At 50.9% G+C, this 141,855-nt stretch overlaps 4 protein-coding genes across 5 annotated transcripts in view; 1 reads left to right on the top strand and 3 right to left on the bottom strand.

Annotated features, from left to right (window-relative positions):
• Positions 1-36,420: 36,420 nt before the first annotated feature.
• Positions 36,421-86,407, bottom strand: TEKT5 (tektin 5). Its single transcript, XM_019803163.2, has 9 exons — positions 86,272-86,407; positions 85,258-85,440; positions 71,984-72,724; positions 69,056-69,139; positions 68,383-68,453; positions 64,211-64,354; positions 60,106-60,328; positions 39,043-39,197; positions 36,421-36,794 (listed from the first exon to the last, which is right to left on the bottom strand). The coding sequence occupies exons 3-9, from the start codon at positions 72,557-72,559 to the stop codon at positions 36,581-36,583; spliced, it is 1,467 nt and encodes a 488-aa protein (XP_019658722.1). The 5' UTR covers positions 72,560-72,724; positions 85,258-85,440; positions 86,272-86,407; the 3' UTR covers positions 36,421-36,580.
• Positions 86,275-106,485, top strand: NUBP1 (nucleotide binding protein 1). Of its 2 annotated transcripts, none has more exons than XM_034670376.1 (11): positions 86,275-86,391; positions 86,470-86,574; positions 88,431-88,564; positions 95,433-95,501; positions 98,002-98,034; positions 98,622-98,712; positions 99,385-99,539; positions 102,251-102,361; positions 102,637-102,739; positions 105,609-105,692; positions 106,220-106,485. In XM_034670376.1, the coding sequence occupies exons 1-11, from the start codon at positions 86,373-86,375 to the stop codon at positions 106,276-106,278; spliced, it is 963 nt and encodes a 320-aa protein (XP_034526267.1). In that variant the 5' UTR covers positions 86,275-86,372; the 3' UTR covers positions 106,279-106,485. The 2 variants fall into 2 exon arrangements, with proteins under 2 accessions (XP_034526267.1, XP_034526268.1); XM_034670377.1 differs by having other exon boundaries at positions 86,306-86,381.
• Positions 106,472-110,560, bottom strand: LOC100480936 (Golgi apparatus membrane protein TVP23 homolog A). The gene is made up of 6 exons (XM_019803174.2): positions 110,032-110,560; positions 109,456-109,545; positions 109,101-109,229; positions 107,873-108,001; positions 107,159-107,218; positions 106,472-106,604 (listed from the first exon to the last, which is right to left on the bottom strand). Exons 1-5 carry the CDS (start codon positions 110,257-110,259, stop codon positions 107,159-107,161), a joined length of 636 nt encoding a protein of 211 aa, XP_019658733.1. The 5' UTR covers positions 110,260-110,560; the 3' UTR covers positions 106,472-106,604.
• A 4,516-nt stretch (positions 110,561-115,076) lies between these two features.
• The window catches only part of LOC117804081 (Golgi apparatus membrane protein TVP23 homolog A-like), a 28,698-nt gene continuing 1,919 nt past the window's right edge, over positions 115,077-141,855 (bottom strand). Inside the window, exons 3-7 of the mRNA XM_034669572.1 lie at positions 117,555-117,699; positions 116,979-117,068; positions 116,624-116,752; positions 115,397-115,525; positions 115,077-115,103 (exon numbers count right to left, since the gene is read on the bottom strand). Of these exons, the coding sequence (XP_034525463.1) occupies positions 115,077-115,103; positions 115,397-115,525; positions 116,624-116,752; positions 116,979-117,068; positions 117,555-117,699 (520 nt within the window). The remainder of the gene's footprint in view (positions 115,104-115,396; positions 115,526-116,623; positions 116,753-116,978; positions 117,069-117,554; positions 117,700-141,855) is intronic.

The following is a 141,855-nucleotide window of genomic DNA, read 5'->3' as shown; positions in this document are numbered from 1 at the left end:
TCACAGGTAGGGAGTCTGGTTTTCAATTCATAGCAGTGATAAAAGTTTCTTTTTGTTTTTTTAGAGAGAGCGGGGGAAGGAGGGATGGGGGAGAGGGAGAGAGAGAATCTTAAGCAGGTTCCACGCTCAGTGAGGAATCCCACGCGGAGCTCAATCCCAAGACTCTGAGATGATGACCAGAGCCGAAATCAGGAATCAGATACTTAACCAACTAAGCCTCCCAGGCTCCCCAAAAGTTTCATTTTTAAGTAAGTCTATTTAAGTCAAAAACACAAGTTGATTTTTTTTTTAAATGAAGCAAAATCAAGGGTCGGCAAACTTTTTCTGGCAAGGGCCGGATGGTACATATTTTCAGCCCTGGGATCCCAGACCTCACACGGTCTGTGTCCCAGGCCCACAGCTCTGAAGCCAATTCTAGATGAATGGGCGTGGCTGTACTCCAATAAAAAAACTAGTAACCATAGCAGCTGTGGGACTGCATTTGGCCCCCAGACAAAGTTTAACAAGCTCTGAAATGATTGCATAGGTCAGAGGTACAGAAATGGCAGTGAGGGTGAAGGTGATACTCAGAGGACTGAATTCAGGGAAACTTGCTCTAGAATAAATTTAGGTAATTAAGAACAAGGACTAAGAGGAAGAGAGTGAATCTCGGGGCCTCTTCCCACAGGCAGCCCCAGACCTTTTCCTGGCACTGCCTTTTTGATCCTATCCTTGTGCAGCCCTCACCCAGGATGTCATAGGATCCCCAAGGAAAGGTTGTAGGAGGCTTTACTGTCTCCCCACTTTGCTCTTGCCAGTTGTGTGAGCACCTGCCCATCCAATACACCCAGGGCTGGGTACTAGTGCTCCCAGGAGAGGTAGGAGAACCCAGGAAGCCCCCTTGGGCCAAACTCCTCCTGTCTTACACCCACCCCCACCCTGGGCTCAGCGGAGAATGTTCCTTTGGCTTCTCCAGTTGTCACTGATTAATATGTAAATATTCTTACATGGCGAACCTCATTAAGCCATTATCCCATTAGCTACAATCAGCCATTAACACCTTAGCTGGAGCCATTACCCACGAGCTTTCCAAAGTGACAGGACCCATTAGGGAACTGGAAGAGTCCAGAAGGGTGGGGCTCATTCCTAGATTTCCCAGGCAAATAAAGTAAAGCTTGGCTAGGAGAAAAACAAGTTACAGCAGCAAGACTGTCCTCAGGTGTTCCCCCTAAGCTCCTCCTCTTTATGCTAATTTCATTGCGCTAGTACTGAGCGCTAAGCACCTTACATCTCCTCGCTCATGCAATCCTCACACCACCATGAGGAAGTGGGCATGGTGACCCCCATTTTGCAGACAAGGAACCCGAGGCTCACACAGGTTCATTAGATAGGTGGCAGAGCCAAGATTCAAAGGTCTCTGCGGCTCCAAACACTCAACTCTCTAATTGCCCCCACTGAGGCTTTTTTCCTCACTCTCTCTTCCTTCACCGGCTTATCTTGAGCCAATCTCTATGCTCCCGGGCCACTCCATTCCAGCCCAGAATGCTTCCTCCTCGCCTTCCACCCAACGAGACTAGGCGCTCTCTGGGGAAGCCCTGGTCAAGTGATCTTAGCCCAGCACCTCCCTGGCTCCTGGAAGGATGCCAGAGAGACCCTGGGCTCTTATGCTGATGGTCTCCCACCGGAGTCAGTGCTGAAGAGCTGGAGAGACGCTGGGAGACCAGCTATCTTCCTAGTGTGCCTCTCCATCTCCACGTTGGGGGTGTCACAGTTCGCTGGCTGGCACCGTCACCAGCCCACACCCCGCACTCATCCAACCAGTCAGACCACATCACCCACATGCCAGCCGGATCCGTTGGGTCGGCTGTATGGCAGGACCCAGCTCGCCTGCCGCCTGTCCTCCCGCCCTCCCGGTGTTCTAGAGCTCCTCTGTCCACACCTGAGCGCTTTGTGTTTCTCACAAAGAAGAGACACAAATACTCCTTCCTGGAAGCTTGGGGAGAGGAGAAAGGGAGGCTTGAGGTCAGGGATTCCCTGCCCCTGGGTGACTTGGCTCACGATTGTAGGAAGTGATCCCAAAGCCCAAGCAGGCCACTGGGAGGGAAGTGGGGCAGTCCTGCTTCCACGGGGAAGGAAGACCAGGTTCAGTGAGTCCTGATAATAGCCTTCTCTCCTCTCACCAAGGGTCAGTTTTCCCCTCTGGAAATAGGACAAAGAATTCCCTCATGAACTCTTTGAAGTATTCCCCGTGAGGATTCCCTGGGGTTAGACTTAACCCCGTTGCCTCATTCGTTCATTCAAACGTCATTTCTTGAGCACCAACCACGGGCCAGGGGTTCAGCCAGGCTCAGGGAGGTAAGACACGCAGAGAAGGGCTCTCACGGGGGTTATGTCAAGTGCGGGAAGGCAGACAGAAACAGCCCAACCAATAAGTCAGCAGCAGAACCCCGGCCATCGTTGTGCACCACGGAGCAACTACAACTGGAGGATACGGCAGGACATGGCCAGCGGGGTGGGGCAGGGGCTGAGACGTCAGAAGGGCTCTCTGAGCATACCTCCGGGGAAGGCTGAAGTAACAAAAAGAACCGGCCGTGGGAAGGAAGGTCCGGAATGGAATGTCCCAAGTGGGGAGAACAGCAAGTACAAATGCCCTGGGGTGAGGAGTTTGCCCTGTCTGAAGAATACAAAAGTGCCAGGGTAGCCTGACTGTGGTGAGTGATGAGCAAAGTAGTGGGAAATGAGGTCAGAGGGCTGGGCAGGGATTTCTGAGGATTGCGAGCACGGCAGGGGGCTCCATGGTGGCCCCATTGCACACCTTGGGAGGAGTCTAGAAGTGGGCATTGCCTTCCTCCTTCCCCAAGCTGAAATTCCAATTTGGAGAGGGGATTTGATTGACTTACATTGGGTCGCATGGCCACCAGTGGCACATTGTAGGACAGCCCCCTCCCTACCGCTACCCTAGTTCTGCCAGTTCTGCATGGGATAGCCCAGGGGTTGTTCCCAATGGAGAATGGGGTGCTGCGAGCAGAGGGAGGGGCTCAACGTCATGTAAGCAGGAACTACAGGTGTGCACTCCACCCCACCTCCAAGTTCTGACCTAGACCCTCATGCCTTTCCCTGCTGTCTGAGCTCCACTCGCTGTCATTGCCCCTGCCCCCACCCTGGAGTCCATGTGACACTTGTTCCTGGCACTCATTCATCACTAGAATCACAAAATAGAGAGGAATGCCCATCTCCTTTACACTTTGGAAAAGGGGAAGCTGAGTCTGGGGTGGCAGGAAGCAGTTGGGGCTGCTGATTTCCCCCATCCTGAGATTCTGCTCCACCTTCTTTCAGGGTTTGCGAGAGAACCCCTTGTTCCCCTACCCCCTGCACTTCGCAGCCTTATTGTGAGCGTGTGGGAGTGGCCACAGTATAATAGAATGGATTTCCTCTGCCTGTGCAACCAAGCCAGCTCAGCGGTCTGCATCCTACCGTTTCCCCACAGACAGTACAGCATAGGGAGCTCGCTGCACCTGGGTGAGCTGTGTGACCTTGGCCAGGTCACTAAGCTCTCTGTGTCTTCGTTTTCTCATCTGTAAGATGTGAATACTACCACTTCATAGTATTCGATGACCTCCCAGGGGCGTTGCAAGAGTAAGTGGGGTCATATACGTAAGACCTTAGAACAACCCTTAGCACGGATTGTATTCGGGGGGGTGGCGTGTGCATTCTACAAGCCCCTAGGGTACCTTGCCCACACTGCGTGCTTTTAAACTCTGTCAATTTCCCTTGTTTATTTATTCAGCCAAAACCTGCTGAGTATTTGCCAGACCCAGGAACTCACAACAAAAAGGCCAGACAAGGTCCCTGCCCTTGGGGAGTTTACTTTCTAGGGGTAGAGAGAGAGGAAAAAAAACCTAAGTTAATAAGTAAGACATTTTTAATAGTGATGAGTGTTGGGAAGAAACAAAGCAGGGTGACAGAGACAGCAATGGGGGGAGGGTATTTTAGGCAGGGTGAGCTGATCTGGGAAGGTCTCTCTGAAGGTAGAACAGAAGAATGACCAGCCACGGGAAGAGTATTCCATGTAGAGGGAATAAATGGCAAGTCCCAAGGCCCTGGGGTAGGAAGGAGCTGAGTGAAGAAAGGGAGACTGTTGTACGTGGGATGGGCAAGTGGGAGGGGAGAAATCAGAGAGGCTGGGGCCACATGAAGCAGCTCTCATGGGCCACAGAAGGAGTTTGGATTTATCGTCAGGGCAGCAGGAAGCCCAGGAAGAGTTTAAACAGGGGAGTGATGGACCCAACTCCTATTTCCCAAGGACACTCTGGCTTCTGTGAGGAAAACAAATGGAAAGAGCAAGATGGGAAGGGGAGAGATCAGTGGTGAGGCTCTCAGTCGTGAGAGATGGTGTGAGTAGAGACCCACCCTTAGATCCCCATAGAGCATTTACACAGCCACCTAGGAGCCTGGCCCACCAGCCAGAAGCCTGGGCCTCATTGCAAGGCAGCATTATTCCAAGAGGGGAAGAGAGCTCCCTACACTCTTGCCCCCGGAAGCCAGCTAGAGTGAGACTCTCATGCAGGATCAGCCTCTGGTCAGGTCAGTCAGTCCACCCACGGCCCCATCCTCTGCTCCTTCCCACCTCCGGGGAGTGCCCAGGGCAGAAATCCGGCCCTGCCCACCCTGCGCTGTGCTCTGATAACCTCCCCAAAGGGGAAGCCGGTTGTTTGGAAGGAAATGGTGCAGAATGAGGCAGTGGCCATGCTGAAAATAGGGCTGGGACCTGTTTCCAGGGCTGAACTGGGAGCCTGAAGGCTAAGAACCCAGTGGAGAAATTGGGAAGCCTTCCCGGGGTTGTGGCGGTGGGATTCAGTGAGACACCTGCCCCAGCTGGCCTCAGGGGGCTCAGAGCACTGCGCTAAGCAGTGACTGATCTAATGGCCCTTAATCCTCAGTCCCGTGAAGTGGGCTCGAGAGAAAAATCACAATCCCACAGAGGGGTCCTTGGAGCTGACCCAGAATGCAGGTCAACCCTCCCTACCCCTGCCTCTTCTTCAATCTGGCATTCTCTTGTCCCCATCCCACCCCGTGGAATGGGGAAAAGGACCGGATGTGGGAATTACAATCCTGTGACTGCCCATTGGCAACCCCTGGAGAGACTTTAAAGGGGACCCCACCTCCACCCAATTTAGTGAGGCTCTGAGGTGGGGCCCAGGCACTGGTCTTTTAAAGAAAATCTCCGCCCCCACCAAAAATAAATAAATAAATAAATAAATAAATAAATATAATCTCCCCCAGAGTATCCTAATGTGCAGCCAAAGTTGAGAACCTCTGCGTCAGGAAGTCTCGATTCTGTGCTTCTCAACCCTGACGGATCAGCCCAATCTCCTTGGCAGGTTTTTTTGTTTTGTTTTGTTTTTTTGTTTTGTTTTGTTTTGTTTTAAATAAACCCCCATCTGGGTCCCTCCCCAAACGATGTAGGCCAGCATCCCTGAGCAGGGGTGCAGACACTATATTTTTTAAAACTCCTCCAGGTAATTCCAAAGGGCAGTCAGAATAGAGCATCTCTGATAGTCCCATCTCCCAGGTGTCCAGACAAGGAGATTGAGGCCCAAAGCAAGGTGACTGGGCCAAGGTCACACAGCCCACTAGTGGCAAAGGCAGAGCTCAAAACGAAGACTCCAACTTCCCAGGCTCGTTAGCACCCTGCGCCCTGACAGGAGAGGTCTCAGAGGATGCCCGCATGGCACCCCTGGGACCAGCAGCTTGCCCAGTCAGCAGAATTGACAGAGCGGCCCCCAGGAACCCCCAGCCTGGGGTAAGCCCTCCCTTTAGGTGTGGGAGAACCTGGTGACGGTGACAACAGGGAGCGATCACTCCTGGGGGTCTGTCGCCTCACATGGCAATTTACTTTGAGTTCATTCAAGAGGCCACTATCCAGGTGAGCCTAACCGAATCCCATGAGAAGTACCCACCCCAGCCAGTGGCAGAAGGGGAGATCAGACTCGGGAGGGCCTTGGAGGACTCGGTTTGCCCGTGCTGGCTTGTAAATGGGGCCGGGTGAGAAGGAGCAGAGCGTGCCCGCTGACAGCCAGCAAGGAGATGGCGACCGGACAGCCGCTGCCAGGAACAGCATTCTGTTAGCGAGCAGAGCGAGCGTGGATGCAGATTCCCTCCAGAGCCTCCGCAGAAAAGCCAGCACCCTGACCCAGACCCCCGAGGCCCCAAGTAGAGCACCTGGCCTTCCGACCCAGTAGAACGAGCAGCCCGTAAATGCATGTTGCTTCCTGCCACGAAGTGTGCAGGAATTTGCTATGCTGCCCTTGAAACCCAAAACGCTGGCTATGGCTGAAGGAGGAGCTGGGGAGGCCTGACTCACCCCCAGCCCCCCCCAAACCAGGCTTTCCCTAATGCACCTGGGAAGGAGGGAAGTTCCAAGCAGAGAGAATGAGGATGGAGTCAGAGGCCTGTTGCCAGAGAGGTCAGGCAGACAGAGCAGCCAAGGGAACGGGTACCAACAGGGGGGCACGGAGCACGGCCAGGGCCCCGCGCTGAGACATGCCATGGAGCCCCCACTCCCGCTGCTGCCCCTTCCCCCGTGTCAGCACATCTCAGAACTCACGTGGGCGCCTGGCTTCGAACAAGAGCGCTGTGGTCTGCGGGCAGGAGGGGATGGCATGGGCAGGGGTTTGGGACACTGGCCACAGACCAACTCCATTCCAGAGACCCCACCCCATGCTTGGGGCGAGATCTGCGGCCCCTGGGAATGTAAGCCCCCTAAAGGGCAGGACGTTTGCCTCCTCTCACACTTGGGAGGTGGAGCAGCTGGGCCCCTCCGGGGGGTAAGCAAGCAGACAGCAAGGCCAACCTTGAACTTGGGCAGGGCAGAGCCCCTTGCTCCAAGTTTCTTCTTCCTCTCCTCTTTGTCCTTCTTTCTTTCCCTGAGGGTTTCTAGGATGCCCTCCTGTGCCTTGCTAAGCTATCTAAAACCTTACCACCTTCTCCTGTGGGTAGCATACTGTCCCCCACTTCATATTCTGCACCCCCAAGCCCACCTGCCTGGGTCCCCAGACATCCACCGGGCCAGGCCGACTCCTCGTCCCTTAGGGAAGCTCTGGCAGCCCCCAGGGCAAACATTCCTGCTGGGCAATCCCCAGAGCTTGGTGCTTACCAAGCCATTTTCAGTGAAGGACCAGTCTGCTTGTTCTGGAGGTCCATGCATCACGAGCCAGTTCCATAACATACAAGAAAAGCAATAAAACCCGCCAGGTACCTGCAAGTTGCAGCAACGGCAAATAGCTCCCCAGATTTCAGAAGGTCTGGTGCTCAGTGCTTCATGAAACATGCAGACGGACCACGCACTGTCTGGACACACAGACAACAATGGCACGGGTGGGTGGGTGCTGGCTGCTACAAGGCCCCAGATACCTGCCCAAGGGCTGGGGACAGCAGAAGATGGGGAGCCGGGGAGGGAAGGCCCTGAGGTTCACATAGTCTGTAACCCCAACAGGAAGGAGCCAGGGTGGAAACCAGGAGCAAAGCCTGGGAGGTAGGGCTGGGGGAGGCCTACTTGTGGGGAGGACTCTCCCCACCCAGAATCCATCTCCAGAGGAAGTTCTTGCAGGGGAGGGAGCCAAGTTGTCCAACTACTCTTGTCGCCTGCCACTCCGCTTCAACCGCCCTGCGGTCCTTAAACTTCTCTGGAGTTGTTTGTCAAGCACTTTCTGGCTCAGATTCCAGTCTGAGAGGAATGCATACTAACAACAGGAAAGCAGGGTCGGAGGCCTCATGGCATCTCTGGGCCCAGCCCGGGAACAGCTGGCCTCAGTCTGCCAGGCGTCGGGTCCCCCTGGCAGGGTGGGGTGGCGATACCATCCCTGCCCAGTGTGCACAGAGATGGCAGCTCAGATTGCCCCGCCCTGCCCCTCCCTGGGCTCTCAAGGAGTCTGAGAGAGATGAGAGAGACGCAGAGAGGTGAGATCGAAACTCTCCCCACTCCTTCCAGAGGAGGCTGATCCCGCACCCCGCGGGCTGGCTGCCACGGTTTCTGGGCAGGGAGCTCAGGAATGCCTCTCGCTCCACTTCTTGCATACAGTAGGCGCTCGGAGTATTTGCCCAGGCCTCGCACGGTGTGCACCCAGGCCTGGATGGGACCCGGCCCCACCCGGCATCACCTCCCGAGCCTCGGCCATGGTGGCTGCATTGTTCCAATTCCTCCAGGTTTGGAATGTCTCTGTTTACCGTCAATGTCAACTCAACTCCAGAACATCCAGCTCCGAGAGACCTGCTGGGGTCTGCGGGCGGACACAGGGTGGGGCAACAGGAGCAAGCCATACACGCAGCCCCCAGCCCCCTTCACGGTCCGCAATGTTGGAGTCCCCGACCCTGGCACAGGCCACTCTGGGCCTTGGAATGGAGCAGCCATGTGGGAGTCGGCCCCCAGGGGTTCTGTGGGTCTTCATAGTTCTCTGCCCAGGGTTCCCAGCTTCTTCTTCAGCGCCATACGAAGAAAAGCAACAGTTCCTCTTCCGAAGCGCTGCCCTCTCCTTCTGTGTCTTGGATCACACAGGTCTCAGCCTTACATGACCTCTTTCCACCTGTCCAAACCCTCCCACCCATGCGAGATCTCAGCTCTTATCGCTGGACTGGAATCTGACCACCACCACTTCTAGCTCTGTTGACTTGGGCAAGTTACTCAACCTCTCTGTGCTTCCATCTTCTCATCTGTAAAGTGGAGTGTAGGGAGCATTTCTCATAGTTGCGGCAGCCTGTCACCTTCGAATAACCTTCTGTCTCTGGGGAAGCATCCGTGGTATGAGCCCACACTGGCTAACGTGGAAGCAGATCTCAAATGTGCAGCCCCCTTGTATCTAGGACCAAGCGCTGGGTCCTAAACAGACGCAGCCACGGAAGATGTCCGCGGGAACGGGCCCGCCCAGGGGCGGTTAGTTAACTCAGGCAGCGTCTTTGCAGTTGATGAACTTGGTGGCAGAGGCAGCTGGGTCTCTGGGAACGGCAGCGGCTGGGCTCATGTGCCTGCAGGCATGCTGGTGTTAGGGCAATCGTGTGTTTGTTAAAGCGTCCTCCCGGTAAGTGTTATGTGTAGCCGTGTGCCATATAAACCCAGCTTGTCTCCGCCAAGCCTGAGTTCACAGAGCTACCTAATACTTTCTAAGGAAAACCTTTTCCAGGGGCGCTTGGGTGCTAAGTTGGTTAAGCATCTGACTCTTGGTTTCAGCTCAGGTAGTGATCTCAGGATCGTAGGATCGAGCCCCGAGTCGGGCTCCATGGTTGGCAGCACAGTCTGCTGCAGATTCTCTCCCTTTCTCCCTCTTCTCCCACCCCGTGCATACATGCTCTCTCTCTCTAAAATAAATAAATCTCTAAAAAAAAAAAAAAGAAAAAAAGAAAGAAAGAGAAAGAAAAGAAAAACCTTTTTTGCTTAAAGTAGCCAGAGCGGATTCTATTACTTGCAACCAAGACCTTAAATGAATTCATGGGGGCAATAATAATGTCCACCTCCCAGGGCGGTGGTGAGGATTAAGTGCCCCCACAGCCTTGGTGGGGAATCAAGAGGAAGCCAGCTGAGCACTTCAAGAACATCTCCCTCTTATCTGCGGTATCCAGTTTCACAATTTGGGGACAGTGTCCTGTGCATGCCTGTGTCCCAGAGCACACCTCCCTCACAGGTAGGCTGGTTTTCCCTGCCCCCCCAAGAAGGCCAAGAACCCCGGGGGGGGGTATACATAAGACTGCATGCCAAAGGACCCCATTCTCTGAATTCAGCTTTGAAATAAGACCTGTTTCCTGCAGAGGCAGGGGCTCCTACAGCTGGGAACAGCCCCCATCCCCATGTGGAGTTCAGTGGCAACTGAGAGGCACTGAGTTTCCTGACCCAGGGGCATGTCCCCAGCCCCAGAAACCACCATCTGGAGTGGGATTGGGATCCCATGGTGCTAACTAGGTAGGGACTCAGCCAGTCCTTGCAGGCAGTTCCCACACCCACGGTCCCTCCCTGGGGCAGCAAGCTCGCCCATGGGGGGTTTGGTGGAGGCATCACTTAGAACCTCGTTCTTGTATTCCCAGAACTAATGTCCCCCAGCCTTCTGTTCACAGGGAGCTGCCCCCACACAGCCACGCTGGGGAAGGGTTGGCCTCCCAGGCATCCTGAAATGACCCCATAGTCACTGAAAGAACTGATGGAAACCCATGTCCGGGGCTATGCCCATGTTGCTACTTCTCCCCTCCTGCCTCTTCTAGTCACCCAAACTGGTCACCTTGAAGACCTCCCTTGCCTTGCATGAGGAGGTCCCCATGCTGAGATGGCTAGTGTTCCCCCTAAATTCATGTCTACCCGGAGCCTCACAATGTAACCTTATTAGGAAATAGGGTCTCAGAAATACAAGTCAAAACCGCGATGAGACACCACCACCTCGCACCTGTCAGAGCGGCTAAAATTAGCAACACAGGAAACAACAGGTGTTGGCGAGGACGCAGAGGAAGGGGAACCCTCATGCGCTGTTGGTGGGAGCGCAAACTGGTGCAGCCACTCTGGAAAACGGCATGGAGGTCCTCAAAATGTTAAAAAGAGAGCTACCCTATGACCCAGCAATTGCACTACTAGGTATTTACCCAAGGATACAAAAATACTGATTCAAAGAGATACACACACCCCTTTGTTTATAGCAGCATTATTTACAATAGCCAGGTTTTGAAACAGTCCAAGTGTCCATCCATAGATAAATAAAGAAGAAGTGGCATACGCGCACAATGGAATATTACTCCGCCATCAAAAAGAATGCAATCTTGCCATTTGTAGGGACATGGATGGAGCTAGAGGGGATAATGCTAAGCAAAATAAGTGAGTCAGAGAAAGACAAATACCATATGATTTCACTCATATGTGGAACTTAAGAAACAAGACAGATGAACATAGGGGAAGGGGGGAAGAAAGAGAGGGAAGCAACCATAAGAGACTCTAACTATAGAGAACAAACTGAGGGTTGGTGGATGGGGGGATGGGCTAGATGGGGGATGGGGATTAAGGAGGGCACTTGTGATGAGCCATGGGTGTTACACGTGAGTGATGAATCACTGAATCCTACTCCTGAAATCAATATTACACTATATGTTAGCTAACCAGAATTTAAATAAAAACTTGAAACACAAGAGGAAACAGAGTGTTTGCAGATGTCATTAGTAATGGAGAAGGGTTCACACTGGGGGCACCTGGATGGCTCCGCGTGTTAAGCATTCGACTTGATTTCAGCTCAGGTCATGATCTCAGGTCAGGCAATCGAGCCCCACATTGGACTCTGTACTGGACGTGGGACCTGCTGAAGATTCTCCTTCTCCCCCTGCCCCACCCCCCTTACTCTCATGCTCTCTCTCAAAAAAAAAAAAGTTCACACTAGAAAGGGAATTTTGGACACACACACACAGGGGAGAAGGCCATGTGGTGGCGAGAGCAGATGGGTGATACGGTGCAGGTCATGGGACGCCAAGGACAGCTGGCTGCCGGCAGAAGTAGGGAACAGACTCTCCCCAGAGCCTGGAGGAAGGAGCCAGCTCTGCTCACACCTTCATTTCTGACTTCTGGCCCCCAGAATGAGAGAGAAAGACACACTGTTGCCCTTTTCAGCCACCTGGTTGTGGTAACTTGTTACAGCAGCCCTAGGTGACTCCTATAGTTCCTTTTTTCACCAATAGGTTATGAACAGTGTGGAGGGGGCTGGGGGAGTTCTTCTGACGTGGGCTCTGCAGGTGCGTGAAGATAAGTCGCCCATCCCTTCCTCCCCCAGATGTTCATAATTCAAAGATGGCTAGGACACAGGAAAGTTTGCATAAGGGATTTGGATTGGATTTGGATTCCTTCTAGGAAGGAAACAATGGAGATGCTGTCCAATAAAAAATAAAACAGCAATCATATCTCTAATTTTATATTTTCTAGTAGCCATTTAAAAATATGCTGAGATTTAATAATATATTTTCTTTAACCTCATAGATCCAAAGTATTATCATTGCAGCATGCAATTCAGATACAATGTATCAATTGTATATTTTATCTTTTTTTTTCTTTAAACTAGTCTTCAAACTCATACTAGCCATACTTCGGGCACTCAGTGGCCACTTCTGGCTTGTGGCCCACATATTGGACCTTGCAGCCTGATTCCTTGTTGCAAACAGAGTGTGTTTTGTCTGGCAGTGAATGGCAGGATGCCTTTTCCATGCTTGTCCGTGTGCCCAGTGGCCAGTAGGGCAGGCTGGTAAGACTACTGCTTATCTGCAAGCCTTGCTAAGTGATCGCACACCCTCCTTGTGTCATAAGAGGCTGTACACAGGTTCCTTCCCCTAAAACCCATCCCCCCACCAAGGCTGTTTCATCCAAACCTGTACAGCAAGCAGGCAAACAGGTTCCACAATGGACCTGGCACCTTCAGCGGCCTGCAGGATGTAGGGCAGGTAGAGAGGGTGCTGAAGGGGAGGGGATGAGGTGTCCTTCAGGCCCCAAAATGCAGGTATGTGAGCCCAGACTACACACTCTGGGAAGAAAAGCCCCATGTACGGTCTTGGTGTTGGAAGACGTTACACTGAGTAAGCTAGAGACGGATATGTCCATGGTCACCCAAGACCAAGGAGAAAATCTGAGCCTTTGGACTCCCCAGCCCAGAGCTTTTTTGCTAGCATGCCACCCAGTTATTCAGAGCGCCCAAGGACTAAAGCAATGCTTCTCGGAGCAGAGTCCCAGGACCACCAGTGAGGGAATACCCCCTGTGTGGGGGGACGGGAGCATGCTCATTAGAACATAGAATCTTGGACCTCAAGTAACAGGGTTGAGGAACCTGCATTTTAACTACTTCCCTGAGTGGTTTTTAGAGACACTGACATTTCACATACGAAAATGCATAAATGTTGTGTAATTCCCTGTGTGACCATGGGTGGTTGTCTTTCTGGGACTCAGTTTCCCTGCATGTAAAAGAAAGGTGTTGAAGTCGATTTCTAAAGGACTTCCTAACACTACTTTCTAGGGCTATGTTTACTGAGCCGTTTCACCCCTACTCCCACCCCGGGGGACAGGCAGTATAGCCCACAGGGGTAAATGCACCCTTCCTACAGCCGTCCCACCTGGACAGCTGCTGCCAGGTGGGAAGGTGGGCCCAGGGCACCAGCACTTCCAATTTTCCAAGAGGGAACCAGGAGCCAGATTTTTCTGTAAATCTCTTGATTTAAAGATTGCATCCAATTTCTAAAAGTCAAAGTCTTGTATCTAAAATTCAAAAAAGTGGACAGGCCAGACTGTGCCCTACCATTTTTAGGAAGCATTTGGCCCAAAATTAATGGTATAACCATTTCCAAGCCATAGATAGGTAGCTTTCCTCATTTATACTCAGCAAAAAGGCTCCTCTCCTTATTGGAGCAGTTTAACCACTGACCCTGCATAAGGGACCTAGCTGCTTGGCGCCTCTCTTTCCTCATCTATAAAACAGAGATAATAAAGGTCCCTACCTCATAGGGCTGCCATTAAGATGAAGTGAATTAATTTTCTGAAGTGTTCACAGAGTAAGCCCTTGGTAAATATTTGCTCTATTATTGTTGTTACTAGTAGCCAAAGCAGCTTGGAGTGGGGACATTCTGTGTCACACACAAGGACGTGCCCAATGTAGCCCACTCCCCTCTGTATGGAGGCTCCGCCAGTGGAGACACTCCAGCCCCCCCACTACCAGTGTGTGTGGAGCTCAGCAAGGCACATATAGTCCTTGCAAAGAGGGAGATGACAAGCTGCTTCTGGGAGGTTGGGATGCAGCCTTCCCAGACTCTGTGCCCAAAAGCCATGTTTGCAAAGCTATTATTGAAGAGTAACAAACAGTAGGGACTAGGGACGCTGAGTGGTTCAGGGTGGTCCCGGCTCAACAATGAATGAGAGGGGCCCCTGGCTTCCCAGAGTGAGTGAGTGAGAGATGTGGCTGGGATGGAGAGCTGGCAGAGGTGTAGGTGGGGAGAGTGACGGCTCAGGCTCCGAGCCAGCCCACCACCCCCACCCCAAGGTGAACACTGGTTAGTATGTCGGTCCGCTCCGCTCCCTTGCTTGACATCATTCAATAACTCCTAGAGCTCTCAGGTGAAGTCCACACTCCTCAGCATTCAGGACTTTCCTGGGCTGCCCCCTCCTCCCTCTTGCCACTTGTGATCCCTGGCTTTGAACTTGATGCTGGAGCCTCTCTCATAAGACACCCTCTGTTGCACACACCAGTTTGCACCTGCTGTTTCTTTCCTCTGCTCAGAATGCTCTTCCCCAGTAGGTCCCGCCTGGCTAGGATTCTTGTCCTCCTTACAGCGTCTCCTCCAGGAAGCCTTCCTAATCTTCCCCCACTGGGGTCAACACTCCTCTATGATGAGGACGCAATTTCTGTTCACTTGGCTATTTCCCCTAAGCTGTCAGCATCGCGGTGGGGCAGCAGTGGTGGGGGGGGGAGGTGCTGTCAGGGTGGAGCTGAAGAACCCCAAAGGGGCACTTTCCATTCCCTGCCCCTGAGTCTCCCCCTTCCCCACCCCCCACCCCAACCTTGACTTTAAACAAAGATTATCTGAGGATCTCTGCGGGGGAGGGGGGAGGCTCTCCCTGCCTTCCAAGGGTGATTTGAGCCCAACTGTGCTGCCCTCTCACATTCATCTGTGGAAGTCCTAGGCCCCAGCACCTCAGCCTGGGACCGTGTTTGGAGACAGGCTCTTTGAAGGGGTAAGTTAAAATGAGGTCATGTGGGTGGGTCCTCATCCAGGGTGACTGGAGTCCTTACAGAAGAGGAGATTCGGACACAAGCATAGCAGGGATAAGAGGATGCCCCAGACAGGAGCTGAGGAACCGATGTGGATGAGTCACAGGATCCCTGGATTTAAGAACAGGAAAGGCCACTTGGTGTCCCCCTACCTGCTCTGGTGAATGAGGAGACTGAGGCCAACAGGGGGCAAGGGACCTGCCCAAGGTCTCCTGGTAATGGGAGAGCCTCTGGGGCTGGAGCAGAGCCTCCAGGCTGAGCTGCGGCCACACCACCCTGCTGCTTGTGGGTTTCGCTATTAAGCAAAATTCATTCTGGTTCTGGGTTCCTCTGCTTCCCTTGGGCCAACTGGTGACTACTCGGGTTGGCCCTTCCTTGATGACACGGGACTCAGGCTTTGAGGAGGAAGCTGTCTGGCCGCTGGGGCGGGGGACTTGGTGTTCCGGCTTTGCGTCTGCTAAGATGCTCCCTCCAAGGGCCTCTCCATGTATCCAGGCAGCCAAGAACTTCCCCCACGTGGGAGCTTTGCCCAGGATCTGGGGATGAGCAGAGAGTGATGGGGGTGTGGGGACTCCCTCTAGACACCGGGAACAGGGGAGAAGGGGGACCTCACGGAGCTGACCTTGAGCGGCTCTAAACCACAGGGACACAGAGCGCAGGCAGGGCCCCGTCCTTTCTCTGGCCACCTGCTGCCCCCACCCAACATTATGTCATACTGGACTCCTGTGTGGAAGAGGTGGGTCCTGCTGTGCAGGACGGAGGGCAGATTTCTAGGTCACCTGCAGGCGGACGGTCACAGTCAGCTGCCTGACAGCATGTGCTGGGCTGCGGCCCTGGGACCCCCTCAATGGCTAGGAGCTCAAGTAACCCACAAGTCCCCAGCTCTGCCTCATCCTATGCCACCCCCTCTTCCCCATCATGCATCCTCGGCTTGAAACACTCTCAGGATGGGGAACTCACTACCAACAAAGCGTTCTATCCCACTGTTACAGAGTCCTAAAATCACCACCATGCAATAGAACTATAATGTAAGCACATTCATGCTGTCGCAAGCAGTAAAAAGAAATAGGTGAAATTAATTTTAATAATGTATTTTCTTCAACCCAACATTTCTAACCTGTGATCAGCCCATAAAGCAACATTTTTAAAATTTAGTGAGATGTTTTACCTTCTATTTTTTGCACCAAGCCTTGGAAATCTGGTGCTTTATTTTACACTTAAGCACGTCTCCACAGGGCTAGCTCTTCTGGTGCTCCAAGGTCACATGGGGCTGGCGCCTGTAGGACTGGACTTGGACTTTTTTTTGAAGGCTGCATTAAAATCTAACACGTGTTAGATTGGTTGGTTTTCTCTTTGTTCACTGTGCTTACAGACTGATCAGCTATTTGGTAACAATGAGTAACTACAAATAAACTGTTATGCTCTTAACTCCGGGCCAGCCACTAAGCCAGATGCCTTATGTGAATTCCATTTAAAACCCACACGACCCAATAGTGCCATTTTTCAAAGGAAGACGTGGAACATCAAAAAGGTCACATAGTTAGCAAATGAGAAAGCCAGGACACGGCCCCAGGTCTGTGATCCATTCACTTAGTCGATAACACCCTGCTGTCCAGTATGGTAGTTGCCACCATCTATCACAGTCGAGCACTTGAAATGCGGCTGGCCCTAGTTGCGGCATGCCGTAAACATAATACACACACCAGATTTCCAAGACATAGTACCAAAAGCCAACAAATAATTTTTATGTTGATAACATGCTGAAATGACACTTTCTAGGTTCAGTAAAATATGTCATTAAAATTGATTACACCTGTTTCTCTTTGGTTTTTTTTTTTTAAGTGGCTATTAGAAAATTTAAAATTTCCCATGCATCTGGCATTATATTTTATTGGAGGATGCCACTATAACCTGTTTCCTTCTGGGCTAAATATTTTCCTTTCCTTTAAGAGTTCATGCATGACATCATTTCTAATCCCTTCCCTGAGGTGCTCCTTTGGACCAGTGCTCCTAGCAGCAAACAATGGTCTGGCTGACCCTTCTTCCGTGATCTGCCTGTTCATGTCTTTTGCCCAGTTTGGGTTGGAGCCTTCTTCGTAATTAGAGGCATTTACGTCTTTTTTTTGTCCATTGCAGTATTGCAAATACTTTCTCCCAATCATTATCAGCCTTTTGTTTTTTTCTGTGGTCTCTTTGGCTACATAGGTTTCTGTTTTTATGCACCCCATCTGTGAACAGTTTCCTTGGGGATCTTCTGGATTTCATGTCATGGAAATCCAGGGAAATCTAAGATTTTGCCCGCTCCCAAATTTATCAAAAAGTATCCTGCATTTCTTCTACTACATTCACTTCTTTTTTTTTTAACTTTTTTTTTAAGATTTTATTTATTTATTTGACAGAGATAGAGACAGCCAGCGAGAGAGGGAACACAAGCAGGGGGAGTGGGAGAGGAAGAAGCAGGCTCATAGCAGAGGAGCCTGATGTGGGGCTCGATCCCACAACGCCGGGATCACGCCCTGAGCCGAAGGCAGACGCCCAACCGCTGTGCCACCCAGGAGCCCCCTACTACATTCACTTCTTAATCCTCTTTTCTCTCATCCAACTGGAACTATTTGTCTGTGATATGAGGAAGGGATCTGACTTAATTTCCCCCTAAATGTGTAGCTAATTGTCCCATTTAGTGAATAATTCATCCTTTCTTTTCTTTACAAAATGCCATTTTTAAAAATCATCTTTGGGTTCTGTTTTCCCTCTGTTGGCAGTCAAGTCAGCCGCCAGCAGCTCCAAATTTACATCTGACCAGTTCAACAAGCTCAGCACAAAGAGGTCTTCTCTAGGTAGTTCCAGCAAAAGTCCCAGGGCTGATTCTCAGTGGACACTTAACCCAGCTTGGTGGCTGGGGATGGATTATGCTAACAGGCCAAGTCTGCCCTACCTGTCTCCTAGAGCAGAGGGGTGAGGACACTTGAGAAAGTGGGGGAGGGGGTGGTTCCTCAGAGGGAAATTGGGATGCTGGAGACAGAAGGAAGAACGGATGCTTCTCATCAGAAACATGCCTAACACAGTGTGGACTCTCCTAGCCTGTCCCTGGGTGCCCCAGAGCCCCAGCTCTGTAACCATTTTAAAGGGAGGTCCTCAGGTCCCCTCTGTTCTAGCCGGGCTTTCCCCTCCAAGATCAGCTAGGACTGTGTCTACCCTAGGAATTCAGATTTGACTCCAGATGCCCCTGCAGGGGGATCCCCACCAGCCTGGAAAATCAGCCCAGTGGGATTGGGGGGGACTGTCTTGCCCACTCCTGCCCCAGGACCCTTGGTCAGGTCCCTTCTCCCTGCCAGAGGGGGTGAAGCTCAGGGAAGGCAGGAAGAAGGAAGGGTGACAGCAGGGCATGGCCACTGTTTACAAATAGAAAGCGGCTCCTTCCTGCCAGTCCCTGAGAATGGTGCTGTCTGGGCTGGCTCAGGAGGTCAAGCTCCTGCAGGCAAGGTACCCAGAATGCCTCTTCTGGCTTCCCTCTAAGGGCAACCCCTGGGCCACTAGGGAAAAGCCTGGACTGAGAATCCAGAGATCAACTCTTCTGCAGAGAGGTTTTGCAACACAGGCCGGCATGTTGACCTTGGGGAGCAGAAGCCCATGTTTCTACATAGGGTGCCCCAGCCCTCCGTGCATCATGCCACATAGGTGGGGACTGCAAGCCCCGCCCTCTAAGCCTACAGGGGAGCAGGGCGTGATTCAAGGAGTCCTCAACACAGGAGGGCAGAACCCAAATACTCTCGGTGGCTCCCCATCTCCATCGACCTCTCCAAAGCATTATTATTTGTAATAATGCACTGACCAGGACAATAGGAACTGAAAACGCCATCAAAAATGAGAATAAAACTCTCTTTAGAAAACTTGGCTCCATTGGATGACATGGAATGTTATCAACGAAACAAAAGCAGGCTTGCTTACTACGCAGGGGGAGGACACCCAGGTTCAAAGCTCAGCATTGCCACTTACTGGCGGTGGCCTGGAGGCTTGTTAAACATTTCACGCCTTTGTCATTCCCCTTCAAAATGAGGCTGCAGACGGCCCCACCTCTTAGGGTCATGTGAGGCTTGGCAAATCGAATGCCTGCCGTAAATGATGGGTAACAGCAGTAACGTGCTGGGTGACTGGAACACCTGGGAAGGGACATGAGTGGCAGCCATGTTGTAAGGGAGGGGAGGGGAGGGGAGGGAGAGCGTGGGAAGATTCTGTGAAGGAATGGCAAGTGGACTGAGATTAGCTGTAAACATATATTGCAAAATCTCTAGGGCAGCCATTAAAAATACATATTTTTTTTAAAAGACTGATTATTTGAGAGAGAGAGAGAGCACGCACAGGGGGAGGAGCAGAGGGAGAGGGGGGGAGACAGAGAGAATCTCAAGCAGACTCCTTGCTGACCACAGAGCCCCACTCGGGGGATTTGATCCCACAACCCTGAGATCATGACCTGAGCCAAAATCAAGAGTCAGACAGTGATCTGACTGAGCCACCTGGCGCCCCTAAAAATATTTTTAAATAAGTGTAATTCATAGGCAAAGAGAAGAGGGAAAAAATGCAATCATATAAAACAATTAAAAAACAGAGNGGGGCGCCTGGGTGGCACAGCGGTTAAGCGCCTGCCTTCGGCTCAGGGCGTGATCCCGGCGTTATGGGATCGAGCCCCACGTCAGGCTCCTCTGCTATGAGCCTGCTTCTTCCTCTCCCACTCCCCCTGCTTGTGTTCCCTCTCTCGCTGGCTGTCTCTGTCTCTGTCAAATAANCCACCTGGCGCCCCTAAAAATATTTTTAAATAAGTGTAATTCATAGGCAAAGAGAAGAGGGAAAAAATGCAATCATATAAAACAATTAAAAACAGAGAAGACAGAAAAGGAGGGGAAGATTTCTTTTAAAAGGAAGAACAAGTACTCTGAGTACTGTTGCAGACATGGTAGAGATTAATCCAACTGTACCATTATACTAAGTGTGAATGGTCTAAATACACCAGTGAGGAAACAGAGATCGTCAGAGTAGGATAAAAAACAAGACCCAATCATATATTGTCCACAAGAAACCCCCTTTAAACACCTATGAATGGGAGTGGGAGGCAAGGAGCTGTGGAGCCAAGTTGCCCAGGACTGACCCAGCTACTTACTCAACCTCTCCAAGACTCAGTTTTCTCTGCTGTGAAATGGGGATAGGAGTGATTCTCATCATAGAGAGGTATTGTGAGGATGAAATGAGTTAATTCATATCAAGCATTTAGGATGATGTCTGGCACAGAATAAGCACTGTAAGACTGTAATGTCTTCAGCACCATCATTATTATCATCCAACTACAGCTTCAGCACTTGTCCAGCTCTCACTTCCAACCAGCCTTTCACTGAAAAGCATCCCCTAAACAGAAACTCTAGAGCCACCACTGTTTCCTTCAGTTTTAAGACCAGGATGAGCCACATAATTTTCAGGATCCAGTGCAAAATGAAAATGCATTTCATTTGAACCGGGGCCCCCGGTTCAAAATTAAGAATTTCGAGAAGGTGCACAGACAGAGCATTAAATGGAGCACAGGACCCTTGTGAAATTCAGGGCCTAGTGAGGTTGCACAAACCAAAAGGGCAAAGTCAGAATCTGGGATGCCAACCACCCTGCCCTTCCCCCTCTGCTGGCCCAGCGTGCTCCTGATCCGATGGGGAGGAGGAGCTGTAAACACACCTCACCCCTCCAGACACATGCAACCCCAGCCCAGATGAAATCCCAGCACCCCTTCCAAAAGCAATGCTTTGCTGCCTGCTTTCTTTTCAAATCCTGGACTGACCCAGAATTTTCTAAGGGGACCTCTTTTTCGGACCCCCCAGAACTGGGGGGCCAGGTTTGGTAAGGGGAGGGACGGGGCTAAGACTGTTTCTGTCAGCCTTGCTCAGGGATGGGTTGGGAACCCCTGGTCCACAGACTCCCCAACCTCGGTTCACTCACCTGGCCATGCACAGTCCCCACTCCAAGGGGTTGGGGCAGAGGTTTTTACCTCTGGGGGCCCTGTTTACCAGGTCTGGCAAAGTCCAGGGGTTCGGCTCACTCTGGTCCATCCCTACCCTGTCCCAAAGGTCACCACCCAGGGGTCCTTGCCCTTTGGGGCACTCTCAGAGCTGCAGGGGGATGCAGACCTGGCAGCGGGGTGCCTACTAGCCCAGGCACTGGCGTAAGCAGCAGCCCCGGGTGCCCAGCCTAAGGCGATTCCCAGCAAGTGTGGGCAGGAGGCAAACAAGCCTTTAGTGTCAGCACGGCCCACCCGGCTCAGAAACATGTCCCTTCAGTCCGGGTGGGGGGGGGTGGGGTCTGATAGTAACCTCTCCAGGCTCAGGGACTGCAGGGCGACCCGCCCCCAAAGCCTGCCCCCCCACACCCACCCCTGTTTTGCATATCCATCCCTCCCCTGCTGCACCAGGGGGGAGGGACTCCCTGCAGGCCTGGGTGCCAGCCAGCTGGGTTTTGATCTGGAAGATACCATCCATCCCAGCTTGGGCAGGGCACTGGGAAAGCCTCTGCTCCTCCGCCTCTTTCCATTCTCTACCCCCTCAGAAATGAACCTCATAGGCGTCCTGCCAAGTTCAAAATCCTGAAATGCAAGCAGCTGCCTCGTGGGTGCTGCTGCAGGGTGGGAGCCAGGACAGAGGAGAGCTGGGGTGGGGCTGGCTCCCTCTGCTGCACCCCTCCCTCCCCCTTCCCCCTGCATCTGTGCAGCAGACAGAGGGGTTCCCCATTCCAGGGCAGCAGTGATGTTTCCAGAACCCCAAATTGAGAGCTCTATGTGACGCATGAGCTCTTGCGGGGAGACCGGCGGGCAGAGGGAGTGGTCTGACATCAAGGACACACATTGAGAGAGAGCTGCCCCTATTCAGAGCTTAACACGTGGCACAGGTGAGGGTGACGGAAGGGAGAGGAAGCGAGTGAAGGGCAGGAAATGAAGGTACTGTTTCTGCCCAAGCAGCTACTGGGTTGCAAGAGCGAACTTGTATCATCTCAGAACAGGGCCTAGCATTATGGGGGTGCCAAAAATGCGTACCTTAATGATTGTTACTGTTATAATTGTTGCTACTCTGGCCTGTTTCCTCACTTCCCCACAATGTCAACAGTTCCTCTGCCTCCACCTGCCTTGGGGTGGGTGTTGGGGGGACGATGCCTTCCCAGGGAAGGGGGTGGATTTAGCAAACTTGGGATGGCCTCCAGGACGCCTCTGGCCTCTACTGGGGGCTCCCAGCACAGGCAGGCTCCTCCTTGAAAACCTGCCTCTATCTCAGACCCCAGCTTGGGTCTATTCATGTCTGGTTCACTCTCTCTCAGCTCAAATTCCCGGGGGGTGGGGGGCATCAATCCATTTGGGATTCTCCTGGTGAGCTCATCTTGTGTGCAGGCAGGGTAATAAGTACACTTGGAATTGAATTAAAGTTCATCACTGGAACTAATTCCATTCATTCTGCAGCCAGCCACTCATTTAACAAGTATTTCTGGAGGCCCATCACCTGCCAGACGCCGTGCTGGAGGTAGGCTTGCAAGAATAAAGAAAAAGATGGTGCCCGCCTCTTGGCACTCGGAGATGAGCAGGGGCGCAGACAGCGACCACCCACAGTGTTGGACAGAATTCCCCTGAGGGGCACCAAGAAATGGCAGGTTCTGATGCCGGGGCTAGGGAAGGGCCCAGGCACCTGCATTTTTAAAAGTACTTCCCATGAGTCTCATTATTGTTCCCCCAAGGAATGAGAATTCTAAGCAAAGCTAAGCACTGGGAAGGGAAGGAAACTGAGAGCACCCAGCGCAGAGCAGGTAAGGCTGAAGAGGTGGGTGCTAGTACAAGACTGGTGACTGGGTGAAAGAGGGGACAGCATGTGCAAAGGCCCTGCAGGGAAAGAAGAGGCCAGTGTGGCTGGAGCTCAGGAGGAAGGAGGAGCTGGAGAGGTGGAGCAGAGCGAAAGCTGGGGTGGGAGAGATACCCCAGGAGCACTGGGAAGCTCTGGAAAGGTTTTGTGCAAGAGGGGCCAACATGCTTGGTGTTTGAAGGATTTTTCTTTCAGCTGATATGCACGCTAAGCCCTACAGCCAGACTGGCAAAATCAGGCTTCCCTCCTAATTCCCTCCTCCTGTGGGGCCCTGCAGAGGAAGGAAGGGGAGCCCAGGTAGCCCGGAGGCCAGCCTTGGCAGACAGGAATCTTTGGACTTGGTTTTTGCTGCCACCTTCAGAGCCCAGCTCATGGGGCAGGTGGTGGCGGGGGGCGGTGGGGTGGTTCTGGAGGGAGGAATTGTTTTCCAGTCCCACTGCCAAGATCTACCCCTGGCTCCCTTGCCCCTTAGAAGCTGGTGCCAGGACCAGCCCCCCATTCCACCCACCTCCTCTGCCCCCTGGGGTCACCTGCCAGGATGCTAACAGAATGCAAGGGGAAGGAACGCAGAAGAGCAGACACTCAGCCCTGCGGGGCATGCTCCCCCTCATCTGTGTACCTACCTGACTGAGCCCCTTCTCCTACACCCTCATGCCCTGTGGTGTGGCTGGCAGCCAGGAGCTGGGGGGTCCGCAGCCCCTCCTGTCCTGCAGAAGCTGGTGGGTAGGAGGAGGCAGCTGGGGAAGGTGGGCAGTGCCCAAGGGGAGTGGGCTGCCAAGGGTGGTTAGCACAGAGCGCCACCGGTCCATTCAGGGACTGGGGGGCGTGGCACGGCTCATGGGGCGGGGCCACAGACTGGGCCCTATTTACATACAGCCATGAGGGGGCGGGGCCAAGACTCTGCCTTAATTCTTAATCTGTGATCTCCCCACCTCCACCCCCATAAGGTGGGGTGGGGGGCTCCACCAACTCACCAGCATCTTTACTTCTCTGTTTAGCGTATGTAAGGCTCCCGGACCAGTTAGAGGGGGAGAGAGGGGGAGGAATGACCCCCATTCTGGGAGCCATTTCTGGGTAAAGCCAAGTGGGCTGGAGTTTATGAGAAACCAGGACAGGGAGGCAGGGTGGGGATGCACCAGCTTTCCGCATCCTTCCATTCCGAGGTTGAGCACGCCCTCCAACCCCTTCCTAGAGGCCTCAAACCCTCTCCCCCTCCTCCCGTCCCAGGGGCAGAAATGAGGGCCCCCTCATCAAACTTACTCCACCATTTGCTAAATCAGCCAGTCCTTTGCTAGTAAGGCCTCTGAAGTGAACGTCCCATCCCACCATCCACCCCCCCCAGAGCTCTCAAAGTGGTGGCAGGGGGTCCCTAACTGATATCGGGCAAGTAGGACCAGCGAGCCAGTCCCTGCTGGATGCCAGTCTCGAGGCCTGCAATTCACAGACCTTATTTCAAATAATCCTGTCTGAGCCCCTGTGAGTAGAAACAATGACAATGACAACAGTGTCCCCATTTTACAGATGAGGAAATCAAGTCTCAGGCTACTGCAGAGTCACCCAGATTGTGAGCTGCCCACCGTCACCCAGAGAGTGAGCTGGAGAGCTCACCCAGGCAAAGGGGCCTCAGACCCCCTTGCAGTGAGCGCTTTTAACCCTCATGCTGACTCACAGAGAAGGTGAAAGACTCCCTCTCGCCTGTAGGGAAAGGGTTAGAGGAGTGACAGAAGACAGAAGCCCAGAGCACCTGGGCAGGTGACTGGGGGCAGGGAGGGGACCAAGTGAGGCAAGTCAGGAGCAAAGTGTCAGGAAGTCCTTGGTTCCTGAGCATGCGGACCCTGTCCTGGAAGGTCCCTGAGCCCCAGAGCCTCCTTACATTTATGTGTGTGCATTGATTTATTACATAAAATGTTAAGATACTGTCTAAGTTTTCCATCAACATGTTTTCTTGTATCTAGTGGAAATGTTCCAGAGTCCACACAGATGTTTACCTGGGAAAATGAGGTTGGAGAGAAGGAGTGGCCATAACTGATTCTCCTTCTCTCGCTTTTTTAAAGCTTAGGTGAAATTCACAAAACCTAAAATTCCCCAAAGCACACAATTCAGTGGCATTTAGTACATTCGCTACGTTGTGCTCCCACCACCTCTGCTAGTTCCAAAACCTTTTCATCAGCTCCAAAGGAGGCCTGTATCCTTGGAGCAGTCACCCCCACCCCCTGCTCCCCAGGGCAGGAAGAGCGAGGAGGACCTAAGAGAGAGCACCTGCTTGCAGTCGTGCCCTGCTCGGGCTCAAGGCTTCCCTGCCTGCTTCTCACTTCCCCATCAGGATGACCCCTTATCAGGACAAGAGGCCACACGTCCCTTGGGAAGCCAGTTCTCTGACTCATATCCTGGGCTGATGGGTCTCCCTCAACTTCTGAGACCGCCAAAGCCCAGCCGGGGCACACATTCCCTCCCCACCAGGCATGTGGTGGTAGCTGGGGGGTGGGGAGCCGGGCTGGCAGCCCCCTGGGTGCCCCCCACTCAGGCTATCCTGGGCTCTGCTCCCCATGGGTGCCCACACCCGTGCCTGCCCCCAGAAGAGCGCCAGGAATCCCAAGCAGCATAGTTGGGTGGGGAGGAGGGAAGGACCAGCTGTCTCTGGGACACCGAATTCCTTCCTCCCGGGAGCCTGTCTGCAGTCACATGGGACCCTAGAAGGTGCAGCAAGAGGCTTCAAGTCCAGTCCCTAGCCTGATATAGAGATCAAGAATGTTCTGTGTGTTTTTAGGGGAGGAATAGAAGGACTTCACATAGCTCCTTAGGAATTTTAATTGCGTGCTTTGAACCTGCCTCCCATTCCTGCCCCTCCGCCCTCAGCCTTGGTGAGGGGACACTTGTCAAGAGTGCCCCGGGAACGACAGGAGCAAACAGCCAGGACTTTGTATGATGGTGACGCATTGACATTTCTGGGCAAGGCCAACAATGCAGCCGCCTCCCTCCCAGCGCCTCGCTGCCTGATGCTGGCTGGTGTGTGTCTGTGTGTGTGTGTGTGTGTGTGTGTGTGTGTGTCTGTGTGTGTGTAGGGGTGGGGAGCACCAGGGGGGAGCCACCTGGGGGCCAGTGCCAACTCGTCCTGTGTCCCTGTGGGCAAGCGACCTAGCTGCTCTGTGCCTCAGTTTCCCCTTCTGTAAAATGGGGACCAAAACTGCAGCTACTCTAGAGCATACATGTGGGATTACTTGGGACACAGGGTAAAGCGCCTGGCACCTCATTGGCACTCAGAAGGTAATCTCCAAGTATTATGACTATTATTGCTGTATGTTAGCAGAGAAGGAGAAATGCTCTTCCCCAGGGCAGCTGCTGGGCGAGTAAGGCTGGGGGGACATTGTGTTCCCGGGGGGCTGGCCTTTGGCAGTGGCCTTGCCAGACTGCTCCTGACTCTCGGGCCCCCTTGGCATAGCTTTCCTTCATTTGGGAGGCTGTGGTCAGCGGTTCACACCCTGAAGTCCCACAGCAGGGCTGAAGTCCTGTCTCAGCCATTTACTCTCTGTGTGACTGTGGGCAAATTTCTCAACCTCTCTGCACCTCTATTTCCCCATCGATAAAAGGACGTGCAAATAGAACCTGTGTTCCAGGGCTGAGCGATGATTACGTGAGACAGCACTTCGAAAAACTTTCTGGCACAGAGCAGTACTCCATAAATGTGAGCTGCTTATGAAAAACTACTACTGAATACCCTTCCTGTGCAGGTTATACTTGGTCTTACCGGTCACCTGCAAAAGGGAGTTTGGGCAACAACAATGGAAGAATCTTATTGGGCCCATTTTATGGATGAGAAAACAGAGGCAGAAAACAGCATGGTGAAGCGGCTCTCCCAAGAGCAGCACAGCTAGGAGAGAGTGGAGTCCACGTTAGAATCCAGATCTAACTTGAAAGTCTGGCTTTTACCCAGGACATTATACACCCCCCTTTTAAGCAACGATTAAGAGGCCTCCTTCCACCCATGACAGAAAGTCCCTGTTTTCAGGATTTGTCAAGAAAAATCTGTAACAACAGAAGGCCGTATCAATTCAATACCATAACGGTTGAACATGGCAGCACCCACCGACACTTGAATAGTCATTTAAATGCTGCTTGAGATGCATTATGCATTTTTCTGCCCATGTCTTGATGCTCACATGGGCTTAAGGAGCCATGGAGGAAGGGGGAGGATGGGATCTCCTGTGCTTAGTGGGTGGGGCAGGTGTCGCTGGCTTATGGAGCCCTGGGTTTTACTAAAACCACAAGGAGAGGGACAGCGGATCACTCAACAGTAAAGAGGAACCAGCTACTGATACATGAAACAAGGACAAATCTCAAAACAATTACGTGGAGTGCAAAAAAGCGAGAGAGAAAAAAAAAGTATACAATGTATGGCTTCATTTGCATAAAGTCCTAGCTAATCTCTAGTGATAGAAACAAATCAATAATCAGCCGTTTGAGGGAGGGGTAAGACCAGGGTGGGGAGCACAGGAAACTTGTCAGGGTGATGGGTTCATTCGCTATCTTGGCTGTGGCTACGGTTTCTTTGGTGAATATGTATGTTAAAACTGATCACGTTAGCGCACCTGGGTGGCTCAGGTCATGGTCTCAGGGTCCTGGGATGGAGCCCCTGCCCACCGCCATCTGGCTCTGTGCTCAGCAGGGAGTCTGCTTCTCCCTCTCCCTCTGCCCTTCCCCTGCTCACTCTCTCTCCCTCTCTCTCTCTCTCTCTTAAATATATAAAATCTTAAAAAAAAAAACCCAAAACTGATCATGTTGTCCACCTTAAATACAGGCAGTCTGCAACTGGTCACAGCCTTCACTGAGGCTGGGGAAGACTGCACCTGGGAAGCCTCTGGGGGAATTCAAGGGTGAAGGGACAAGGCGTGGGTTGGGCGAACAGACCAGGGGAGGGGCCTGGGGTGGAGCAAGAGTTGGAGGGGCTGCCCAGGCAGAGGGAGCCAAGGGAGGATGGTCCCCGTGCCCCCACCGTGGAGGTGGCAGAGCTCAGCTTCAGGGAATAGGAGTAAAAGAAAGCCCTGCAAATTCACTTTTTCAAGAGAGGAGTATATACTCAAAGCCCATTTTCTAAAATCACACTTGACTCCTCAGCAAAACACTATTGTTTCCCCCTAGGATGCTGATGGGCAACTGTGGCACAGGGTCCCATGAAGGCAGGACTGGGCCTGGTGTAGTCACTGCTGGGGCTGCGGGGCCTGGGGTAGGTGCTGGCATATGCCAGGCACTCGGAGAATGTGTCATATGGAGGTATGAATGAATGAATGAATGAATGAACGAACGAGCAAATGAACAGAGATGACTTCATATCAGGTAAGGCAGCTTCCAAGGGCAGCTGGCCCGTGCACTCATCCTAAGTCACAACCACCTTCATTCCCAGACCAGACGGTGCAACTTCTGTAGCCTTCAAGGTCATCCTCAGCACAGACAGAGCCAGTGTGACCCATCAGCTCTCCTAATGGGGCAAGAGAGTGGACTGCAACCCCTCAGCAGGGTTTCCGGCAGCAGGCCTGGGAGATCTGGAGAGAACGCAGAGGACTGGCTCCACCTCTAACTTGCTGTGTGACTGTATGCAAGTCACTGTGCCTCTCTGGATGGGGCTTTCTCTTCTCAAAAAGGAGGGCTTGAGAGTATCCTTCCTGAGGCCCTCACCAGCTCCATCCATTCACACAAGAAATATCCTGTGATCCCGAAGCTTCAAACCGAAAAGGGGCCTCTGGGATCACCTTTGTCAACCAGAAAAGGAAAGATCCCCAGGACTTTTGCATTCCTAGGGCATTTCTATTGAGGTTTTACTATACTTTTCCTGGACTCGGTTTGCAGAATTACTGAAGCAGGACTGGGAATACACACAACGGCATTCAAGTTCAAGAATACACACAACGGCATTCAAGTTCGTAAGTGTCCTGGTCTCCTACAGCTCTAGGCTTTACTTCTTAGACCCCATGCTCCTTCTTTTAATGTGTCCCAACTGGGAAGGGGAGTGCAAGGAGAGTTGCTTTTGGTGTCTGGTACAATAATAACTGATAAACAATGAACACAGGGGAGAAGCATGGTGTCACAGGAAGTCAACAGGACAGGAATCAGGCACCTTGGTCCCTACCCCAAATCAGCTTCCCCTGTAGTTCTGTGGCCCATGCTTGAGGTCCCCTGTCTTTCTCTAGCCCCTGAGCCTCAGTTTTGTAGGATGGATCAAAGGGTTTTTCATGGAGCCTCAACAAGGTAGAGGGATAAAATCAGCTGCCTAAGTGGTCAGCAGGCAAGATACAGGGGTGAAGCAGGACTGTGTGTGGCAATAGGGAGGAGTGGGGGCTGTGGCAAAATCAACACTGGAGCTCAGTGTATCAACTATCAGGGGGAATGTGGGTGGGAGGTAGTCAGATAAGCCCATCTTTGAGAGAGGCAAAAAAAAAAAAACAAACATTGTAATGCAGAATTTGTTATTTAAATGTTGGTAACGAATTCAACACATTTTTGAAGGCTTCCTACAAATTGAGACTTAGGTCCAGGCCCATCAGCCTTGTCAGTTCCTACATCTTCAATCCCATGTCCTTTTTTGTGGTTTCTCACTTTATCTCCAAACTCTGCTGGATTTCCAGCACATACCTGGTCTTCTGAAAAAATGCTAAAATGCTGGATTAGGCCGTGGAGGCAGGAAAAGGCTAGAAGTGTGAGCACATGCTTACACACACACACACACACACACACACGCACACACACACACACGCCCCATTTAGGGAGTGGTGCATCCCCTGGAGCCAGCTGGGCAGTATCCCTTCGGTGAGGACAGGGAAAGCGAGTCAACTGGGAGATCCTCCAAGTTCTCTCAATTTGTTCTCAGGCCTGGCAGGGAGCCAGCACTCGTGTCTGGGATTTCCTGCCTGGGCTGCAATGGGGAGACACCATGTATGGCTGGTCAGTGTGCCAGCTTCTGAGAGCCACTCTGGGATCCCACATCACTGGCCTCTTGGGTTGTAAACAGCATATGGATTGGCAGGCTTACCTTCCGCACATCCACATGCAACTACCCTCCTCTTTTTCTCCTTAAACTCAGAAACAACCCACCGGTCCAAGATGGATATATATGCATTCATATATGCTTTTTTGGCCATTTATATGTCACTCAATAAAGTATTTATGGGACACCCACTGTGTGCAGGGACTGAGGGTACACAGGTGACCAAAATCTCAGGGCATCCCCATTCCCTCCACTTCACCTCCTGCCCCCCATCACTTCTGACAGTTCACCCAAAGTTTCCTGGGCACCAAGACTGGTAGTCCTTCTTTTTCTCCTACTAAAAATTTTCTTACCAATGAGCACACCCAACATCACTCATCGTTAGGGAAACACAGATTAAAACTACAGTGAGATACCTCTTTACACTCATGGGGACGGTACTGTCAAAACCCCAGAAGAGAATAAGTGTTAAGCGAGATGTGGGGAAATGGGAATCCTTAGGGGGAAGAGCATGGTGGTTGCTCCAAAGATTAAAAAGAGAATTACCATAGGACCCAGCAATTCCTCTTCTGGGTATATATCCCAAAGAATTGAAAGCAGGCTCTCAAAGAACTAGGTGTATGCCCATGTTCATTGCGGCATTATCCCAGCTGCTAAAACATGCAAGCAACCCAAGTATTCATTGACAGAGGAACGCAGAAGCAAAACGGAGTATAGTAGACCCATGCAGTGGAATACCATTCTGCCTTAAAAAGGAAGGAAATTCTGACAGATGCTACAACATGGATGACCCTGAAGGACATGATGCGAAGAGAAATAAGCTGTCGAAAAAGACGAATACTGTACGATTTCATGTGTATTACGTAGAATAGTCAAAATCATAGAGGCAGACCTGAAGCAACACTTGGAATTATCACAAAAATATGAGAAATCCAAAAGAACATTAGCTATTCTTTCAGCTACCAAAAGAGGAGAAGGCTCACGGATAACGAATAGGACAGGGCCTTAAAGATCCTAGGTTCTGATTCCATTTACAACATCCATAAACTAAGTGGTCTTGGGGGATTAATTTAATTCCTGTTTGATAGGATTCCACACTCCTCCATGGTTGTAAGAGAAGGTATGTGAAAGTATCTAGAGTACAGTGCCTGACCAGGAGCAGGTATTCAAAAAGTGTTCATTTAATTCCCTACTTTCTTCACCCTTCAAAATCAGACTAAGATAAAATTGTTTATTTTCACAAAAATAAATGATTTTCCCCAGTTTTCCTAAATCAAATGCCAGGGATCTGGTAAAAGTCTTTGGCAGTTGCAAATTTGACCTGTTCTCATATAATCCTGGAATAAGAACTTTAAAAAAACTAATTTATGAAGGAGATTTTTGAGAACACTTTTTAATCTTCTCAGAGTGCTTCCAACTTCTACCATTTTTGCCGCCAAAGAAAAAGGAAGGTATAAATATTAGAAAAAAAACTAGAGAAAAATGCATAAAGCAGAAAATCTAGGTTGTAAAACACATCAAATACTATAGAGCTATATAAGTGGATAGTATTTTCTTCTAAAGTCCACAGTAGTATAAATTAAGCCACATAACAGGACCTCTGGAGGAGAAAGAACGGAAAAGGAATCTAAATTTCACAAAGGCAAACCAAAGGGCACGTGGGGGGGCATCTATTATCAAATAAATTCAACAATTTTTAAAAAGACTTTTTGAAATAGTATTGAAGTAGGACATATACATTTGTTTCTGAGAAGGAAAGAAACTAGGTTGAGACAAATTAATAGTTTATGGACTGATACAATTTATTCTGTATTTTTAAATTTTTATTCTTATGTTTGTATTCTAATAAATGTACTTTGATTTATAAAAAAAAATCATAGAGGCAGAAAAGAGAAGAGAAGGGTGGCAGTCAGGGGCTGGGAGGTGTGGGGAGTTAGTGTGAAATGGGTATAGAGTTTCATTTTTATAAGATGGAGAGAGTTATAGAGAGAGATGATGGTAAAGTTTGCACAGCATTACCAATGTACCCACTACCCCGAACTGCACATTTAAAAATGGTTGCTGCCTTGGGCAATTTTAGGTTACGTGGATTTTATCACAGTGAGAGAGTTAAAAAAAATTCTTGGGACGCCTGAGTGGCGCAGTCATTAAGTGTCTGCCTTTGGCTCAGGGCACGATCCCGGCGTTCTGGGATGGAGCCCCACATCAGGCTCCTCCACAATGAGCCTGCTTCTTCCTCTCCCACTCCCCCTGCTTGTGTGCTTGTGTTCCCTCTCTCGCTGGCTGTCTGTCAAATAAATAAATAAAATCTTTAAATTAAAAAAAAAATTCTTAACAGTGAGCAAACCCAGAACCCAGATCTTGGTTTCTTTTTTTTTTATTTTTTTCTTTTTTTTTTTTTAAAGATTTTATTTATTTATTCACGAGAGAGAGAGAGAGGAGAGGCAAAGGGAGAGGCAGTCTCTTCACTGAGCAGTGAGCTTGACTCGAGGCTCGATCCCAGGACCCTGGGATCACAACCTGAGCTGAAGGTAGATGCTTAACAGACTGAGCCACCCAGGAGCCCCCCAGTTTTTCTCTTTGAATATAGTTGACGCACATCACCAGACCCTGGTTTCTAAATATCATTCGCAAAAAAACACTCACACACAAACAACAACCAAAAACCTAACACATGAAACAAAGAAACAAACAGACAAAAACCAAACCAGGGCTCCTTGGAGAAATGGCTGATTCTAGCGATGGAGCACGGGGGAAAAAATCCAGAGGAACCTGGAGCATCTTGTAGGATTGGAAAGTAAGGAAGTGCTCAAAAGACGGAAGAGTGGGGGATGTGTCAAAGGGTCACAGGAACCAACCTGAAAGAGTTCCCAATGGCCAAAGCCCGAACGATTGGAGGGACACAGTAAATAACACAGTATTAGGTTATAACTCAAAGCCTAAAATAAACATCCAGGAGTGCATGAATACAAATAAATGATAGAATAAATAAGGGTGAAGGAACATACTTAGAGAAGAATTACAAATAATATATATAAATACTCTTCCCTCCAAGATGGGGACCTTAATCCCCCTGCCCTTGAGCATGGACTGCGTTTAATGACTTACTCCGAGAGTATGGAAAGGGAAAAGCAGGAACATAAGGTGGAGAAAGTTTGGCAGACACCACCGTCCCCAAGAGATCGTTCATCATCACCAAGGTCATCATCCACCACGAGAACGTCACAAACGCCCTGATATGAGGGGATGGGAAGGGGACTTCCCCTCAGTGATCTTCCTCCCAAACCCGTAATCCCAGATGAATCATGAGAAAAACATCAGACAAACCCCAATTCAGAGACATGTGACAAACACCTTCAAACCCCTACAAATACAGGTACTCTTCAAAACCGTCAAGGTCACGACGTCAGGGACCACCTGAAAAACTGTCCGGGGGAATTAATGACTAAATGCAATGTGCTACCCTGGGTCGGATCTGAGGACAGAAGGAGGCCGACCCACGGAAACAGACCGCGAGTTTGTTATCATTAACGCACTGATGTGCATTTCTTAGTTTCGACAAATGCACCACAAGGGAACATGCGGACATCAGGGCAAGACAGGCGAGGGGTACACGGGAACCGCCTGAGTCCTCCCTGCAACTTTTCTATAAATCCCAAACTACTGCAAAATAAAGTCGATTTATAAAAGCACTTCCTCCCGGTTCATAAAGGAACACATGTTCACTGCAGATAATTCGTCCTATAAACAAGTAACCAGTGCTTGCTTACCATCAGCTCTGAGCACACCAGCATATTTCAATACAATCTTTCCTCCTGTGCGCTTTTGATGCAATTCAGGATCGGTTCACATCACAATTTTGTCCTCTGGGCTTTCAGCCTCACAAGCACATTCCCTCAGCATTCAAGCATTTGGCACGGCTCTCGTAGCTACTCACTATCCCATGACTCGGCTGTGCGGTACTTTGCTTAGCTGCTCTCTCTGCGGCTGGACATGGCTTTCAGAGGTCTCTTACAATACATAAACTCTAACGCGTCCAGCTGGGTCTGCGTTTGGGATAGTTTCCTAAAGAGAGTCTTGAGAAAGACATTCCTAAGTGGAAGGGCGTGGACCTTTTAAGGCTCTTGACGCATGTTGCCAATTTGCTTTCCAAAACTGTATGCACGTGGGTGTCCCAGCCAGCGGGATACTTAGCACACCTGCTTCTAAAGGGTTTTCTTTATTCTTCGGAACATCCCCACGCTTGCCCCTCTGTCTGCGATCGCCTGGACTCTGCTGGCCCCTGTCTGTGCTCTCTGGGCCCCTTTGTCCTATGCCCATACCAGCAGCGCCCCTCTCTCTCACTCTCAGGATCTCCCTGCACCAGCCCATCTCTTCCCAAGGCTTTGGGTATCTCCCCAGCCCCCAAGCCCAGCCTCGACTAGCCTCCCTCTTGAGCTAACCTCCAACACCACATTTCCACTTGCCTTTCAAATATTTACACCAGGACATCCCTTGGGTGATGATTCCCACTCCCAGCACAAAAGGATAGTTGTGACTTGTCCCTGCCTCTGTCTACTGCCCCCTCACACCAGGCAGGGCATCTCTCTGTCCCATCCTGACCTCCACTTGCCTCCTACAAGCCACAGTCTAAGGATTGTGGCTTCAGCCCCACAAATGTGCCTCCTGCAGCTGTCTGTCCTTCTGCCTTAAATTCTAACAGATGGGTTCCCAAACCCCCTTCTCCCTCCCTCCAACTTCTCTCTCCTCCTGACTCCTCTGCATGGAGAAATTATTTCTAAAACACCAATCTGGTCATTTCACATCCCCACATTAAAGATCCTATGGGCTCCGCCCGCCTGCAGACGTGCCTAGATTCATGCCTTCAAGGCCTGAAACAGGAATGAAACTCGTTTGTAGAAAAACTGACCCTCTGTCCTCTTTCAAGAAAGCTTACCTCAAGGGCAGTCTCCACTGGACGCTGGATGGTCGGCAGTCTTTAACACCTCTTTAGGACTTGCTGATCTCCCTTCTGAACAAAAGGAGAGAAGCCTTCAGCCAGCATCACGTTGGGCAGACAATACTTCCTAACCAGACATCATTAACAATATTTTGCTTTGTTCAACCCTGGGCACAGGTTCCTGTCTGCATTCATGCTACAAATTTGCCTTTAAAAATAAATCTAAAAAAATTGTTAAGTGCAACAAACTAAAAGATGGAGTGGATAACAGTGAAGGTGATGCTTGATTATGGCAGATAGTGGAGGTGTTACTACTGCTCCCAGTGTGGTCCCCGGACTATCAGCAGTATTTAGGGGCTTGTCAGAGCTTTAGAACCTCGGGCTCAGCCTCAGCCTTCCTGACTCAGAATCTGCATTTTTTTTTTAAGATTTTATTTATTTATTTGACAGAGATAGAGACAGCCAGTGAGAGAGGGAACACAAGCAGGGGGAGTGGGAAAGGAAGAAGCAGGCTCATAGAGGAGGAGCCTGATGTGGGGCTCGATCCCATAACGCCGGGATCACGCCCTGAGCCGAAGGCAGACGCTTAACCGCTGTGCCACCCAGGCGCCCCTAGAATCTGCATTTTTAACACAGTCTGAGGGCGCCCCGTGCATGCACAGTAAACTCTGGGAAGTACCGACGTGAATAATGAACTCTGAGAAACACCGACCTCAGGACAAAAAGTTGGAACTATTTCAAGATGATTCGCACGCCTCTCCCAGGGTTTCTGCACCTTGGAGCCTAGCTCCCTGCCTTTATTCAGGCTCTTCCTTTCCCCAGAAAGCCCACCCTCTTCTTCCTGCCCTCCTCATCGTTCAGGACTCAGATCCAATAGGACTTGCCTTTATCTTGTTTAATTGAGGTGAATTTCACGTGACATAAAATTAACCATGTAAAGGGAGCAATTCTGTGGCATTTAGCTGAGCATCCTTCCCCACCCCCTCCCTCTCCCTGGCACCTAGTAAGCTGCTGTTTTTGGGATTTGCCCATTCTGGACACTGCATATAAATGGAACCGCACGATATGTGGCCTTTTGTGTCTGGTTTCTTTCACTTAGTGTGATGTCTTCCAGGCTCATCCGTGTTGAAGCAGGTGTTTGTTTCTTTTACGCAGAATAAAATTCCATCGCATGGACAGGCTGCATCTTGTTTTTCCATTCATTGATGGACATTTGGGCTGTTTTCACTTTTGAGCTATTGTACTTAGGGCTGCTACGAATGTCCATGTACCAGTGTTGTGTTTTTGTTTTTGTTTGTTTTTGAGTATCTGTTTCCAGTGCTCCTGGTTATATACCTAGGAGTACAACTGCTGGGTCGTGCAAGAGTTCCATGTTTAACCTTCTCGAGCAATGTCACGTCTTCCTAGAGCTTTTCCTCGACCCTCACCTGCCTCCTCCTGCCCCACCCACAGAACTAATGTCTCCTTTTCCTCCCATAACAATTTCAAAAAGCTGGGATTCAAACCCAGGACTTCTGGCTCCAAATCCTAGCTTTTTGCCCCTGCCCCACACAGCGGACAGCTGCCTCCGCCTGTGACTGACCTCATTTTATAGATGAGGGTGCTCAGGTCAGGAGCCTGTCCAAGGCCACACAGCTCCTAGGCGACAGCTGGGCTCTGGACTCTCAGCTCCGCTGTCCAATCTTTGGATCCCGTGGTCTAAGCTGTGCTCCTAAATGCACAAACAGTTTTCAAAATAAAACAAAAAAATGTGCCCCCTTCTATTCCTGGGGATGCCGAGAACCTCGCAACGCTCCGTCCCCGAGAAACCAGTCTGTCTCCTCCCAGATCTGCCACGAGGCCGGTTCTGCAGCAGGAATGAGCTCCAGGATCTTTGGTTTGGGCACATTTATTTTGGCTCTGAATATATATATATTTATATAATTTGGGGGTTTTTATCGTGATAGGAGGAAAAGGAGAAAGTGACACTTTGTTTTGTTTTTCTGCCTTTCCAATGTTTATGCTGCACACGGAACAGGCGCGGAGCAGGACGCCAGGGGCCGGCGGCAGTGGCTCAGGTGTAGCCCACTAGGCGCGGCGTGCAGGGGAAGGTCTTGCGCATGCTCATGCACTTCTTGTCGATGCAGAGTGTGTTGGCCTTGATGGCCAGCTCGTGCTCCAGCCGGCGCTTGGTCATTACCAGCAGCTGCAGTGTGTCCTGTGTCTCCCGCAGTCTCAGCTTGAGGGTCTGCAAGGTGTCGTCGATGGTGAACACCTCATTCACCAGCCTGTGGCCAGAGCAGAGGAGAAGGCACAGTTCACCGAGCTGGTCAGCACTGACGTACCTACTAGGTGACAGGAGCTGGGCCAGGCACCGGAGATTGCCGGGAGCAGGACAAACAAGGCTCAGGGGGCAGGGAGGACAGAGGGAGAACAGGCAGACGGGGGAGCGGTTGAGGGTGTTCCCACAAAGGAAGAAACAGGATGTTCAGGGAAACAATCTGGTGGTTCCTCGGTAAGTTAAATGTAGACCTACCATACGACCCAGCAATTCCGCTCCCGGGTATATACCCGTGAGAACTGTAAACAGATACTCAAACAAATTCTTGTTACAGCAGGCCTAGCGAATGAACATGCCACATGAGCTGTGTGGATGGCAGCTCCGTGGCAGGGCTATGGTGTAGATCCCACCTCTGGTTCAGGCCCAGGGAACACGCTACTGGAAGGGCTTGAGTAGGATATCAGGGTGGGCTTGCCTGTGGCAGGCCTGTGCTAGGGAGAGGTCACAGAGCAGCCTGGAACCTCTTTGCTCCTTGGGGCTCTAGCCCGGAGCTGTCCAACAGAACTTTCCGCAGCCACAGAAATGTTCCTTGCTGTCCAATATGGTAGCCTCTGACCACCCACTTGAAATGTGATTCGTGGACACAAGGAGCTGAGTCGTCACATTTGTTTCTGTTAATTAATTTAAATGTAAATTTAAATGGGTGTTCATTCTCAGGAATGCACGTGCATGGGAGCTGACCCAAGAGAGAGGGTCAGAGGGGGAGGGGTCACCTATAGAAGAAACAGGAAAGAAGGCCCAGCGGTGGTAAAGGAAGGATGGGGGATGAGGAAGGTAATGCACAGATGGGGCAGGTCAGCTGCTAGAGAGGCAGCCGGCTTGAGTCCTGTTATCTGCTCAGTTCCCAATGCACTCATGCACGCACAAAAGCACACACGCAGATACATACAGACATGCAGATACACATAGACACGTGTGCACACACGTCTGTGTGCACACACGCATGCACTCCACCTGGGACTCCTGAGCCCAACATGTCCCATCCATGCTCCCCATCCCCCCACTTCAACAGCACAGCTGGTGGACAAGGAGGTGGGGAGCTTGTCCTGGAGTAGTAGGTTCTCCAGGACAAACCTGGTCCCCGAAAGCTCTGTTCCGTGTAAGTCCCCTAGGGTGGGTTATCAGAGAGCCCTCGGACCCAGACGGTGCTGGAACCCAACCTGAGCATCTAAGAAGCAGGGACGGGTGCAGGAGGGATGGGAGAGCTTCCCCCAAGCCCTCAACAGGGACCTGGACCACTTCCAGCCCAGCTGGGGTGGGGCCCTGGACCCTGCACCCACTTCCAGGGGTGAAGAGCTTCCAGGCCAGCAGCAGGTAGCCAGGCCTTCAAGTTCAAAGCCTGGGGTCACTTTCCCTGCCCGCTCCCTGCCAACACACACACCCAGCTTTGCCGTTTCCTGAGTGATTATCTGGCAGTAACGAGGCTGTGCAAACATCACTCAGCGTCACCTGGAGCCATCCAGCATTTTCTCTCAGAATACTCTTCCTCCCTCTCTTTACTTCTCCAGCTCTCTTCACACCTCCACACATCTAGCTTAGAATGAGGACAAGCCACTGAGTCGTGGGGCATTTGCTGTGTGGCAACAGGGAGCTGATACAGGGCCCCCAGTATGGCGGGCCCACACAACCAAGGGGCCTGCCCCCGGTCACACAAATTCCCATGTCTGGTGGCCTCTTCCTCCTTTGCCTGGCACTCATCCCATTCCAAACTCCGACCCCATGCTCACAAACCCCTGCTCTGGGGCTGCATGAGCTTTTCACACCCTCCCAGCGAGGGGGCCCTGTGTCAACAGGAGCAGCCCCCCCTTCACAAAGCGGGATGGGCGGGATTAAACTCTTCCAGCATTCACGGAGAACTTTACAAGAGGGAGATGGAGACCAAGGGAGGTGGGAGCTGGAGCCTCTCTTCTGGGCTGGCAGCGGGGCACGGAAGAAACCCTAGGCCACAGGCCATGTCTCTGGCCTGGGAGGCTCCCTCTCCTTAGCTTTCAGGGGAAAGCTGGAGGGCTCCCAGAGCACAAGGTGGGGGAAGCTATTGAGGGGACCCCAGAACTCCAGACCCCCGCTGTGTCATGTCGAGTTGTGGGGCTACATGTCCTGATTGGTGGTGGTGGGAGAGGGGTCCATTTTTCAGAACCAGGTTTCCTGGGAGCTCTGCAGACGCACCCCTCTCCATCCTGGCCTCCCCCACTCACTTGAACTGTGGGATGTCCCTGCACAGCTCCACATTGGGGCGCCGGGTCCGGCACTCCAGCCTCGTCTGTGCCACCTTCAGTGGGCACTCCTTGGCCATGATGGACCTTTCCAGAAGCATGATGGTATTCTCTGCCTGGAAGATCTCCTGCAGTGTCTGTGGAGAACATGCAGTGTGTGTCACGGAAGCAGCCGCCTCCGGGCTGGGTGCTTAAATGACTCCTTCCTCAACCTTAAGAGCCCATGGCACAGGGGCTGCTCTCTTCCTAAGGCAACCCTGAGAAAGCAGCTTGAGCACCTCAGGTCACCCAGGACCCTGTGAACATGGGGGAGGGGCAGGTGCCGAGGCTGCTTGTGTTTCCAATCTCCAGCAGCCTCTGGAGTTGGCCAATTAGTGTTCAGTGAGAGGGATGGAGGGAGGGGGAGAAAGGCCTTTAAGATGAACAAAATCATCCAAAACAATCCAAAAAGCTCATCTCTGAATCTACTTTAATCTGAATTAATCTAGGTTGTTCTAGATCTCTTAGTAATCCAAAATTTACCTTTCTAGTAACTAGGTCAGTAAATAAACTAGGAAGGGAGGAAGGGAGGAAAGGAAGAAGGGACGAAGGGAGGAAGGAATGGAAGAAGAGGGGAGAGAGAGAGAGACTCAAAATTTTTTACTTATGTATAGAAATATTTCCCCCAATATAATGCCCTACAATTGATGAAAGTATAGATGCCAGGAAGGGACAGGAGAGAGCCCATGGTGACTGGGAATGTTCTGTATCTCGATTGGCGTGGAGGCCTCCCTAGGTGTAAACACAGGCAGAAAACCTTTATCCAAATTCATCAAGCTGTACAGTTTACTGTAAGAGTGTTATACTTCAATAGAAACTAAAGCTAAAATCAGAAAAAGATCATCACAAGAAAAGACTGGCAAAATGGTGATATTCGTATTGGGTCCGTGGGGGTCTTTTATAGGATTCTCTCCACTTCCATGTGTTTGAAGTTTTCCATAATAAAAAATGAAAGCACGAGAGGACGAATGAAGTCAGCCACACTGGTGCTGTCCATGACCAGAAGGAACCCGATCTTGCACTTGGCCGACCATAGGCACACCAGACTCGAGAGTACGCCACACACATCACCGCACTGTGGCTGACACGTCCACTCCCCTCCCCCCCATCACCGTGAGCAGTTCTAGTTTTCATGGTGCCCCTCTCCTTCCAGAAGCCTCTTTGTGGGTGGGCTATGCTAACACCCCTTCCAGACTTGGCAGGACCCAATGGCGAGGTGACATGTGCTCCCTTCCTGACAAGCCTGGACGTGGTACCCCGCCACCCTGACTTCCAACATCCCTCCTTCTGCGAGCTGTTTGTCCATCTCCCTCACTAGCATGTCCATTCCAAGAAGTCGGGGGCCTTGCTTTGTCCATGCGATATCCCCATTGCCAGGAACAGTGAGGGCTGCCAAATAAAACACAAGACACCCGGTTCAATGTGAATTTCAGACTGACAACAAAGCGCTTTTTAAGCGTTATGTGTCGGCTACTGCACGAGACATATCTACACTAAAAAAATGATATGTTGTTGCTCTGAAATTCAAGTTTAACTGGGCATCCTGCATTTTTATTTGCTAAATCTACCAACTCTACTCAATGGTAGGAATTCAACAAACAGTCATAGAATGAATGAATCAATGAATCAATGAATCAACCAATCAATCAATCACAGTGGGATCTGGAGGTCTACATGTTTACCTAGCTCCCCCAAGGTCCTTATCCCCACTGAGGTTTGGGAATAGTGTGTCCGAAACTTTATATTGTCGGGTCCATCTCAGATTTCCGTATCAGGGAAAACTGCTTACACACGAAAATGCCAGGGCTCCTGAATGGGGTGGGGATTACAAGTATGAGACCCAGCCCCCACTTTCCAGGACATTACATTCATATTTTTTGTCTATTCTTGAGCAAGAAAATATATTCACAAATCATAACAGGTACTGGGATGACTATTTTACCTGGATTGAGCCCATATTCTATGGGCACCAAGAAATTGCTTAAAACACCATTTTTTCCCCAAGGAATTAAAGTCCTGCCTTCCCTATTAGCTTAGAAAAAAAGTCTAGAAAGAGAGCATTTTGCTATTTCAAGGTAACAACAGGATGATGCCCTTTCCCTACTGGGGTTGAGATGGGCAGCAGGGCTCTGGGAAGGGGCAGGGGGGCTGCTCGGCCTCCTTCAAAGCCCATGAGGAAGAAGGCTGGCCCCCTCACCTGGTCCTCACTGAGCCACCCAGGACCAGAGTGACGCCACCGACCACATGTTGGTTAAACATTACCCCATAAGAATGTTCTGTGCTCAGCACACGAGCTTCCATGTAAACACTCCTTTGGGGGGGCCGGGGGTGGCTATCTCTCTTAGAAGCTGTGGGGATTTTCCTTAGAAACGTGCCCTTTTGTGTGTGGGGGGGAGCTGCCACAGATATGCATATTTCAGGAAGCACCACTCCAGCCTGGTACAGAAGAAAACTCAAGCTTTCGGAGATGAACAATGCTTCTTGGCATCACATTGTCCTGTGCAGAAGCCAGCCCCTCCCTCTACCATCCACCCGTCTGTGGCCTGTTGGCGGGATGGGGTAAGGAGGACATCACTGAGGGTTCAGTTGCTGGTGGGACTTGCCAGCCCTGCCCCTGCCATGAAGGCAGCTCCCAGCACGCTCCTCTCCCACCAGTAAGAGCGGCTGCTAAGGGAACCTTGAGAGGCTCCCAGCCAGTGCTCCGAGGCTGTGCTTAGCTTTCTTGCTTTCTCCTATCTGCTCTCTTCATCCCCTGGTCCCCAGCTCAGGGTTGGCAACTGGGGAGCGTGCAACTTGACAGAAGACCTGTCTCTCGAGTCTAGGGATAGTGCTAACACTCATTTAGGGGGTCAATCACTTCTTCCCCCTGCTCACTATTTTACAGTTTTCGTCGATTCCTGCATTGCCTTTCCCAAATGTTCACGGAGCACCTATTAGGTGCAGAGCCCTTCTAGGAATCGGACGCAGCAGTGACCACAACACATGGAAAAAATCCTGTCCTGGTGGAGTTTACATTCTAGCAGTGAGTTCACTCATTCACTGCTCCTTTGTGCAACAAACATTTATTATACGCAACACACATTTCTTAGTAAGCAACGACAAGTGCTTCCTACAACCCCAAGTGCTTTCTTCAGCATCACGGAAGTTCAAGTTGCTGCCACCCTCTCTCGATCAAAAAAAAAAAAAAAACCTTATGGGATGTCTTTAGTGCACAGGACATTGGTGGGGTCCAGGGCCACGCGAGGGGCATTGGATACAAGTTCATCTCTCTGTTCTCAGGGAGCCCACTCGTGAGCACGGCGGAGTGGCCAGGACACAACCCCGAGATGAACAGCAGTTCCAGGAGAAGTGAAATTCATCAATTCTTTTTCAAGCCTGCCAACCGCCTTCAGGAAGGGGGACCAGCCCTGGAGGAATCCAGAGGCTTCTGCGGGCAACAGGTTGTAGCTACATTTTAACAGTTTTGCTCTGCCTTCCGTGTATCCTTCTAGTTACTCTCTAGTTAAGGCGAGGGCTGTTGGTTCTCCATTGACACAAGGGATATAAATACATCTTAAATGAATGTGTTTTTAAGCATTTTTCAGGGACTGGCGTTACACCAAAATATAAGCTAAATACTACCCCAGGTGGCTTGTGGATATGGTAAAATTGGGAAGGTGGCCCTGGGGGTGACTGGATTTGGGAAACCCTGTACTACACTGTCTCCCAGGTGCAGATACAGCCGGTGAGAGAACTGGAGGGGAGCAGGGGAGCTAGGGGAGCAGTCACAGCCAAATGAGGATGCCAAGGGCCAGGGGCCCCTGTGATGTCCCCCACCTCCTGTGTCCTCAGGGCTGGCATCTGGAGGTGTTGGGGGAGGGTGTGTGTGTGTGCTGGGACTGACTGGTGTTTGTTTTTCCAAGTCACCACCTCCTGTCTCCCATTGGTATTTCTTGAGCGGGCCTGTCCGTGGATTTTCCAGAAGGGTAGGGGTTTTCCAGAATTGGGCACTCTACAACTGATCGATGAATCACACCCAAAGCAAATCTGCCCAGGTGATTGTACTCTGCCAAAACTCTTCCCCATAGCCACGTGCCCAGCCACTATCACTCACAGCCAGGGTCCTTTTCATTAGAAGGGAGAAAAAAGCCACATGCACACACATATATACTCATTCTGTCTTGGGGGCAGTCCCTGCCCCCCACCCCAGTCCTGCCAGCCTAGGCAGCTCTAGAAGTCCCATGTGCAATGACACAGTCTCCAAAAGTTTGAGGAATGTGATCTCCAAGGACCGGGAGGCAGAGACAAAGTGGACTGACCAGGGACAGGAGCTGGAGACACAGCAGCCTTGACCTTCGCACTCAGGAGGAAGTTAAGAGTTTGCCTGGTGCCAGCATAGGCTCTAAGGGCCAGCCTTGGCCAACCAAGCTCCAGGCCAGCCTGGTCCCTGGACCCCAAATTCCATAATGTCCCCTGGGAGAAGAGTCCCGACTCTAAGAGGGTGACCCACATATCCCAGTACATCTGCTCCTGGGTAAAACTGCCGTATCCCAAGACTGCTAGAAGCATCCACGTCGAGGATGTTGAGTACGGTGTCACTTGTAATGGGCAGTGAGCTGGCAATGGGTGCCCCTGACCAGGGAGAAGGACAAGTAAAAGACAGCAAATGGGCACTGCAGCGGATTTCGGGGGGCCATTAGGGGCAGAGGATTAGGCGTGGGTAGGACCAAGTCTGGGTCTTTAAAACTATGCAGGGTGAGAAAAGAAGGAAACAGACTGAACTGTATGACACAATCCCTTTTGAGAAAATTAAAAATCCCTGCACCTACCATAGCCACAGATATTTAGTAAGAATACCTCTCGACCAAGAGATCCACGTTCGACAATTAGAACGGTCATCTCTGGGAAAGTTGTCTACGGGAGAAAGAGAGCGAGCGTGAAGTATGGGGATAAAAGAAAGGAAAACAAAAAATAAGCAAAAGGCTTTTTACAAACAGGATGTGCCAAGAAGTGAGAAGTATGATAAACTCCTCTCTCTTCACTGAGGTCAAAAAAGGAAAACGTTCTCACAACCCTACCAGATTTAAGCTTCCTTTAAAATAACTTTAGTTTTTTTAATGGGAGAAAGCCAATTGAAGAATAAAATACCATCTGATAGTAAAGTGTATTGTTTCTTCAAATTGCTGCATGTTAATTTTTTTTTTTTTTTGTAGGCTCCACACCCAGCATGGAGCCCATCACGGGGCTTGAACTCAAGACCCTGAGATCAAGACCTGAGCTGAGATCCAGGGTTGGATGCTCAACTGACTGAGCCACCTAGGCGCCCTGAATTTGGCTGCATGTTAGAATCATCAGATGCCTGGGCCCCTCCCCCAGAGATTTTGTTTTCCTGGGTGTAGGTATCAGGAGGTTTCAGGAGCCCCCCGAGTAATTCAAAAGGGCAGCCACAGTCAGGAACCACGGGTGCACGTGATACAGAGACAGGCAAACACTGAAAGTCTCCAAGGGAAGGAAATGGGTAATGACCACAGTCGGGGATTTGGTGTTGTACATCAAGGCTGGCTGTCTTGGCAGGAAGCCCGAGTAAGGTAAAGGGATTAAGTTCGTCATGCACGTGCATGCACACACACGCACACAGGCACGCGCACACACACAGAATGAGTGTCCCAAACACCTCCACTTCCCTATGCAGTCACCCACCCGCCTACTCCCGGAGATAGCGTATCCCATACATCCTCATCAAACCCACACACTCCCACCACAGGGCCTTTGCACTATCCCCTCTGCCTGGATGCTCCTTCCTCAGACATCCACATGGCTCATTCTCTTACTTCCTTCAGGCTGTGGCTAGAATGCCCAGAAGGCCTTCTCAGACTATTTCCTTTAAAACTGCAACCCCTGAAGTGGCCAGCATACCCAACTGCCCAAACCCCTGCTTTATTTTCTCGATAGTCCTTGTACCAGCTGACATACTATGTGTTTTACTCATTAACGTTGCTCATCTCTCCTAACCAGAAAGTAGGCTCCAAGTGAGGAAGGACTTTTGTTTTGCTCACTCCTGAATCCCCAGTGCTTGTACCAGTCAACGCCTGGAACAGAGTAATAATAATAATAATAACGAATGTCCAACAGCTGAAATAGTGCTTACTGGGTGCCAGGCACTTTGGGGGGGGGCGCTTTCATTGGTGCCCAAAGAACACTTGTCCCCATAATGAACTAATACACACCACGGGGTGTCTGGTTAAAAAGAGGACAGAGGTTGGCACTGGCCTGCCTGAGTGTATCTAAATCCTAGTGCAAGCTGGTTGGCCTTAGCAAGTGTCCTAGGCTCCCTGAGCCTTTTCAGTGAAATGGGAAAACTGCACAGAGTGGAGACTTGGTGACTGGGGGCAGGCCTGGGAGGAGGCCCGGAACGCCGAACTGGGAGACACACATGCCACGTCTTCGGAGCCACATGAAGAGCACGCATGCCACATCCTGCTCTTCCCAGAGCAAGCATGTGCACACGTGTGCGCGTTTCTCCTACAAATACACCCTGGAAGGAGCCACACAAGTCATCGTGCCCCCTCCCCATCTTTCCTAGGACAGGTAGAGTGATCTCTCTCTCTCTTGCTTCTTCTCTCCTCCTCTCTCCTTGGCCCCTGAGCCCCAGAAATACCCCCTTTCCCCGCAGGCCTTAGGGGTGTTAACCTTCTTGCTCTCACAAAGCCCAAGTAGGGGGAAGAGGCTCCCAGGGAAGGGCAGGGCACAGCCCGGTCACCAGAGGCTGGGCGGGTCGCTGCGGGATTGGCCCAGGGGGGTCACCCCATGGGAGGAGCCTCAGCAGCCTTGGCCCAGAAGCTGGAAGCTGGAACAAAGTAGAGAAGGAGGTGGTGGCAGTGGAGGGCTCACCACACCACACTCCGCTCCCCAGGCCCCAGCTCTGGGCTCTGCAAGCTGCTGCTGCAGGCTGCCTGCCAGTCAAGGCTGTGAGACCAGGGGCTGTGGGGGAGTTCTGAGCCTTCCACATGCAGTGCATGGGGGGTGGGGAGTGTCAGGTCACTTTGGGCCACTGAGCCCCTCCGCAGTCACACAGATCTAGGTTCAAATGCCAGCTCCTGCTCTTCTTCACTGTGTGACCTTGAAGGCCACTCAACCTCTCTGTGCCTCATGCAATCAAGTCCTCAACATCCACTGAGCTCCTTCACTGAGTAGCCCCTTTTCATGAGCCAGACACGGTGGGCCACTGGTTCTCATGTGCAAAACCAGCGTAACAATAATGCATCCACAAGTTTGTGTGAGCATTACAGTACGTAATGTGTGTAAAGTGCTTAGGCCAGTGCCTGGCACACACCACGGGACTGTCCTGCATCCCCACTCTATCGCCAACCCCCATCCCACAATGTTCAGGTTGTTAGATTTTTCCTTTGGGATCACTGGTCTTTTTTTTTTTTTTTTTTTTTTTTTTTTTTTTTACTGTAAGACAATAGGACACTGAGATTCATTTGACAGGATCTGTCTTCGCAGGCATCGTAAATTCCCTCAGACCTCCAGGCCAGGGCTCAGACTTAACCTCCATTAACCCACTTATTTGGATATTAGGGGTCAAGGCAGCCTGTGCAGGAGGGGAGGAATGTCCTCTTTCCCAGCCTCTGGAATGTGGCTCAGAGAGGGAGCCAGCCCCTGGCAGACGGCAGCCCACATCCTCCCAGCACCCCCCAACCAAACTTCTTTTTGTTAACCAACCCCCCCCCCAGATAGATGCCCAGCCACAGGGGCCTCCACACGGGGTGTCTTGGAGGTAGGAGCCCTGGCAGGAAGTCAGGAGACCAGGTTCCCATCCAAACCCTAACACAAACCAGCTGTGTAACCCACACCCCCACTCAGAGCCGTGGGCCGCACAGGCAATTTCCTTACCCAGCACATGGGGACCAAGGGCCGTGCTCCCTTGCTGGCTAGGGTCCTCTCGGTCTCCCAGATCAGGCGGTGTGCTCTACACCCCAAACCCTCATCAGTCTCTCTGTGCACCTGGAGCCACTTCCCTGGGACCCAGCCTGAGACCTGTTAGCCGCAGTGATGGCTCTGGTGTGCGTGTTTTTGTGTTTAAGTCTTCAAGTCAACCCCCTCCAGATGTCAGGGAGTCCTGGTACGTGGCCTTCGGGAGCATCTTGAAGATGTTCCAGACAGTGGACAGATTTCTCTGTAAAGGTCTATGTGGTAGATATTTCAGGCTTTCTGAACCATCTGGTCGCTGTCACAACTACTCGGGCACTGGTAGCGCAGAAGTAGCCACAGATAACATGTAATGCACAGAGGTGGGGGAGGGATCCTGGGTTTCAATAAAACTTTATGTACAAAAACAGGCCGAGTGGGGGCAGGGTTGGCCCTGGGGCCGGAAGTTGGAGACCCCTGCTGTAGCCCAACACAGTCAAGTCCTGATTATCCTAAGCAGCCCATGTCATGCAAGGCTGCTGGTCCTCTGAGATTTCCTGAAGTCAGAGAATTGCCCTGCTGCCTTCCTACTCAAAATGCAGTCCGTGGACCGGCATTACTGGACACTGAGCGCTTATTAGAAATGCAGGGTCTCAGGTCCTGCCCCAGACCTATCAAGGGAATCTGTGGTTTAACAAAACCCTGAGGTAATCACATGCACATTAAAGTTTAAGGTAGAAGGACAGGCTTGGATCTATAGTTTGAGGCAGATTTCTCTGGCTGCCATTTGGAGGGCAGACAGAGGAAACAAAGGTGGGAAGCAGGAGGGCAATGAGCAATAAAGAGGCAAGAGGACCCACACCAAGGCGGGATGGAGAGACATGGGATGAACAAGGTCACAGCGGTATTCGAAAGGCAAAATGGGGTGCACTGGTAACAGATGGGAGCGTACCAAGTGGGGAGAGGCAATGTTTCGCACACCTCAGCCTGCCCAGCCCCTCAAATCAGGAGGAACCTCCTAGAAGAGAGAGGTGAAAGCCACCAGCCTGCATTCGAATGCCAACACCAAAGTGTTGAGCATGTGGCCTTAGCAAATCACTGCACCTCTCTGAGCCTCAGTACCCCCATCCATATAATGGAGATATAATGGAGATAACAGTAGGGTGACCACGCGGATTGATGTAGGCACCCCATGTTTAGCACTATGGCTGGCACGCAGCAAGCACGCTCTAGATCTGGGTTTCTCAACCAGAGCACTTTCCGTCTGTTCATCTGTCCATCCATGTATCCATCCATCTACCTATTTACTACCTTTTCCTTTTCCTTTTTTTTTTTTTTTGCCAAGCCTTAATGCCAGGAAACCAGGGCTTCTCAGCCTTGGCACTCCTGACATCAGGAGCTGGGTTATTGTCTGTGGCAGGGGCGGCCCTGTGCACTGTGGAATGCTAGCAGCGTCCTGTGTCACTCGCTAAATGCCAGCACTGCCACCTCCCCTGCCAAGTCATAATAACAAAAACATCCCCATTGTCAGATGTCCCCTTGGGGTGCAAAAGTGTCCCAAGGAAGGGTCATCCATCTAAATGTTACCTGTTTTTATTTTTTTAAGATATATGTATTTGAGAGACAGAGAGAGAGGGAGGGAGAGAGAACACACTGCGTGTGAGCAGGGGGAGGAGCAGAGGGACTGAATCCTCAAGCAGACTCCCTGCTGAGCGCAGAGCCTCCTGTGACCATGGCCTGAGCCAAAATCGAGTCGGTCTCTTAATCAACTGAGGCACCCAGGCATCCCTAAATGTTGCCTGTTATTATTAACCATTGCCATTATTAGTAGTCTTATGCTGTCCCCAGGGGAGTGGGGGGATGTTCACATTAACTCCAACCAGGAACTCTGCAGCAAGACACCTGGACGCAAATCCTGGCCCTGCCATCTACTAGCTGGAGTGGGGCAGGCTTTAGGCAAGTCACTCGACCTTGGTTTCCTCATCTGTAAAATGGGGCTAAAAAGGATTCCTTCTTTATAAGGCTGCAGGAGAGAAAGAGGACTTAACACAAGAAAACCACGGAGATCCCTCTGCTCACAGTAAGCTTAGTCTTTAGGGTGAAATCTTTTCTTTCTCCTTCTGTTTGCAGCCTGATGGCTGACCACTCAGACTGTGATCAGCCACCCTCAGCCCTCGTAGGGGAGCAGCTGAGGGCAAACCCCAAGCACCCACCCCAGCCCCGTGTGTGGGGAAAGGGTGAGGTCCATGCTGGAAATGGGCTCTGGCCGTGTGTGAGGTGTGAAAGACAATTGCCAGGTCTGCCTCGGCCGAAACCAACCTCGCAGCTCAGCGGAAAACTGCGCTGATATTCCTGGCTGGAACAGAAATCCACCCAGAGGCTTTGAAAGGGGGGATGGGTCTGGCGGGGTTGTTTGCCATGTAAAACTATCTGCCTGCGTCTTGTGACAGCAGAAAAAGCGTCTAAGGCCAGGAAAGGATTTTTGATGTGGAGGGAAAAATGGATTTAGCAGTTCCAGCCGACCTTAGGCTTGCGGCTGCTTTGTGCAACCTCGCGAATTCATTGTTTTCCAAACTGCGTGAAGCCAAGGAGGTGCCCGGCTCAAGGGCAGCTTTCCCAGCTCAGGGAGGGAGAGGCGGATTGGAATCCTTTTGCTGGTCAAATGGTGGAAGGTTTTCAAGTGCAGCCAAGCCCAGAAGCAAGGAGAGAAAGGACAGGAGTGCTCCAGAGTGACCTCACTAGAAATTCAGGTCCTGAGATCCCCAGAGCATGGTGTCCCGAACGTGGCACCTTGACACTTGGAGACACATCTTCTTTGTTCTGGGGGCTGTTCTGTGCCTTGTGGAGTGTTTAGCAGTAGCCTGGGTTTCTACCCACTATCTGTTAGTAGCTCACCGCCCTCCCAGTTGTGACGACCTAAACGTCTCCAGACATTGGCAAATGCCACCAGGGAGGAAATTCACCCCAGGTGAGGAGGAGGACAGGTGTTGACTAAGGCCGGCTCCTAGTCACTGCCGTCCAGAGGTGGCCAGCTGCCTTCAGACAGTGCCAAGCCAAGGCAAGCACCAGCTGCAGAGGCCATCTGAGGTCGGGGGTCCTGCAAATCCTGGAGGGGATTAGAAACTGGCAGAGGCTCCCTGCTAGAGGGGACACTTGTGTGAGTGTGAAAATCCATGGGAATCCACTAGCTCAGGTCTTCAAGTGTCTCCTTAACATGTATCACAATTTTTAATTGTGTTTATTTTTGAAAACTAGTCTCTCCCATTAGAACATAAGCCCCCTTGAGGGCAGAGATCTTGTCTCTTTCATGTTGGATCCTCAGATGTGCTAAGTGAGTATCTGCTTCAGGGAGGGAGGGAAGTAAATATTTGTTGCATGTCTACACCTGGGAGACACACCTAGAGGAACTTGTTAAAACACAGATGGATGGGCCTCAGAGTTTCTGATTCAGAAGGGCTGGAATGGAGCCCAGGAATTTGCATTTCAAACATGGTACTGGGTGATGCTGATGCTGTTGGTCCAAGGACCACACTCTGAGAAACACTATACTCCAAACCTCTTGGATCAGGGAGTTTAAAAGGTTGGATAACCAAGCCACACCCCAACCAATTAAATCAGAATCCCTAGAGGCCAGACCCAAGCATCTGGGTGATCCCAGCGTGCAGCCAAGCTCGAGAACCGCTCACCTGTACCTTCCCCTCTGATCTCACAGCTGGCAGGATTACTCCTGCCTTATACATTAAGACTTGGAGATTCAGAGGAGTTACTTAATTTCCCGAGATCTCTCAGCTCTACCAACGTTCATCCCTGGTCTTCTGACTCCAGGCGCCCTGTTCTTTCTGCCACTTTGCTTGCGCCTCCCTCCAGATCAGACATGAGACCAGGCTATTTACCATCTTTCCAGCTGATATTCATGGAGCGCCAGCACAGTGGCCAACACAGCTATTGTTATTCTCACAAATATCTGCCAACCATTACTGCCCCCATTCTGCAGAAGGGGAAAACTAAGGCACACAGGTGAAGCCAGGGGGCCTTGTCCACTTAGCCAGGAAGTGCTAGGGCCAGAATTGAACGCTGCTATCTGCCCTGCACCATGGGGCTCACACGTGGGGGAAGCATAATGTGGAGAGGCTGGAGGAAGCTGGGCCAGGACAAGGTGAGCAGATGCAATGGAGTGTACATGAAGCCGGGTAGCAGGTCCCGAGTGGGCAAACAGCCAAGGACCCATAAGCAGACGAGCCACTACCTGGAATAAATTGGAAACCGCTGGGACCCAAGTGAGACCAAGGCAACTCTCCGCCTCCACCAGACAGCATCTTATAGTCTTCCTGTCCCAGCTGCAACCAATCCCGGTGATTGCCCCACCCTCAGCTTCCAGTTCAAGCATATGATTGGCTGACACCAGCTGAAGAAGCATATGATTGGCTGACACCAGCTGAAGCTCGTGGATGGGAGGAGGGAAGGAAGAGCTTCCCGGAGTATTGGTGGTGGCCGCAAAGAGAGCCCGAGACAGCCTCACTTATACTGCCCACCGCCAGCTGGGCCTTTCTGGTTCTCTCCCCTTCCCTCCCCCCTCTCCTGTCTGGTCCCTCCAACTTCCTGCCTTTGTTGGCTACCTTCCCAGCTCTGGACCTTGGCTTGCTCTTCCTGATTCCATCAGTTTCTCTCCCATTTGTTCAGTGTCACTGCAGACAGATAATTGGTGACACAGTCCGACCCCTCCATCACCCTGCCCTAAGAACTGCCCGCACCTGAGCTCTCGTGGGCCCCTCCTGCTGGGTGTCCTCAGGCACACGTGGCCCAGGTACAGCAAGAAGACTTATGCCCACGTGAAAACAGGTGAGTCTTTGATTCCTCTTGGCGCAAAGGTGTCAGGCAGAGACCTATTACATGACGCCCTGCGGTTTTCCTGAGTTATCCTGCCATACCCACCTACCATCTGTACAGTGATTTCATATTTTTCTTCAAATCGACTCCCTTTTCAGCCTCTGACAAATGTATTTGAAATGGGATCTGTTTTACTGCCACAAATGGAAAACCAATCTCCCTCGCCATTAATAGAAGGTACCAGAACAAGAGAGAAAATGGGGAAGAGAGGGTAAGTCTAAGTTCTTTTGTCTTTAGGGGTTCAAAGCCTGCCAGAGACTTGATGCCTCGCTGTCAGATAGATGTTAAAGGCAAAGTAGCATCACTTTCCAGTCCTCGTGCTATGGGAAAGCCTGATGGCGAGCACCTGGAAGGGGAATTTTCTCACAAAGCTGCAACAGTGTTGAAGGCCTGGCCCCTGCCCCTCCTCACCAGACCGCCCTCAGCCACAGGGGCAGGCGGGCGGGCTCCACTTCCCCTGGGTTGGGCCAGTTTTAGAAAGAGCCGTCAGTAGCTTGGCTGCGGGTACCGGTGCTGGACAGGATCCGGCTGCTTGCAAAGCACAAAAGTATTTCCCACTCCACAATGGGTTCCAGACCTCCTTGGACAAACAGAGGGGCTGGCAGTAGGAGCTGGGGCACTCAGATCGCAGGCTTTGGGCCCTCACCCCTCAGACACTGTGACTTCCTGCCCTGGCACCGCCTCCCAGGGAAGGGTGTTCTGCTGGTGTTAATGACCACTTGGAAAGCAAAACCCCAAAGACACCTCAGAGCGAAAGCAAAGGCTTTCAAGGTTAAAACTCATAGTCCCTCTGTGTTCTGTTAAACTCTTCCCATGCCTGACTGCTTTATACATCTGCTTTCCTGCATTTCCTCCCATGTGTGGAGCAAAACGTGCCAATGCATGAGCCTACTGGAATCCAGGCGAGTAATGCAAATGAGTGCAGTGGCCTATGACAGGGGTGGTGGTGACACCAAGGCAAACTGGAGGGCCCGGGCCCTATGCAAAGAAATGCAGTGCCCACTCAGCTCCTGCCTGTTGTTCCCCTGTAGAAACCTGAGCTCAGAGTTGCTAGAGCTACCCATTTCTCTAGAGATTCTGGAAATCTGAACTTTTATGTGAAATCTCTGTTTTTTGCCAAAATGTTAAAAAAAAAAAAAAACCTCTATGAGAGCGCATACAAATGTATGGACATGAATGTCCATAGCAGCTTCGAAGATGACAGCCCAAACCGGAAACAACCCTCATGTCCTTCAACAGGTGAATGGATGAGCAAATTCAGGTACGTGGATACAATACGTACCAGGGGTGTATACGTACAATATAATATCCACACAACACACACTGCTCAACAATAAGGAGTAAACCAGGACTCTCAATTATGCTGAGTGAAAGAAGCCAAATGAAAAAAAAAGTGCATATGGTATGTTTCCCTTTATAAAATAGTCGAGAAAATGCAAACTCATCTATAGGGACAGAAAGCAGTTTGGTTGTTGTGGGGGGTGAGGGTGGGGTGGAGAAAGAGATGAGAAAATGGCACAAGGAAACCTTTTATATGTTCACTACCTTGATTGAGGTGGTGGCCTCATGGCATTTATTTGTCACAACTTCTCAGATTGTACACTAAAAAACATGCACCTAAGGGGGGGCCAAAGGGGCCAAAGAATAGGTGGGCCAAGTCCAGCCCACGGACTCCTAGTGTTTGTGCTCGGATTTAAACCACCCAGCCAACATTTACGTCATGCCCAGTGCACCATGCATTTCGTGAGGCGCTGGGTTTGCAAAGGTGAGGGGCTGGCTGAGTTCTCCAGTCAGCAGTGGTGCAAACAGGCCCAGTCAAGGAGAGGATGGTGACCCACGGACACTGGCAGGTGCTACCCACAGAGGGCCTGTCACCTGCACTCGTAGGCCAAACTCTCAAGGATTTCTGAGGAATCTAAAGCAGTTGCACTTTTGTTCTCTGTAAATCAAATGCCCTCTTAACTAACTGCCAGCTAATCCGTGGATACCATCAAAAGCAAACAGGGTAGCAGGGAGGCCATAGCGGTAATCCAGGCAAGAGATGGTGGAGGCCCAGCCAGGGTGGAGGTGGAAGGGGCAGTGAGGTGCAGTGAGATTCTGAAAATAGAACCAACCGGATTTGCTGATGGAGCAGACATGGGGTGGGAGGGGAAGAGAGGCATCCAAGTGGGCCCCAAGGTTTGGGACTGAGCACCTGGAAGTCAGAGCCCCTGGAAGCCTCTGGAAGCATCTGGAAGCCAGAGCCACAGAAGGAAACGATGCAGCAGGAGGCGTCCTCAGGGGAAAGCTGGCTCCTGTTTGCTGCAAGGAGGCCCACACCACATTCAAGGAGAGAGCTGTTGAGAGGAAGTCAAGAATCCGACTTATCTCTTTGGACAACCCGACCGTGGCTATGCTTCTGGCTTATCCTGACCCCCCAGCTCCTAGCGTCCTCGTTTGCTCCAACTACATTCACATCCAAGATGGGAAAATATGATTTTGACTCCAGGGCTCGCATGACCGAGGGGTGGCAGAAACCCCAGAGGGACATCTGCCTCTGCACAAGTGAGGCGATCTGGGTAACAGGGTAAGATCCATCAAAGAGGGGATGACTGGGCTCAGCTCGGAAGCTTGGAAACAAAATGCAATGAGGGCAGATGAGATTCAACTGGATGCCTGAGGTTTGCCTTTTGGAAGGATTTGGTTCCCTCAATACTCTGAGTCTGGAAGAGGGGAGGAGAGAGGGAGGGAGAGAGGAGAAGGGAAGGAGACAGCTGCTCACCCAGATGTCTGTCAAAGCCAACTTCGCCCTAAAAGCGACACTCCAACACTCACACTCCCACACTCTGGCTACATCCTCCTGGTGGTGTTGCGTGCCCCCCCACCCCGCCACTGGTTCAAAACGCAGACCCTCAGGTCCAGCAGACCTGCTCAGCCAGAACAGCTTTTCAGTGCCATACCCAGGTACTATTTGCAGTGACTACACACGCAGTACTATCTGACACACACGGGTCTACACTGCTGTTTCCCAAGAGTCAGGCTGCCACCAACCACCCTAACGGTGTCCACCATACCCCCCTCACACCACTCATCCTATATGAACAATCTTTTCTGTAAATCAACTGGTAAAAAAAAAAAACAAAAAACCCTCGGGGCGCCTGGGTGGCACAGCGGTTAAGCATCTGCCTTCAGCTCAGGGCATGATCCTGGTGTTCTGGGATCGAGCCCCACATCAGGCTCTTCTGCTATGAGCCTGCTTCTTCCTCTCCCACTCCCCCTGCTTGTGTTCCCTCTCTCGCTGGCTGTCTCTATCTCTGTCGAATAAATAAATAAAATCTTTAAAAAAAAAACCCTCAAAAGCATTTATTCGAAAATAAAACACTGTATCACTCTGATCAGTGGAAAATCTGATCATTCGCCTTAAGTGCAAATAACCATAAAAATGCATGAAATGAGATGCACGTAAAACCACATTATTTAAACTCTGGCTAGATGCTGCCATCTGTCCCAGGTTCTTAGCCCAAGGCCGGCGCTCTGTTTAAAAGAGGCGGAGAGGGGCGCCTGGGTAGCGCAGTTGTTGGGCATCTGCCTTTGGCTCAGGGCGTGATACCGGCGTTCTGGGATCAAGCCCCGTATTGGGCTCCTCTGCTGCGACTGCTTCTTCCTCTCCCACTCCCCCTGCTTGTGTTCCCTTTCTAGCTGGCTGTCTCTCTATCAAGTAAATAAATAAAATCTTTAAAATAAAATAAAAGAGGAGGAGAAGGCATTCTAGCATGTGATCAGGACTTCCCCTTGAGAACATTTCAAGGACTGAAACAGGATTGAAGGAAGAACCACTTTGTTACTTGAGCTACACCCACTGTCACTTGCCTTGACCAGGGCCTGGCTCCCACATTGCAGGATAAGCACTGCTCTATAGCGGTGTCCCCATACCTCCCCCCTTGCACCTTTCCCCCACATTAAGAGTCCATCCCCTGCAAGGCATATTCAACTGGGTCGCTGGATACAGGTGGGGACTTATGCTGATCTGGAGTCCCAGGGAGGGCCGGGCAACTCTCAGGAGGCATTGGTTCTCAAGGCAGCAGTCTGCTCCCAGGTCATCAACTGCTTCAGCCCAGAGAAGTCACCAGCCTCTCTTCTAGCCGAGGTCAATATGCCTGGGGCACACACCAGGCCCCAGAGTGCAAGGATGAATTGCATGGATGAGGTCTAGGCCAAGTTACAAGGTTTGGGGTGTGGCTTTGGGGATGGAACCCTAGGATCACAGTGAACAGCTAAGGCTGTCTATGCACCTCCAAACCCCTGCTGGATTCAAAGTCTGCATGGGGAACTACATAGACCTGGCCTTTTGAAGTGGATTCTACCTTGCAGCACAGGTGAGGATGGGGGCCTAGAATTCTCCAGAAATGCTCCTTGCCAAGGGGAAGCAGGCTGAGCTCAACAATTAACAGTTAAAATTTTAAAGGGAGCGTTTCTAATCCTCCAGCTGAAACAAACCCTTGAAAGGTGAAATGGTTGCTAGGTATTTATTTTCGTTCCATCAACTCCTTTTATTGCCTTAGAAAAACACAATGTGGGATCATCACCAACCAGAAGACAAGTCCTTACTCAGGGAGTACTGTCAATGGTGTCGGGCTGGGGTTTGGTGTGTTTCACATGCGCGCTGGCTTATTTGCAAAGCAGCTGGTCATTAGATAACGAATATTAATAAAAATCCACACGGTTGCAAAAATTCATCAGCGTGGATGAGACTGTTAGTAATAATTCCCAACTTCCCTGGAGAAATTTAGGAAAAAGACTTTGCACCCCACTGCCACCCAAAATATCCTTTTTCTCCCCATTGATAATGACATGAATGCTTAGAGTTACCTTTCATTGAATGTTTACCATGCGCCAAGCACTGCGCTCCGGGTGCCACAGAAATCTACGCACTGATCAACTCTAAATAACGTCATCAAGTAGGAGTTCTCGTTCCCTGTTCCACAGATGAGAAACCAGCCGCTGAGACCCAACAAAGAAGCTTCCCGAGTCACCTCCAGGCCTCAGACTTCATGCCACGAAATGTAACAAGGCACTGTGCTTGACCCACAATATGAAATGCCCCATCAAAAGAAAATGATCTTGCTTTGGGGCGCCTGGGTGGCTCAGCTGGTTAAGCATCTGACCGCAGCTCAGGTTATGATCTCAGGGTCCTGGGATCAAGACCCACATCAGCTCCATGCTCAGTGGGGAACCTGCTTCTCCCTCTCCCTCTGCCCCTCCCCCTGCTTGTGTGCGGTTGCCCTCTCTCTCTCAAATAAATCAATAAAATCTTTTAAAAAGAGAGAGAGAAAATGCTTGCACAATTAACCAAAAGGCCACCCCAGCATCCCCCTCATCCAGGAGGAAGGAATGCACAGCACACACATCCAATGTGATACTGTCCAGCCTTGCAAAGGACAGACATTCTGACACGATCGGCTACACGGCAGACACACTGCTCACTGAAATCAGCCCGTCGCAAAAGGACAAAGAGTGTATGATTCCACTCGTGTGGAAGTGTGACCCAGAGTGGTCAGTTTCTAAGAGACAGGAAGGAGGGTGGTGGCTGCCAGGGGGCTGGGGAGTGGTTTAATGGGCATGGAGTTAATTAAACACAGGAGTTCTTTTCAGCTTGGGAAGATGGGAAAATGTTCTGGAGACAGACCGGGGTGATGGTTACACAACAGTGTGAAGGTACTTCACACCAGTGAACTATACACTTCATAGTGGTTGCTAGGGACTGAACGTGTGTGTCTCCCAAAATTCATGTCGAAACCTAATCCTCATTGTGACAGTAAAAAGAGGTGGGGTCTTGGAACGGTGATTAGTTTACCAGTAGGCACATGAATGGGATTAGTGCCCTGATAAGAGAGACCTGGGAAAGCTCCCTCCCCACTGTACCGTGTGAGGACACACACAGGGAGAAGACAATGTCTGTAGACCAAGAAACAGGCTGTCCCCGGACACTGAAACTGCCCAGGGCTTGATCCTGATACTTAGACTCACGAGAAATAAATGTCTGTTGTTTATAAGCCACCTAGTCTATGGTATTTGTGTTACGGCAGCTTGATCAGACTAAGACAATGTACATTTTTTGCTATGTTTATTTTACCGCAATAATAGGACATTTTTTTCCCCAGAAGAAGGAAGGAAGGAAGGAAGGAAGAAAGGAAGGAAGGAAGGAAAGAAGGGAAAGAAAAAAAAGGCTTGAAATTAAAAGCATTAACTCATTCATGGATCATTCTTTAAAAAGTGTCAACAGGAAACTCAACATTGTAGAGTTCTCTCATTCATCAGAGATTTAAAGGTGTCTACTACGTGCCAGGTGGTACACAAAGTAGTGGGGCTATATAGATGAATCAGGATCGATGTCCTGGAGAGACGTGGACAAGTAAACCAACTAAATACGTTAAATCATAGCCACCAACACAGTGCTTACTGTGGACAAAGCACTGTGGTTCAGGTGGTTTCCCTACATTGACTCAGATAATCCTTCTGGCAGCCCTGAGGTCAGAACCATCATTATTCCCATTCTACAGATGAGGAAACTTAGGCACAGAGAGGTTAAGGAAACGGCCCAGGGTTTCAGAGATGGTGGAGCCAGGGTTCACACCCAGGTAACCACACTCTATCCATGCTTGTACCCACACTCTATGGGGTGGAAGGAGCAAGGATAAACTACATAAAACTGTATTTGTAGTCAGCAAACTGCAACCTGTGGGCCACATCCGATGCACAGCTGAGTTCTGCAAATAAAGTTTTATTGGAACACAGCCGTGCACATTTATGTACATACTGTCTATGGCTGTCTACATGAGCAGAATGGAGTCGTTGTGACAGAAGCCGAACGGCCTGCAGAGCTGAAAATAGGACCTGGCCCTTTACAGAAAAAAAAGTTTCTCAACACTGTTTTGGGAAGATTAATAGAAAAATGTTCAGTCAAAGAGGGAGGGAAAGTCCATCTGCCAAGTCTGCCTTCTCAAGATATTTCATATCTCTCCCTTCCCTCTCCTGTCTGATGCCACCACTGTGGCAGGGGTGGCCATCCTTCTCACCAGACACCTTCCAGAGCCTCTTAACCACTCTCCTTGTGGCCACTCCTGACCTCTGCAACCCTGTTCCATCCAGGAGGGAAAGAGATCCACCTAAGAATGCGAGTGGATCCCAACGCCTTCTGCTTAAAATCCTTCTAAGGCTCTCTACTGTTCTCAGAATAAAATCCGGACTCCTCACCAGGACCTACCAGGACCTGAGCCTGCCCCGTGCTCCAACCTCAACACACACATGTCCGTTGCACTCACTGGCCGCTCTCGGGAATACTCTTCCCACCATCCCTTGGCTGCCCAACTCCCTAGTGACCTGCTCCTGATGCCACCCCATGTAAGGTCTCTATGAGAAACCCTGATGCATCTCCTTGTTCTTTCCTCTTCCTAGAAACTTCCATTGTCTTGGCCACCTCCATACCTGAGGTTATAGGGTGGTGTATGTGGGGGGCTTACACTGCCCCTGTCCAATTTCCATTGAACCTTGCATACAGCTCACCAACTGCACCCCCAAATATATATATATCTTTGTATCTGTAACATTTTGTGAATGCAAATTCAAGGCTAGTCCCCTGCCACCTCCCCATCAGACTATCATCCCTAAGTCCTTGCCCTGTGCACATTTCACAGCCCCCAGCAGAATGTAAGTCCTCTGAGGGCAGGGACCAGGGGATTGTTTGTATGGCCCCTCCTTTCATTCCTAGTGGCTGGCAAGCATCTGGCAGAAAGGACCCCTACCCCCACCCCCAGAGGTGTGAGACAGCATGCTGCATTCACACAGCAGCAGTAGAAAGGGCAGGGAATATGGCAGTAGCAGGAGAGAGTGACAAAATTAGGCAATCATTCACCCCTGATGCTGTGGAAGCCTTTGAAGGTCAAAAGGTTAAATTTCCAAAGATGCCGATGTGGGTGGAGAGCTGCTCGGGCCCTGCTAACAGCCAGGCCAAGCTCCATCGTCACATCCTCAGGGCAGCAGGGAAGGCTCTACCCCAGTTGCTGGAATCCCCCTGGGATATTCATGGTCCCGCCCCTTCCAGGGGGACAGGCTCTTGGATCTGGGATGGTAGGACCGGTTCAGCACCAAGGGCGGGTGGGCAGCTTGGCCAGATGCTGCCGAGACTGTCAGGACGCAGGTGAGGACTCATCCAGGAGGACGGTGGTCCCCGCGCGTGCGCATCTCGCTTACCTTCGCCAGCTGTGTCTGTAGCTTGTTCTTTGCATCTGTCACCTCGGAGATGCGGGCGCTGAAGGCCAGGCTGGTGTGGGTAAACTGCTTCCACATTTGATCCGACAAGTTCTCAAAGAGGTTCTCAGCCTCCTCGCGCAGCCGGATGGAGTTGGCCCGCATGTTCTGCGAGTGCCTGATGTTGTCACTACTGAACTTGGCCCAGGTCTCGGGCACAGAGATCCTGCAGGAGGCACAGGGTTGAACTTAACACAAGACAGGAATCGGGGCAGGGGGACTGCAGGTCTTGGAGAAGCTCCAATCCAGAGTCTCACCCTGAGCACTCTTGATGTCTGGGTCGGGACCATTCTCTGTTGGGCGGGTCACTCTGGGCCTTGTTGGAAGTTTAGCAGTGCCCCTCTGCCCGCTAAATGCCAGCAGTACCGTCCCTCCAGTCATGACAACCAAAAATCATCGCCAAATGTTCCTTGGGAGAAGGAAACAACTGCCCCCCATTGAGAACCACTGAGCTAACCCAACCCCCCCCACCCCATTTTACAGGGCAGGCAACTGCAGCCTAGCGAGCGCTGATCTTCCAAAGGGCACTTGGGGAGTTGTAGGGAGGACAGAGAGATTCCTTCGAAAAGCTCTTTTCCGCCCGAGCCCTCCCTTCTCACCACCACCACCAAAATCACGGAGACAGGCCGCGAAGCAGGCATCGGGGTCAGTGCTCGCTGTAGAGCCCCTTCAATTCAGCGATGAGCATGTGGCCATGCTACTCGCCCCGACTCATTCATTCAACGAATGTTCTCTGAACGCCTACCACATGCCAAGCATTGTTCCAGGCCCTTGGGATAGAGCCAGACACAAGAACATCAACAGCCCCGTCCTCACGGGGCTAAGTTTCCAGCAGAGCTTCGAAGATGGACATCAAAGAAAGAAGATATTTGCACACGGTGTATGTGCTAGGAGGGACTTGAGCCAGGGAAGGACAGGGTGATGGAGTGCAGGCATTACATGCCTGTCAGGGTCCTAAGAGGAAAGAAAAAGGATCAGAGGGTGTTGAGGGGCTCTGGGATTAACAAATGCACAAAACAAAGCTGTCACCACTGAGGGCCAGAGGAGAGGGAGGGAGCCAGAAGCATAAATCCCCAGCCTCCCTCTCCCTCCTGTGCTCTGCCTCCTGCGGGTGCCCCCCTTCTGGCTGAACCCCAGCAGGAACCAGATGGAAAGGCAGTCTGCAGTGGGCAGCCTCCCTGCAGGACTCACATCAGGGCAGCCAGAGAATGGATCTGGGGGGAATGAACCTCAGAGACACAGACTCAATCAGAAAAGGCAGGCAGGGAAAGCTTCTCAGAGGCGGTGATCATAAGGGGTTCGGTTCAGACAACAGAAAGTACTTCTTGGCCGAGTGCGTAACCCCCTGCAACACACAATTGATGTATGGCATGGGGGTCTTCTCTGGGAAGCCTCTGAGAAGGAAGGACACACATTTCCCGGAGCTGGCTTCAGTTCCGGGGTAAACCAGACTGGGTAACTTTTTAAGGTCTCTTCTAGCTGGGAGATCTCCAGTTCTTAAATAAAACATCTTTCTTCTCGGGCAGTAGAAAAAAAAAGGAGACTCAACTTTCTGAAATAGAAGTCTCTTTTCAGACATTTTAAAGCACATTTAGATTGCATGGTGAATAGAAATTTAAAAAAAAACTACATATCACATGTGATTGCCCTGTCTGTCTTTGGCAGGAATTATAAAAATAAAGCAGTAACGGGGGTCTCAGCCTTCTGGAGATGGGAAACGGCACAGTGTCTGATCCAGATCTTTCAGCCAACAAACACTCAAGGCTCAGAGAGGTGAAGCGTCTTGTCCAAGGTCACACAGCTATCCACCATCAATCCAGGAGAGGGGAGGCACCAGGGACAGCAGAGAGAGACTGCACACTGACTCGGAGTGTGTCTCCTGCTGCTGAATGGGGCACTGTCAAGGTCAGGAGCGGCAACCTCTAAGTCCTCGCCCTCCTCTGGAGCAGACAGCTGTGCTCCCCAGAGGACAGAGCCCGCTCAATCACACTCTCCCTGGGGGGAATGTACCAGAGGCAGCTTGTCTGCTGGAAGGTGGTGTGCCTCAGTGGGGGGGGGGTGTGCTTTGTGGGGCCCGTGTCCTCTAAGGATGGAGGAGACGGCAGCGGGCATTGCTGGGAGGCAGAAGGTGCCAAGATAAAACACACAGGCTCCGTGTCCAACGTGGGCTCAGACTGTGGCTCTGACGCTCGCTGTGTGAGCTTGGTCCAGTCACTTCTACTCTCTGAGCTTTAGTCTTCTCATTGTAAAATGGGGATAATAATGGTATCTATCCCCCCGGGGGTGTTGAGGGACTAAATGTGAAACCCCTGTCTTAGCACCTGGCTACAGCAAGCACTTGGTGAGTGTTCATGATTCACAAGACGCTGTTTGCAAGAGCAGTGCCTAGCACTCAGCAAACTTCAGGGAAAGGGCACCTACTACTGGCACCATCACATCATCAGCTAACCCCCGGCTACGAGAACTCAGGTGAGCCAGAGCTCCTGCAATTCGGTCTCCCAGTGTCCTTTTGCCCGCCCAGACATGGCCCTGCTTTAAGAAAATCCCCAGTCCAGAGCCCTGGGCTGGTGCATCTGGTGAGCGATTAGTCACACCTACAGTGCTTGCTCTCCAGCCGGAGCCGCTGGACAGGGGACTTACACAGCAGGCCCCGAGTCCCTGCCAGCCCCTGGCCGCACAAGCTTTCAGGGGGGCATCTGTTTGGGAATGGAACCCTCTAGACTCCCTCTCCAGATGGACAAGGGCTGTGAGGTCTCTGAAGTCCTGCTCACGTTGCCAGTGCCATGGGGGGAGTCGCCTTGTCAGGAAGAGGAGGAGGGTCCCCATGAGTTGCCACTGCCGGAAACCCCAAAGGGTCAGTGCAACGCTTTGATATTTACTAAGGTCCAGGAGGTGGCCCCAGGCTCAGGGCCAAGGAGACTGCCATGAAATTCCTTTCCTCTCTCTCTTCCCTCCCTCTATTTCTCCTTTCATTCATTCACTCATTCAACAAACATTTACTGCACACCTACTACGTGCGAAGCACAATTATATTGTGCTAGAAGTTTTCTGGGGCTTTTTTGTTTTTTAAAGAGAACAGGTAGATACTATCCTCTCCCTGTACCTAGAGCACTGCTCTCTGTCCAGCCCTCATTATCCCGGACCTTGGACTGCCTGCCGATTGGGAAAGCATGCCCTCATTCGACCTGAAATTCCAGAAACAGTGACATGCCCACGACAGAGCGAGGCACACAGAAGGCACCTACCTTGGAGTTGCTGTGACAAGAAAATGAAGTCACACGGCAAGCACTCAACACAAGTTAGCTGCTGTCATTCCCCCACACTAGGCTCCGTGTTCAGCGCCCCACACGCCCACCTTCTTATACTCATAGCAGCTCTGGGAGGTGGGCACTATTTTTATTCCAGAACAGATGAAGAAAGGGGGGCCCAGAGAGATTAAGTACTTTGCCCCAAGCATGAGTTTAGAGGCTGAATGTGAAGCCAGGCAGCCTGGCTCCAGAATCCACTCTTAAACCACTGCCGGCTCTGACGGGCGTCAGTCGGCTCTCCCAGCTGAGCTTGGACCCCTTCTCCTTCTGGTTACAGCCATTCTGCTTTGGATTTGTTTAGTGGAATGGCCAATCTGGGTGCCCGCGATGCCTTGGCCCAATGGCGGTGGCTATGTGACCCTCACTAAGCCAATCTCTTGCACCCTCTTGTTGGAATTTGAATCTTGGCTAAAGTGTGGCAAAAGATGAAGAGACAGTAGTGCTGACAATACAGCTGATTAGCTCCCACTTCCTGGCTCATTCAAGCTTCCAGAACCTTCCCCTCTAGCCTTCTCCTGAAATCGGTGGCTCCACCACAGCCTTCCAGTAAATTCCATCTTGTCTCCAGTTAGCTAGAACTGGATTCCGTGGCTTGCAACCGAGGATCCCCACTCATCCACTTTGCTTCTTACTTGACTGGTGCATGATGACCCTTTATGGCTCCTTGGCAGGAGCAGACCCGGAAGCCCTCACTCCCATCAGGCTCGGCCGGAGATGGGGACCAAGAGCCCGGTACTTACGTGCCATCGACTTTCTCCATGCCGTGGAAGAAGCTGATGCAGTCTGACGTGTTCCTCAGGTTAAAGCACTGTTCATCGATAAACTGGGCCGAGGTTTTGTCCTCAAAGTCCCTCTCCAGAGCATGCTGAGCGTCTCGGTTATCGCTGTGTGGGGCAAGGATTTGTCTGAAGATTCTGTACCTACCCAGGGTCCCTCACACAGGCCACCACCAGGAGGTGATGCAGTGCCATTGCTGAAAGCCAAGTCTCTGGACTCCCAGAAGGGTACTCTGTCTACCCCTGGTGGCTTCTCTGCCCTGTGCCACTTTGATGCCCGCACCACATACCCACAGCCTCCCCACACTTCTCCCCTTTTCCAGTCCAAGCAGATCTGTTGTCATTGAGAACAGGGGTGGGCAAACATTTAGTGTAAAGGGTCAAATACTAAATATTTTAGGCTTTGTGGGTCATATGGTCTCTGTTGCAACTACTCAACTATGCAGGAAAATATGTAAGTGAATGGGCGTAGCTACGTCCCAATAAAACTTTACAGAAAAAGGTGGCGGGCCAGATTTGGCCCTCCAGCCGTACTTGGCTGACCTGATTTAGAAGATATGGATTCTCACTTTGGACAGAGCCTGGTATTGATTTAAATCACTTCACAGATCATTGTGTCTGACCCTATGCCAGGCACAGAGGGAAAAGACATGAATAAAACCCAGGCACTACCTTCAAGTTGCTCACAGATTTGTGTAAATACAGTAAAAACAAAGAATAGTAGGGGTAACAGTGAAGGTTTGAAAAGGATACAAAGTAACACAGAAGAGGAAGCCGTAAACTCAAGCCGAGGACATTTCTGAGTTAGGTCTTACTTTTATAAGTAGACAGGTGGACCAAGTTGGGTGAGGGGGTGAGGACAATTCCAAGCTGAGGACATCACATGGCAAAGTAGCTAAAGACATCCAGGCATTTAGGGACCTGTAAGCACCTCATTAATGCTGGCAGAATAAGGGACTGGGCAGAGTCAGGGACTGGGCGGAGCCAGGGACTGGGCGGAGCCAGGGACTGGAGAGTCAGGATGGGTGGAATCAGAGACTGGGCGGAGTCAGGGGCAGAACCGAGGTGAGCTGAGGACATTGGGCCAGTCCTTGCGCCTGCAGGGCTCATATCTTGGCTGGGAAGCCTAGACTTGAAGGCCACCATGTGCCAAACTCCAGACCCTGGAGAACCACTTTCGTGATTCTTGCCATTTTCTCAGAGTACCTGCACTATTAGTTACTTGCTACTTTTTAAAAATCACTTTTAAAATATAAATAAGTGTATTTTAAAGGGAAAATCTACATCACTGTCTTTAAAGGAACATCAGTAGCACTTTCCGTTAAAAGGTCACCTTAATTATAAATACTAAGTAAACACTAACAGAATCGAGGTAGAATCGGTTGTCTCCAGAAGGTTCTAAGCCTGAGCTTTTGTGTCTCTGTCTTGACTGAAACAAGATTAGTCAGTGTTAAAGACACACGAGTGTTGACTGGGACTGTGTCCTTGAGGTGCTTCGAGGTGACAGGGAATAAAGAAAGGGATAACCCTCACTAAGCCAGCTGATGTCCAGACACACCAACTAAAGTGAGTGGCGCACATTTCACACGGGTGTGTGTGTGTGTGTGTGTGTGTGTGTGTGTGTGAGAGATCTTTCCTTCTGCCTCATCTTTCTTGGTTTCTCTCTGTCGTGGGGACTTTGTGTCTCTTTCTCTGTCCCTCTCCCCTGTCTTTCTCTGTTCGTGGTTTTGCCACTTCCTTTTTCTGCTGTTGATACTGGATGTTGGTGAGGGGTTTCAAACACGCCAGAAGCAAGGAAAATAAATCCTGATGGTGGGCTCCCACCTATCAGAATGCTCAGGGTGTCATGCTGGGACAGGAGGAACCATCCTGAGGCCCCTGGGGCCTTCTGAATTGGCAGAACCATGGAGGAAGGGGGCCGTGTCCTGCCTGATGAACCGGAACATGAAGACCAGAATGTAGAAAAGAAACATGCCAGAGCAGTAGAGGGGATCCAGGGCCTCAGAATCCAGCTCCCTGGCCCTTGCTAATAAGCCTGGAGAAAGAGGGGGCAGCCCCTGTCTGCCCTTCTTGGCCCATGACATAGAGCCCAGCTGTGCCAAGGCTCACCCTGCTGCCGGCCTACGAGGAAAAGCCCTGACATGGCTTCTGCCCAGCCTTTTCTGCTTTGCTGGGGCTTCTGGTGAGGTGGGGACACAGCTCTGCCCAGATGCAGGCCTGAGGCCTCACCCAGAAAACCATGAGTCAACAGCCTGGCGCCAGGGAGGCCACCTGAAAGGGTCAGCCGTGGAGTCTCCGCCTCCCCCCACACGGGCAAGGGCACACTGAGGCTCTGCCAAGGAGGCTCTGGCTGGTTCCAGGTTAATCAGGGAGCCCTGGCAACACGAGCTGCTTCTGCAAGAAGACAGGCATCCTCAGACAAGTGGGCCACTGCCCCAGGTCAAACAGCCTCTATTGAGAAGGGCTCGGCCTCTGTTCTGGCAAAGTGGGGGAAGCCTCTCCACCTGCTCATGTTCTCCCGCCCCACCCTCCCTGCCTCAGCTGCCTTCACCTCTTGGTGCCTGTCCCCCATCTCACCCGCGTTTCCTCTTGCTCTGTGTCTGTCTCTCTCCGTCTCTCTGGCTCTCTTTACTCTCCCACATCTTGCTTCATTGCTGGGGTTGCACAAGCGGTCCCCCTCACCCCAGTCCTGTCTTGGGATGATTTCCCTTCCAGGGTCCAGTTCCCCAATTTCCAGTCTGGGATTCTGTTCACTCTGCCGGCTGGAGCTGTCCCAGTTCCCAAACTCCAGCCCTCCGGCGCCCCCACGCCGAGTTTTGCTATAGCCCAGTGTCAACCACAAATGGAAGACCACTCTTTCTTGCCCAAAATAGGTGATCATAAAAATAAGGGCAAGAAAAACACAATGAAGACATTTGCCTGCCCGAAGCGTTCCCTGTTAAAACGTTCCTTTAAAATGCAAGTATGTAAGGGTTTTTTTTTTTTTAAGCAAATTAACTTATAGACAAACAGGAGGCAAACAGTAGTCCAAGTGGGTGGTGGACTTGTCAGCAATCAGGTCAGAGGCGCACGCATGACAGAAGTCAGCTCTGCTTTTGGCCATTCACCAGTCCCCACGCCACTGCCGTGTGCTCCTCATTTCCACAGCCTCCACCTCGGCGGTCTGCCCTGACCTCACCCTTCGATCTGCAGGGAGCTTCTCAACACTGCCCTGGGTGATCCTGTCCCGCCGCCCAGTCCTCAGTGGAGGTGAGGGGCTGCTCTGTGTGTTGGGGGGGCGACTGCTCCTTCTGGGGTACGGCCAGCCCCCGGAGCCTATCTGCAAGCTGCCTGACCTCTCGGCATCCTGTCCAGGTTACCCACATGCCCCATGCAGCCGGAAGGCGCAGCTGGGGCTAGGTGACCAGCCCTCCTCCTGCTCTTTGTATCTGAGGAAAGGAGAAGGAGAAACCAGCAGAGCAGCGTGCCCCGTAAGAGCTAAAGGCAGTGCCCAGCTCCAGCCCCAGGAGCGGAGGCTATCTCCAGAGGAGCCGAGTGCCAAGGGCTTAGCTAGAGGGCCCCAAGCCCTGTAAAACTCAGGCCTCCCTCTAATTATGCGGGGGAGCCTCCTGACTTGTCATGAGACTGGTCAGGTCATCTTTCAAGAACAAAAAGCTGATTGCTTTTGAAGACTCTGGGCTCAAGGCATCCACCAGCTCCCCTCTGGAGATGCGCTGCTGCCCCCCCAACCTTGATGCCTAATGCCACCCGCTCTCTGCCACCTCCCCAAGTTGGGAACTCACATGGGGAAGCCCCAGGCTAAGGGGGGCCTGAGTGAGGCCCATTTCTTTTGCCAAGGCCCTGCGTGCAAACAAGAGCAGCCAGTGAAGTTCTGGGTCATGAAGAATGGGGGGGGAGCGCACTCTGGGAGACCGAGACGAGCCACGGCGGCTGCAGCACTGACACCATCGACCTTGGACGGTGCTCCAAATCAGGATCTCATGTTCTTCCCCGGAGAACTGGTTGTTAAACACTTGGCAGCATGCCACTGACCGAAAGAACAACCAAGAGACGTTCGGCAAGCCTGTCTGCCTACCCCCAGAAACTGGGGAGACCCAAAACAGACCCTGAGAAGGGGGGGAGAAAGCAGCTCTTACCGCATCTGGATATCAATTCTTTGAGCTAGTTTTCTCATCTGTTCTTGGTAACATTTTAGTAAATCTACTTCCTGCAATGAAAAAATGTCAAAAAGAGCAGTGCCCCTTAGAAAGTCACCGCACCCCGCCTCCTAGGTGAGTGACCCCACCCCTACCTCTCGCTGCCCACCGCTGCCCACCCCCAGGGTCCATTTCCTGCCTCACCCCACCTGATCCCCGGGGCCAGGCAGTTAAGGGTCATCTGTGGAGGCTCCACAGTTCCTTGTTTTACTTTCTTTCTTTTTTACACACCTCCTGATTAAAAGAAAATTGAGCACCTACTATGTGCCAAGTGCTCATTTGTAGATTGTTTTATCATTATAGTCAATAATGCATATGAAACGGTACAGCGTGTGACATACAGTAGGTGCTCCATAAATGCTAGCTTTCATTATTGTTGTTGTTGTTATTATTATTATTATTATGCCCATTTTGGAGATCAAAACTGAGGGTTCTCTGACTGCACATCTCCCTGTTCTCCATGACATGTAGGCCCCCAACAATGCTTTCTGAGCCCCGACTTTGCAAGGGATTACATGGTTTTTGCTCCTGGTAGGCAGCTCGGAAACCTCTGTGAGCAGCGGGACCTCCCTCCTCCCTCAGGAGGCCGGGCGGAACCTAAGAGGCCTCTTACCCGGATAAGGTTTTTCTCCACGTTGTCATGGACCAAATCAATCCCAATCCTTTTCTCTCGATGGTACAGACACTCCAGAGCCACCTGTAGGGAGCAGCAGGAAATGGTATGTGTTCCCTGCATCTGTAGGGAGACCCTGACCGCAGGCGACTCCCATCTATCTTTGCCGTGATCTGTTTTATCCCCAGGAAACCTGGATGCTCTGTGTAGCCTCAGCCCTGTGCCTATGGGTGGGCTTCACCTCCCCTTCTCCTCCCGTGGGGATCGCGAGATGCCATGACTGCAGATGGGCAGAATACTGGGGCATTTATCTCACAGGTTTGCCGTGTGGATTAAGTGGGCTCGACAAGTGTAAAGCACTCAGAATATGGTCAATAAATGTTACCTATGAATAGATGTGAAAACGCCTTTTTGAAGATCTGTAAACGGGGAGGGGGCAGGGAGAGCTTTGGAAAGTGACCAGGGCCAGGCGAGACCCAGGCAACCCTGTCACACAGCCATGCACCTTGCAGCAACGGTCCTGGGGCCATGAGTGGTGTGGAAAGGAAGACGGGAGAAGTGGCTGCTCAGGGGAGCTCCTGCAACGAGGGGCTGAGGAAGGCTGGTGATTGGGCCACGAGCCTGTGATGTCACAAAGAGAAGCAGGAGTGAGAAGGAAGCAGGGGAGCTGCACATCTTGGTGCTAGGGTGCAAATGCATCTGGGAACTCAGGAAGGCAGAAAGGTTCACTGATTTCACAAGAATTTACTGAGCCCCTTTTCTGACCACACCCGATCAAGGTGCTAGGGATACCACAATCAACCAATCAGAGGGTCCCTGCATTCACAGAGCTCTACGAGACAGGAGAGAACACACACAAGTAAACATGCAAAGAGGTGCAATCATTTCTGAGTGTGAGGAGGGCTTGGATGTGAACAGGGTGGCGTGGGTGGGTGGGGAGCAACCGGTGGGGGGTTGGCCGGAAAGGACTTCGCTAAGGAGGTGACAGACCCAGACCTGAATTATCAGAAGCAGCAGAGATGAGTAGGAACAATGTGCCAGGAAGAGGAAACAGCAAGTGCAAAGGCCCTGAGGTAGGAGGAGGAGCAGAGAGGACGCCCCCGGAACTGGAGAAGGTGAGGCTGGAGCAGAGAGCAGGGCCTGGGCTGTGCAGGGGCTGGAGCTGGTGACAAGGAATTTGGATGTTAACAGGGTGCATTGAGGGGGGGTTTAGTGAGGGATGTGGAGATCCAGTTTAATATTTAAAATCACCCCCTCTGGCTGGAAGATGGGTGGGAGGAGGGTGGGAGTGGAGGAGGGTGGGAGTGGGGGAGGACAGGAAGGAGGCAGCATCATTGTCCAGGGACAAGGGGGGTAGCCCTGGAGATGGGGAGAAGTGGAGCAGAGAGATCTCTGGCCCCCCCAAGCCACCACATGGCTGTCAGAGGCACTGCGCCGGTGACCAGGCAGAGCCGGGTTTCCCAGACAGGCTGGAGGGGTGAGGAGAGCAGGAGAGGACAGCAGTAGGTTTTAGATGTTGCCTCAGGTCCTCCTGCCCACTCTCCCCTCAGAGGAGAAACATGGGCACACATGGACACAGTAGGAGTTCCCATAATGGGAGGAGGGACCCGCGCCATGTCTCCTGAGGGGTCTGGAAGCAGGACCTCTCCTCCAGACGCCCCCACACCTGACATGGAGCAGAATCAGCTGCAGGTGGCTGCCGGGCAGGAGGGTCTGAGTCCCCACCTGCTCCAGGGAGCAGCCGAACATCGTCCTGTGTGACCAAGATTAGCTCCCGCAGCACGAGGCAGATGATGCCAGTTCCTTACCCAAAGCTGACTCCGGGACCCCGTGAAAACCACTCACTTGCCCAGACTCCTCTGCAGCCACGGAGCCCAGGAGAGTTCTGGCAAATGGGCTAGGAATGGAAACGCAGGGTGTTCCCTTCCAGAAACTGACATTCCCTGACACGGTTGGCACAGGGGACCCTTTGTCCTGTCCCTATCTTCCTGCCTCAAATGAGAAGATCAAAATGCTCCTTACAAGTAGGAGCTTGCAAGAGGAGATATGAAATCTCGCAAGTAGTAGGACGAAAGCCACAAGCTGCAGACGGCAAAGCAGAAAGGCAGGCGCCAGGGTCCCCTCTGGCATCGAGTGGAGGCGGCAGCAGCCTGCTCTGTTTCCTTCTGGAATTCTCATCAGGACAGAAAAATCAAATCCTACTTGCCTGAGCCTTCACTGAGCCGCAGTCAGGTGTCTGTTACATGCCGCCAAAAGCAATCCTAACTGATCCAGGATATGACCGGAGACCAAGGAGCCTCGAGAACGTCCACATCCAGATAGGTCTTAGTTCACTCAACAAATAGTTACTGAGTGCCTACTGTGTGCCACACAGTATGCGAGGCTGGGAAGACATTCAGAACACTGGCCCAGACAATGGGCGATCAGCATAGACACTGCTCATGCTGCCCAGCGCAGCTGAGGGTCCATCTGGAACACGCCCAGTGATAGAGCAGACAAAAATCCCCACCCTCGTGGCACTTAGAGTCTAGCTCAGGGCGCAAAACGATAAATAAATACATGCGTAAGTTAGAGGGTATGTTAGAGGGTACTCAGGGCTATGGAGAAAAATACAGCAATTATTTTAAGTATACCCTGTACAGAGCCCCCCGCGTGCGTGCACGCACATGCCCACACAAGCACACGCGGAATGTCTGGGTAAAACCCCTGCAGTTCTGCTGTGTTTCAAGGAGCAAAGGAAATCCTGTTCAGTCTGAGGAACTCTGATCCGACTGGGATAATCCTGGGCTGTAGGAACTAAGCGCAGATGATGATGCAGGGAGAACCGACCTGCAAAGTGCCCGTGGCCTTGACCTTCCCTGGAGAGGAGCGGAGTGCCCAGGGCTGCCCTCCCAGCGGCTGCCACGGCCCCTCCTGACCCACACTCACCTGCAGCGGACAGTTGAGCTCCTCGGCCGCACACTCCAGCTGCCTCTTGACTGTCTCCAAGCTGTGGTTCTCCTTCAGAAGCCTCTCCAGCTCATAGCCCAGCTCGGACTTCCAGAAGCCGATGTCCGACAGCCTCTGGCCCAGGTTCCGGCTGGTCCCCTCCTGCATCTGGCGGGTCAGCTGGTCCTTGTCCTGCATGAGCCTCATGGAGTCGCCGGTCAGTCGGCTGGCCCACAGCCGAGAGGCCTCGGCCCCGCGCATCTGCAGCTCGTTGGACCTGTCCCAGTCGTGGGGGCTGTAGCGACAGAAGAGGGCTGAGCGGAGTGCTGGCAGGATGGTGGGCGGCCTCAGGGCGCTGCGGCACGTTGCTCCCTCATCCATGCAGGTCTGGGCATTGGAGATCTTGTAGAAGAGGCTGGGTCCCCATGAGTTGAGGTAGCGGGACCCAGGCAGGTAATAGGGCTGGTAACATTCCTGGATCTCCGAGGCCGGCGCGGCCGGGGGCAGCGCACTGAAGCCACAGGCTTTCTTGGGGCCACAGTAATTGGTGGTCTGAGTGGTTCCAAGAAATTCCATTCTCCCCCATCAGCTGCCCTTGGGCAAAACTCTGAGGGGCCAAGGCACGGCAGGAAGGGGAAGGATCTTCTCCTAGGGATGGGCCAGAGCTCTATGACTCGGGCACTGTTGTCATAAAGGCTGGGGGAGCGGGGCTTCACTGGGCTCTTGCTCATTTCAGGCTGGCTGGAGCCATATTGTCCCAATGGAAACACATGCAAAAAACAAAGTGAAGGGGAGTTTCTCAAGTCGCACACTTGGAGATGCACGAAATGGTATTGATCTATTGTTCCACAGTAATCATATCGGCCTGTCACACCTAACTCTGCCTCTGGGAGAAAATGTAATGTGGTCCACTTCGGGAAACTCTGTCAGCTCAGGGATCATCTGCTCGGGGTTAGTCGTCTTCCTTCCCTCTTTGTCCCCAAGACGACACCAAAGTGGGGCATCCGTGGGACGGGATACTACTCCGTAGCAAAAAAGGAGTCTCAAATGGATTAAGCCAAATAGAAGCCGCTAGACTCAGAAGACCACATCCTGTACCATTCCACTTAGAAGGCATTCTGGAAAGACAGATCCACGTGGACAAAAGACAGACCAGGGGATGCCAGGGGCTGGGGGTGTGGGGAGGTGGGCTGACCGCAAAGGAGCATGGGAAAACGTGGGGGCGGTGACAGTGTAGTGGACACAGAGCTGTCCACTAAAAAGGGGGAATTTTACTGTATGTAAGTCATACTTCAACACACCTTAACTCAGTAAAGGGAGCGTGGGAGGGACCATGAGGCAGAGACCATGTCTCTCTGGCTCACCACTAAGCCCCAGCAACCAGCACACTGACGAATGAATTAATGAATGGGCATCTAGAATCAAGAGCTGGATTGTGCCAGAAAGAATATTTGACCCTCTCATCTCTACCAATGGTTTTACCCATCAAGAAACTTGCCCCCTCTTGGGCTAGTGGGAGTGGCAACGAGATCTCAAGGTACAGAACAAGAGGGGTGGTTGATGTGCGGGGCCTTTCCCCCTTCTGCTATAGGAAAAAGAGGAGCCTAACCCTCAAAGAAGTGTTTCTTTCCCTAATTACGACCAAAAACAGTGGCTATAAATGACCAAGGCAGAAGAAGATAATAGTAAGCACCTTCTGTATATTTGATGTTTTACATATACTCATTGAATTTCCACAGCGAACTTAGAATGAAAGGCTTGAGGCCCACCCCTATCTAATAGGGTGGGCTCTGGACCCCCTACACACCTACAACGCTTTCCTTTGTAGGATCCTTTAAGAGGAGACACCACACTGTACAGGAAGCACATGCACATCCAGGGCGGTCAAGAAATGGGCCAAAAAGATTCAGGGTATGTTGGAAGCATGAAAGGTTCATGTCCAAAAATAACGATGTGACCAATATCTAAGGATATAAAGTAAGATTTAGATTTTTCTCATCATCCCTAGCTATGTCCAGTCTTCCTAGATATAACTACTATTATCAGATATTTATATTATTTCCAGAGATTGTCTATGCAGATAAAAGCACATGCAAGCAGATTTTCGTTGAGTCGGGCTGGGGCAGGCCCGGAGATGCTGCATTTCTTACAAGTCCCCAGTGGAGGCTGGTCCAGGGGCCACACTTGGAGTAGTGAGACTCTGAAGTAAGTTCTGGGAGGGAAAGGACCTTGTTTGGATTTTTCTTGTCATTGCATCCACAGCACTTAGTAGAATACCTGGAACATAGCAGGTGCACAACTGGAGTGTGTTGAATGAGTGAGAAAAATGGAAGGATGAGTGGGTGGGTGGGTGGATGGATGGGTAGACGGATGAACAGAAGAACGTCAGAAGCCATTAAATGAGAAAGATAAACTGAGAACAGTTGGCTATAGCTCAATGGAAAAAGGAATGGTAAGCCTGACCACCCAGTCCAAAAGACTCCAACTTCCAAAAATTTAGCAAGTGAAAAATACTAAAAGTAAGGCCTTTGGAGTATAACTTTGACTTTTTTTTTTTAAAGATTTTATTTATTTATTTATTTGACAGAGACAGCCAGCGAGAGAGGGAACACAAGCAGGGGGGAGTGGGAGAGGAAGAAGCAGGCTCCCATCGCAGGAGCCTGATGTGGGGCTCGATCCCAGAACGCTGGGATCACGCCCTGAGCCAAAGGCAGACGCTTAACGACTGCGCCACCCAGGCGCCCCATAACTTTGACTTTTAGTAGTGCCTCGCCAAGGGTAGGACCATGGCATTTCCAAGGTTCATCCACATCTTAGCAGCTATCAGTACTTCATTCCTTTTTGTGGCAGAATAATACTCCATTGTGAGAGCGACCACTCTTGCGTATCCACTCATCTGTGGAAGGACATTTGGACATCGTGAATAATGCTGCTATGAACATTTGTGTCCAAGTTTCCAGTCCTCCTGAATATATATCAGGGAAGGGAACTGCAGGGTCCTGTGATAATTCTGTTTCAGATACTGGTGGGTTTTAATAAAATGTAAGTTTCAAATTAAGCCTATTTTTATTGCTTATTCTCTACTAAATAGAGCATACATAGACGTTAATTCAGAGGACTCCTAGCTACACAGTCAGCACCACACACACAGACTCACTGCATTGTTTTGAGAGTAAGTTCCTAAAGCTTGGGAATCAGTGGCGCTCTCTTTGGATGCAATTTTCGTCTCCAATGCCTTGGGGTGCTTTGCGCACCTGTGTTCAGGCAGTAGGCTCGAGATATACAAGGAGAGCCAAGACAGGAAGAAACCAGAACTTGGTTACGTCCATTCTGTCATTCTGTGTGACCGCTTGTGCCCAGAATGGACAACGGCAAAGGAGCACATGACCTTAGGGGTGTGATACTTTAATTTGGAAAGTGGACATTTTAGTTCATACATGAACTCTTCTCTGAACTCAGTGTCTTTAAAACTGAAAGGTAATCTCTGTATTTGTCTGTTGTATTGAAACTAACCAGGAACAAAACTATCACCCAAAATACTGTTGTAGAGAGGACGGGGTGTTAAAACAATTATCTACTTTGGCTGTCACATGCGCTAGGTAGCCACTGATTAGAGACCTCTCATTCACCACAAGTTTTTTTTGTTTTTGGCTTTTCTTTCAATCTCTTTTAAAGCCTGCTGACGGAAAACGCATTCTCTTTCTGGAATCTCTGCAGGAAGTGGATGGTGAGAGTCACTGAAGTGACAACCCCCCCCTGGCGGGGGGGGTCCCCGTCCACTGCCAGCTCTGCCTCCCAAACTGGAGACACCGTGTCCAACACCGACTATTCTACCACAATCTCTGCCTGGCACGTGCTTCAAAGGGGACAGCTTCGCATCTGTGAATTTAATAGGAAACCCAACAGCGTACGGAAGAAAAGCATCATTGAGACTGTCTTGCTTAGGTGAGGCTGGAGCAGCGCCGTCCCACAGAACTTTCTGCAGCGAACAGATCAAATCAGCAAGCATTCCTTGGGCGCCCCCTGTGGGCAGGCAGGGATCTTGCACCTGAGCCTGCCGGGCTGCCCAAACTGGGGACTGGAGGGGGCTCCAAGCAGTGCTTAGAAAAACAGCAACACAGGGACACACACGGGGGGAAACAGAAAATCCAGAAAGAATTTGCTTTCAATTCAGCATCTATGTCAGACTGTGTCATTCAAAATCCAAACCTGCATTTTACAATAAAACACGTCCCCCCCCCCTTTGAATTTAAGAAGGTATCTTTTGGGAGCTTAGAGCACCAGCCCTGGCTGGTGTCTAATAACCCAGCAATCTTTCTGGAAATCTCCCTGCAGATACATGCCTCCATGAAGGCTAAGTGTGTGCACACGCGGCTGTGTGTTCACTGCTGCGTTGGTCGTAGCAGCGAAAAAAGAACTAACCACTGTCCCTCAGTACAGGGTGGCTAAAATAAAAAGTCATCTTTTTATGGCTTTTTAGGCTGCCGCATAAAAAGAAGATGGACCTGTTGTTGCTGATAAGAATTGATTCCTAAGATATAAGTGAAGAAAAGCAAGATACAGGACAGTTTACACGGTATGATATATTTGTAACACGCACAGATAGATATGTAACTTGTACACCTGGAAACACTTCCAGAAGGATACACGGGAACCAGGGCCAGGGTGATTACCCTTGGGGGGATAAGAGTGGAACTGAGGGGTGAGGAGCACAGAGGGAGTCTTTTACTTTTGGGTTAAGCCTTCCATACTAATATATATGTGTATGCACATATACATGTATGTACATACACATACACATTCACAAAAATTTATTTTAGTGATACATAGTATATATTTCATATACACTAATGTATATAGTATAGATACTCTAGCGGGCAATATATGTCTCTTCCATATTTGTATCCTAATAGGACTTTCACTTCTGGTCAAGATTGGATAAAAGAGATTGGCTGGACCCTCCCAACTGAAACAATTCAAAAACACTCAAAATATATAATAAAGCAATGATTCTGAAGTCACTGGACATCAGGCCACGAAGGAGAGTCATCCCTGCGGGACGAGCAAAAAACGAAGCAAGTTGTACAATTACCCCAGCTCACCCCGGACAAAGCTTCCAGGCCACAGTGCAGGGACGGGAGCTCCTTGTGTCGAGGAGACAGAGCTGGGAAGGCGGGACGCCAGTGTGGCTGGAGTCTGAAGGACAGAGCTCCAAAGAGGAGAGGGCTACCCAAAGCGAGCCCTGGAGATATGCAGAGGCGCCCTCTTAGCAGAGCATCACCGGTGCAGGCACGTGAAGACACAACGCTGGGCTGGGGAAGGAATCATCCTGAGAGGTTAGAGGGAACAATCCCCAGAGCTCCCATGGGGCTGGGAATAGCTGTCCACCCCACCAACCACAGTAGACAATTTCACAATCCGGGCAGCATCAAGTCAAATACTCAGAAGGGTTTTGCCTCGGTGTTAGGGCAAAATGAGCCACGGACTTAATGCCTCTCTGGTCCTATCTAGAGAAGATCGAAAAGCCAGATCTCAAAAGATAAAAAATGTTTCCAGTCAATTAGCCCTGCCCCAGAGAAAAGATCAAGAATACTTGTAAAAAGAAAAAAATTTTCAGCTCTCAATAAGGTAAAATTCACAATGCCTGGCATCTAATAAAAATGACCAGGCAGGCAAAGAAGCAGGAAAATATGATCCATGATGGGGGGGGGTGTCAATCAACTGAAACCAAACCAGGAATGACACAGATAATAGCATTAGCAGGGGAGGACACTTTAAACATTACAACTGTGTTCTGTGTATTCAAGAAGCTAGGCCACAGATAGGACATGTTGAGCAGAAGCACAGCAGATACACACACACACACCACACCTGAATTGAACATCGGGAGATGGAACGACAAAGTCTTGAGATGACAAATACACAAGATGGGATTACAGGTGTGTTTCATGCAGCCAGGGCTGCTGTAGAGCACCACGGACTGGGGGGCTTATAAACAACAGACGCATATTTTTAAAAAAGATTTTATTTATTTATTTGAGAGAGAGAGAAACAGCAAAAGCAGGGGGAGAGGGAGAGAGACAAGCAGACTGTCCACTGAGCAGAGCTCAATCGCAGGACCCTGAGATCATGACCTGAGCTGAAGTCAGGTGCTTGACCAACTGAGCCACCCAGGTGCCCCCAGGAACGCATTTCTCACAGTTCCGGAAGCCGGAAGTCCGAGATCAGGGTGCCAGCACAGTGCGTTCTGGTGAGGCTCTCTTGCTGGCTGATAGATGGCCGCCTTCACCTTCTCTCTGTGTCCCTCTGTGGCCTTTCCTCTCCTGGAGAAAGGGGGCACTAATCCCATCACGAGGCCCCACCCCATGACCACCCTCATCACCTCCCCAAGGCCCACCTCCTAACGCCATCACATGGGGAGTCTGGGCTTCAACATACAAATTGGGGGTTGGGGTGGGGGTACAAACATTCAGGCCATAACGAGGCAGATTGGGACAATGGAGAAGAAAAAATAAGTGAAGTTCAAGATGCAGCAATAGAAAGCCTCCAAAAAGAAACAGAAGACTGGGGGAATAAAGAGAGCTAGAAAATGTTGCTGAGAGAAATACAGAAGGACCTAAATAGAGAACTACATTACGTGTGTGGGCCGGAAACCTCAATAGTGCTAAGATGTCACTTCTTTCCCAATTGCCGGTTAGAGTCAAAGCAAACCGCAATGAACATCCCAGCAGCCTCTTTTTTTTTTTTATGGTAGAAACTAGTAAACTGGTTCTAAAATTTAAATGCAAATTCAAAGGACCGAAAATAGCCAAAACAACTTAGAAAAGCAAAAAGGAGGACGATTTAGACTTTCTGACTTCGAGACTTATTATAAAGCTATGGTATGGTATCAGCACAAAAACAGACAAAGATCAATGGGATAGCACAGGCTTCCAAGAGATCCATGCAGAATAAAGAATCCAGAAATAAATCCACATATTCACAGTCAACTGATTTTCAACAAATGCACAAAGTTAATTCTGCGGAGAAAGGACAGTCTTCTCAACAAATGGTGCTGGAACAACTGGATAGCCATATAATTAAAAAATGAATTTCAGCCCACACCTTGCACCGTATACCAAAATCACATACAAAGACTAACTCCAAATGGGTTACAGACCTAAATATAAAGTCTGAAACTCTAAAGATTCTAGAAAGAAACAGAAAATCTTTGTGACCTATGTTCGGCAAAGATTTCTCAGAAGTGATGTTAAAAACACAACCCGTAAGAGAAAAAACGAACAAACTGGGCCTCATTGGAATTAAGAACAGCTCTTCAAAAGACGTTCTTTAAGAGAATGGAAAGACAAGCCACAGACTAGGAAAAACTATTTGCCAAACATATAATTAATTGATGAAGGACTTGTATGCAGAATATATAGGATTCTTGAAATGCAATATGAAACAATCAAAAATGTTTTTAAATTGGGCTTAGGATCTGAGCAGACATTTCGTTGAAGAAGCTACGCTAACAGCAAATGAGCACATGAAAAGCTGTTCGACATAATTACACACTAGGGAAATGCAAGTTAAAGCCACAATAAGATATGAGTGTGCACCTATGGGAATGCCAACGTGTTTAATCCTCCCAACAACTAACCCTTTCAGGTAGTTAATATTATTATTGCTATTTTATGAAAGAAGAAGCTGAAGGGTGAAGAAAAGACTTGATAGCTGGTAAACAGAGAGCTGGAATTTGAATGCAGACACCTGGCATTCAGGAATCCTCATTTTTAACCAACACTGGTAGGCTTCCCTATATGTACTCGATATGAACCTTATTTTTGACTCCATTTTAAGTTAAATGTACATAAACAGCTCTTTGTTAGATATTTTCGCGGTGCATATAGATAGCTCTTTGTTAGATATTTTTGCTGTTTCCAGGGAAAGAAGTAGAAAATTCCCTACACCTAAACTTAATTTTTTGGTCATTTCCTGACTACTTCCATCATATGTGGGGGGAGAGCGCCACCTAATGGTGAAAGGCAGAACTGCAGTCACCTCAAAAGAAAGTGTTTACTCTACCTGGCAGGGGGTTAAAATGCTGTGGTCTTGCTGAGTCAGCGTCTAAATGTTTGACCAGCTTGCCCCAGGTGCTAGTCCTGTTTCATCCGCTAACCTGCCGAGGGATTTTGCGCAACTTTCCCGGTGTAGGCTTCTGTTCCAGCATTTGTAAATACGGCGCCGGATCTCACGTCTGCAGCTCTCACGTATGACCCTGAGTTTACTTAAACACAAGCTCGTATCGGATCTTTGCTCTCTGGATGCTCTGTGCTTGGTGCTTTGCATGAATTACAGTGCTTTATCCCCACAGGAACCACACGGGGTGGGAGGAATATGCCTTTAACATCCCCATTTTACAGATGAGCAAACCGAGGCCGTAGATGGGAAGGCACTGGCCCAATGGTATTCAGTTCATGCGAGTTAGAGGCAGGATTTGAACACAACCTCCGACTTCTGGGCATGGGCTGTAAGGCCGCGTGTCATCTGCCCTCACCGATATCATTCATCCCCACGCTAGGGAGTCTGACCCCGAAGGGTTTTTATTTCTTTCCTTTTTTTAAATTTTGACGATTTTATCGTTTAAAAAATAAACATTACATTTGACATACAAAGTCATTTTAAAGAACTGTGAGGGTTTTTAAAACATGCTGTGATGCTGTGGTTTATAAAAAACACGTTGGGTCCTCTTCCCAGTTATCGACACCCAGCTCCCAGAACCCCGGCAATTTCCAAAGAGAGTGATTAAGGTGTCTCTTGTTATGTTAATGAGGCGACTTTAGAGCCTCTGGTTAGGACCGGGGCTGGTTGCCAGGGAACCAACCTTGTGATTGGAGGGTTGGAACTTTGTCCCTCCTCCCCTCCCCCCCAGACCTCCGAGGGCTGGAGCTTGAGCCAATCACCAACGGCCAATGATTTAATCAAGCGTGCCTGAGCAACGAAGTCTTGGCAGTTTGGAGTTTGGAGAGCTTCCAGGTTGGTGAACGTCCCAGAGTTTGGGGAGAGTCGTGCCCAGTGAGGGCATTGGGAGCCCTGCACCCTCTCCCCGTTACCTTGCCCTAAGCACCTCTTCCACCTGGCTGTTCTGGAATTTTATCCTTTTACAGCAAAAACCATCATCTGGTAAGTGGAAAGTTTTTCTGAGTTCTGTGGGTCGCTCTAGCAAATCAGTCGAATCCAAAGGGGGAGTAGGTCATGGAAAACTAATTTGAAGCCAGTAGGTCAGAAAACAATCTGGACTTTTTATGGGTGTCTGTGGTCCAAGGAGGGGAGGGTCACTGGCACCCCCAAACTACAGCCAGGCAGTCAGAAGTATAGGTGACAACCGGATTTGCAACTGACATATTAATTCGGGGAGGGGGGCTAGGGGGGGCAGTCTTGTAAAACTGACCCTGTAACCTGTGGAATCGAACACTATCTCCAGGTGAACAGCCTCAGAATCGAGGAGCCGAGTTGAACTGTGGGACACCTGGCTGGCGTCCCCAGTGTTGTTTGTTGGTTTGGAGAAACCCCACCCCCCCCACCTCGGAAACTGGGTTCAAAACCCCTTTATATGCCAAGGCCCCACACCCAAGATTCTAACTGAACTGGCTGTGGGGGAGCCCGTGCCTGGCCTAAGATCTCCCAGGTGATCATAATGGGCAGCTGGTTGAGAAACAAAGCTACAGAAGGTAAACACACAGGTGTCCCCACACTCTTAATGCACATTTGAGCTCTAATCACTTTGGAGGCTTCTGTTACAATGGGTGAACCATAATACGGAATCCTTATTATTAACTAAATTCCGGAGTGTGAGTTAGAGTTCACTCTTGGTGTTGCAGGTTCTGTGAGACTCGATACGTTGCGTAATGTCAAGTATTCACCATCACACGTGACACAGGATAGTCTCCCCGCCCTCAAAACCGGCCCTCCGCCTGTTCATCCCTTCCCCCACCCAACCCCTGGCAACCACTGATCTTTCTGCTGTGTCTCTACTTTTACAAACTTATTTTTAAAAACATTTTAAAATGTAGCTAATTAAATCTTTTGGCACGTACTAAGTTTTCCACATTTGAAATGACAACATTTCCAGCTCTCGCTTTGTTGTCTTAGTCCTCGTTGCCACCTTCAGTCAGGGGGACTGAAATAAAAATTTTAAAATTAAAATCTATCCAACTCCCCAAACTAAATAAATGTAAAGGAGATGTAAATAGACTTTCAAATGCCAATTCTGGGTAAGTTTGCAGCATTCACACTTTCCGAGTTACTAAAACGGAAAACTGGGCTCAGACTTCTGGAACATGCCATGTTCGGGAAAGGAGAAGGCAGTGGATTCCACGGGCCAGAATTGGCTTCCGTGGGATGATGTGGAGGGGTGACCTGTCCCAGAGGAGGGCCAGCGGGGAAGGACGGTCATAGTGAAAGACCTGTGTGGCCACAGAGTAATGGTGGGGGTGCCAAGGACATACCTGCTGATCTGTTTTAGATAGAGTTCGGCGTGCACAGTGCCATGCAGCAAGAGATGGGGTGGGAGAAGTAAAATGAGTATGGGGGCCACCGAAAACCACGTCAAGATTGGTGCTAGCTTGGGCCATAGGGGGCCATGGAAGGTGCCCGAGTAGCAGTGACCCAGTCTGAATCGTGAGGGGAAAGGACCGTAAGACGTGTAGCAGAGACAGTCCTGTGCCGGCCACTCCCTGGTCTCTTCTCCTTCCAGCCGCATGCCACCGACCGCACTCCCTATTCCTTTTTTGGGTATGACCGTGTGACCGATTCTCATGATGGAAGCTGTGCGCACAGGGGTTGTTTCTGGGTGGAAGCGTTTAAGATCATACAATTCACACGCTCCACCTTTGGAGCCTGTGTTCATACAGTAACAACGTGAGACGGTAGGGCTCCTGTCATGTATCCCTGAGGAATGATGAGCAGGTCTGTGCCAGTGAACCTGTGTGAGTAGTTGGAGCCAAAAATGCTCTCTGCTGCCTTGAGCCTCTGCGGGCTGAGGGATGCCTGTTCTGGCTGCACAGCCTAGCAGGGCTGATCGGAAACCGCTGCAGGCCAAGGAGGGTGAGGGTCGCAGGACGGTGAGGTCATGCAGCGACGGCTGTCTGCTGGCACCCCAAACTTGGGGGCTTAACACAGTAAGTGTTCATTTAGCTCCTGAGCCTGTGGGTTGGCTGGATGGTTCTTCTGGACTCACTCACACACCTGGTGGTCACCTGTGGGTCTGATTGGGGGCTCTGCACCACTTGGCTGGATTCTCCTGTGTCTCAGGGTCCCTGGTTTGGGATGGGCTTGGCTGAGACCACGTAGGTAACTTGGCCTGGCCCTGTATGTCTTCCTTCTGCAGGCTAGCCCAGAGGTGTTCTCATAGTGAGGGCAGAGGAGTAAGCAAAGAAAGTGAAAACTGGCAAGTACCTGTTTTGTGTTAGCTCACATTGGCTAACATCTCATTAGCAAAGTCTGTCACATGCCGGAGCCCAGAGTCCAGGGGTAGAACGGAGACCCTGCTCACAGTGGGGTGACGTATTGGGGCCATTTAGGGAACTACACCATCACATCACACAGAGGAGGCCACAGGACTTGCTGTCTGATTGGACATGGAGGGAGACATCATGAATGTTTCCAGCAATGGCCGCCAGCCTTTGCCGCCATCTTTGTGCAAGCCTGCCACACCACCCATCTAGATGTGGCCTCTGTTTCCCTGCCCCTGGAATCTAGGCTGCCCTTGGGACTTGCTTTGACCAGTACAATGTGAGAAAGAGATCCTGCGCCAGCTCCAAGCCTTGTCCAGCTGTCATGGAAGGGTGCTCAGGCTAGACCACTGAATGATGAGCGACCACGTGGAGAGACAGTGGCCACATGGAGAGAAATTGAGGCACACATGAAAATGAAAATCTTCTCCTCCATTCCCCCCGAACGATGCCATATGAGTGAGCCCAGGTAAAACTAGAGAAGACTCATGAGAAATAATAAACCATTGTCGTTTTAACCACTGTGAGTGTGTGTGTGTGTGTGTGTGTGTGTATGTATGTATGTATACACACACATATATATGTATGTATGACTTGTTATGCAGCAGTTGGTAACTGATACAGGGGAGATGGTGAGAAGGAAGCAAGACTGATGCTCACATTTTGGACTTGAATATGTAGGGCAGTGGTGGTACCATTCTCTAAGAGCTCCAGAAGGAGGAACTGATTTGAGGAAAGAGTCGTAGATAGAAGTTTGTTATGCCTGAAGGACTGAAGATTGTGGAAAGTGTGACTACAAGCGGGCCAAGGACAGAGTCTTGAGGCGTACTTCTCTTCAGAAGTGGTTCTCAAACTTCAGTGGATAAAACTACTATCTGGTGAAAGCGTAAAATGTGCATTTCCTGTCCCAGCCCTTGAGCTTCTGATTGAGGGGGTCAGGATGCACCGGGAAATCTGCTCTGCAGCCTTGTTCCTGTCCTTCAGCCCCCACTCCCACAAATGGAAAATTCCACCCTCGGTGAGACAGGAGTTAGGCTGGAGACAGAAGGAGAGAGAGCTGGAGCAAAGCGGAGAGGAGGTTTATTTGATTTTACTTCATAGTGTGGCATGGGATCATTTTTACAGCTTTGTGGGGAGAAGTGAGGAGGGAGGGAGAGCTTGAAGAATGGTAGACCTTTCTTCCCTGCCTCAGAGCAGAGAGACTGCTGAGTGGGAGGGCCCCCGGGGTAATTAGAGATAGCAGGGCTGCTGAAGACAGCTGGGAGCAATGCTCTTAGGGGACATCCGTAAGGAAGATCTGAAGTGGGCCGGCTTGGGCCTCCGCTGTGTGGCTGAGGGGAAGAATGAGCCTGTGGTCACAAGAGTTTGGTGGCGCCTTCTGGCCGCGAGACCCTGAGCAAGCCACTTAACCTCTCTGAGCCTCACCTTCTTCAGTGAAAGGAGAGTAGTTTGCATCCTGCCTCCAGGTGTATGGCATAGTGTCAAGAGCCCAGGCCCTACATCAGACTTTGTTGGCATCCCAGCTCTACTGCTTATTGGCTCTGAGACCTTGGGCAAGTCATTGTCGGTGACCCTGTCTTCCTACCTGCAAATTGGCGATCACGACAGTCCCTGCCTAACAGGTGAATTCCTCTCTGACCTCTGGGCTTGTTCATGCAGTTCATCCTGTCTGAAATACTTGTCACCCCTACCACCACCCTGTCCCCATCTGGTGTCAGCTTTAAGGAATTCTTTCCTATCACCCCGGTTGTCTCCTGTCATAGCCTTTATAGAACTAATTACCTGCTTCATTATCCGCTGTGCCAACCAGGCTGGGTGCCAGGACGACAGGAATCAGGGCAGTTTGGTGGCATCAGCACCTTGTATGGAGACACTTGGCACCACGTGTAACGGATGACAGTGCAGGCTTGGGAGCCCCACAATCCAGGTTCATCCCTCTGGTTCCCTCACTAGGAGCTGTGTGACCTAAGGAAAGGAGTTCAGACATTTTGACCATCTGTGTTCTCACCCAAAGGCACAATTTTGGAAACACTGCTAGAACGGATTCAGGCAAGAATAACGCTAAAACCGCTGAGTGCAAGGTTGATGAACAGGATATTCACAGGATCTCAAGGAATCCTCTCAGAATCTTTATTCATTACAGATGGAAAAGGGTACCATTCGCTCGAGAGGCAGGGCGGACAGACACTACCTTCCCCAAGTGGCCAAGCCCTCACGTAACCAACAAGGGGACCCACTGGCATTCTGTGCCTCCCGCTGGGACACCACAGTTGTGCACATTACTCAAGTGCCTTCTGCCAAAACCTTTTAACCTGAATCTTATCATGGGGGGGGGGTTATCAGACAAATCAAGGTGCTGGGGGGGTATTCTATAAGGCAAATGGCCTGGGCTATATCCAAATTTATCCATGTCCTGAAAGACAAAAAATGGCAAGGGGGTAGGGGAGGACTTCTGAATTAAGAGAGACTGAAGGGAACAAAGGGAAGGTGTGACTTTTGACTGGATCCAGGATGGGCCGTGTGTGTCGGGGGGAGGTCTTACTTGGGACAATTGAGAACATTTGAATATAAAAGTGTATGTTAGCTAATAATTTTGCATCAGCATCAAATTTCTTGGGTATGAAAGGGCATTGAGGTCATGTAGGATAATGCCTTTGTTCCTAGGCGCTACATGCTGAATAATTTACGAAAGATCTCCGCAGCTCAGTTTTAAAGGGCAAGGGGGGCGGGGGGGGGGGGAACCAGCCCCAAGCACCTGACAGACACAAGGTCCGCGCCTGCGCACAGTCCTCTCACCGAGACTGACTTCGCGCAGCTGGAGAGCCAGCTTGGGCCCCAGGAGACGGAAACACGTAAGGGCTGGTTCCGGTGGCCGCGGAGACGTCGGAGGCAGCCGAATGGAGGAGGTACCTCAGGGTGAGTGCGCGGAGGGGGTGTGGGTAGCGGGGCTGAAGGAACAGGAGCCACTCTAACTGTGATTTTGTGCCCGCGCAGGCTGTCCCGGGACCGGCAGCGCCCAGGCGGGCCGAGGGGCCTCATGTCAGGGCTGCCCCAACCAGCGGCTCTGTGCTTCCGGAGCCGGCGCCGCTCCTGACCCAGGTGAGGAAGGGGCAGGGTCTGAACCGGAAGTGAAGGGCGCCAGCCAGGAAGAGGTGGGACCGAGGACCGGATGTCAGAGGCGGGTCCGGGAGTCCTCTTAGGAGGGGTGGGGCTAGAGGAGGCGGGCTGTGCAAAAGTCTATCAGAGTAGAGGGTTGTAGTGGGACGGGGCAAAGCCTGAAGGTCCAGTGACTGTTATGGAGTCCAAAGGGTTCTCAAGAGGGGCGGGGAAGGGGGTGGGGTTAGTGGTTTGAGTGACAGAGAGCGACAGTGGTCGGGTTGCAGCCGTAGTCCCGGGAAATAGGGTATAGACTTTGAACTGGGGGTTGCTTGGGCTTATTCTTTGGACAAAATTGTCCTCCTTGTGAAAAGGAGCGATTCTCCTATTCATTTAATAGAAATATGTGTTCGCCTCCGGGACACAGTGCTCTATGCTGGGGATACAGCTGTGAATGAGAGAGATGAGGTCACTGCCCTAGTGGATGTTAGTTTAATAGGGGAGACCCGCCATAATCAAGCGAGCAAGCAAATAAATCATCGCAGCGATAAGTATGACAAAGGACAAATCGGAGGGTGGGAAAGACTCTGGGGACTTAGTAAAAGGATCTTAAAAAGCGGGAGGCTGGGAGAATTTTGAAGGAGTTCAAAGAGAGGCTCAGGTTTGATTTCTGGGTCCTGCAAACAAGTATGACCTTGAGCGAGACTCCTGAGGTTTCTGAGCCTCCATTTCCTTATCCAAAATGGGGCAAGGGGCACCTGGCTGGCTCAGTCCATAGAGCATGCCACTCTTGATGTCAGGGTCATGAGTTCAAGCCCCACAGTGTACTTAGAACCAACTTTTTTTTAAAGATTTATTTATTCATTTGAGAGAGTGTACGCTCACAAGCAAGAGAGGGGAAGAAGGAGAGGAAGAGAAATCCCAAGCAGACTCCCTACTGAGTGGAGAGCCAGACCTTGGGCTTGATTCCAGGACCCTGAGATTATGATCTGAGCAGAAACCAAGAGTCAGATGCCACTTGGAACCTACTTTTTAAATAAGGGGCGGGTAGAATAGTTACCTCATGGTAGTATTTTAAAGAATTGAAGTAAGGTGAAATGTTGAATGTACAGCATATGTATAATCTGTGATAGTTATCTGTGACTGGTCCTCATAAATGCCTGCTATTTGTGAGGGATTCTCAACCTTGGCACTACTGACATTTGGATCTGGATAAATCTTTGGGGTGGGATGCTGTCCTGAGCATTGTTAGACTCTTTTTTTTTTTTTTTTAATTTATTTGAGCGAGAACAGGAGCAGGGGGAGGGGCAAAGGGACAGGGAGAGAATCTCCAGCAGACTCTGTGCTGAGTAGAGCACAAAGCCCAACATAGGGCTCAGTCTCATGACCCTGAGATCATGACCAGAGCCAAAACCAAGAGTCGGACACTTAACCAACTGTGCCACCCAGGCGCCCCACATTGTTAGACATTTAGCAGCATCTGTGGTCTCTACCCATTATGTACCAGTAGCACCCCTTCCTTGTGACAACCAAAAATGTCCCCAGGCAGTTTTTGCTGTCAGGTTGGGAACCATTACTATGTGTGAAGCTTTTCTGGAGCTGGGAATATAGCAGTGAACATTTCAGCCAGTCTCTATTCTCACGGAGCTTATGTTCTAGCAAGAGAAGACAGATAAGTAAACCAATAAACAAAATTTCAGAGATGATAATAGCTTTATTATCTTTATAGTACTTACTGGATGGTACTTCACACACAGTCGCTTGAAATAGCCCCAATTATTTAGCTCCTGCTACTCCATTGGAAAAGTGACACTTGAAATTTAGTCAGGGACTTCATCACCTGATTGCTTTCTTTGCAGCCATAGAAGAAATCAAAGAGAAAATGAAGACCGTGAAACACAAAATCTTGGTGTTATCTGGGAAAGGTGGTGTTGGAAAAAGCACATTTAGTGCCCACCTTGCCCATGGCCTAGCAGAGGATGAAAACACACAGGTAAGACGTTGGGAAAAACTCAGAGAGGCTCCCATGTGAGGGTGTGTGATGCTTTCTGGAGAACTGATTGCTTAGATTAAGTTGAATTGGTCTCTTGGGAATCCAGATCCTTGCAGAGAGGTGGAGGAAACGAATGGCAGCTATGCAGTGAAATGAAATGTTTCATGAGATTGTCTATGAAAATGGGTAGCAGGTGTACATGTCTTTTGGCATGCTGATCATTTTAAGTTCAGACTTTTTACTCTTGGCCCCTTTCTGCCCGTTTCTAGGCCAGAGGTTTGCAAACATTAGCCCATGGACAGATTCAGCTCCTCTCTTGCCATTTTGTGGCCTGTGATCTAAGAATGATTTTTACATTTATAAACAGTTGCTTTTAAATTGTTTTATAGTATCGTTGATTTTGCCCACAAAGCCTGAAATAAAGTTGACCCTTGAACAACGTGGGTTTGAACTGCATGGTTCCATTTATATGTGGATTTTTTTATAGTACTATAAATGTATTTTTTTCCCCTTAGGATTTTTTTTAGTAACTTTTTTTCCCTCTAGGTTACTTTGGTACAAGAGCACAGTGTATAATAGGTATAACGAACAAATATGTGCTAATTGACTGTTACCTATAAGACTTTGGGTCAACAGGCTATTAGTTGTTAAATTTTGGTGGAGTCAGTAGTTACACGTGGATTTTCAGCTGTACAGGGGTCGACCCTAAACTCCACCTTGTTCAAAGGTCAAGTGTATTTTCTGTTTCACTCTTGAGGAAGAAAACATTTGCCAACCCCTTGAACCAGGCCACTCGCTGGTACCCAAGTATACACATGTACACAAAAACTCCACAAATGCCCAGTGAAAATCCAGCTGCTTTCTGGATTTCAGCTTTAATGAAAGGTGTGGTACAATGAGGAGGAATAAAATACTTTTTACCACAAAGCTCAAGTGGAAATTGACAGTACCCGTGATTTTAAAAATACGTTGGGTTATTCACTGGACTCACGATAATTTTGTATTGATCACTTTTCTAAAGTGATCCCAGCATTCACTTTGATTACCACTTGATAGCTAATAAAACCGTGAATACTGTGGTTTCTATTTTTTTTAAGCACAGAACACATTCCATCTTTGTTTTCTTCCAAAGTGAAATTTTGTTTAAAATTCCAGTGAAAAAATGCTTATACATCAGAACTGCTAGAGCACATGGATGTCTCTTAGAATCCAGCGATCTGATAGATTGACCCCCGAAACGAGAGACCTGGCTGAGGATTTGTGTGCCGGCGCTGTGTGTGCCCTGGGTTAGCCTGCTACCCTCTGGGTGGGAATTGCCAACTAACTGCCCTCTTGCGTCTCAGGACACGGTTCAGGGCCTGCAGAGGAGTTCTGCATAACACAGGAAAACAGTTGTGTTTTGTTCATGTTGAAAACTGTTTCTTCCCATTTCAGTTCTTCCCATGGTCGTCATGCCTTCTTCATACACTGACTTATTTCTGAGCATTAGTTTTCTTTTCATGCATTTTGAATATTATTTTTATATACAATGGCTGACGTTCAGTTCAGATTTCTTTTCTGATAAATGGCCTTTCACTATTGTTTGACTTAAAAAAAAAAGTGCTAAAAGGGGCTGTAGAGGGTACATTTAATCTAGTATCGAAATTTCAAAACTGCCACACATTGCTTGTTATATTTTTTTTTTAGTAAAGATTTTATTTATTTATTTGACAGAGATAGAGACAGCCAGCGAGAGAGGGAACATGAGCAGGGGGAGTGGGAGAGGAAGAAGCAGGCTCCCAGCAGAGGAGCCTGATGTGGGGCTCGATCCCATAACGCCGGGATCACGCCCTGAGCCGAAGGCAGACGCTTAACCGCTGTGCCACCCAGGCGCTCCCTTTTGCTTGTTATATTATAAAACTCTAAAAGCTGCGTAAATGTCAGTGTTGTGTACCTGAAGTAGATAAACCATTCTACATAAGTGTGAAATAGCACCATAAGATCTTAACATAAGGCTTGATTTTTCTCCACAAAAAAGCCAGCTACGCAACATGCAGAGGCCATAGCCACCATTGTGACGTGTGCTCAGGACACACACAGGCCCCTGAGACACCTCTCCAGTATCCGAGGACTCCAGGAATACAGTTTCCAAATCACTGCATTAAGAAATGAAGTTTGCGGGGCGCCTGGGTGGCACAGCGGTTAAGCGTCTGCCTTCGGCTCAGGGTGTGATCCCGGCGTTATGGGATCGAGCCCCACATCAGGCTCCTCCACTGTGAGCCTGCTTCTTCCTCTCCCACTCCCCTGCTTGTGTTCCCTCTCTCGCTGGCTGTCTCTATCTCTGTCAAATAAATAAAATCTTTAAAAAAAAAAAAAAAAAGAAATGAAGTTTGCTTCAAGGCTGGGCAAACTTTTTGTGTGAAGAGCCAGATGGTGAATATTTTAGGTTTTGCTGGCCATGCAGTTCCTATGGCAACTGTTTAGTCCTGCCCTCAAACAGGAAAGCAGCCATAAATGATCTGTAAACAAACTCCCCTGTGTTCTAACACAATTTTATTGTCATTGAATTTCATATAATTTTTACATCATGAAATAGACTTTTTTTTTTAATTTCCACCGGTGCCCCCCAGCCTTCTAAGAACATAATAACCGTTCTTACCTTGTGGGCTGTACGAAAACAGGTAGCAGGCTAGGTTTGGCCCCCGGGTTGTAGCTGACTGGCCCCTGGTTTGGTTTGTAGCCCCAGAAACACTGGTGCTGGCTGGGGAAGTGCGTCTGTGCAGGAAGACTGAAACGTGGGGCGAGCCACAGCCTGCTTGGGAGTGAAGAGGCTGGACTTGGTGATCTGTAATGTTCGGCGTTCCTCTCACTCACCCGGGCTATGAATCCTCCCTTCTTGCTCATTTCTCTTCTGATCATGTTAGAATGGTAGAGCTGTTCCTGCTGGCCTGGGTGGGCTTCTCTGAAATCTGGCATCCACCATCCAAGACGTGCTCCAGGGATTTGGGACAGGGGAAAGCAGCCTGGGAAGGACACCCGGGCTTAGAGAAGGCGGTCTGTGGACTGTGGTGAGGACAGATGAAATGTGTGTGTGGCAGGCAGGCTGGTGGGGCTCCTCCAGTGAAGGGGCCGAGGAGGAGGCTGAGCCAGACCGGGGAGGCTTTGAATGACGTAAGACATTCGGCAAGCAAAGAGGCAGGATTTGAGCGTTGCTCTGGGAGCATCGTGATGACACCTGAGTGTGTGATTGAGTACCATTAGAGGGGACAGAAAGCCAGGCACGAGATGGTGTTCGTGTCTCCATGAGCAGCACCGAGGATGCAGATCAGGACAGCGGGTGCAGCAAGTGCCACAGGACAAATAGGGGCGGAGTCAGGGAGATGGACGAAACAAGGGCTGGCCACTTTGGGGAAGAGGGGCAGTCAGAGCCCGACTGAGCGTCTGGGGCAGGGTGGTGGCCACAGTATAGTGTGGTGGCCAGGAATACAGGCTGTGGGCTGAGACTGCATGGGTTCACATCCCAGTTCGCCCACACCACTTCTGGGACCTTGGGCGGGTTACCAGGCTCTCTGCCTCAGTTTTCCCTGTAAAATGAGAGTCAGGAGCCAGTGAGGTAATGCATGTAAATGTAAAATGCTCAGCATGGTGTCTGAGGTGTATAAGTGCTCAGTAAATGTCGGTGGCCGTGGTCATCGTTACTTTATCCACTAACTGGAACGTGGGGGGAGAGGTGGTGGTCATTTTTGCTTTAGCGCCGGCCTCGCAGCCTACCCCCACCAGCTACAGTGCTGAGCAGGTGGGGAATCCACTTGTTCGTTTATTCTGTTAATCAGCCATTTGAGGGTCAAATGTGTATTGGCCTGTTGGCCAAACAGTGATTATTCCTCTGAGAGAGTGTCCATATCACCCAGAATGCTCTTTGCTTTTTAGAAGCTGTCAGGCATGTTCTATTTTGTGTATGTGTGTGCATTAATTTTTTTAATTGAGAATCAATTAGTTTCAGGGTNATGTATTATTAGTTTCAGGGTAGAATTTCGTGATTCATCAGTTGCATACAACACCCAGTGCTCCCTATATGAAATGTTCTTAATGCCCATCGCTCGGTGACTCCCATCTCCCCACCGACCTCCCCCCCGCAGCAACCTTCAGTTTGTTTCCTAGAGTTAAGAGTCTCTTATGGTTTGTCTGTCTCCCTCTGTGATTTCATTTTCTTTTTCCTTCCCTTCCCCCGTGTTCATCTGCTCTGTTTTCTTAAACAGCTCTCTGAAGATGGGCTTTAACCAGGCCAAACGCAAGTAACCACTTGGAAACAGAGAGCTGTTTATATGTAATGGTGCTTCTGTATAATTCTGTTGTGAAGTGGGTGTCTGGGCTTTGCAACTAAAGGAAAATGCACCATCCATTGTGGAAGTGGACTGGAGAAGCTGGATTTCTTTATGCAGTGGTGGCTTACTAAAAAAAAGTCCAGACTTTGGAAACTGTTATTTCCTCACAGATCCTTCTCCTGACTGAAAGCGCCACTGTCTCCAAGGGGTGCGGGATATTGACAGACAGTAGACTCTGAGTCTGTCTGGTTGGTTGATCTCAGGTAGCACACATTCCTTCCTTCCCTAAGGAAGGAAATTTCCCTCCTTCCTTCAGGAGGGAAACGCCCGGTCCCTTTTCTGTCTGCGACCTGCTGCAAGCTCATGCCTAACTCTGAGCAGGGCTGTCCTGTGTTCGCGCTCAAGGCAGGCAGGTGTCCAGCAGCTCATTAGCAGAGGGCATGAGCCAAGAGGGAGCAGGTAGGCTGGGGGGTTGGGAGTTGTAGTGAAGGGAGCAGGAGCCTTAGTTAACACCTGAGCTACGAGATGCCGCTGACTCATGTGCTGTTTTTCCAGGGCAGGGTCACCAGCTCCCACAAGTGACCAGGTGGTCGTCTTGCCTTGTGATCTGAAAGATGACCTATAGCATTAACACGTCTGCTCTGGGGGCTTCCAGACTGAAGTGTCTGAGGCCCATCTCTGGGGCTGGTAGACTTTGGGGCTGGAAAGGGCCTGATGATCTTCTGAACCTTGTTTGACAGATCAGAGGCTCCGACGGAAGCAGTTTGTATGAGGTGACACAGCCGTGGAGTGCCAAAAGTCAGGACTAGAGCCCGTCTCCCAGGGCCTCTTAAGGGGAAGTTTGGGGATGCTTAAGGGGAAAGTTTTGGATCCAGACAGCACCCTGTTCTACCACTCTTTGGCTGGGAGAGAGGTGTGGCAAAACCTGCTTGTCTCATCAGGTTGCTAGCAGCTTCCACAGAGGCCCTGGTAAAATGTACTCGGGCACATTTCTCTCTGCACAGGTTCTCTGGCCTGAGCAGAAAGGGAACCAGTTGGATGGATATTAGGGTAGTGACAGGTTCGACAGGAAGTCTGAAAGGGACAGGGCACAGGGCCCCTCAGAGGTCTGCATAGTAGGGACATATCACAGCCTTTTTAGGTACCACCACGGGAGTGAGTGCCTGTGATTTGTTTCCCGCATCCTTGCATCATTTCACTTAAAATTCACCCCCTTGGTTGTGGGAAGCGTAGTTCCTTGAAACAGTAAATTGTTTCTGAAAGAAAGGGCACAGAGACAGAGTGTCTAGAAACCGAGAGTACCGTTAAGTCTGTTAGGGTGGTAGTAATGGTGTGGTTTCTCACATTGTGAGGCTCTGAGGTAAAATGTCTGTGGATCATTAACTCACTCTAGCCTTGCGTGTCAAGAAGGTGAAGGAAGCCAGGTTTTCGGCCTGAGCGTCGTTCTGTTGCGTTCTTCAAGTGGTCCAGCAGAGGGCGGGGGAGGCAAGCGGCTGATCTCAGGATGAAAAGTTTTCCTGATCACAGGTGTGCCCGAGTGAGGAAGCAGGAGACGGGTTTGCAGAGAGCTGTGAAGAGGGAAGCAAGAAACGAATTTAGGGCAAGTTAAAAAGTTACCCAGATGTGCTCCACTTTGGATGCTTGACATTTGAGCTTTCAAGATGAATATTAACCCTGCTCTTCAGCGGGTTCCTGAAGACTGTCTCAGATCTCCTCATTTATCACACTGAGAAAGCAGGGTGTTTGGGGTGGAAGGAGTCATTCCAGTTGCACAGATCACTAGCAAAGAGCTTCTCTAGACTTCCTTCTTGTCATCTTTTTAGAAGATGAGGTTAAGCCATCATTTAACCTTCAGGATCACAGCACAGTGGGGCTCGGTCAGAGCTCAGGGGCAGGTTCCACTCTGGCCCTCCTCTCCAGGCCCTGCGGCATAGTGGAAAGAGCCCTGGTGTTGGGGTCGCCAGACCTCGGGTTGTGTCCTAGCTCTGCTGCTTGCTTACTGAACAAGTCCCTGGGCCTCTCCAACCTCCATTTCCTCTTCTGTGGAGCCGGGATGACGATACCCGCCCCTCAGGCACGTGGTAAAGGCCAAGTGAATGGTGGCTGGGCCAGGATCTTTAAAGGACCTGACACCGGGTCCAGAAGATCACCCCGGAGTTAGGCCAGACTTGGGCGGGGGGAGGGTGGAAATCCGTGGTGTTGCTGTGCTTTGCCAAGCTCTCTTCAGGAGTCTGAGACTGTGTGGCCATGGCCCGGAAGATAAATGTTGGAACTCCCCCAGGATTCCACTCGGTTCTCGCTTGACTCCATTTCTTTCCATCTTCTCCCCTTTCTCAAACCCTGTTGCCCTCCCAGTGGTGCACATCTGGAAGAGCGTATGTTCAGTTGTGTCACTGCTCTGGTCTCTGCTTGTTTTCAGGTCGCTCTTCTGGACATTGATATATGTNGATTCCATTTCTTTCCATCTTCTCCCCTTTCTCAGACCCTGTTGCCCTCCCAGTGGTGCACATCTGGAAGATCGTATGTTCAGTTGTGTCACTGCTCTGGTCTCTGCTTGTTTTCAGGTCGCTCTTCTGGACATTGATATATGTGGGCCGTCAATTCCCAAGATAATGGGATTGGAAGGAGAACAGGTAATAACTATAGCGGGAACCTCAGGAAAGTATTCTCACGGCACACCATAGCTTCGGACTACTCATCACACACAAAGGGGTTAGCAGAGCCATGCATTTTATGTAGCCATGCGTTTTTACGTGGCCGTGCTGAAACCAGATGAACGTTTACCCGTCCCATCTGCCTCAGCCACCACTGTGAGCTTGGGGGGTTGGGACTGTATATAAAGGGCACGGACACCATTTGAGAAGCATTAGTTTCAGTGCCTTCTTAGAGAGGAAGGGAAACAGCAAGTAAAATGCAGAAGTAGGACACGGAAACTTCGCACTGCCTGGGAAAGCTAGACCAGTCCTTGCTAGGGGTCTGTACCCTGGAAGCAAGGGAATATTTTTGCCCTTTTGGTCACCCCTGGGGAACTGAGACTGTGAGGTGGCAGAGTGACGTGGGATAGGGACAGGGCCACAGCACCACAGCAGTCCGTGCAGGTGCTGGTCATCNGGTCTGTACCCTGGAAGCAAGGGAATATTTTTGCCCTTTTGGTCACCCCTGGGGAACTGAGACTGAGGTGGCAGAGTGACGTGGGATAGGGACAGGGCCACAGCACCACAGCAGTCCGTGCAGGTGCTGGTCATCCCCTCCTGGCTGGCAAGCTGTCCCAGCAAGGGTCTGCCTCAGAGGCAGTGCACTGAAAAGGGGCTGGGGGGCCAGGATGTTCCCAGGGTGTCACATGGGTTCATTCTGTATGTAACTGCCGGGCCCTCCTGGGTGCTGGGGTACAGTGGTGAGCGGGGCAAATAAAGCCCCCGGCCCCAGTGGGAAGGGGCAGCTGATAGTAGAAAATAAGGGGGCAAGGGGTCAGGACAAGCAAGGGTGTGGTCAAGGGCACTCTGCTGTGGAGAGCCGGGGAAGAGCCTTCTGGGCCAGGAGCAAGTGCAGGAGCACTGAAGCAGGCGTGTCCTCCACGGAAGGACTAGTGGCAGAGGGACAAAGGGAGGGTGGCTGCACAGGAGCCAGAAGCAGACAGGCCAGGCCTGTGGACTCTCCTCAGGGCTTGGGATATGCTGCCGAGGGTGCTGGGAAGGGCGTGATGCCGTCCAGGGGAGAGGCAGAGCTGCAGGCACACGTCTGCACCCATGCCCATCAGTAACGAGCATGTTGACCTGTGAGCTCTGTCCAGCTAGCGCTGACTGTACCCATTAGCAAGTGTTTCATAGACGCTGACGTTCGTACACGGTGAGAGAAAACGGAAGTTGTGCTGTTTTCTTCTCCTATACTGTGGGTCATTTCATTTGTCCCTTTCTCGAGCCTGCCACCATGGAGAATGAGTTTCAGTAGGAATGACAGGTTGGTGCTCAGTAAGAGCTGGGTGAACTAGGTGCGGAGGGTTAAGCATACACCCCCGTGATGAGCACGGACTCACGCGGACCTGTGGCATCGCTGTGTTATGCCTCCGAAATGGATGCAACGCGGCACGCTAACCGTTCTGGGATTTAAAACGTACACACAAATCAAAGAGACCTTAAAGCCAGTCACCCAAGACAGCATATTCTAGGGTTGCGTTTCTGCAAAGTGTCCAGGACAGGCCCATCTATGGAGACAGACAGGAGATGGGGGTCACCTCGGCCTGGGAGGTGGGCGGGGGTGTTGGATGTGGAAGGGTTGGGCATGACCGTCACGGGGCTTCCTGGAGTGAAAAATGTTCCCAAACTGACTGGTGGTGGGTGCCCAGCTCTAGGAATATCTCAAAAGCCACTGAGTTGTATGCTTTGAATGGGAGGATGGTGTCGTATGTGAATAAGTTTTCTGTAGAGCTGAATAAAAAAGTAAGACTTCTTCAAGGAAATGGGCTTTCTGTTCCGGCTCCTAGGTACCTCTAAAGCCCACTTGCTAAGACATGTGTACTTGGAAGTTGAGTCAGTTCTAGTCTCACGATGAGGAGGCAGTGCAGAGTTGAATGCCGACTCTGACTGAACACCTGCTGTAAGGAGAGAGTCTGAATCTCCAGGTGGCCCATGAGCTTCCTGTTGGCCCCCATCCCCAGGTGGGGGGGTTCAGCAGACCAGCGCGGACGCTCAGGCCCCTGACAGGGCAGGTTCTGGGTCACTTGTTTTACTGAAGCAAACCCTTTCACTCCTGGACTCCCACAGAGGCGGCCTTGCCACACGACAACCACTGCATTTCCGTAGCAACCCCCACCTGATTCTCACCCCACTTGTCACATACCTTCCACCCTAGATGATACGTGAACTCAGCCAGGCTGGGTTCCCTGACTGGATCTATCTAAGCAGTTTCAAAGTAACCCAGCCTGGGGGTGGGGAGGGGGTAGGAAATACAGCTTCTGTCACTCACTGCCTCTCCCCCAGCTGCTCGCTGTCTAGGAAGAGTGTACTGGTAGCATTTAAAACAGTGAATTGTTATTTTATAAAATTGTCTTCCTAACGTGTAAATCTATGTGGGTGAGAAGTATGCACATGATGCCTAATTTCTTACCATCGATCGTCCGTGTTCATGTTCCTGCAGGTTCACCAGAGTGGCTCGGGCTGGTCTCCAGTGGTGAGTTCTCACACCTTTGCCTCACTGGTAAGGCTGTGTGCTCTGAGTCTTGGGTTCAGAACGGATATGGTTTGGGCTGGCACCGCCTTCCTCAACCCACGTGTTTATCTGTCAGCAGGTACTGACTGGGGCACTTGTCTAGGCTCAGGGAACACAGGTGTAAGATCAGGGATTGGCAGACTGTTTCTATAAAGAGTCAGATGGTACATATTTTCAGTGTATGGGCCATATTCTACCCACCGTTGTAGTGTGAAAGTCATAATATGTAAATGAATGACCGTGGCTGTGTTTCAGTAAAACTTCATAGAAAACCCGGAGGTGGGCCACAGTTTGCAAGCCCAGGCAAGGGCAGTGATTCTGCCGTGGTTCCTGTACTGGAGCACACGGTCCCAGGGTACCTCATTCAGGTCCCACAGTATGGTAACCCTTCTTCCCCCAAAATAATTTGTGGATTCAAAAAATGAATAGACCCAGAGATCACATGGTCGTTTTGTTCTCAAAATGGCTTTTTCAGTGTGAGCTCCAATAAACGGCAAGGAAGTGCCCTGTGCTGTGGTTTTAAGTGTTCTTTGCTTCATCCTCTCCAGTTTGTGGAAGACAACCTGGGGGTGATGTCGGTGGGTTTCCTGCTCAGCAGTCCTGACGACGCCGTTATCTGGAGGGGACCAAAGAAAAATGGTTTGCCACTCTGCTTTTTCTCTGTGAGCACGATCTTCCAAGAGCAGAACTGCTCTAGGTTTCCTCTACAGCCTGTCCCGTCAGGATGGCAACAGTCCTCTGCTGGGGCTTGCAGAGGGTCGTGGTTAAGCATCTGGTTGCCTTTGTCTTCACCGCTTGAAGAGAGCTAATAGAGAGCCGATAAAAATTGTTTTATAATATGTAATGTCTGCTGTGAGTGTTTCTATCTTTGAAACCTCGGTAGCTGAAGTCGTTTTTTACTGTGGTTTTTCTAGTAGCTTATTTACGTCCAGGAAGTGTGTGAGGTGAAGTCCTAGCAGGCTGGCTGGGCAGGGAGGCGTAATGAGAGCATGCAGAACTGTCCTTTATAGGGCAGGGTTCCTCAGCCTTTGCACTTTTGCCTTTCGGGGCCAGATAATTCTCTGTTAGGGGAGGGGTGGACTGTGCTCCATATTGCAGGATGTTGGTGGCACCCCTGGCCTCTACCCACTAGATGCCAGTGGCACCCCCACCCCCATCGTGACAGCCAGAAACGTCTCCAGACATGGGCAGACACCCTGATTTAGAGCACAGGCCAGGTGTACGTGAAGAGCACAAGGTGCCTCTGTAGAGTTGTAAGTACAGAAAAAAAGGCAGCACTGTCTCTCTCTCTCTCTGTCTGTCTCTCTGCAGGCATGATCAAGCAGTTCCTTCGTGACGTGGACTGGGGAGAGGTGGACTACCTTATCGTGGATACCCCGCCTGGCACGTCGGACGAACACCTGTCGGCTGTCCAGTACCTGTCGGCGGCACACATCGATGGGGCGGTGATAATCACCACGCCTCAGGTGAGCGAGCGCCCGGGGGGCTGGCTGCACACTCGGCCGTGTCCGAACGTTCCTTTCTCGTACAGCCTCGAAACCCTTTTCTCGAAGCAGCTCCTCAGAACGTGTGCCCCAACAGCCCTGTGTGGATCGACAGTAACTTTGTTAAAAGCTTTATCTTTGGTTGAGGCATTTGCTGTTGACAAATAAGCATTCCACGATTATTTCTGTTCATAGACGGAAGCAGTAGTGGCTCAGAATTGCCTTTCACTTTTCCTTCACAGAGCCGGCAAGACCACTGGTACCTTTACAGTCCAGCTTGTCCCTCCTGGTCACGTCACCCTGACTGTGCTCACGCATCAGTCCCCACCATCTGCATTGCCACTTCCCTGTGCCTTTCCCGGTTGTCCATAGAGCCGGCCTGGGGTATAGACCGATGGCTGGGTCAGCCGCTGCAGTCCTTGCCCCTTCAGCAAGGCCCAGCTCCTATTCCAGTCATGCAGAGCCCGTGCTGAGCCCAAACTGAGGAGAGAGCAGGGTGTCCTCTGGAGTGAATCCAGCAGTGAACAAACACAGTCCCGCCTGCGACGGGCTTTATCGTTGCCAGGAAAACAATAGCTGATCCTGTTCAGTTGTACCTTTTTCACAATACTCTTCTCCACTCCTAAGAAAGCACAACAAAGGAGGCTTTAGTCTGTCTGTGAATCCGTCAGTACCACCCCTCACGCTTCAGGAAACCTTCACGGAGCACCGGCTCTGTGTGGGCCCCGTGCCTGGCACCAGGGAAGAAATAGGCCAGTCCTCCCTTACGGCCTCTGCAGCTCACAGAGGAAGCCAGGTGCCAGACACGAGGCACACACGGGGCTCTGACAACGTGTGACAGGCACCGAGGGCCACGTGAAGGTGCCGGGGCAGGGAGTGCTATGATGGGATGAGTGTGGGACATCGCTCTGGTACCCTGTGGAGAGGGTCTTGGGGTCACATGGAATGGCAGGACACCACTTAAGTGGCGAGAGGTGGGGAGCATCTGGCCCAGGGGGTGGTAGTGAAGATGGACTTATCCTTAACAGTGTTTTTGAATTTTTACCGAGTGTTTGAGCCCCGCTCTAGAGAAGCGTATTGTCGCAGGCGGGCCCCAAACAAGTGACCTATAAGGAAAACAATACATTTGGAACGGAGCACTGCAATGGGGGATGTTGGTAGCGGGGAGGTATATGGGTATGGGGACAGGGGGCATACGGGAACTCTTTCTGCTCAGTTTTGCTGTGAACATAAAACCACTCTAAAATCATCTATTAAGAAACAACAAAAATCCAGCTGGCACAAAGATGGCCTCTTCACATTTATTATGAAAGCGAGCACGGTGTCCCCTTGGGTTCGAGAGGGAAGCAGACTGAGCAGATGCTGGCCTTTCTCCAGGAAGCCGTGGGAGGACACTCTGCATTCGTGTGCTCTCTGTGTGGAGCTTCTCTGGAGAGTGTGACTTAACAGTAGGGTCACCCACCTTCTCAGAGCCCTTCACAGCCGCTGGCCAAGGCAGGCGGCTCTCTTTTGGGGGTCCTTTTTGACAAAGCAGGGCCTTGACTCACAGGACCACTAAGGAGAGAACCGCAGACGTGCAGTGCAATGCAGAGACTAATCCAGTCAATACCAGCTTATTTTCTGTAGCTAAATGCCTTTGTGTCTGTACCTCAGTCTCCAAGGGACTGAGCACCAAGTGTGTGCCTCCAGAAATCGGTGACTCGAAGCCTTGCATGTTGGGGAGCCCAGGAGTGTTAGAGCCACAGAGGCTGGCATGTGACCGTACATGACAACAGCAAGCTAGGAATAGTGTGTCTGGGACCCTAAGAGCCGGGGAGTAGAGAGGGTACCAAGCCGGGATGATACGCTACTTATTACTGTAAAAGGAGCTTTTAGAGTTCCAAAGTGAATTGGGTCTAAATATGGGAATCTTCCTTATTTTCTTCTTGTCCATAAAGTTGTTTGCATTCCTAATAGTCTAGATCAGAGGTTAGCAAAATTTTTCTATAAAGGGCCGGATAGTAAGTATTTTAGGCTTTGTGAACCACATGGCCTCTGTCGCAAACACTCCTACCACCGTAGGAGGAAAGCAGCCAGTGATAGTATGTAGAGGAACAGGCGGGGCTACGTCCAGAAGTTTATGTAGGAAAACAGATAAGGGCGCCTGGGGGGCTCAGTGAAGCATCCACCTCCAGGTTTCAGGTCAGGTCATGATCTCAGGTCATGAGATCAAGCCCCACGTCAGGCTCCATGCTGGGTGTGTGGAGTCGTCTTGACATTCTCCCCCTCACCCACCCCATCCCCCCGCTCTCCTCCCCACCCCCCCATAAATAGCTCTTAACAAAAACAAAAGCAGACATCCAGACTGGGCCCATAGGCCATACTTTGCTGTCCCCCAATCTAGAAAATACTGCACAGTTCGGCTTGGTGCGGTATATTTTGATGAGCAAATGGAACATGGGGATATTGTAAAAGGTCATTTTTCTGTGCCTTCATGGTACGTTTGCTATTTGGCCATTCAGGTTTATCCTTTTAGGGTTTGGGGGGAAATAGCACCTAGAATAGGGCTCAGCGCCTGGTTGGCACTGGAGAGAGACTTGCTGAAGGCTTTATGGTGGTGAATCCACTGCATCGCACCAGCCTTCCCTGCAACCACGCAAACGTTCTTTCTTAGACTTTGACTTTGAAACAAATGGTCTTTTGAACCTTGATAGGAGGTGTCCCTCCAGGACGTCCGGAAGGAGATCAACTTCTGCCGTAAGGTGAAGCTGCCCGTCATCGGAGTGGTGGAGAACATGAGCGTCTTCATCTGCCCGCGGTGCAAGGTGGGAGCGCGGCCGCCGGAGGCCCAGCTAACCCGTTCCTCCTCCCATGGAGGAGGAAAGCCTGCAGAGGGGTCTCTGTGACCCCGTGTCCGCTTTTCCCCGTCATTTTGGGAAGTGGAATCACAAAAATCTCTTGCTGATTTAATGAAAGTTCTTGTGGTGAATGTTTCACGTTCAAACAGCCATTTTTTTTTTAGGTTGCTTTAAAATGTGGTCCATTTTTTAATGATTCTGAAACAAAATCCTCATTGTTCCTCTTTTAATTTGTCTCACAGAAAGAATCTCAGATATTTCCACCAACAACGGGTGGTGCAGAGATCATGTGCCAGGATCTGAAGATCCCGCTTCTCGGAAAAGTGCCTCTGGACCCACACATAGGTGGGTGAGTCCAAACGCCGGTCCCAGCCCGCCACTGCCAGACGGGTCCTTCACACCCCACTCACCCACCACGCGGACAACTCTGGACAAGGGGACAGCAGACAAAGAGCGCACACTCAGGAACTCCCCTGAAGCCGAGAGAAACCTTAAACTGTGCAGTCATGTTGCCAGGGGAGCGAGCAGACTTCAGTGTGAGTGGGGTGGTGGGGTGGGGCCAGGAAGGTGGGGTGAAGACTGGTCAGGGACGTGCTGGGGGGCCCCAGGATAGGAATTCACCAAGGAGGGGGACAGGAGGTGGAAATGCCAAGGTGTGTGCTGGGGTCTTGAATTAGGTTCTGGGGTGAAAGTCATGAACAGAATTAGCCTCAAAAACCCTTAGGAAGACCACCTGCCTCCCGGGAGGTCCAGCGCAGTGCGGACGGCCCTGTCTCTCTCGGCCCTAGATGAGGGAGTTGGCCTGCCTACAGGGGCCCTTGTGCATGAACAATGCTTCCCTTTTAGTACCAGAGTCCTCTGGGTCCCCTCCAGACACTCTGAGCAGCAACAAGCCTGAAGGTGGTGGTAGACGCTCTCCGATTCTGTAGTCACTCTTGGGTGTCAGCTTGCTGAGCGGCATGGTCGGCAGGGCCACCCACGCTCTAAACGACACCTGCCTCCAAATCTGTTTCCCCGCGGTAGAGCTGAACTTAAGTTAGCTGAGCCTGTGACGCGTGGAAGTGGTGGAGGTGGGAGCGTCAGCAGAGGGGCCTGGGCCTCAGGGAAGGCCGGGGAGAAGGCTGGAGGGCAGGCTGGAGCCCAGGCGTGGACAGCTTCGCAGCCAAGCCTGGGCGCTGGGCCTTCAGGGATTAGGAAATGAGAAACGGAGACTGAGCGAGGGCACGTGGGGGAGTGCTGAGAAGGGAGGCCTTTGGCCCTGCAGGGGAGTGTGGGGAGGAGGTTAGGACTTGCCCCAGGCCTGGGCATTGGCATGGAAGGGGAGGGACACACTTGAGCAGGAAGGTAACAGGATTTGATGGGTGGGGAGAAAGGCAGCAGATGTCAGAGCCATCTAGGAGATGGGGACATCCCTGAGAAGCAGTGAACGCAGCAGGCAGTGTTGTGAGGAGGGCCGGGTTCCCTCTCGCATGCTGGGCCTCGAGGCAGGGGAGGCCTTGGGTTTGTCAGCAGGCTCAGGAATGTCCTGGGATGTGCCCCTGCAGATGAGATTGCCAGGGGGGTGGAGAGAGCAGGGGGTAGGGAGAGCAGGGGGGTGGAGAGAGGAGGGACTGAGCGGCTGCTCCGCTGCTCGGAGAACCTGACACCCAGGAGCAGATCCCAGTAGCCTTCCTCACTTGCTCCCCTGTCCTGAAACCTGAGCCTGCTCTGTGTTTTCCCCCACGAGACACGGAAGCTCCAGCTGCTTCCTTAGGGAGGGTACGAACACCCGGGAAGATGAACCTGTCCGTGCCAACCAGCCGTGGTGCTGAGTTTCCCCCCCTTTCCCTCCAGGTGTGGGAGCAAGCGTCTGCGGCTCACAGGCCCCTCGAGGCAGGTGGATGCCCGGCATGCGAATGAGTGGGTGGGCAGTGGCATCCTGGCACACTCTCTGCCGCCAGCCTCCCCCCGTGCTGCTGCCCGAGTCAGGTCCCCAGGACAGGAGGGGCAGGCAAGAGATGAGGGGGATGCCTGGCAGAGAATGGGAAGGAGTGAGGAAGTTGGGGGGGCGGGGGGTGTCTGCCCTCCTGCCTGGCTCCAGCTTCCCAGATTTTTCTTTTTAGGGCCGTTCTTCTCAAAGAAGGGGAGGTCTGAGTACTTTCCAGTAGACGATAGCAAAGCAGAGGGCCGAGTGCAGGGGCTGCTTGGTCACAAGCTCAGAGGATGATGTGCCTTCTAGTGGGCAGGCCTGTGTGACAAGTTCCGTGGCCCCAAGCCTCACTTCTAGCTGAAACCATGAGGCCAGCAAGCATCAGAGAAGGGTGGTTAGTGCTGTCATACACTGGAAAGGAGGACAAAGCTGTGAGGTCCTGTGAACCCCCCCCCAAGCTCTTTTGTCCAGTGGGAGCAAAGGCAGATTGCTGGGAACAGGAAGGTGTGAAGGCACACGCTCCAGGCCATGCTGGGGACTCCGTGGCAGAAGGTGCTGCTGCCTCTCGGGCACTGCGATCCTCAGCCCTGCCGCGGCCCGACAGCCCTGAGGCTCTGGGGTCGCCGCCCCAGCTGCGGAGCCCTGCTCTCCCACTGCTAGCTGGAAGCCCCAAACCCCGAGGGCCTCATCTGTAAGAGCGGGTGGTAATGGGGGAGTTGCAGAGATGACGCAAGAGGAGACCCAGGAAGCCTCAGAAAGCAGCTCTGCAGACAGTAATGCCTGTTCTTGGAGCACAGGGAGAGGAAAGGGGTCCCAGCCAGGGAGCATCCCGTGGGGCAGGGAAGACTCAAGAACAGCCTGTGAAAATCAGTACACAGTGGCCATTATGTGACTGTTCTGGGACCTGGGACTTGCCAGACCTAGTCCAGCACATTCCCAGGGTAGCTTGGGCTCCAGCCCTGCCAGCCCCTGCTCCTGGCTCCTTCCCTCCCTCCGTTTCCCTGCCGCAGGGGACAGCTGGTCTTGCCAGGGCCCACCTGAGGTTGGGGAGCAGTTGGGGGGAGCAGAACCACTGACCTACTTCTGCAATAGTGCTGAGCAGGCGGGGGGGTGTCTGCCCTGGCTTGGGGGTGGCCAGAGCGAATAGAGGAGGGGAGAACAGCACCTGCCCCAGCAGTCTCGTTCCACGTGTGTATTTATGCCCCATTCATCTTGTGTAGTTCCTCAACTTTGTTCTTCACTACAGGTGAGGGGGCGTGAGGTCTTAATATGTTTTCTTCATGGGTTTTTTTTCATTTCTCTAAGGTAAGAGTTGCGACAAAGGACAGTCTTTTTTGACGGACGCACCGGATTCTCCAGCCACTTTAGCCTACAGAAGCATCATTCAAAGTACGTGTGTGCGTGAGTCCTGTGAATTCAGAGGGCTGCCCGGGTGGGTGTGAAGATCCTGCTTAGAGCCGTTTATGGGACATCAGGGTCATTGCCACTCAGCCTTGGGTGGAGACAGTAGTGCTTGTGGGGGGCTGGGATGACCCCTCAGCCCAGGAAGCCAGGCATCTTTGAGAAAGCTGTTGAGGTGAGAAAAAGAAAAACCACCATGTGCAGGCCTGAGCGTGCTGGTGAGTGGCCAGCTAAACCTGGATTTTAAGGCGGCTGGGTGGGTGCAGTCATTAGAGCTGGAGGCTCTTGGTCTGTGGCAAGAAGCCCAGGAATGCCGGTATCTGCCCTGGACACCACTTTCCTGGGCAAAAGGAACTTGCCTTGTCCCAGGGATGAGCACTTTCGAAGAGTCAGGGCACTGGCAGAAATAGGACCACTGGGGGAGTTCAGCCATGCGGGGATTCAGCCCTCGCCAACAGAGGCAGGGCTGAGAGCCAGGCACACTGTCACTGCAGCTGCCATGTCTCGTGTTCCAGGAATTCAGGAGTTCTGTGGTCACCATCAGCCGAAAGAAGAGCACCTCATCGGTTCCTGAAACACACGAGAGCCTTCGAGATGCAAGCTGCACGTGCAGCTCAGCCTGGGAACAGAGCAGGGGTCTCAGGCAGAAAGGGACCAGACTCTGGTAGGGCATGAAGTCATTTTTTCAGACACTTTAATTCTAGTATTTGTACACTTTTCAACATACATAAAGGCATTCTTTACAAACGTGCTCTCTTAAGAATAAAAGTGTCTTCTCAAACCTCTCCCCCAAGGCCTGCTTCTGGAAAACCAACAGCTTGGTTGGTGGTCAGGGATTCTCTGCTGGAAGCTTGTTTAGGACAGAACCTCTTGCTTAACACTGCGGCCTCAGAGAGACACCTAAAAAAGAACCATTACGAAATCCAGAGTCATGGTTTTGAATAACATAGTCCAAATGCCACTGCTTTAGAGTGAGGGGAAAATGAAAAATAGCCCCGGAAAACCCTTAAATCACCCACGTAAACAGAACTGGGGGTCCATGCCTATGCCCCATGCACTAATATGTGTTCGCTGTCCATAATTTCCAGTGTCCTACAAAACCATTTACAGGGTTTTCTTCTTTAATTACGTAAAAGAGACTGAGGTAAACTCTAGAATTCTCCTCACTGCCAGGAGATGTACAGGAAGTGACACCACTGAGGGAAGAGGTAATTCCCGTTTTCCAGCTCCCTCCAGGCATTGGTGGAAGGATGGGCAAATCCCTTTATTCTCTTCCTCTCCCCTCATTTCCTTCCCCCTCCCTTGGTGCCTGCACCCAGGGATGAGTTTGCGAGTGTCCGTGTGAGAAAAGGGAGGGAGCTGGGAAGGCCCCAAGCCCAGGCCTCCCACTGGCTCCAGCCCCACTGTGCGCCCTGGCCCACCGGCACAGCTGAGCCCCGACCCCCGCCTCTTACCTAATGCTTGTGGATCTCCAGCCCCTCAAGGCCAGGCTTCTGGAAGTTGCTTGGGCTGGCCTGCAAGGAGAAAAGTCAACTGTGGCTTTGTCCTAACATGTGAGGGGCCTGATTCTGCTGATACAAGGGCCAGAGCAAACCCACAATATAACTGAAAGCCCACAGGGCTCATTGCTCAATGTCTTGGTATAAAATAGCACTGCTCAAATTTTAAAATGGCTCAAAACGTCAAATTGAAAAGATCTCACACTTCTAGAAATGTTAGGTTAAAAATATTGTGTGTGTGCAGTACTTAATTCTGTAGTCCTTAAATCACTTAAAACAAACAGTGGCAGTCACGAAAGGACCAATACTGGAGGAGCCCACTTACGTGACGTCCCTAGAGGAGTCAGATTCATAGAGCAAAGTAGATGGTGGGAGGCTGGGGAGGGGAGACCAGGAGTTACTGTGTCATGGGGACAGAGTCTCAGTCTGGGGTAATGAAAAAGTTCTGGAAATGGACGGTGGCGATGGTCGCGTGACAGTGTGAATGTACTTAGCACCAGCACATTTGAAAATGGTTAAGTAGTTAGTTTTATGCTGTGCCTATTTTAACACCACGAACGCGGACCATGCAGCCTAGCTGATAGGGAAAACCATTAAAATTGCATTTGTCAGTAGGTCGCCTGCACTTAAAGGGTCTGGAGTGCAGGGGTCCAGGAGTCAGTCACTCACCGTCTGGAACACCGTCTGGGACAGAAAACTGGCTGTGACTTTGCTGATGTCGCTCTCGCCTCCCATCTTACAAAGGATGTAGCCATACAGGTTAGCAGCTTGGAGAGAAATCCCAGCTATCACAAGGGCCTGCGTGCAAAGCAAAGGTCATTCTAAGAGCAGGTACTGAAATGTTCCTCCCAAACCACATAGCACTGGCTCTGGCCTGTACCTAGTAACAGCCAACCTTTTTGAGCACTCTCAAATAATCACGGACACCTATGAGTCAGCAACAACCCAAGAGGGTGGGGCCGTTCTCATCCCATTTTGTAGGGCAGAAACGGAAACCCAGAGAAATGGAAGTTGCCCAAAGTCCCAGAGCTGATGCACAGCTGGGCCAGCAGCCAGACTCCAGCACCCACTTCTGATGACACTGCTGCTTAGACCGTCTCTGGATGTTAGATCACAGCAATGAACTAGAGTAAGAAACTAAAATAGGGGCGCCTGGGTGGTACAGTCGGTTGAGCGTCCAACTCTTGGTCTCAGCTCAGGTTTTGATCTCAGGGTCATGAGTTCAAGCCCCACAATGGGCTCCGTGCTGGGTGTGGAATGTACTTAAAAACAAAAACCTGTAAAATAAAACTTCAGAACACAGACTTGCTTTTTCTTATTTAGGAACATTCTAAGGTAGGATATCATACGATTTTGCTTACAGCTCCTCTCTCAGCGTTATTCATAGGAGTCCAAAAGATAAAATGAAATGTCCATCAGTGGACGAATGGAAAAACAACGTAGCATGTTCGTATGATGGAGTATTATGCGGCCATAAAAAATGAAGTACGGAGAAATGCAGTAACACAGAGGAACCTTGGAATTCGGTGTTACGTGAAAGAGGGGTACAAATGGTCACACTCTAGAACTCCACTTACAGGCAACGTCTGGAATAGGTAAGTGTTGGAACAGACAGGAGTATGCCAGGCGCTGGAGGTGACGATGGCTAGAGGGCACGGGGTTTCTTTTGAGGGTGCTGAAGATATCCTAAAATGGGCTGTGGGGACCACCCCACGCTGAACATACTAGAAGCCCACTGCATTGCACGTGTTAAACGGGTGGACTGTATGGTACATGCAGGACCTCAGCAGAGCGGTCTCAAATCAACGGACAGATGATAAAACCCACCCCTGCAAACCTGGTCTGTGCAGATGGCAAAGCCCGTCTGCGTCGGGGTGTCGCCTTACCAGCCACTTACCAGCCACTTGAGCTTCAAGGAGAACAAGGTGCTAAAGAAAAGCACGATCCAGATGAGCGGGCAGATGATGAGGCCGAGCCAGAAGATGCGAGCCTCCGCCTCCGTGGCAGCGATCTGATGCGGAGACACCTGGGAAAGGGAGGAGGTGGCCGTTTTCAAAATGAGGGAAGGTGGTCGCAGAGGAGTACGCGGTCCTCTCGGCTTCTTGTCGGCCGCCTTGGGCCACCCGCTGGTTTGGCGCACCCGCAGCAGTGGCTAGGTGCAGGGCGGGAACCCGAGCCGCACAAAGCCCAGAAGGGACCTGTGCAAACCTTCCACAACCGTTTTCCCGGTTCAAGTTTGGTACTGAGAATACCTTTCTGGCTTCAAAAATCCAGTGGCTTTTCCCATCTTCGTCTATCTGGTTCCACCAGCGGAGGCCCACCATGAGTCTCCCGGTTACGTTCTGGGGGAAATGGACAGAAGGACTCTAAGCACGCCATAGGCAAAGTCATCGTCTTTTCACTGATGAACAAAATAAAAATCACCAATTTGTATTGAACTTGCCGTGGGAGCAGGAGGAGAGGTAAGCTTAACTAAGCTTACCCTAACCAGTGACTTCCCCACCCCACGCACACATGCACACCCCCCAAACAATATGTAGCATATGTATTTGAAGTATATGCAAATTTTACAAAAAAATTCAAGCTGTAGGGAGTTGCCGCTCTCATGAGATATACACCTGCTACCACAGCAGCTGAGAACCAGGACCATTTTCCAACTCTCAACAATATTCAAGTAATGTTGGCTCAGTACTCCTAAGTAGGGATCTGCAGTTTCAACGAAAAATAACTCTTGGCCCAAATCAGCCACATGCACCAGGAACATCAGCGTCTATACGACAGCCCTCCTGTGTTCAGGAGCGATGGCGTCATGAGCGAGGGGGCCTTACCTTCACAGACCAGAAGTCAAAGGACAGGAGGAGAAGCACAGTGACAAAGCAGCCCACAAAGCTTCTGCTGAACCAGTCACAGCACACATAGGTGACAATGGCACTCACTCGGAAAAACAGGTGGAAAAAGGTGGCCAATGGGTGCCTAGGAAAGAACCCAGAAGCCCCCTCACTGCAAAGGCCAAGAGGGCAATCACCGAATTCACTGTATGGGTTCTGACTTTCCATGTCCTCCCCCGTGCACTTCAAGCCCCACTCTGTCAGGCTACAGCCCTGAGCAAGTCAGCAAATCACAAGTCCTGAAACAGTCATTATCGTACCAGCATCTTTCCCCTCTTGAAGAATCCAGTACTTTCCCCTCATGTGATTCCAAATATCACTGGCCCCCTTCGAAACTCGGCCACTTTTGAAGTGAAACAGGACAGTGGTCACTGCCTTCCTACCTGGTAGTGATAAAGACCAGTTCCCTAAAGGTAAAGGTTGGGTTATTCCACCAGTAACTGAGCAGTCCACGTGCAGCCCGCAGGTGCAGAATCTCGTGTCACCGGGGAATGCATGTTCCTGGATAGAGGGAAATCATGACTCACCCACATCAATTGCTTCAAAGAAAAAAGTCTAGAAAGACCAGAGATCCAAGGCTAGCTCAGGCACAAGGGCCGCCCATGTATCAAGAGGAGAGAGAACACATGCCCATAGGTGTCCAGCAGGCGATGGTGGGGGACACAGGCCAGGTAGGAGACTCTCACGGCATTCTGGTTTTTTCTTTGGAACCCGGTTTGGTAGAGCACAGGTAGAAACAGCTCAGATTGAGAAAGCCACAGTGTAAGCGAGGTGGCGGATGGCAGCGAAAGCACCAGCCAGCGCTAGGAGGAAAGGGCAGAAGGGGTGGGCCGCCTCACCCAGGACTGCCAGACCCACAACTGCCACAAGATGCCAAAAATCCAGACTTGTGACAGGAAAATGTTTTTACATGACAATGACTATTAATAATGTCAATAAAATAGCCCAGACTGGGTTTCATGCTGGCCCATGAGCCTCCACCCCGCCACCCCTTGGATGCTCAGAGAGGTAGCCTGCAGACCTGGAGCTGCCTCGGGGCAGGGGGGGGGCACCTGCTCGTCCTCCCAAGGAAGGACCGTGCAGGAAAAGCAAACTGGGCTCCTAGGGAATTGTGCGGTTTCTGACTCTCAAGGGAACATAACGGACTCAGAAGCACAATTTATAGTGACTTCTGCACTTACTCCTGATGTTCCAAAGAAAGAAGCAGCAGTGCCAAAACCCCTGCCACCTGCCAGCGTGCTGCTCCTTCTGTGCCTTTCAGATGCTGAGCTCTCCTGGCGGCCCGGCTGCAAGCCTGCCTGGGACAGGCAGCCAGCCCTCAAGAGTCAGACAGGGTCCCATACGCCCTCCACATCTGCAGTGTCCCCAAAGAGTGCACCCTTGAGGGGTCTCTCATGCCCTCTTTTTTAAATAAATTTTGCTGTTAGATTTTATTGTGGGGTTTTTGTTTTTTGAGACAAGAGCACATGGGGTGGCGAGGGGGCAGGGAGGGGGTTGCAGAGGAAGAGAATCTCAAGCAAACTCCCCGCTGAGCTTGGAGCCCAACATGGGGCTCGATCCCATGACTCCGAGAGATCAAGACCTGAGCCAAAACCAAGAGTTGGACGCTCAACCAACTGAGCCACCCAGGTGCCCCTACTCTTATACCCTTTCAACCTTAAATCTTCCTGAGGATCTTTTAACTAAATGTCTTAATACAATCTTGCTTCTTCGCCCTGAAGATGAAGGAGTGCTTATGCAATAACCGAAAATTCTTTGAGGGCAGAAGCCACGTTTGAAATCATTCTATGTCCCCGATAGCAGCTGGCATTTATGTTTCTCGGCCAATGTTTGTTGTGTCGAGCCTCATAAGTGGGTCTATATTGTAGAACAGTATAGACTTGTAAGAGACCCACATGGCCACTGTTCCAGGGTAAAACCTGGAAGTTAATGCATTCAAATAAATCCCCTGACCACCCACTTTTTTCGGCTGTGGTTTCCTAAAATGCAGAGAAATTCCCATTGTTGGAAGGTTCTGCTTAGTTGGGTCCCAGTTAACTGATGTCCTTAGCTTGGAATGGAAAGTACCATTACCATGGCCGCTGTCATTACTCAGACAAAGCCCAAAGTAGAAAAGGATGCCGATGGCACTCTCAAATACTGCTTTCATCCCGGCTGATGCAGGCTGTCCTCCGGGCCGCCCGCCAAACCCTCCTTCAGTCCACCTCTGGAGTCTGCTCAGCCTGTGTCCCCTGCCAACACTCACGTGGTCTCAGACCAGTTTCCTGGTTTGGAGAGTTGGGAAGGCCATGGCTTACACCTGTCCACCCTTCCCTGCCAGGGGGTCCTCCATCCCCCAGGGCTCTCTATCTGCCACCTCCGTGGCCACAGAACACAGACACACACTGACAGTCACCTCCAGCTCCCAAAGCCACCGGCTTCCAACTCTACCCTCGCAGGCACCCACCTGGCCGCCCCCGAGAGGCCACCAGGACAGAGGTGCCAGACTGCCAGCGTTCAAATCCCGGTTCCAACCTCAGAGCAGCTCTGCGGCCCGCCCTCAGCCACACAACCCCAGGACACCTCAGTCTCCACTTCTGTAAAATGGGAATGCCGATAGTGGCCACTTCCTCGCTATTAAAAGATCAGGTGAAGGTGGCACGTAGAAAGTGCCTGAAATTCAGACCGTGCTCAGGGACCATGACAAGCTTACCTCAGCCCTCAGTCACTCGAAACTGCTCCACCTCCAAGGAACCCAACTGCGAAATTCCCCACCTGACCACAACTTTCTCTCTCACTAGCCAGGGTCAGACCTTCACCTCTGCAGAGATCCCCCACGTCTCCTGACTTCATGTTCCCCCGTCCCTCCACTTCACCGCAGAACCTTCTTCATTCCTCAACTTTAACAGTGCCTTCCACTCGCCAGGTAGGCAGGAGCCTGCTCCTGGAGGCCAGCAGGACGAGGGGAGGACAGACGGTGAACGGGCAATGAGATTGCTTCAAGGGCGGTCCAGGTGGGGAGAGTCTGGCTGGGCTTCCGTTTCAGTTTTAATCCATTTTCACAGTCCAGGGCCCCACAACTGCAGGCTCCCTCCTTGGAGGAAACACAGAAGGTGGTCAGCCTGGAATGTGCGTGAAAGCCCCCTGAGGAAGCCTTAGGCGTTGCACAAGGCCACCCCTCCCAGGGATATGGGGTCAGACCTGGAGCGTGGCCCAGAGCCAGATTTTACAAAGGAAGAGCCCTGCTCTACACTGGACTCCTAAACTCTGGCCCAGGAGCCAAATCTGGCCCACTTCCTGTTTCCATAAGTAACGTTTTATGGGAACGCAGCCATGCTTATTCACTCACACACTGCAGTCGAAAATATTTACCCAGAAAGTGTGCCAGCGTCTCGGCTGCAGATCAGCAAGAACAATGAGGAAATGAGGCGCTGTTGAGAACCAACCAAAATAAAGCGTATTGTTACTACCGGCCCCTCCCCCCACCCGAAAATAAATCTGCTTTCAAAAACAGGGTGGAAGCTGGCTGACTGGCAGAAGCAATGGATGGTGCTAGAAGTCAAGAGTACTGTCATCTCGGGGGTGGTGGAGGGGACACTGCCCGAGATGGTACAGAAACAGAGGTGCCGGACACACTCCCTACCTCGATCGCGCGTGTATACACACAGGAAAGTTCAAACCATCCACTAAGATTTGTGCACTTTATGTACACTACACCTTTAAAAAGTTTTCATTGAAGCCGCTGACCGAAGAGAAATCTGCAAATTACCCTAAAAATGTCCTATGTGATACAAACCAGCAACCACACTACTCTGAATTTACCCAAAGGAGCTGAAAACGTAGGTCCACGCCTGCAACAGGACACATATGTATAGCGATTCTACGCCTCATTGCCCCAAATTGGGAGCAACCAAGATGTTCTTAATAGATGAACGGATACACTGTGGTCCATCCACACACAGTGGCCTATTATTTAGCCCTAAAAAGAAATGAGCTCTCAAGCCACGAAAAGACATGGAGGAAGCTTAAATGCTTATTACAGAATCAAGCCAGTCTGAAAAGGCTGCGTGCTGAAGGACCCCAACATTAGGACATTCTGGAAAAGACTAAACAACGAACACAGTAAAAACAAGCAAAAAACCAACAAAACAACAACAAAAACAACGGTTTTTGGGGACTTTCAGGGCAGCACAACTACTCCGTATGACACAGTAATGGTGGATCGATGTCATGACACATTCATCCAAGCCCAGACAACGCACAGGGATGAACCTTCACGTAAAAGACGGGCTGTAGGTAACAGTGCTGTGTTGATTCATCATTTGTGACAAACAGAAGGCACTGATGCAAGATGTGAATGGGGGGAACTTCTGGATGGGGGGTGGGACTTAGGGGAACTCTGTACTTGCTCAATTTTTCTGTAAACCTAAAAGTACTCTAAAAAATGGGCACAGGCACTGGCTGGGGGGTCGGGGGGAGCTGTGTCTAAACAGAGTAAATAGAGTAAAATCCGGGGAGAGCCATGTCCCATAGGCGTACACATCCCCTTTCCCATCAACTTCTAAGGCAGGTCGACCTGAGGGGAAAAGGTTTTTTTAATCCTAAATTCAGCATGGATCGAACAGTATCTTAAAAAGCTGTTCTCCGTTTTACTGTTTAACTTTGAATATCGTGCTCTGGTTTTTAAAGATGGACCGCAGCTTGAACTCCTCAGCAAACAGCCTATTTTAAGTTCTCTTCCTTTAAAACCTCATCGTTTTGGGGCACCTGGGTGGCTCAGTGAAGTGTCTGCCTTGGGCTCAGGTCATGATCCCGGGGTCCGGGGATGGAGCCCCACATCGGGCTCCCTGCTGAGCGGGAGCCTGCTTCTCCCTCTCTGCCTGCTCGTACTTAAGCGTGCACGCACGCGCTCTCTGTCAAATAAATCAATCAATCCTCAACCTTCAGACACTCTGGAAAGCTCTCTGTTTTTCCCTGGGACACAGGTTGAGGAAAGACCGTATATNTCATAGAGCAAAGTAGATGGTGGGAGGCTGGGGAGGGGAGACCAGGAGTTACTGTGTCATGGGGACAGAGTCTCAGTCTGGGGTAATGAAAAAGTTCTGGAAATGGACGGTGGCGATGGTCGCGTGACAGTGCGAATGTACTTAGCACCAGCACATTTGAAAATGGTTAAGTAGTCAGTTTTATGCTGTGCCTATTTTAACACCACGAACGCGGACCATGCAACCTAGCTGATAGGGAAAACCATTAAAATTGCATTTGTCAGTAGGTCGCCTGCACTTAAAGGGTCTGGAGTGCAGGGGTCCAGGAGTCAGTCACTCACCGTCTGGAACACCGTCTGGGACAGAAAACTGGCTGTGACTTTGCTGATGTCGCTCTCGCCTCCCATCTTACAAAGGATGTAGCCATACAGGTTAGCAGCTTGGAGAGAAATCCCAGCTATCACAAGGGCCTGTGTGCAAAGCAAAGGTCATTCTAAGAGCAGGTACTGAAATGTTCCTCCCAAACCACATAGCACTGGCTCTGGCCTGTACCTAGTAACAGCCAACCTTTTTGAGCACTCTCAAATAATCACGGACACCTATGAGTCAGCAACAACCCAAGAGGGTGGGGCCGTTCTCATCCCATTTTGTAGGGCAGAAACGGAAACCCAGAGAAATGGAAGTTGCCCAAAGTCCCAGAGCTGATGCACAGCTGGGCCAGCAGCCAGACTCCAGCACCCACTTCTGATGACACTGCTGCTTAGACCGTCTCTGGATGTTAGATCACAGCAATGAACTAGAGTAAGAAACTAAAATAGGGGCGCCTGGGTGGTACAGTCGGTTGAGCGTCCAACTCTTGGTCTCAGCTCAGGTTTTGATCTCAGGGTCATGAGTTCAAGCCCCACAATGGGCTCCGTGCTGGGTGTGGAATGTACTTAAAAACAAAACCTGTAAAATAAAACTTCAGAACACAGACTTGCTTTTTCTTATTTAGGAACATTCTAAGGTAGGATATCATACGATTTTGCTTACAGCTCCTCTCTCAGCGTTATTCATAGGAGTCCAAAAGATAAAATGAAATGTCCATCAGTGGACGAATGGAAAAACAACGTAGCATGTTCGTATGATGGAGTATTATGCGGCCATAAAAAATGAAGTACGGAGAAATGCAGTAACACAGAGGAACCTTGGAATTCGGTGTTACGTGAAAGAGGGGTACAAATGGTCACACTCTAGAACTCCACTTACAGGCAACGTCTGGAATAGGTAAGTGTTGGAACAGACAGGAGTATGCCAGGCGCTGGAGGTGACGATGGCTAGAGGGCACGGGGTTTCTTTTGAGGGTGCTGAAGATATCCTAAAATGGGCTGTGGGGACCACCCCACGCTGAACATACTAGAAGCCCACTGCATTGCACGTGTTAAACGGGTGGACTGTATGGTACATGCAGGACCTCAGCAGAGCGGTCTCAAATCAACGGACAGATGATAAAACCCACCCCTGCAAACCTGGTCTGTGCAGATGGCAAAGCCCGTCTGCGTCGGGGTGTCGCCTTACCAGCCACTTACCAGCCACTTGAGCTTCAAGGAGAACAAGGTGCTAAAGAAAAGCACGATCCAGATGAGCGGGCAGATGATGAGGCCGAGCCAGAAGATGCGAGCCTCCGCCTCCGTGGCAGCGATCTGATGCGGAGACACCTGGGAAAGGGAGGAGGTGGCCGTTTTCAAAATGAGGGAAGGTGGTCGCAGAGGAGTACGCGGTCCTCTCGGCTTCTTGTCGGCCGCCTTGGGCCACCCGCTGGTTTGGCGCACCCGCAGCAGTGGCTAGGTGCAGGGCGGGAACCCGAGCCGCACAAAGCCCAGAAGGGACCTGTGCAAACCTTCCACAACCGTTTTCCCGGTTCAAGTTTGGTACTGAGAATACCTTTCTGGCTTCAAAAATCCAGTGGCTTTTCCCATCTTCGTCTATCTGGTTCCACCAGCGGAGGCCCACCATGAGTCTCCCGGTTACGTTCTGGGGGAAATGGACAGAAGGACTCTAAGCACGCCATAGGCAAAGTCATCGTCTTTTCACTGATGAACAAAATAAAAATCACCAATTTGTATTGAACTTGCCGTGGGAGCAGGAGGAGAGGTAAGCTTAACTAAGCTTACCCTAACCAGTGACTTCCCCACCCCACGCACACATGCACACCCCCCAAACAATATGTAGCATATGTATTTGAAGTATATGCAAATTTTACAAAAAAATTCAAGCTGTAGGGAGTTGCCGCTCTCATGAGATATACACCTGCTACCACAGCAGCTGAGAACCAGGACCATTTTCCAACTCTCAACAATATTCAAGTAATGTTGGCTCAGTACTCCTAAGTAGGGATCTGCAGTTTCAACGAAAAATAACTCTTGGCCCAAATCAGCCACATGCACCAGGAACGTCAGCGTCTATACGACAGCCCTCCTGTGTTCAGGAGCGATGGCGTCATGAGCGAGGGGGCCTTACCTTCACAGACCAGAAGTCAAAGGACAGGAGGAGAAGCACAGTGACAAAGCAGCCCACAAAGCTTCTGCTGAACCAGTCACAGCACACATAGGTGACAATGGCACTCACTCGGAAAAACAGGTGGAAAAAGGTGGCCAATGGGTGCCTAGGAAAGAACCCAGAAGCCCCCTCACTGCAAAGGCCAAGAGGGCAATCACCGAATTCACTGTATGGGTTCTGACTTTCCATGTCCTCCCCCGTGCACTTCAAGCCCCACTCTGTCAGGCTACAGCCCTGAGCAAGTCAGCAAATCACAAGTCCTGAAACAGTCATTATCGTACCAGCATCTTTCCCCTCTTGAAGAATCCAGTACTTTCCCCTCATGTGATTCCAAATATCACTGGCCCCCTTCGAAACTCGGCCACTTTTGAAGTGAAACAGGACAGTGGTCACTGCCTTCCTACCTGGTAGTGATAAAGACCAGTTCCCTAAAGGTAAAGGTTGGGTTATTCCACCAGTAACTGAGCAGTCCACGTGCAGCCCGCAGGTGCAGAATCTCGTGTCACCGGGGAATGCATGTTCCTGGATAGAGGGAAATCATGACTCACCCACATCAATTGCTTCAAAGAAAAAAGTCTAGAAAGACCAGAGATCCAAGGCTAGCTCAGGCACAAGGGCCGCCCATGTATCAAGAGGAGAGAGAACACATGCCCATAGGTGTCCAGCAGGCGATGGTGGGGGACACAGGCCAGGTAGGAGACTCTCACGGCATTCTGGTTTTTTCTTTGGAACCCGGTTTGGTAGAGCACAGGTAGAAACAGCTCAGATTGAGAAAGCCACAGTGTAAGCGAGGTGGCGGATGGCAGCGAAAGCACCAGCCAGCGCTAGGAGGAAAGGGCAGAAGGGGTGGGCCGCCTCACCCAGGACTGCCAGACCCACAACTGCCACAAGATGCCAAAAATCCAGACTTGTGACAGGAAAATGTTTTTACATGACAATGACTATTAATAATGTCAATAAAATAGCCCAGACTGGGTTTCATGCTGGCCCATGAGCCTCCACCCCGCCACCCCTTGGATGCTCAGAGAGGTAGCCTGCAGACCTGGAGCTGCCTCGGGGCAGGGGGGGGGCACCTGCTCGTCCTCCCAAGGAAGGACCGTGCAGGAAAAGCAAACTGGGCTCCTAGGGAATTGTGCGGTTTCTGACTCTCAAGGGAACATAACGGACTCAGAAGCACAATTTATAGTGACTTCTGCACTTACTCCTGATGTTCCAAAGAAAGAAGCAGCAGTGCCAAAACCCCTGCCACCTGCCAGCGTGCTGCTCCTTCTGTGCCTTTCAGATGCTGAGCTCTCCTGGCGGCCCGGCTGCAAGCCTGCCTGGGACAGGCAGCCAGCCCTCAAGAGTCAGACAGGGTCCCATACGCCCTCCACATCTGCAGTGTCCCCAAAGAGTGCACCCTTGAGGGGTCTCTCATGCCCTCTTTTTTAAATAAATTTTGCTGTTAGATTTTATTGTGGGGTTTTTGTTTTTTGAGACAAGAGCACATGGGGTGGCGAGGGGGCAGGGAGGGGGTTGCAGAGGAAGAGAATCTCAAGCAAACTCCCCGCTGAGCTTGGAGCCCAACATGGGGCTCGATCCCATGACTCCGAGAGATCAAGACCTGAGCCAAAACCAAGAGTTGGACGCTCAACCAACTGAGCCACCCAGGTGCCCCTACTCTTATACCCTTTCAACCTTAAATCTTCCTGAGGATCTTTTAACTAAATGTCTTAATACAATCTTGCTTCTTCGCCCTGAAGATGAAGGAGTGCTTATGCAATAACCGAAAATTCTTTGAGGGCAGAAGCCACGTTTGAAATCATTCTATGTCCCCGATAGCAGCTGGCATTTATGTTTCTCGGCCAATGTTTGTTGTGTCGAGCCTCATAAGTGGGTCTATATTGTAGAACAGTATAGACTTGTAAGAGACCCACATGGCCACTGTTCCAGGGTAAAACCTGGAAGTTAATGCATTCAAATAAATCCCCTGACCACCCACTTTTTTCGGCTGTGGTTTCCTAAAATGCAGAGAAATTCCCATTGTTGGAAGGTTCTGCTTAGTTGGGTCCCAGTTAACTGATGTCCTTAGCTTGGAATGGAAAGTACCATTACCATGGCCGCTGTCATTACTCAGACAAAGCCCAAAGTAGAAAAGGATGCCGATGGCACTCTCAAATACTGCTTTCATCCCGGCTGATGCAGGCTGTCCTCCGGGCCGCCCGCCAAACCCTCCTTCAGTCCACCTCTGGAGTCTGCTCAGCCTGTGTCCCCTGCCAACACTCACGTGGTCTCAGACCAGTTTCCTGGTTTGGAGAGTTGGGAAGGCCATGGCTTACACCTGTCCACCCTTCCCTGCCAGGGGGTCCTCCATCCCCCAGGGCTCTCTATCTGCCACCTCCGTGGCCACAGAACACAGACACACACTGACAGTCACCTCCAGCTCCCAAAGCCACCGGCTTCCAACTCTACCCTCGCAGGCACCCACCTGGCCGCCCCCGAGAGGCCACCAGGACAGAGGTGCCAGACTGCCAGCGTTCAAATCCCGGTTCCAACCTCAGAGCAGCTCTGCGGCCCGCCCTCAGCCACACAACCCCAGGACACCTCAGTCTCCACTTCTGTAAAATGGGAATGCCGATAGTGGCCACTTCCTCGCTATTAAAAGATCAGGTGAAGGTGGCACGTAGAAAGTGCCTGAAATTCAGACCGTGCTCAGGGACCATGACAAGCTTACCTCAGCCCTCAGTCACTCGAAACTGCTCCACCTCCAAGGAACCCAACTGCGAAATTCCCCACCTGACCACAACTTTCTCTCTCACTAGCCAGGGTCAGACCTTCACCTCTGCAGAGATCCCCCACGTCTCCTGACTTCATGTTCCCCCGTCCCTCCACTTCACCGCAGAACCTTCTTCATTCCTCAACTTTAACAGTGCCTTCCACTCGCCAGGTAGGCAGGAGCCTGCTCCTGGAGGCCAGCAGGACGAGGGGAGGACAGACGGTGAACGGGCAATGAGATTGCTTCAAGGGCGGTCCAGGTGGGGAGAGTCTGGCTGGGCTTCCGTTTCAGTTTTAATCCATTTTCACAGTCCAGGGCCCCACAACTGCAGGCTCCCTCCTTGGAGGAAACACAGAAGGTGGTCAGCCTGGAATGTGCGTGAAAGCCCCCTGAGGAAGCCTTAGGCGTTGCACAAGGCCACCCCTCCCAGGGATATGGGGTCAGACCTGGAGCGTGGCCCAGAGCCAGATTTTACAAAGGAAGAGCCCTGCTCTACACTGGACTCCTAAACTCTGGCCCAGGAGCCAAATCTGGCCCACTTCCTGTTTCCATAAGTAACGTTTTATGGGAACGCAGCCATGCTTATTCACTCACACACTGCAGTCGAAAATATTTACCCAGAAAGTGTGCCAGCGTCTCGGCTGCAGATCAGCAAGAACAATGAGGAAATGAGGCGCTGTTGAGAACCAACCAAAATAAAGCGTATTGTTACTACCGGCCCCTCCCCCCACCCGAAAATAAATCTGCTTTCAAAAACAGGGTGGAAGCTGGCTGACTGGCAGAAGCAATGGATGGTGCTAGAAGTCAAGAGTACTGTCATCTCGGGGGTGGTGGAGGGGACACTGCCCGAGATGGTACAGAAACAGAGGTGCCGGACACACTCCCTACCTCGATCGCGCGTGTATACACACAGGAAAGTTCAAACCATCCACTAAGATTTGTGCACTTTATGTACACTACACCTTTAAAAAGTTTTCATTGAAGCCGCTGACCGAAGAGAAATCTGCAAATTACCCTAAAAATGTCCTATGTGATACAAACCAGCAACCACACTACTCTGAATTTACCCAAAGGAGCTGAAAACGTAGGTCCACGCCTGCAACAGGACACATATGTATAGCGATTCTACGCCTCATTGCCCCAAATTGGGAGCAACCAAGATGTTCTTAATAGATGAACGGATACACTGTGGTCCATCCACACACAGTGGCCTATTATTTAGCCCTAAAAAGAAATGAGCTCTCAAGCCACGAAAAGACATGGAGGAAGCTTAAATGCTTATTACAGAATCAAGCCAGTCTGAAAAGGCTGCGTGCTGAAGGACCCCAACATTAGGACATTCTGGAAAAGACTAAACAACGAACACAGTAAAAACAAGCAAAAAACCAACAAAACAACAACAAAAACAACGGTTTTTGGGGACTTTCAGGGCAGCACAACTACTCCGTATGACACAGTAATGGTGGATCGATGTCATGACACATTCATCCAAGCCCAGACAACGCACAGGGATGAACCTTCACGTAAAAGACGGGCTGTAGGTAACAGTGCTGTGTTGATTCATCATTTGTGACAAACAGAAGGCACTGATGCAAGATGTGAATGGGGGGAACTTCTGGATGGGGGGTGGGACTTAGGGGAACTCTGTACTTGCTCAATTTTTCTGTAAACCTAAAAGTACTCTAAAAAATGGGCACAGGCACTGGCTGGGGGGTCGGGGGGAGCTGTGTCTAAACAGAGTAAATAGAGTAAAATCCGGGGAGAGCCATGTCCCATAGGCGTACACATCCCCTTTCCCATCAACTTCTAAGGCAGGTCGACCTGAGGGGAAAAGGTTTTTTTAATCCTAAATTCAGCATGGATCGAACAGTATCTTAAAAAGCTGTTCTCCGTTTTACTGTTTAACTTTGAATATCGTGCTCTGGTTTTTAAAGATGGACCGCAGCTTGAACTCCTCAGCAAACAGCCTATTTTAAGTTCTCTTCCTTTAAAACCTCATCGTTTTGGGGCACCTGGGTGGCTCAGTGAAGTGTCTGCCTTGGGCTCAGGTCATGATCCCGGGGTCCGGGGATGGAGCCCCACATCGGGCTCCCTGCTGAGCGGGAGCCTGCTTCTCCCTCTCTGCCTGCTCGTACTTAAGCGTGCACGCACGCGCTCTCTGTCAAATAAATCAATCAATCCTCAACCTTCAGACACTCTGGAAAGCTCTCTGTTTTTCCCTGGGACACAGGTTGAGGAAAGACCGTATATTTCCTCCTTGGCTTATTTTGCCACTAAAAAAAAATAATAATAAAAAAATAAAAAAAATTAAAAACCAAGTTATCTGAGATGATGCCTAGAATTTGCTTTACAACAAGCTGGGGTCTGGAGCTGAGGGGGGTGAAGAGGAACCAGCCACGTGTGGATCATGATGGAGGCTCAGTGTTCCCTGGACTTTTATGTAAATCTGAATTAAAAAGTAGACGAATAAAGAAATCAGAGGCAGCCTCCACTTTGCATGGAGGCAAGACCCCTTTCAGAATAAACCAAGCCCATGGGCTGATATTCAGGGGGCTCTCTGTGGCCAACATAAAAATCCAGACCTAAAAATCCCCAACTGAGTAATTAACCATCACAGTTGGATGCATGAGGAAAATTCCAGAAAGCAGGTCCTTTCTTCTGGGCTTACTAGTCTGTCTGCAAAAAAAGGGGGGGGCACCCTTCCATAGAACATAAATGCCCACCCAGCCCCCACCTGGACAGAAGGGGTGGGAAGAGCCAGGGCGCCTAGATCCACATTCGCACGCCATCCTTGCCTGTGCCGGGTACACGGCCCTGGACAGGTACTACCGTTCGGAGCCTTGCTTTACTCATCTATAAAATGGAAGGACAGCATCAACCCCAGATGCCTGAAGTTCCTGGAGAGGAAGTACCTCGGACACCAGACCAGAGGGGCCTCAAGTGGCTGCGACTGATCACTCCACTTACGGTTTCTCATTCATGGTCACGATTTTTGAGAGGGGAAGAAAGTGGAAAAAAAAAAAAAAAAGCCTTGGCCAGCGGTGCTCTTTTTGGACGTCCCGTGTCAGAGGTTTTTCCCCCCCGGGTGTTAAAAATGAATGGGTGCTGCTATTTATTTCTTCAGCCCTGACGCCCACTCAGAGTCAGGCGGCTCTTCTGCTCACGACAGCGTGCCACCATGAAGACGTGGGAGGAAGGAGACCTGCACGCACGAGGGGGAGACAGCGAAGACGCCACCCGCCCCTCCCTCCGCCGCTCCCCTCGACCGCTGGGACCCCATCAGGAAGGCGGCATCAGGGGAACCCCCACCCCAGACCTCCTGACCCCGAATCTGCATTTTAACAAGACGGCAGGGGACTCGTGTGCTCGTCACAACCAAGGGGCCCTCCTCTATCCCACCTTCAAGATAAACTCCGTTCCAGGAGCCAAGCAGAGAAAGGCTGGAGGAAGTCACCCCTAGACAAGCAGGGGCCCCGTGTGCCTTGCGGAAACCCTGTGGGCTGCATCCGATTCCACACCCGGGCAGAATCGGATTTTTCTCCTCCAGAATGCCCCAGGGACAGCGTGAGCACTACTCTGTACTTCAGACTCTGGCTTCTCGCTTCACATGACAGCATGTCCCCCCTGCACCCCCGGCCTCTCAGCCCAGGACAGACAGGTTTGCTAACAGTTGGGGAGTCTGAGCAGATGCGGATGGCTATGTCCTCACAGCTTCGATTCAAAGGTCAGCACAACAGAGGTCTGAGTGTGGAAGCAAAAAAACAAAACAAAAAACCAGACTTCCCTCTGGTCACCAGGGTTTTAACTCTTGTTTCTGTTCTTTATTTCTTCTTAAAGAGACATCCCAACTTCAGAGGCTGGACAGGCTTAGCAGGCCAATTAAAGTGAACCCCCGGGGACCCGTCAGTGGCCCCCTGGCTGCCTGGCCCAAGCTGGGCCTTCTGTGGGGGGCAATCCTCCCCTCTCTGCTGGGGGCACCCAGGCAGACTCCGCCCCCCCCCCCCCCCCCCCCCCCCCCGACATTTTCAAAAAACAAATGGAAACCAAGGAGCCGAAAACCTGTCTTCGAACAAAAACGTGTCCACATGTGTTCCTAAGAAAGGTGAAAACCGCCAAAAGGTGGAAACACGTGTCCATCTCCGGACGCACGGACAAAATGGGACCTATTGTGCGGTGGGACGTGATTCGGCCGCAGAAAGGAATGAAGCAGGGGCATGGGCCGCCACCCGGACAGGGCCCGACACAGAAGCGCAGAGCGCGGGACTCCACCACGAAAGGCAGGGAGAACAGGCAGGCTGGGGAGACGCTGAGGGCAGCGAGGGATGGGACTTCAGTTTCGGCGGAAGAAAACATTCTGGAGACAAACCTCCATGCCACCAAACTCTCCACTTGAAAATGGTAAAAAATGATAAATTTTAGATTATGCCTATTTAACCACAATAAAACAAATAGGAAAAAGGGGGGAGGACCAAGGAGTCCTGGCACATGCTACAACATGGAGGAAACTGGAAAACATGACGGCGAGTGAAAGCAGCCAGGTCACGTGGTCAAGAGTCCATTCAGAGCAAACATCCAGAATAGGCCCATCTGGGAGGACAGCCAGCCCCTGAGAGGCTGGCGGGGGCCGGGGGACACGCGGGGATGAGTGTTTAACGGATACGGGTTTCCTTTGGGGGTGACAGAAAGGTTCTGGAACCAGACAATAGGGACGGTCGCACACATGTCCCTCAATTGTTCCCTTTAAATGAAAATGGTCAATTCTACATTATGTGTATCTTACCTCAATTTAAAAACAAGAAAAAAACAAAAAACCAGAGGTGTGAGAGGCGCGGCCTGGGGGAGCTCTCCTGCAGAAAGAGGACGGGGCAGGGAAGCAGGGAGCCGGCAGGGGCCTGGCTGCAGAGCCCAGCTCCACTGCTGAAGGCCTGGGGGACCCTGAGCCGTGACTTAACCTCCCAGTGTCCTCGCCTATGAAACAGGGCGATGAGACTCAGGGCTGCCAGGGGGTTTCAGTGGATCATCGTTCGCATGAGTCATGTGTATGTACCGCTTGCAGCGCTAACTGCACGCGTGGAGTTTCGGGGAAGATCCCATGAGAATAATCACGCGTCTACGGGGTTACGGTACTGCCTGCTGGGCCGCGGGGCTTCCCTGAGTGCCAGCCGCGATCGGGAACCGTGCATCTGCCCCGGGGAGCAGTCCTTCCACCACCTGCCTTTGCAGAAAGCAGGCTCCTCCACATACGGATCACCTGGGTCTCTTGTTAAATCTGGATTCTGATTCGGGAGGGTTGGGGTGGGGCCCAAGAGCCCGTGTTTCAACGAGCACCCAGGTGACGCCGGTGATGCTGGTTCTCGGACCAGCCCGGGGGTAGCAAGCATAGAGTCACCTGCTGTACCCCGTTTCCCGGGGCGGCCATATCAACGCACCACAAGCAGGGTGGCTTAGAACAGAAATTTCTCTCTCTCGCAGCCTGGAAGCCAGAAATCCAAAATCACAGTGTCGACAGGCTTGGTTTCCGCTGAGGGCTGTGAGGGAGAACCCACCCCGTGCCGCTCTCCTACCTTCTGATGGCACCTGGCACCCTTCGCGTTCCTTGGCTTGTGGCTCCTTACCCCAGTCTCTGCCCCAATGTCACACGATGTCCTCCACGTGTGTCTTCACCAGGCTGGCTTTCCATAAGGACACCAGTCATGCTGCATGAGTAGCCCCCTGCTCTGGCATGAGCTCATGGTAACTAATTACATCTGCAAAGACCCCATTGCCAAATAAGGTCACCTTTTGGGGTCCTGGAGGTTAGAACTTACACATACCCTTCTTGGAGAGGAGACAAGTCAACCCATAACACCTACCTTGGGACAAATGAGCCCAATAAGGCAGGTGGGGAGGAGACGGAGAGACATCTTGCAGGTAAGGACGGGGACGCGGTGAAGGGAACCGCCCCAGGTCGGAGCAAACACAGGTGCTAGCGGCTGGAATCAGGCCCCGCCTCCCCCTCCAGCTGCCAGCCCTCTCCGCGGAAGGGCTAGCAGCTGCTCTGAGCAGCACACTCAGCACAAGAGCCCAAGGCCTTAACCTCAGCCCAGAGCCTCCAGGCTGCCTCACCTGTGGGCTGCCCCCCAGGGAGTCACACATCAACAGAAAGGGACGCATACTTGCTGATATCGGTGACTCGCCCCCCACCCCAAATACGTCCACTAAGAGATGGCAGTCCAGGCCCACCTGACACACTTCCTAGCCATGGAGCCTGGGAGCTGAGGCAGGACACGCACCTAGACTGTGGCCTCTGGACGCCACGCGGCAGATTCCAAGCTCAGATGGAGAAATCGCAGGATGAGGCTGGGACATCCGAGCACCACAGGCGGCAGGGAAGCTGTCGGAGACTGTGAGAGTTGGGGCAGAAGGCTCAGAGGCCCACTGGAAGAGGCTCCCATGGGACAGCAGCGGGACAAGCTGAGTAATAGCGACAATACGCCTTAATCCGTGAGTCATCTGAAACTTATAAGCAGCCCTCCGCGCTCACCTGTGGGAGATGCAAGAGGACGACCGACTCACATCTAGAACACAGAAGAGTGAAGGGCAAGAACTTAACACGCATCATGCCTTTTCTCTATAAAGTACGCCTGGCAATGACTACAACATTGACCGGGGCGGGGGGAGGGGGGGAAGCCTCCAGATCACATCGGCTCACATGAAGACAGAATGACAGAACTGGAGAGCGGCCAGGCTACAACCCCAAAAGGACTCCGGGATGGAGGCCACGGAGGACCACAAGGCATTAGGAGCCCTGGTGGAAGGACGCCCCCCACCCCTTGAAGCTGGTGCCCAGACAGCCACATGGGAATCCATCAAGCCGCCGGGTCCAGCTACTAATTTGCAAGAAGTATAGGGGCGGAAGGAAAACACTGAAGGGTGCTACAAAGTCCGGACCATAGAAAGCTCTAGAGAACAGCGTGATTGCAAAGGGGAAGAAAAGACAGAAGGACACTGGGGAGCCTATGGGTTAAGGACCTAAGAAATCTAGCAACCAACTGTAACATGTGCATGTTACTTCATTGCAAGTTCCAACAAATAATACATAAAAATAGGAGACCATCAAGAAACTTTGGACACTGGCTGGATATTTCACTGTATTTGGGAATTATTCATTATTTTCAAGTGAGAAAATACTGTTATGGTTTCGCTTTTAAAACTGAGTTCTTGGGGTGCCTGGGTGACTCAGTTGGTTAAGCATCCGTCTGACTCTTGATTTCATCTCGGGCCATGATCTCAGGGTCATAAGATTGAGCCCCACATTGAGCTCTGCAATAGGTGTGGAGCCTGCTTGGGATTTTCCCTCTCCCTCTGCCCCTCTATCCACCTCACCCCCTCCATCCCCCTCTCTAAGAAAAAAATAAAAATACACCAGAGTTCTTTTCAAGATAATATATCAGAGTATGTTTGAAGTGGTGTGATGTCCGGGGGTTTGCTTCAAAATAATCAGAGTATAACTGAAAGAAGATTGGTCATGAGTCCATCATTCTGAAGCTGTGTGATGGGTACATGGATTCATTATTTTATTCTATTTGGCATATGTTTAGAACTCTCTATAATAATTTTTTTAACTAGTCAGGGAAGCAGATCACAGCCTTGCAAATTTCAGTTCTGCTATTTACTGTGTGACCTTAGACAAGTGACTTAACTTCTCTGGTCCAGTTTCCTCACCTGCAAAAGGCAGATAATCACATCTACCTAACAGCAGGGGCTGGAGCACAGGGGGCACTCTGTAGACATTCATGCGTTCGTTCCTTCCTTGGGCGGGGCTCTGTAAGTACCCAGCCTCTGAGATGCTCTCCAATGACCCCGACTTTCTGGTGTGCACACCCTTGTCCAGTTACCTCCCACGATGAACCAGGGCTGGTCGGCACGACTGACAGAATACGCTAGACGTGACCATCTGTCACTTTTGAGATCGGGTTATAAGACACTTTGGCTTTCCGTCTTAGTCACTTTCTATTGCTCTCTCCCTCGCTCTCCCTGAGGGAAGCCAGCCGTCATGCCAGGAGCAGTGCTGTGGAGAGGACCACGTGGCAAGGAGCTGAGGCCTCTAACCAACACCCACATGAGTGCACCATCTTGGAAGTGGCCCCTCCTGCCCCAGTTGAGCCTTCAGATGACCTCACCTTGGCCGGTCGCTTGACTACAGCCTCATGAGACCCAGAACCGGAACCACCCAGCAAAGAAGTAAAACAGAACATATTTGTGCTTTCTGGAACAAAAGGTTGTGCCAGGTCCAGTCTGAGTGGTTTCTGCATCCAGATCTGGACCTGGCTCTTCTCTAAGGAGCCCCAGGTTCTTTGAATGGTGAGAGAACCAAAGACCAAAATGTGAGGGCTGGGGTGCAGCTAAGAGGTGGTGGAGGACAAAAAAAAAAAAAAATCCCACTGCTGGGCCACCTTTAGTAGTGACAGAGCTTGAAAAAAAGTGTCTTTTTATAAGACAACATTTTTTCTGCAGTATTTCTGCCAAAAATCATCAACCTGGATCTAACCAGGAGTACTATCAGACCCAAAAAGCTGGTCTTTGCTCTTCCAAACTATCTATGTCATGAGAGATAAAGGCTGGAAATATTCCAGAATAACTAAATGCAATGGGCAATCCTGGGTTGGTACACATACACACCTACACACACACACACACACACACACACACAGCAAAGCGCTAACAGCTATGGGGTAAAGCTATGTGCTAGTCCTTCAGGCTATTCTTGCTGCTTTCTGGTAAGTTTAAATTTGTTTCAAAGTAAAAGGGTTTTTTTAAGTTCTTTTAAGGATATTGATTCATAATAATATTTTCTAACAATGTACTTTGTTGCTGTGCTTTACGATTTTTCCACCTGGAGCTCCACCAACCATCGCACTGAGAATCTTGTCACTGCTGTGCACGTGTTTACGATTTGCAGGTCAGTGTTCACTATGACTGCACATATACTAAAACGATACTGTTTGCAGGTCAACTGGACACCGCAAACAACAATGAATGCTAAAACTAAAATTGTAGGGGCGCCTGGGTGGCACAGTGGTTAAGCGTCTGCCTTCGGCTCAGGGTGTGATCCCGGCGTTATGGGATCGAGCCCCACATCAGGCTCCTCCACTATGAGCCTGCTTCTTCCTCTCCCACTCCCCCTGCTTGTGTTCCCTCTCTCTCTGGCTGTCTCTGTCGAATAAATAAATAAAATCTTTTAAAAAAAATAAATAAAATTAAATTAAATTAAAATTGTAGTTTAAACTGTCCAAGGACATAGAATTAAACTTGCAACCCACATATAAATGTTTAAAGCTGATTTTCAAAATTGTTTAGAAAATAAGTGCATTTAGGGGTGCCTGGCTGGCTCGGTTGGTGGCACATGTGACTCTTGTTCTCGAGGTTGTGAGTTCGAGCCCCATACTGGGTATAGAGATTACTTAAAATAAGAAAAAAAAAAAAAAAAGAAAGAAGTGAGTTTAATAAGTGGAGCTGAAAGCCATGCCACCACATTTGTTGAGCACCTGCTATTTACCTTGCTAGATCTGGGTGAAGTGCGGTGAACACACGGACCGAGTCCTCCCCGCCATGAACATCACCAGCATCTCAGGGGAGGCCAACAAGCAAATGGGCAATTTCAACTCAGCGTGAAAAGTATCCTTAATGGGATAAGCAGAGTCACGATCAAAACAGTCAACAGCTGATGTGACACGGTCACCGTCCAATCAGGATGGACAGTGGTGCCCCTGCCCCTGACTATTCCAGCTCATTCTTACTTACAGGAGCTTATCTCAGGGCAGGGCGTCCGTGAGGCTCTCGGCTGTTCACTGACAGTTTAAGAAACCAAGGGGTGGACAGTAAAGCTGCCCTCGGGCCGGGGGTGGACACAGGGCTGTGGAGGCTGAGAGGAGGAGCACCGGGGATGCTTCTTAGCAATGAGGAGAACAGGGGGTTTCTTTGGGGGATGATGAAAATCTCCTGCATTAGACAGTGATCACGGGTGCACTTGAAAGGGGTGACTCTTGGGGCGCCCAGGTGGCCCAGTCGCTTCAGCATCTGCCATTGGCTCAGGTCATGGGATCGAACCCCACGTTGGGCTCCTTGCTCAGCAGGAAGTCTGCTTCTCCCTCTCTATTTGCCCCTCCCCCCCGGCTTGCACTCTCTCGCTCTTGCTCAAAGAAGATCTTTAAAAAAAATAATAAAGGGGTGAATTTTGTGGTATGTGAATTATATCTCTGTCAAAAATTAAAGAATTTTCAAACTATTTGAAGATCTAAAGGACACAAGTGTCAGCAGGGAGCTCAACGTACACAAAGGCCGGGGGATAAGCAGGGTACATGGCCTCACGTGTCCACACAGAGAACCCTAACACGAGGCTATCCGGAACAAGCCCCTCAATCACCTGGCGGCCTCAGGAAGTTTGGGCAGAAAACCACGCCATCAGAGAGCAATTCCAACTCAAGGCCTCTCGCTCCCCAGAAAAGTGGGAAACATTCTGTTGTAGGATCGGTGTTCACTCCCCGCTGTCCTCAAGGGGTAGGGACGGTTGGAGGGGGGGGCGCCAATGCAGGTGCTCATGGGCTGAGCTGGGCGGTGGGGGAAGTAAGTCCACTGGCTGGGTGAGGGCTGGGCTCACCCACAGGGGGCAGGTCCCAAACTCAGCTCACTCCTCCAATGCTCATGGCCTTCCCAAAGAAGCCAGCAATCAGTTTCTTATTTTAGATGGTTTTACTGCATTTTACTAAGTGAGAGAAGCCAATCTCAAAAGGTAGTGTATTATGATTCCAGCTACACAGCATTCTGGAAAAAGCAAAACTATAAAGACAGGATAAAGATCCGTGGCTGCCAGGGGTTGGGGTGGGGGGGATGAATAGGCAGAGCATAGAGGGTTTTTAGGGCAGTGAAGCCAGTCTTTGTTAACACCCTAAGGAGAATGTACAACACAGGGCAAACTCTAATGTAAACTGCGGACTTGGGGTGATGATGTGTCCTTGTAGGTTTGTCAACTGTAGTAAATGTATCTGGGGGGGACAGTGATATGGGGGAGGCCGGGCACGTGTGGGGGCAGGAGGGCAGGGAGACATCTCTGTACCTTCTCCTTGGTTTTGCTCTGAACCTCAAACTGCTTGTAAAAATAAAGTCCTTAAAAATACGACAACAACGTATTGAGGTGAAATTCACATCATGTAAAAGTTATCATTTTAGAGCGGACAATTCAGTGGCATTTAGGAATTCACACCTTTGTTCCAAAATGCTCCCATCATTCCAAAGTAAAACCCCATCCCCATCGGGCACTTGCTCTTCATTCTGTCCTCCCTGCAGCCCCCCCCCCCCCCCCCCCCCGCTGATGACCCATCTGCCTTTTGTCTTTGGTTCACCTACTCTGAGCAAGTCAGGTTTGTAACGTGACCTTTCCCGATTTTTTTTTAATTTAAATTCAAATTCATTTAAAATACTTCCCTGGCCTATGAGGGCATGTCTGAGGCTTGGAATCAGTATCCCTGACTCTGCCTTGGCAGTTCCTATTCTAGAGTATTTCAAACTCCAGGGGAGACCTACATCTGTACTGTAAAGCAGGGAAAATGTGAGGACCCGTTACCACCGTCTGTGGCCGAGTCTGAGTCATCCTGAGAGCGCCGCGCTCACGTAATGAGTGAGGAGTAACTACGTGGCACTGGGACACTCAGGCCTGAGCCTCTGTGTGAAGAGGATTTCCTCGGGGCTGGGGAAGGGCCTGCCCCAGGTCTGCCCCCTTAGGTTCTGACCCCAATCCGAGTTGGTCTTTACTAAGAAAATGTCACGAGCATCACTCACCAGAATTTATGGCTAAGCTTTATATCAACACTTACCCCCTCATGCCAAAGAAAGTGAACACACACACACACACACACACACACACGAGCCAGTGGGAGCATTCCCTACTCATCCACAAACGGACAATGCAGAAAAATCTGCCCAGTCTCCAGATGTGTCCCTGGCATTCAGCTAGCCCAGGCCGCCAGCAACTTCCGCCTACACCCTGGCTCCACCAGCCCTAAAATGCACCTCCCACCTCCGGGCCTCGGCACCTGCCGTTTCCCCGTCAGAACTCTGTTCCTGTGCAACGTCCCACGCCTGGCTCCTCCTCCAAATTTGGGTCCAAATGCACCTCTTCCCAGAGGACACCTCTGAGCTCCACCCCCTCATCTAAAGGAGCCCCCCTTCCCCCCATATAGCCATTCCTAGCGCTTACCACTCTTTGAAGTTACTTGGTTTATAGATATTTGCTTAGAGGGTCAGTCTTCTCCTTAATTAAAATGTCAGCTCCGTGTGAGCCAGGAGCAGGCCTGGCTGGTTTCCTCTGTGTCCTGCAGAACGGTGTTCAGCACACAAAAGTTCTTGAAAATTTGTGTTGATCTGTGTTATTTTTTTTTCAGATTTTATTTATTTGTCAGAGAGAGAGAGAGAGCATTGCACAAGCAGGGAGAATGGCAGGCAGAGGCAGAGGGAGAAGCGGGCTCCCCACTGAGCCAGGAGCCTGATGCGGGACTCGATCCCAGAACCCTGGGATCATGACCTGAGCCGAAGGCAGATGCTTAACCAACTGAGCCACCCAGGTGTCCTGAGAATTTGTGTTGATTTAATGAATAAATGAAATGAATGGAAGAATAAGCCAGTGGTTCTCAAAGGGGAGGTGATTTTGCCCCTGCCCCCAGCACTATCTGGGGACATTTCTGGTTGTCGCCACTGGGAGACGGCTACTATCTAGTGGGTAGTGGCCAGGACGGCTTCTCAAGATCCGACAGTGCGCAGGACAGCCCTCGTAACAAAGAACATCTGGCCCCAAATGTCAATAGCATCATCCCCAGAATGAACGAGAGTGAGTGAATTAAATACTACTGGTCTACACGGTCAGCCTGCCGTCCAATATCGAACATCAAGGAACCAGACCAACGTCCCCAAGGGCCTTCCCTGATTGCGCGGGCCACAGTTCAGCAGAAATCTGTTCTTGGAGACTTTATTGGTGGCAGGGCTTATGCAATCGATTTCAAGTTAACAAGAAACATAAATAAGGGGAAGTTAGGCTGCTGTAGAATGTAGGGAGTTAATTTCAGAATATGTAATTCCGTGCCCTAATCAAAGAGAACTGAAATTCGTCTAGTTCCCTGATTCTGCGGGTTCTTTTCCTTGGTAATCATGCACCTTCCTCAAAATTAAACAATCAGCTCTTGCTGGGACCGGTTTATGTGTTGTATTTCTGTATTTTCTAAAGAGAAATTTCAGAGCGGGGAGAGGGGCAGGACGACCTCCCCAAGGTCAGCGGGGAAGGGGGTCTGAGGGATCCTCACTTATTGACGGGAACAGACTTCCTGGGATAACAACAAAGAAAAACCAGAATTGTTCTCCTTAGTGTATTGGAGGGGTGTGTGTGTGTGTGTGTGTGTGTGTGTGTGTGTGTGTAGTGATTGGGGCTGCACCTGTCCTGACTTCAGAGAATTGCAGATGACCACCAAGGTGCCGTCTGTGGTCATCTGCCCACTGCTCCTTCCTTACCCCCCATCCCACCAGCTTCCCTTGGGCCACTGTCAAACACAGATGTGTCGGGAATGCTCAGAGTCCCCTCAAATGCAAATTTAACTTATCCAAATCCAAACCCCAGGCAGAGAGAGAGAAAGAATAATCTAATCAGGGTTCTCGATGGGGTCGATTTTGTCCCAGGGGACATCTGACCACATCTGGAGACATTTCTGGCTGTCACTCAGGGGTGGGGGTGCATGGGTCCTGCTGCTAAAATCCTACAACGTACGCGACAGCCCCCGCAACAAAGAATTATCCGGTCTAAAATATCGCTTAGTGCCGAAGTTAAGAAAACCCACTCTAAGGGGCACCTGGGTGGCTCAGTCAGTTAAGCATCTGACTCCTGATCTCAGCTCAGGTCTTGACCTCAGGGTTGTGGGTTCGAGCCCTGCGTTGGGCGCCATGCCGGGCATCGGGCCTACTTAAAAAAAAAAAAAGAAAAGAAAACCCATTCTAAAACGTGGGAGCAATTCTGCACTCTCACAGACACAGGGAAAAGGTAAAGTATCCCCCAGGGTCAGCCTAAGAGGGAGCCCTCAAAAATGCTATTCCCACAGCTCAACCCTAAGTGTCCCTCCCGTGTGAGCACCTGGCCCACCAGGCAGAAATTCTGACTCGAAGGGTGCAAATCCCCACCCTTCAAACTCCTAGCTGTGTGACCTAGGGCAAGTCACTCGAGCCTCTCCATCAATTTACTGAATCTTCAAACCACTAAAAGTCACAGTATCCACTTCACAGGTTTGCAATACGGATTAAACCCATCATTGCGGCTCCGAGGCTCAGAAGAGCGCCCGCATATAGTCCGTGCAGGCGAAGTATTTGTATTGCTGTGAAGACTTCCCATTCACTATTACTTCCCCTCACACACAGCCAACAATCTCATCTGGGCTCATTTTGAGGAACTGCTCTGGCACCCAGCATGGGAAGAGAGAGCGGCGGTGGAAGACTTCTTGAGAGACAGAACATTATTCTGCTTGACGGGCGAGTCGGGGACTTGCAGGGGGTCGTTTTGATTCCGTGATTTCTGCCTCGGGCCTGACCCCCACTCAGAGTGACTCCCTGGGGCATCTGGGACCACGGCACGGTGAGCTTCTCAATGCACGACCCTGGGCTGGATGAAGACCAGCCATGCAACACGGCCCAAGGCCCACCAATCAGCAGCCCTGACGGTTGAGCCCAAAATGAGACCTAAGAACTCTGCCCGCGGCAGGAGGAGACCACCGTACTCTGAGTGGGAACCCGCTGCCCCCCTTGACCTTGGGTCTAAATGAACGTTGTGAAGACAATACCTTGAAAGTATACACGTAACTTTCACGAGGAGAGAGTCTCCAGCTCCCGTGTGACAGTCCAACTGCAATGGGACATCCTGTTCCGACAGAGGACATATGCCCGGGCCCTGCCCGCAGGAACAGCACACAGAAGTCACACAGAAGGCAGACAATAGGTACCATTTATGAAGCCCACACAAGGTCTCGGGGGCCCACTAAGCAGGTTATGCACATCTGTCACCTTCGCTAGTCCTCTTTTTGCAACCTTACGGTGAAGCTAACATCATCCCCATTTTACAGATGAGAAAATGGGGGATCAGAAGATGCTCTGACTCGTTCAAGGTCATCAAGAGTCCAGGGTTAACAACAGGCCTGCCTGGGATGACCTGGGTCTCCCACGGCAGTGTGCCATCTGCCCGCTCACAGCGCCTGGGCTGGAGGAACTGGACCTCACTGAACAGAATCATAGCAAAGGTTGGTAGGACACAGAGGCCAAAGCTTCTAGGTGACTCAGCGTTTTGGCTATTTTTCTAATACCCCAGCATGGCGCGTGGAGGTGGCAGGGCACAAGGAGCCCTGTGTGTGGATGGTGGCTGGATCTCCCCACGAGATGAAGACGCAGTGGTGCTGCCTTGCATCCTTCCATAGGACACATGAATCGATGTAGTTTTATCCGAAAGCCTATTTGTGTCTTGGGAGGCTGCCTGCCAGACTGAACCCTTAACCACAGTTAGATGGCTGGAGAATGGCAAAACCAAGATCCAAACGTGGGTCTGTCTGATGTTGAGTCTGGGCCCCTCCTACTCCGGGAGGCAGCTGGGAGCCCAGAGTACTCACTCAAAGTTGGTTTGCAACACAGCATGGCGAAAACACAGAGTTTATCCTGTGGCTCAGCAACTTCCCTCTAGGGTTGTGCCCAAGAGAACTGAAAACATACGCTCACAGGAAAACCTGTACACGGATGTTCAAGGCAACACGTCTCATAACAACCAAAACGCAGAAATAATGCAAATGTCCATCAACTTAGAAACGGATAAACAGTGTGCTCTAGCAGTATGATGAAATACTACTCAGCCATAAAAAGGAATGAAGAAATACCAAAGCACAGACAAACCTAGAAAACACGATGCTCAGGGAAAGAAGCCACATGCAGTATGGCTCCATCTCTATAAAATGTCCAGAGCAGGCAGATTCGTCGGGACAGAGAGGAGATCGGTGGTTGCCAGGGGGTTGGGGGAGGGGGATGTGGGAAGAGTGACTGCTGAATGGACACACGGTTTCCATCTGGGGTGATGAAAAAATCCTGGAACTAGACAGCGGTCACGGTTGCACAACCCTGTTAATATACTAAAAACCACACTGAGCTGCATTCTTGGAAAGGGTGGTTTATGATATGTGAGCTGTATTCCAATTTAAAATGCACACGACACAACACGGCATCAAAAGCAACAATAACTAAAGTCTAAACAGACAAACAGAACTATGTCAAACTAAAACACTTTCGTGCATCAAAGGACACAATCCGTAGAGGAAAAGTAATCTATGGAATAGAAGAGAATATCTGCAAATCGTCTGTCTTGTAAGGCGTTAATACACAGCATACATAAGGAAGTCCTACAACTCAACAGCAAAAAATCCAATAACCCAATTTTAAAAATGGGCAAAGGACTTGAAATGGACATTTCTCGAAAGAAGACATACAAATGGCCAACAAGTGCAGGAGAAGATGCTTATCGGCAACAATCATGAGGGAAATGTCAACAGACACAACAACGAGATACCATCTCACAACCATCAGGATGAATCCTACGAGAGATTAGCGCCCTGCACGTCGCTGGCAGAACTACACAATGGTACAGGTGTTACAGAAAATGGAATGCAAATTCCTCAAAAACTTAAAAACAGAATTGCCATAGGACCCCACAATGCCACGTCTGGGTATGCACCGAAAGCAGGGCCTTGAAGATATATCTGCACGCGCATATTGCTTGCAGTACTATTCGCAAGAGCTAAAACATGGAAGCAAGCCAGTGTCCACTTACAGACGAACAGAAGGACACAATGCGGTATATCCATACGATGGAATAAGGCTCAGCCTTTAATTTTTATTTTATTTTATTTTTTTGAGAGAGAGAACAACCAGGAAGGAGGGTCAGAGAGAGAGAGAGAAGCAGACTCCCCACTGAGCAGGGAGTCTGATGTGGGGCTCGATCCCAGGACCCTGAGATCATGACCTGAGCCAAAGGCAGGCGCTTCACCAACTGAGCCACCCAGCCATAAAAGGAAGGAAATTCTGGCACGTACTAAAATATGCATGAACCTCAGGGACATCAGGTGAACTGAAATAAGCCAGGCACAAGATCTATGGGATTCCACTTCCATAGAGTATGTGAAGTTCACAGGGACAGAAAGAAGAATGACGGCTGCCAGGGGCTGGGGAAGGGGAAATGGGGAGTTGTTCCATGTTTCAGGGGTACAGAGTTTCAGATGTGCAAAATGAGAAGGTTCTGGAGATCTGTTTCACAAGAACGTGAATATACTCAACGCCGCGGAACTGTATACTTAAGAATGGGTACGCTGGTAACTTTTAGGGTTTGGGTTTTTCCCGCAATAAAAGAAAAAGAGAACCAGGAAAAGGTAGCCAGTGGGGAACACACACACCCACACACGCACACAGCACAGCTAACAGCTCCTCTACCTGCCCGAGTGTGCTGTGTGGTCACATCCTCCCCCGAGCGTCACTACCACAACACTGCACCTCTCTGACCTAGAACTGGGCACAGGAAGGGGACGACCAGCTCTGGTCTCCATCCCAGGGCTTAGCCCAGTACCTGGTACCCAGCAGATGTTAGATAAATAGTTGCTGAACAAACTAGAAAAACCACATGGTGGGGTCAGTTTGGTGCAATTATCCCCATTTTACAGACAGGCTAATGGAGGCTCGGCAAGGCAAGGTGACCTTTCTAAAACCACAAGGCCAGCAGGTGGTAAAGGAAGAGGTGGCCCCGATATCCCAGATTCCTGTTAGATGGCCCTGCTGTCATTCCATCTCCCTTCAAAAGCAACGAGGCACCCATTTCAACAGAAATTCCCAAATACCAATTCTCGCCCTATACTAGTGACTCTTAACTTTTTTTGATCATGGGCCCACTTGGCAATCTAATAGAGTCCTTCTCCCAAAGCAACACATATATGAGACTTAGAGAATAGTTTTCAGAAGGTTCCTGGACCCCTTGAAGCCCAGCCATCGACCTCATTAAGAACCCCCTTTCCACCCTGCTATCTGGGGGGCTCACTTATCCTCAGGATTTTAGAGCCATCTCTGTATTCTTGAACATCAGAATCAAGGAAAGATGCTATTTTAAGTTCACACTCCCAGGCCCATCTCCTGTGGATCTGGTTAAGGAGGTGCAGGGCTGTGCCCAGAAATCGACAGGAGGTGCACCAGAGGATTCTGGGATTGGAGGCTCTGAGACACATGTGGGTCTCGGAGCTGCTGCCTCCCAGGCCTGGGAATGCCGCCTAGATGATCCCCTGAGCTCCAAGCCTCTCTCCCCAGCGGCCCACCAAACCTGGCAGTTAGACATCCCAGCACAACCCAACAGGGACTTCCCAAGCCCAACATCTGTGACCCCAGAAGTGCTCCTTTGCGAGGATCACTAGGCCAGAAACCTGGGCATCACCCTTGACTGTCCCTGTCCCCACCCCACATCTCAACCATCACCAAGACCAGCTGATTCTATTCTCTATGTGCCTCTGGTCACCCCCACTTCCCTCTAGCACCCCTGCCAGCACCGTGGTCCAAGCTCCCAGCTTCTCCTCCTTGCTTCCATCTGCCTCCACCATCCATTCTCCATCCTGCAACTCTGATCCTGTCACTACCCTGCAAAGCTCTACAGTGGTGAGAAAACTCCAGAACTGCACCGTCCAATATGGTAGCCACATGTGGCTATAAATAACTCAATACCCAAAGTTCTGCCCGAAGTTCACACTAGTCACATATCAACTGCTCAAAAGCCACATGTGGCTGGTGGCCACCATATTGGATAGCGCAGACACAGCACATTCCCATCCTCACAGAAAGTTCTAGTGGACAGCAGAGCTCTATAGCTTCGCTTAGGAGCCCTTCAGAGTCTGGCCCCAGCCTCGGCTCAGACCATTCCAAAGCATCCCTGGTCTTGAGCCACAGGGAGCTACTCTCAACTCCCTAAAGTCATGCTCTCACCTCTAAACCTTTGCACGTCATACCCTTCCTGCCTTCCTCGCTTGGCTAACTCCTACCCATTCTTTGGGTCTCAGCTGTCACTTCTCCTTAAGCAGGACAAGCGCCCAAGGTTTTGCTGATCACAGCATTTAAAACACTGAGTCATAACAGCCATGGGCATGCCTACACCCATTACCCCCAAACCAACAATTTTCAACTAGGGCCAAGTTTGCCCCCCTCCCCCCAGGGACAGTTGGCAGAGTCTGGGTTCATTACCGGTGAGGTGCTCCTGGTACCTGGTGAGTAGAGGCCAGGAATATGGCTAACATCCTACAGTGCACAGGACAACCCCCACAGCAAAGAATCATCTGACCCAAAATGTCAGCCATGCTGAGGTTGACCATCCCTGCTCTAGACTGGACAACTCCGTAAAGGAAGGGTGTGTGTCCTGTATGGCATGTGTCCCCAGCCACCAGCCCAGAGTTGGGCATATAATTAGTACAGATGGTCTGTAAGATTGTTCCCCAGGATTCCAGTTCTCTTACAGTCATTCGTCATTACGGCAGGCTGAATAATGGGCCCCCCAAAATATCCAGGTCCTAACCCGTGGAACCTGTAAATATCACTTTATATGGCAAATGGGACTCTGCATATTTGATTAAGTGAAGGATCTTGAGATGGGGTGATTATCCCAGATTATCCTGATGGGCCCTAAATGCACTCACAAGCGACCCTAGCAGAGGAAGACAAAGGCAACGTGAAGATGGGGCAGAGAGATTCGAAGATGCCACAACGCTGGCCTTGAACATGGGGGATGGGGCCCCAGCCAGCCTCCACCGGAAGCTGGGAAAGGCCAGGGACAGGTCTTCCCCTATAATCTCAAGTAGGGTGTGGCCCTGCTGAGGCCTTTTCTGGGGCCCAGTGAAACTGATTTTGGACTTCTGACCTCCAGAAGTGTGTGCTCTGTATGGACAGATGTTTCTGTGATTCATCCCCCATAACCGACCACACGGACCTGCGCGTACACAGGCGGGCTAAGGAACATTGTTCCTGAGACTCGGGCTGCATGAATGATCTCGGGAGCCTGGTTGTTTGAAATATACTATCTGGCCTCCAGGTCAGAACTGCCCCTTGCATTCTGGGCACCTAGGGCTACGAATCTTGTTGCACATCCCCTCCTGCTGCAGGCTAGGCTGCCCCCCACCCCCACCCCGGAATGAAATCCGGAATCCAGGAGGGGAGGCAGACACACATAACCCAGGCTCCTTGAAAATATAGAAACATGATAACATAGAAATGCAGCTCACTCCAAACTGCATGCAGGCAAACAAATGTTTAATTTCAAACCCCGTCATCTGCCCTATAAACATGGCCCTTATGAGGATGGTCGGCTGGAAGGCTCAGCATGGGGAGGACACTGTGCCCAGGCCTCTCCTGCAGCCCAGCTATCCCCGCAGGGCTTCCCCAGCTGATGAGGCCGGATGTTGGAAGTACCTGATTTGATGTAACTTTGCCTTATTCTCACTTATTGCCTACTATCCCCTTCATCTGTGTGTAGATTCCTTTCCTCTCCTGTCTCTATTAGGTTTCTACACAATAATAAAGTCTTTCTTTTTCGAAACCCAAACACAGCTGTTGTGAATCTTTTGCTCATTACACTGTGAGAGAATAAACTTCTGCTGTTTCTAGCTAACAAGTTTAGAGTCATTTGTTACAGCTGCCCTAGGACACTCATACAGTCATATTCCAATCTGGGGTATATTGGATTTGGATCAGAGAACTGGAAAAGAGTGGCATTTAGGAGCCAGGCCTCCCCACCCTGCTATCTGAGGGCTGGAAGGAAAGACGGTAAGGGGGCCCTGAGGCATGTGTTTCTAGACATGGTAGCCGCCCTGGTCATCCGCACAGTGTCCGTGCGTCATTCCTCACACCCTGCTGTCTTCTGGGATGCCGAAGGTCTCTGGTAGGCAAGGGACTCAACGCAGGACACTCTGTCCCGCGCTGAAGCAAGGATTTGAATAAAAACAGAAGGCTTTGTCTAGTTCTCCAGCCTCCCTGCCAACCCCTCTCCCTTCCCCACCTCCCTCCAGACACAGGGGCCTCTCTCTGACCTTCCAACACAGCCTTGTGGCCTATTCTGCTTGGAACACTTGTCATCCTCCAGAGTCTCCCAAGGCTGGTTGCTCCCCATCATTCAGGTCTCAGTGCAAATGCCACCTCCTCAGGGAGGCCCTCCCTGGCTGCACTGAGGCCAGCAGCCTTCACATCCCCTTCTGTCACCACCCACTGATTCTTCTTCCCAAATCTTTTCACACTGTGTAACTATCTCGATACCATCTTTGTTTGGCTGTTCGCTGTTAGTGCCCTGCAGCCCAGTCTACAGGCCCCAGGAGGGCAGGGCCCTTGTCTGATCTGCCCACGGTCTGTCCCTAGCCCCATGCCTGGCACGCAGTAGGTGCTCAATACTGTGAATGA

The sequence above is a fragment of the Ailuropoda melanoleuca genome, chromosome 10 (genome assembly GCF_002007445.2).
Source record: "Ailuropoda melanoleuca isolate Jingjing chromosome 10, ASM200744v2, whole genome shotgun sequence".
Lineage (NCBI taxonomy): Eukaryota > Metazoa > Chordata > Mammalia > Carnivora > Ursidae > Ailuropoda > Ailuropoda melanoleuca.
This window is presented reverse-complemented; position numbering and strand designations above follow the sequence as displayed.

Excerpts from the sequence above, each read along its gene's own strand:
- TEKT5 (XM_019803163.2), bottom strand. The coding sequence starts at position 72,559 with ATGGAATTTCTTGGAACCACTCAGACCACCAATTACTGTGGCCCCAAG. Across the intron at positions 68,454-69,055 it reads TGGAGAAAAACCTTATCCGG|GAAGTAGATTTACTAAAATG; the intron begins GTAAGAGGCCTC and ends TTTTCATTGCAG. Across the intron at positions 39,198-60,105 it reads TACAGACACAGCTGGCGAAG|ACACTGCAGGAGATCTTCCA; the intron begins GTAAGCGAGATG and ends TGTTCTCCACAG.
- NUBP1 (XM_034670376.1), top strand. Across the intron at positions 98,035-98,621 it reads GCTCGGGCTGGTCTCCAGTG|TTTGTGGAAGACAACCTGGG; the intron begins GTGAGTTCTCAC and ends CATCCTCTCCAG. Across the intron at positions 105,693-106,219 it reads CTACAGAAGCATCATTCAAA|GAATTCAGGAGTTCTGTGGT; the intron begins GTACGTGTGTGC and ends CTCGTGTTCCAG.
- LOC100480936 (XM_019803174.2), bottom strand. The coding sequence starts at position 110,259 with ATGGAAAGTCAGAACCCATACAGTGAATTCGGTGATTGCCCTCTTGGC. Across the intron at positions 109,546-110,031 it reads TTGACTTCTGGTCTGTGAAG|AACGTAACCGGGAGACTCAT; the intron begins GTAAGGCCCCCT and ends CATTTCCCCCAG. Across the intron at positions 107,219-107,872 it reads CCCAGACGGTGTTCCAGACG|GCCAGCCCAAGCAACTTCCA; the intron begins GTGAGTGACTGA and ends TTCTCCTTGCAG.